General features: G+C 38.7%; 1 protein-coding gene across 1 annotated transcript; it reads right to left on the bottom strand.

Annotated features, from left to right (window-relative positions):
* Nucleotides 1–8,247: 8,247 nt before the first annotated feature.
* SLC36A4 (solute carrier family 36 member 4) lies at nucleotides 8,248–96,968 on the bottom strand. Its single transcript, XM_059465814.1, is given in 12 exon segments — nucleotides 8,248–11,137; nucleotides 53,468–53,637; nucleotides 59,352–59,521; nucleotides 74,453–74,551; nucleotides 75,261–75,488; nucleotides 84,106–84,190; nucleotides 85,400–85,495; nucleotides 86,751–86,839; nucleotides 87,856–87,946; nucleotides 88,467–88,590; nucleotides 96,861–96,944; nucleotides 96,947–96,968. Coding segments are annotated over 12 exon segments (1,566 nt in total). The 3' UTR covers nucleotides 8,248–10,829.
* Between the last annotated feature and the right edge of the window lie 47,211 nt (nucleotides 96,969–144,179).

Raw genomic sequence — 144,179 nt, forward strand, 5'->3', positions numbered from 1 at the left:
CGTGTCCTCTTCTTCTTCTTCTTCTTCTTCTTGGCCTCCATCTTCTGTGGTGATGGTGGCACTTTGGGATTGGTTATTACTAAAAGTGCACCGGTTAATAAGGGTAGAAGGTATTGGGGAAAAATTATAAATATTGTATACGTAACTTCGGGTATAAAGATAAGTGACCGCCCCGGGGGCTTGCGGAGTGTGCCCATGGCTGGCTTGCTGTGCAGACCTCTGTCGGGCTGAAAGAAAATCTTTTAGATAAACAATTAATAAACACCAAGACTGAGACAAGATCAGAAGTCTCTCCTCGTCCTTTGAAGCGCCGGCTCTCCAAGGCCATCCCTGGGCCTTTCCAGGCCACCTAGACAGCACAGAAAACTTACAAGTGGCGTCCCTGAGCTATCTCCGGACATAAATCAGCCGGGAGAAACAGAAAACCTACACTTGATGATGTAGGGAAAAGTATAAAGGTGTTTGTGGCTTGCCAGGAGCAACCTCATGGAAAGCCAGCCTTTGAGAACCTGGTGAGTGCATTTACACAGGTATTACTCATAGATAACTGCAAAATAAATGAAAATTAAACTCCCCCCAAGGTAATAAATTTACCTTCCTCAAAATTAATAGCCAGGAAGACTATAAGTATTTATGAGAAAGGAGGAAGAAAATATTTAAAAAGTCAGATAGAAGTCATAATTTGTTCCTTTGTGTGTTGAATAGACACTACAACTGACTGTGAAATTTAGTCTTTTCTATCATTAGATCTCACTTTTCAGTTTCAGAGTCTTATCCCCATGTCTCTCTAGAACAGAAAGACCAAGACATAAGACATTACAAAGTCTACATTTCAAAGTGTTTCACCATTTGGCCAGTACATCAGGGTCTGGAGTGTCCTGCAATGTGTGAAAGGAGAAATTCTTTAAATTAAAATGTTTTGAAGCCTGTGTCTTATAAAGATGGTACCTACTTATTTATCTACCCATAGCCAGAAACAAATAGATGCCTTCTTCTATTATCTTCATTCAGTGCAATAAAACAAGAATGAAAATTCTGAGACTGGGTTATAAAAAACAACAGAGCCACTGGAATGGGATGTTTGAGATAAGCAAGCATGAGGTGACAGCTCCTCGAGATGCTCTGGCAGCAGGATTCATTTCCTAATGCATGTATGTGTGCCTGCCATGCTATTTTGGCAATGAAGAAAGAGGAAATGACAGGACAAGAGCTGTAGGTGTTTGCCCAACAGAGCTGAGGGCTGTGCATGGAGCCCTTTTTCTTGCATGGCACTGGTTTTGCTGCACAAGTTGAAGCATTCTTAGAAATCTCAAATCAGTTAATCCCAGCTCCTCACATGGCTGCAGAGAGTAGGAATTATTCATTAATTCAGCAAAGGAAGAGTAAAAATACACTTGTAGATGATGTAGAAAAAGAGACAGAGAGGTTTGAGATGCACACTGTTCATTTATAAATCCTCCAGACTCCTAATGGCAGAGTGACCCCATATTAGTAACAGAGTTCAGGAAAAAATTAGGAGAGTCTTAACAAAAGTTTCTATGATGTAATATTCTAATAAAAGAGTCAAACAAAAAAAAAAAAAAAACAGCAAACCAAAACAACAACCAAAACAAAAACCAAACCAAAATAAACAAACAAACCCCACAAAACAACTAAAGAGGAAGATAAAAATAAATGCTAGGGAGAGGTGCTTCATAATGCAGAGAAATGGCATTTTCTCAGGACATGGATCAATCAAAAAGAAAATCCTGTTTTGTGCCAAACTTTGATGGAGGTAATTGAACATGAGATGACAATACCCTCATAACTTCTTATATACTATTCTATAGGGGAGTACGTGTGTTGCACGGCTAAGGCAACATCTAATAAATACCTGTAATGGCAGAAATAAATACCCATAACTTTCAGCAAACATTGCCCAAAGTGAGCCATCTGTATCCATATCTGTGTTCTGTGCAGAGCACTGAACATCTGCCATAACTCCCTGATGGATGGTGCCTTCCTAAGTATGAATTATATAAGCCAAGATTCTCTGAAGTAGCAATCAGACATAGGGATCTCACCTGCATGCCTGACTTGAGATATTGCAAAAAAAATAACTTGTATTGCAGACAGTTTTGGGTAACTGCCCTACAGTTCTGATCTTTTGATAGGAATGCATTGTATTATTGCTCTTGAAGTGTCATCCTTCAGCAGCAAAGAAGAAGGGAAAGAAGAAAGAAAACAGGAATCAGTTATTCTCACCTGCTTAATTACTATGGTGAGCTAAACCCTTGCTGATGCTGATACAAATCTGACTGGTTTCCTCAAAGCACAGCACCCTGGAGATTATTTTACAGAGATGCTTCCAAGGCAATTCACAGTGAGCTAGGGCTGTCTGAAAGTGAGAACACTGCAGACTTTATGGCAGGTACATTCTTGAGGGAAACAGACTTATTTGCTATGTTTGCTTGTCAAGCCCAGCACCCTGTCTTCAGTGCTAGTAAGAACTTTATTTTCTGTTTGATTTCAGAATATTGTGATGCTTTATGCATTTCTCTCTTTTGATTCATACTTTTTTTGTTGAATATCACTACTGTTCTTGCCATATCACTTCAGCTAACTCTAAAATAACATGGAAAAAGAGAGATAAACCACACAGTCCCAATAAAAAAAAAAAAATTAAACCCCCCAATTTCTCTCACAAATACAGAGATGTGAGAGTAAGGGCTGAAAAATGGCAGTCAACAACCACTGCAAAGCCAGAAGTTACACAGTTTAGAGTTAAAGTCTCCAGGCAAGTCAGAGACTTGTTTGCTGCCACAGGGTAGCTGACCTCACTGCAGGACAAACTGCACATTTCTTCCCCTAAGCCCCAAAAGAATCAAACTACACTGGGAAAATAACGTTGTTGCAGCAAATTTTGCTGGCATTGCAGCGTCTGTAAGGGATCATTTGTCATTGAATTGAACAACATGACTGTTGTAGGAGAATTGTGATGCCAGCTTGGCCTCTAGCAGTCACAAGATCCATAGCCCTGTTCTATATAAAAAGAGAGCATTATAATTTAGGACATTGAGAAGGGTCACTCTGCTCCATTTTAATTAAGAAATGTAGCACTTATGATTTAACAAAGGAAAAAGTTCTCTTATAAAATGTTTGACAAGCTTCTTAGGAACTCTAGCTTTGCCTCCAGAAGAAGATGCCAACATTTACAGGACAAAACCACAGAAACTGTGATAACTGGCACTGCATTTGACAGTGCCAGGCAAGGCATGTTACTGAAATAAAATGTAACATGGCAGAAATGTGATTGTAGAGAGGAGAGATGATCAGCTGAGCTGGCTGAATCTGATGGAAATAGAAACTGTCTGATGAATAGAGGGGGAAGGAAATATCTGTAAGAACAAAGCTTGACTGGTGCAGATTTTTGCGAACAAAGCACACCTTCAGTGTGTAGTCTGAGGCTGTGGAAGGTAGGCAGGACTGATGGTGAGTCCCAAAGTAGCCTATAAAGGCCTGAGGAAAGAGCTGAGGTCACTGCTTGCTGCTGGTGGTTTTCTCAACAGTGGATCAGGTCTTGTTAGCTACCATCTCCCTGGGTTGTCCCCATGCACATGGACTATATCCAGAAGGGTGCCCCAGCTTCCAGCCTGGACCTTCATCTCAGCTTTTTCAGCTGCATTTCTGCTCGGACATGGTCCTCACCAGTGCTGCTCTCATCCCACCACCCCAGCCCAAATGGTGTGTTTTCCACAAGAGAGCCAAGGCCCACCCTGGCCAGGTCTTTGAACTGAGGGACAGGAGAGCACCTCCAGCTATTTGAGATACAGCCCGAGTGCCCCGTGAACAACCTCTGGGGCTTACCTGAGGGTCTGTGCTGCAGTCACAAGACCATGACTATTTTAAGAAATTTTTATCAAGGGCAGACCTGAGAGGCTTCTTTGATGGAGTTGAATTGAATTGAATATACCTCATTTTGTTTCTTGGATAACTCCACTGGACACAGACACATTTGCTTATTAGAATCATTGTCAACTGAACCCTTGAACTTCCCATATTCTCACCTTTTAAAATCAGCTGTGACACCTGGGTTCAATAAAAAAAGCAGAAATTTGAGATTCACAATAAATATAATTCAGATATGCATTTATGATATACAGGTGTTTTGAATGAACAAGGCAGAGCATAAACAACAGCTCACAGCACGATGATGAGCAGCATGACTTTGTCTAAAATTGATAGTCAGGGACAGAGCTAGCCTTGCATTCTGAGCCAGAGAAGATCATTGGATGCAAGGCATAGCAGTGACTTCCACAAAAATAGCTTAGGTAGGAAGAGAATGGGTAATTTTAATAAACATGTATATAAAATGTATTTATTTTTATATATAAAAAGATCCTTTCAACCAAGCTGACATGAGTTCAGCAATTTAAATAAAAGTATAGAACTTAAGATGGCAGAGAATTCACTAAAAAATATAAAAGTAAGGAATCCCCCAGTGACAGATAAGGTGAAACATCAGGTTGGGAAGACACAAAATTATCCATGGACTGATGAGACTCAGGAGAGAGAGAACTCAGATGCAATTACCCTGCAGAGGTAGCATATGCACCATGGGTTCTAACAGAAACTTGAAACAGCGGAGTTGCCAATCGAGGGGAAAGCAAGGAGATGAATCTGATCCAACTACCCATGCAAATATTCTCAGCAAAGTTTTGAAGATTAAAGCAGTACCTGTGTTGTAAAAGCTGTGTACTCTTTGAAGGGTAGCTTGTAAGGCTGACCAGGTAAAAGAGTTAAGTTCCCATTGACAGATTTATTCCTGTATATAGTTGGGTCATATTTAGTAATAATAAGTTTGCTGAGCCTTAGGTTGACACCCTCTGGAGCCTACCCAGCAGTAGGAACAAATGGATTCTCTATCTTGTGGGCGAGAATTGCTCCAATAATTTATTATTCAATATGAATCCATTAACAGTAACAATGTCCTAAGCTTTGGAGGAGATGCTGTAGCACAAATTATGCTGAAAGACTAACAAATCCTCACAATGATTTTATTAACCTTGGGGAAGTATGAAAAAAGAGCACTGGGCTTGGTTTCCCAGGACTTTGGTCTCTGGGCTGGCAACTGAAACCAAGAAAAAAAAGGTCGTGTTCTACAAAGAGATTATATTAGATATGAAGATGGTCCAAAAAAATCAATAAACTCTGAAACTTCCAATGGCATTTATATGTCAACATTTAGAGGGCTGGATACATTAAAGGTTATTTAAACTTTGGAAAGTTGCTGAAAACAAAAATATAGAACAATCAATTCTCACTAAGTATCTAAGATACAAATGGAAATGCTCCCAAAATAAAACTTTGTTTCTGAGTGCATATATAAGAGCAAAACTGAAAGGACTTCACTGGCTTCAATAGTTTGAACTCACTCATTCAAAGTCAAGTAAATCCATCAGGTCAAGAGACAAATACTGACAGCATAAATTGTCCAGAGACATCATGAAAAACAACTCACAAAATGCCACATCCACAAATTCCAAGAAGCAATTGAGCTGTTTAAAAACCACTAAAGAAACTATTACCTGAGGAAAAGGAGTGCTGGGGAGGCACACGTACCTTTTACCTGCAAGATGACAGAAAGCCCAAAGCTCAGCAGTACGAGGCGATGCTGCTGAGCCCCAGAGAAACCAGTTTTCCCAGGAAATACGACGTGGGGGCGGTGTTGGAGCTGCCAAAGATGGTAGCAGGAAGGAAGTGAGGTTGCCACAGCTCCATGTCCAGCACACAGTGATGCTGAGCACATATTCCTGATAAGCACATGACCATGTGTTTACACATCCCAAGCAGGTGTGAGCCAGGTAAGGGAAGAGGCCAATAAGAAGTGGATCCTGCAAGGTGGGATAAGGCTTTTTACCATGCCAACTGGCTCAGGTGTGGAAACTGCCCTCCAGGGCAGGTACTGGGACATCGTCATGGGTGGGAGAGAAGCTTCAGAAAATGTTTACTAAAGAAGCCCTACCATTGAGTCACAAGGTGCAGAAAGGACCCCCTTGCTTTCCAAACTCCTTTTCAGAGAGAGGAGCCCAGGCACAGCTGGATTCAGTCCTAGTTTAGTGAGAAGGCAAAAGAGACTGCACTGGTCAGGCACAGGGCATGGACAGACCGACACCTGTACTGACCATTCCCCGCTCACATGGGATTGACTGGAGCCTTTTATCTCTACATTCACTGAATCATAAAATTCCGTTTTTCCCAATACACTTTGATTCACCACTTTTCCCACCTTTGGTTGCTACTCCAGATTTCCATTACAAGTCCTGTACATGCCCAAAATACACTTCCCATCCCATAGATCCTACAGGGTGTTCCCTTGCCCCTCTAAGCAGTAACACTCTCAGTTTATAGAGGTATCATGAGAGATGCTCCCCAGTCAACCTTTTTGGTGATTTTCTCACCTGGACCATGGACTGATTGCTGTGCTGTGAAAACACTAGAAGAAGCCAGGTTAGGGCTCCATTTCTCTGATGAAGGTATTTTGGTTCCCCCATTTCTTTGCATTGACAGAGACTGGTCTTTAGGCACACCAGTGGCCCCTCTTCCCTTTCTTTGCCGTGCTACGAGACAAGCTCCTAATCATTTGGTGCAACCTGTGAAACATGCTCTTTTGAAATTAACCCTTATTCTGTAAGAACAGAAAACAAGGTGAATTTATTTGAAGTGGGGTTCATCCACTCACAGTTGAGCCTCTGTGCTTCTTTGTGTCTGTGCAGATGAGTCCTTTGCCACATAACCTTGCAGATTCTTTTTCTGTAATTTGAGAAGCACCTCCTTTTGGATGCAGAGAAACTTTTGTTCAACTCAATCTGAATGTCTACTTAGATGCTGCTTTCTACACCCCAGCTACTGCCTGCCTGGAGTGAATCTATGGAACTGCAAATTGGGATCAATTCGTAATTGTTAATAAAAGCATTTCAAGAAAAAACAAATTAAACCAAGAATAAAAAAAAATTACTGCTATCAGATGCTACTCATCCAAGCATTCTAGAACTTGGAGATGAAACCACTGAGCTACTAATATTGAGTACAAACTAATATTTAGACCAGTCTCAGTATGTACGTCCCGGCATGCTGTCAGCTCACAGACCTACATTACACTAATCAGAACTATGCAGGAGTCTGGAGGATAACTCGGTAACTGTGGGCAAGATTCACACTTCTTATGTCATGTTAAGAAGGTCCAGGATGACCAAAACATCTGTAGAAAACACACAAAATCATGGAGAAGGTTCTCCTCCCTTTCTGAAACCCCACCAAGATGTTGCAGTCATTTCTTCCACGGACAGCATGTGAAAAATGAACTTCAGCTGGTGTTGAAGCTGTATTGCTTGTTTTCTGCTAGAGAACACTTGGTCACTTGAGAAATCAGAATTATTAAATTGAGAAATCAGCAGCAGAAATACTGATTAATCATTAGAGAACCAAATAAATTAAAGCAGAAGAATGGGAGGTCTGACAAGGCTCATAATACATTCCAACAATTATGGAATGGTAGTGAGTGATGTATACAGCTTCTCTAGTCCTTCATCAGGACATTTTAATATATAATTAATAAAATAATCACTTTTCTATTATGTCCCTCTTGCCTTTCACTCTCCCTGAGATGAACTGAGTGCAATCTCTTAGGTTGTCCATCAACTAATCTCATTCCTCACTTCTAGAAAGGAGTTTTCCAAGTGAACACTTTCCCTTCTCTGTCAACATGTTGAGACAGCACTCCATCCTTACAGATAAGGCCAAGTCCACAGCAAATCTATATAGGCTTGTCCCATTTTAAAATGGCTGGATTTTTCTTTTTGGTTTTCTAAACAGGAACTGGAATTTCAGTGGGAACACCTGCATCTCTTTTTACATTTAAAAATTAACTTCCTACAGCACCTCTAAAAAGATGCAGAAGCCTAACTTTAACTGTGCCCTCATGAAAACCCTTGGAGTGAGGGTGAGATTTTTCACTACTGCCTATGTGACTTTAAAATGGGATTTTTTATCAATGAAAAATCAGTTCTAGAGCTTGCATGCGAGTCTCACGTCAGTCACCATTCCTTGGACAACTTCAAAGGTAAATTCTGCATTAGGACAGCTATTTCTTCTAGTGATCCAGTATTGGAAACAGGCAGGATAACACTGAGTTTGCAGGATAATTTGTAGTTTTATTGATACAGAAGATTAAAGTTTTACAGAACATCAGGCAAACCCATCCTCTTATTTGCCCAATACTTGAGGATGAACAGTTACAGACAAGAAAATTATCCAGTTACCTGTAGTGCAGCTAATGATTAAATTACATTAAAACTGTTAACAATATTATATTGTAAAATATAAGTTCATATACAGTATATAAATACAAAGGCTTTCTGCTCCTTGTCAGGAACATAAGCTAATCACACATTTTGCAGTTTAATTTAGCTTGTGCTAAAGTACATTTCCATCTTAAATATATACCTTAATGTGAACCATACCTATGAAATCTCTCAGTTTCATTCCCTGCCTCTTAACTTGCAACTAATATTACAGCACTTTAAAAGCTGAATGAACACTCTTATTCAGAAGAGGTTTCTGTCAGAATTTCCTCTCTCTTAAATCTTTGGCAATGCTTTACAGGACATTCTCATTAGTCAGACTTAGTTTTTTACCACATGACATTTTAATCTTATCCAAAGCAGGACACTCTGGTTCCTGACTCCTTCTGTCTGAAAGAGCAGGCCATGCAAATGTATGAGTGTTAAAATTATAAAAATCCTACACTGTAGGAGAAAATTGACATTGTGCAAAATACATCAATAAACATTTTAAAGATTCAAAAGATATAACATTGTTAGACTTGGCTACACTGGCCAACTGCTTAAAAGCACTACTTCATACCTGGTCAGTCGGTGGCCATTCACTGCTCTGGAAACCTGTGCCTTGACAGGCTGCACTGCAGTCAGAGCAGGAAGATGTGCATGGCTCTGTCTCTGGGCCAGCCTTTCCAAGGTCTGATGGCTAAGATCAGAACCCTCAAACCCATCAAGCTTCTGAACAAGTTATCTGAGTTTCACAAGGATATGTTACATTCACTGGGTACTGGGGCCACCTCTGTAGGCTGTAGGTATCCAGCTCAGCAAATATTCACTGATAGAAGCGTGGCAGTATCCACTTGCACCTGACAAAATCACCACCAAACTCTGAACTGGACCAGTCCTTCTGCACCCTGGTAGAAGCACCTTCTCAGAGCTGCTCACCAGGACACAACTGAAGTAGAACAGATATGAATGGACTTCAAAGCCCTTTATTCTCCCAACACACAAGTAGAAGGATGAAAAAACAAGAGGAAAAGTAACTTGCATTTAAATCCTCTCAGTCCTACTAAAGATGTTTCTTGCAGAAGTATTTCATGTCAAGTAAAATATGCTGTACAGAAATATATTCTATAGGTGTATGGGTAAGGTAAGTAACAGATTCACTATGAAACAGATGGAAACACTGAGATTTAATGTCTTTTAAAACAGCTTAAAGACTAAAAATCCTTCAAGACGAAAAGCTGAAGTTACCTTTTTCTTCTCTGCTAACTACCTGTGTTTGCTCCGCTGTGGCACTTCCATAAGAAAGGTTAATCTGTGGTATCACACAAGCAGACTCATCCCTTCCAAGTGCCTGCCAAGTATCTAATTTTGTCCATGCTAAAATCAAAATTAGAGGATTACTCAGAACTATTGCTTGAACAAATACATGCAGTTTAAACTACATGCTGTAACAAATCCCTATCAGAAATGCCCTCATCCACATGGAGATAGAAGTGCACATTACAGTCACCAGTTGGTAGATGACAGTGGAAGAATTCTTAAGAGAAAATATAAATATAGATATATTTAGTAGTATATTACTCTAGCACTGTAATGCCAAATGGTAGATTACCAAATGGTAAATTTCTGAGGAATATACTGAAGGCAGGCAAAATATTACATATATTTCTATCTTAATTTGTATGACTACAGTGGAGAGGTTTTGGCATAACATATTTCTTGGGGGAATTTTATGATTAAAAATATTCTGTAGAAAAAATTGTTTCTTCATAACAGGAATGAGTATGATAAATAGTTATGTTATTGCACAAACTATAGGGTTTTTAGAAAACAAGACCAAAAACAGTGCTTCAACATTTGGAGTGAAAGTCATCTATGAAGTGTGAGACAGAAAGTCAAATATGAACCCTGAAAATCAGGATTGTTCATAGGAACTCAGCCAGCAGGCTTGCTAAACAAAACTAATTTCTACCCAGATACCAACTTATGAACCTACTATTTTTTTTTCCAAAAAAGACAAAAGAAGCAAAAATACGTAAAAAGCATGTTAGATACTACTTAAGGCAGAAAATAAAAATGAAAAAATAATTATTATATGTTCCAATAGAAATATAGATATGTAGTCTAAGACTTCAAGCCACAGGCAATAAAAAATACAGCATTTTATACTTTTGTATAGTTGAAATCAAGGATAAAGAAATTGTGTAAAAAATGGGTCAGGGTAACAGTTACCAAAATGTACAAAAATAAACTGCTTATCATGTGTGATGTTGAATGTTTTTGCATGAAAATAATATTGCTTTGATAAACAAAACAAAATCTTGTAACTTTTCATTCAAAGTCCAGAAGAGATATATAATTACTTTCTAAAAAAATAATGCATTTCCACATGTATATCCTACATCTTACAAACTGTACCTCTTTACACAGTACCAGTAGTTGAAAGCAGGTCCTGAGTCAAGAATTTCTTGTTAAGGAATGAAATAGTTCACAGTGCCTGGTTAATTACTTTAACCCAACCACCAAGTCTGTAGCATTTACATCTGCAGGAAAGCTCCCTGTTGCATTAGCAAGAACTGTGGATGCTGGATAAATGATTTCTTCAACCGTCACGTATGTCCCTGTTAAAAATCCAACAAATCCAACCACAGCTATAAAAACATCTTTAAATATTGTCAATAAACTTAGGTTTTCCTTGTAGAAAGTGAGGATTTCAATCAGAGGTGGCAGAATCAGTCCCAGAGTGCTGCTGCTGACAGCTCCGACGAAAGAAATCACCAGGTCTAGGCGAGGGATCAGAACTGCTACAGCACCTAAAGCACAACAGGAGAAATGGTGGCTTCAGATTCAATGTCCTCATGAGAAACAAAACTGCAACAAACACATCATCGAGTGGGTCAGGCTTTTTACAAAGTTCCATCATTCTGTATTTTTCCAGCTCCTATACAGCACTATATAGAGTGTGTGAGAACTATAGATTAATGCACATATTTGTCATTAACCCAAATCTTCATGCTCATCTGAGAGACCCAGCTTCAATTCTGAATTTCTGCATGAGCTGGCAGAGCATCAAGTTAAAGTATTCTTGTACTTACAGGGTAAAGAGATTTGGCCTGCAAATCACAGAGAAATGAAGGATATGGAATTGCAAGGAAATGTTTTAGTTTTTGGTTGTCGATAGATTTTTAGGATGAAGGAAAAAAAGCTGAGGAAGAGTAGAAGGGGCTGCTGCATGCTGCTCAGGAGACGGGGCAAAAATATATTACTGTCTATTAATTTGCATAATTAATAATCTAAAAATCACATAAAATTATTCAAAATGAACAAACCTGTGTGGCTTGGCAGTCACACAGTCATTTAAGTGACTTTTACCTACACACTTGAACAATCTTGGTTTGTACAACTGCTTTCAGTCTGTAAAATGTCGCTGTAATAGTTGCCCAGTTAACTAAATGAAAACTTGGCCCTGCCAAGAGGAGTTTGAACACAAGGCCCAGTAATCCTTTTAAGCTTGGCCAGTGTCACCTCCTGAAACTACAACAGTTACAGAAACAGAATCCGTCATGTTGGACCAGAAACACTTCTGGTTTTAACTGCTTTGGCTGGCAAGGTCCCCTAGCATTAACTCAGATATATCAGTTGTGTCATCTTTTCAGTCCTGGACTAGAAAACAGCTTTCAAAAGCCTCTATATGAGCCCTGTATGTGGCAGAAATGTCTTTTTTCCCTTCCACGAATATACTGCCTTTTAACTATCAGACATTAGTGTAAAGAGCATCAGACTGTTTGCACCCTTCCACCACATCTCATTGAGACAAAGAAGCAATCATAAAGAAAGGGGAAGCAGAAAAAAGGTGCAAATGCCACCAGCATTAATACCATGCATTAATACACATAAAAATACCATGTAATATGTTTTGGTTTTTCTCTAACTCCCTTCTTCACTCTGAAGCCAAAATAAAAGCATGTTTGGTTTTAGAGCAATTTCACTGACCATATGTTATTCAGTGTTTATGGTAATGAACAAATGGAAGAAGCAGGAAGGAGATCTCCGCAAAATACATGAGGATGAAAACCAAAAGGTGTGTATTAGCTTTATAATGCATAACCATGAAGTTGTGCTTTCTATTTGTAGAGTGTCTTTGCTGTGGGCTGAATGGCACCAGCTGCATCAATTCTGACACATTGTGATTATGAAAGGCAGCATACTCAAATGATGTTCCTGTTGATGTTCTCCATTGAGGACAACTTTGGGAAAACTGCACTGGAAAATACACTCAAAATTCACTTACGGAACACAAGAGCTGTCCACTGCTGCCTAGCAACTTTGCTACACATCTTAATGAAACTTGTAACTATAGAGTTCTCACATAAAAAGGAGCTAAGACTAAAATGTATAAAACTGCAGAGGGAGAGTGGATTAATAACTCATCCTATTTGAAAGGAACATATCACGCACAGATCTGCCAGAAAAAAAAATCTATTAACTTGTTCCTGCTTGAGATGACTGTAGTTTATTAACACTGGGATTCTACAGAGATATGAGAGGCACTGTTTAGTCAAAGAAAAACTGGACAGAGACAGAAGTGGAAACCTTAAAAACACCCTGGCACTCAAAAATAGGTAAGACAGGTTTTTTTATCCCACTGTTAGGATGGACCTACTCAATGCCAAACATATTCTTCCATTTCATGATGTGACATTTGAAGACTGGAAATGTCACATGCTTATGCATTATCCAGGACAAAGCTGAATGAAAGGCAAAAGGAATTATGCCAAAGTTAATAAAAGTCACTAAATACCCACCACTGTAACTTTTGCAGCCATAAATGTTCAAGCCACAAAAGTAGGCACCATAAACGTACAAACAATACAAGATGAGCACACAAGATTGCTATGTGTGATACTTACACAGCCATACAGAGTCCAAAAGTAACTGAAAAGTGCAGCTGAAGTGTATTGCAGTGTCTGGTAAAACTCCCAGCTAATGACTATGTTGAATGTGTTGTTCCAAAGTAAAAGAGAGGGCTGCACACTTATTATCTTGCCAATTCAATAGATGTAGTGGGTGAATTCATTAAATATAGATTTTCAACTTCTGTAATAGACCTCTTTCAGTTCCACATGTGTCCAGAGTTTAGAAGGCACTCATTAATTTATGGTTTATAGTTTTGATTCCAACACTTATTAAAATAATGAGACTATGTTTCATATTTTTTAATTGGAAAAAAATCCAACTCTAGTTTGTAATTGCTTCAAGTTACAGAAAAACAAAATGCAGTGTGTTGATTTGAATCTCATCAAACGTTTGTCTGACTCATACAAATTTGTATTAATCTGGATATTGCTGTGGGAGGAAGTTTGGAAAAGTCTTTCAAGGTTTTAATTAGTGTCTTATTTATTCCCTAACAAGCCAAGAGAAATACAATGCATGTTTATTACCTACCAAAGAATGTATTCAAGAGTTAAGAAAGGGCTCCTTTTTCCAGAAGCAAATAAGGGGCATTCCCACAGGTAGGAAGCCTAATTTTCCCAGCCATTTGTAGGTTTCAAAAATACAATGTAAAGAAGAAATTCTGATCCTTCATCAGCAGTTATGAAACCTTCTGGTTTGGAAGCTCAGCTGAAGAAGTAAGTTCTGTATTAGTAATAAGACACTTTTTTTTTTGGTCAACAGTTAAATTGTCTTTAGGCTTGAATAAAAGAGTGGGGGCCATATGAACAAAACATTCTGCAGAGATAACAAAAGGTATAATCATATTGATTCTACCTTAAACTCTGCAGTCTAATCTCAAAACCTACAACTCATGGTTTCTCCAGCCTCTCTCAGCTATGTAGCTCCACATTTGGGTCAGCTGAGACTTTTTAAGGAGAGGAATGCTATACTGCAATGTTTAGATTTTCTTAAGGGACATAACACCCCAGTGGGATGATACTCTTAATTTTATTATCTTTATTTTGTAGTGCTGCTTCTTTTACAACTTTTTGTTATAGAATCAGCGTATTAGTTGCCAGACTTGCTTCTTGGGAGGCAATTCCAGTGAGATTGCTGGGGAGGAACGAAGTTTTGCCATTTCCACCCAACCTAAATGCATTATACCTCCTGATGAAGTCAAATAGGTGATTACCATATTCCAATACTTCCTCCAATAATCAAATATTGAGCTACCTTACTTATATCAGAAAGTAATGCATATTCCATGCTAAATCCTTGAGCAGGACGGGCACAGCTGTAATCAGGATCCATGGATGTAAGTAAAGATTGAATATAACTTTGGTCCTATACATAGATAGTTCAAAAGCAAAGCATATTATGACTTCATCAGGACACTTTAATCACAGAACTTACTTAAAAAGCCTTTATTCCCATACTTCTAGTAGTACTTAATTAATTTATAAGCATCTTTAGGACCTCAGAAACCAATTTTGAAATTTAAAATGCTAATAATAATAATTTCTACTATATTTTTCTTTTCCTCAATAATAAAGCTATTTAATACTTCTTCACTAAAATCATTAAAAGAAATTATTTTTCTGATAACACCAGATTTTAGATTTTATCTAGGTACTCAAACATAATTCTGACAAAGAAAACCAGGTTAGTGGTATTCAAATGTTGCATCTGAAAAAAATAAGTAGTACATACACTACCAGATCAGTAGTATGGCACAAAAAAACTTGTCCTAACAACAGGTTTTATAAATAGGCATAGTCAAAAAGACTGGGGGCTTCTTAAGTACAAAAAATGTTGGATATTACTAGGGAGTGGTAAGTTCATACAATTGAAAAGTAAAGTAATTGTCTCAAGTGATATACAACCAGTTCTCTTCAAAGGGAAGTGACAGTGCTGGGGAAGCCCCTGTCCTGCAGGAAGCCAGCATACACCAAACTTTCTATTTGTACCACTTTTCCAGGACCAGAGAGCAGACCACAACACTGACGGGTGTCTGACATCCATATGACCTTCCAAAAACACAAAACAAAATTGTATTCTTAGCATACAGATGTCTATGATATGGTAAGGAATGGATCCCTTCCAGGAGTTAAAATTGCCAAGAATTCTGCCTGTAGGTAAAACAGCAATTCACAATTTCAGCCTGAATGCTCTTTCCTATCCAATATCCCAGGCTGCCCCCTCTGTCCATCTTTCTTTACTGCAGTAGTGCTCACCCACTCAGTCTGCCATCCTTTTCTTCCCTCCCCCTACTGCAGTGTTTGCTGGATCCCCTTCCTTAATGCAGCACCTGCATATTTCCTTCCAACTCCCTCCTCCTTTTCTGCAACACTTCCCTCCACATTGCCCAAGGTTTTTTTCCTTTATCTTTTGTGAGAATGGAAGAACATTTCTCTGATATGGACTGCCCCAGAAGGCTCAGCCAGTTTGGCTGCAAGGAGCAAACACGTGCAGGCTGGACAACTGGCAAGTCAAGATAACATCACCTCCCCAATCCTACATCACAATTAAAACTATTCACCTTTTAAAAATAAATGTCAAGGTCTAACAAAATCTAATGTTTCCATGAGAAGTTGCTCGTGTAAATTTAATAAAAAAGAATGCCTTTCACAGTGGACACCAAACTGTTTTGATACATATGTACAAAGGAATATGAGACCAAGTAAAAACTGTTATCTATCTGCAGATAAACCAACGCAAATAATAACTTAAGAACATTTGTGAATAATTTACATGTTGATACCTGCAGTTTAAAAGAAGGATTTTAGTTAAAGATTCTGACATAATTTTACTTTATTTTTTGCTAAAAATGATAATTAACATAGGGGTTTAGGTGGTGTTTGTCTCAGCTGTTGAGACATTAAGACTCTAAGATACATATAGAAGGTAATTTTTTAAAAATATATTTAGATTGTCTTCACAAAAAGTAATTTTTTAATCCAATTTTCTAAAAGGCAGACTTTTAAATTTGCTCAATCTCAAACCAAAACTAAATGTGAAAAGGAACAAAGCAGAAGACATGTTGCAGTTATATATGAGGTGACAAATTCTACTTGCACATTGGAGAGAAGGAGGGACAGCTTGCACACAGGACAACCACACACATCATCTAGTTTGGCTTTGTTCCCTTTGGAATGAAAAACTCCTTCATCATTATCTTCCTGCAACACACAGTATGAGGGAAACATAAAGTACTTCACATCACTTGCCCTCACACTACACCACCACATTTTTTGTTGCTTTGTCCTGTGCTAGAAGGAAAGACCAGACTCACACAGGAGAAGATGGTTTCAATATCCTAATCTTTCACAAGCAGAGGTGATACAGGTCACTGCCCTGACACACAGCAGGGAATGGGCAGATCCATTCCTTCCCCAGAGCCCCCCACCTTTCTCAAACATGTAAATAAATTCAGGTTTTACAGCATTTGCATCCAAGACGTCAAAACTGTTATTAGAAGGGTTTTTATTATTTTTATTCCTTAAGCAGAAAGACACATGAAGAATGACACCAGACCAAAGAGCAATTTAACAGCAGTATTGAGTCCACTCTTCTTACCAGGCTACTTAAAATACCTCCAGCCAGGGCAAAGGACTGGCACATACCACTGCTATGAGACACCTGTTTCAAGGCAGCATTCCCTCCTCGCTCCACTAATAAAATCACTCCCCTTAAGCTGTCTGTGTTCTAGATAACCCCAAAATTCAGGCAGTGCAATTATTTCAGATTACAGCTTCCACAACCTGCACCCATTTTAAGCAAAATCCAGTGTCACAATAATCTAGTGCAGGAGGAGGCTGTATGAACAGGTGTGGCTTCACAGGGACAGGGATGAAGCAGCAGTGACACAGCTACAATGCAATTCTTCCCTCTATTCTCCTCCTTGGGACCATCCAGACTGACTTCTCTCTCTGAGCCAAATGTCCAAGTGGAAGTCAATGGTAGCTTGGCCTCTTCATCCTGTTCTGCCTGTCCCCATCAGATCTTCAAAATTAATGTATTTTTACTAAGCACCCCCCTTAGATGGCAGCAAACCAAGAAAACCAGGCTGTGAGAGGCCAAGGAACGTCCTCACGCTGCAGTTTGTCCAGAGCTGCAGTACCAAGTGGTCTTCACAAAATCAGTAAGCAGACACGCTTGGCACAGCACACACCAGATTAGGTGGAAATGTATTTGACCATTTAGTTAACTACAAACCATGTGGTCAGAAATGCCTCCTGTTTCAGGCTGTCAGATGTGAAGCATTTTATTTATTCATTTGTCTCTGCAGTAAATTTATTTGAACTTTGCTGCTGATACTTTATCATAAAATAAAAAATTTAAGACATTCTCCAGTGAAATAATGCAGCCAGCTGTTAACATGCATTTCTGGATTCAAGGAATGAATGCAAAGCATACAGCAAAACTCAGTAATACTAAGCTACAAATGGATGATCCTAGACCATAAAAGTACTGGCACTTCCCACTGGCAGTCTCCTTCTGATTCTACAGGCTCACCAGAAATGAGTCCACAATTGAACTTTTGTCCTCTTTGTCTCATTCTCTCAAAATAATTTGTGGCTCTGAGACAGCTGAAAGGTTTTGAAACACGTAAGCAAAAAATAATGTTTGCTTATCCAAGGACAAGACTGTTTTTGCTACAGAGAGCAGAGGTGAAGAAAAGAGTCAGGACGCGTGGTTAAGCCTTGAAGAGCCAGCCATACTGCTTCCAATGATGCTAAAGAATGGTATTTTCCAATATTCACCATCACCACTCCATACTCCCCAATCTTTCTCTTGGATGCACTGCATACATCAAGCTATCCCACAGGAAAGTAGGTGGGGATACACGGCTACTACTTTGTAGTTTCATAACAAAAGCAATAATAAATTCAAATAATTTTGTATTAAAATTTTATATTAAAAAGTTTGTCTTGCCATTACCCTTGAAAATAAAATTTTCATTATATGCCTTTTGATTACTACATAAAGCAAGAAATAATATGGTGAAGATGAAATTGAACACACTTAGCTTTAATCTCAAGCTAATATACTTTGCTCCATAAACACATAAATATGAAGGAGAAACATCACCAAAGACACCTTTAGGAATAGTAAAAACTACTTATCTTTACCCTTCAGGCTTCTTTTCCCGTTTCATAATACAATTTTACATTTCTTTAATAAAGATAATTGAAGAAACAGATGATTAAGATGACAAGAAGCATCTGTTATTTTGGAATCCTTTTGTAGTAATAGAATCTATCAGGGTGCCATAAATTGTAACAATCATGTCAGGTAAATTATCTTCTCTAATCACCACCTAAGGACTAAACAATATATTAAGTAATAGAATAAGTTAGCCCTCTCTCACCAAGTATTAAAAAAATTAACATAACAAGGAGATTATTCTCTAAATAGCCTTTAAGAAACTTCTAAGTCTCTAACCCATGTTTTTGGGGAGCAGGGATTGTTTATATGTGCTACAGCTTCCACCAGCAGGAACAGATTAATTTGTAGAATTTCCAAAGAAGGAAGTGTACCAGACCAGTTTGATTAATCAGAGAATTCATCACAGAGCTCTGTAGTAAGAAAAACCACAAAGAGGAGATTTAAGCGAGGACATACCATAAAAGAGAAATTTAGAAACATCACATGGAGAAGTCCGGATGTTCAGAAAATTCTACTAATTTAAGGGATGCTACAGGCAATAAGAAAAGCTTTTACAAGCACACTGGCAACAAAAGGCTGGAAGGAGGATAGTGAGCCTGCTCCTGGATGGAGTGTGGGATTTAGGGACAGCACACCCAGCAAAGGCTGAGGTATCCAGTGCTGCCTTGGCCTCAGTCAGCCTCCCAGTCCCTAGTGTCAGTGCAAGACCTCAGTAAGAAAAATTTCCTTTGGGAGATGAAGATTGAATCAGGGATTATTTGAGACAACTCAGACCATAACAATCTACAGAACATGAAGAGTTGAATTCAAGAATGTTGAAGAGAACTGGCCAATGTCCTTCTAACATCACTCTGTATTGTCTTTTACAAGTCATGGAATCTGGGGGAAATCCCTGGTGACAAGGGAAATTAAATGTTGTCAAGAGAGGCCAAAAGAATAACAGAGGGAAATACAGGCAAGTCATAATTACTTTGGTCCTTGGAAAAATCATGGAGCAAAGTCATCTTGGAGCATATTGCCGGGCTCATGAAGGAGAAAAGGGTATCTGGGATCAGAAAATTAATGGATTTATATAGGAGAAATCATGTCTGACCATCCTGATAGCATTCCTTGATACAATGTTTGGATTTATGGATGAGAGGAGAGCAGTAGATGTTATTTACCTCAATTTTAGGGAGGTCTCTGACACTGTCTGCCACAATATTCCTGTGTCTGAATGGAGGGAAAACAGAGAAGCAAAGAACCTTGATGGATCAAACAATAGCTGTTAATGGGTTGTGCTCTACCTGGAGGCTGGTAGAAATCCTACAGCTAGTAGGGAAAGTAAAAGCTTCCTGTAACTGATAAAAACGCTAAATGATCACTTAAGATGACATGAATTATGTTCTTTAAACCTAGAAAATGATAATGTGCTCACCACAACACTAATATCTAAATATGTCCCTGTATCACAAAGTACCAGTGTTGAAAGTGAGCTGACATCACATTTAAGTGATTCATTTACATTAATTTACATCATTAATTTTTAATCCTGATTCAAAACTGGATCAAATTTGATATTTTAACAGTGATATTTCATAGTACTTTTATGAAAATGGCTTAAAAACATATTAATTCCTGCTTATTGATAACTTCAGATTACACATCAGATTATTTAAGTAACAGCTAAGTACTTTACTACACAAAATGATTTATTCCACAGAGAAATTTTAGCCATTTTCAAATGGGAAGCCACACTCTGATTTCACACAATGTTAAAAGTTTTTCATAAAAAGCAAATACCTGGATTCTCATGTTGTTTTTAAGTATCTGAATTGGCCTACTTATTTTGGGCTGTGAAAAGCAGAGGTTTTCAGTATGATTAGCAGCTGTAGCATATGGCACTTACTCTATTATTACTGACATAGTAATAAATAACTTGTGAGCTTGCTGCAACGTATCAAAAGTAAATTAAAAAATAATGCCCTTAAAAAGATAACAATCACCACCAACCACACTGCAGTGGGATGACCAGTGCATTTCCATAACAATGCTTTGCAACAGCTGGTGTCAGAGGCACGGGCTAGTTGAAGCCTGCTGTGGTGATTGATCATAGAGAAACAAGAAGCTGCCAAGAGCCTTGGCTTCCTGGGGAGGATCATGTGGTTGAGGTTCAGCTCCCTGTGTTGACAGTACTGAATTACGGCCTGCAGTCCAAATCCATCAAAAAATGCAGTCATCTGCAGATGTTTTTAGTCTTAATTTGTTGGTATTTCACCTCACAAAATGAAGTTCAAAGAGAGCAGCTTGCTTCAATCACATGGGTGAACTCACCTCCGGCCCAGCACAGGGAAATTCAGGCACAGCTCCTGTCCTCTCCCAGCATCCCATCAGCCGAGCAGGGATCACACTTTGCCACTGTCTGGGAACACTCACTGCATGCTAAGCACACCCAAGGGAAGAGGCACCCTCCTAGGCATTCTTTCTTAGGTTTTTTTTGACCCAAGTGAATCAATACCCAACAAAAATATGTGATTGCATATCAGAAGCCTGTACCAACACATATTATCCTTTATCTGTAATTTACAAAGAGCTCACCATCAGCTTTTCACCTTGATGGTGAAAAAATGACCTAGTGCTTACAGCAGAATAGGGGAATTCAGGTTGGACATGTTCCTCCAAGGACTAAGGCTTAAGTCCGAAATACTGGGTTTTCACCTACAAAATTACCATTCAATTATTTTTTTTTCTAAATAAGGAACAGGGCTTGTCTTATGTGAGCAGAAACTTTTTTCCTGGCTATCCTCAAATGCTTTGCATTCTGTTTCAGGGGTGTTTTTTTTTCCCATACCAACTCTATCTTTGGTAATGCTTTTAAGTGGAGAATGAAATTATTATATGTGAATATACTATATAAAGCAGTATGAACTCCTGCAGAATAAAAGACAATACTAAATATCAAGCATAAGATATTACTTTGTAATAATGTTATTTTTAATTAGCAGATATTACAGCCACCATATCAACTAATAAAGCCAACCAAAAAAAAAATCACATAGTAGTATACTACCTCCATACTTTGATACAAATACTGGCCTTAATTAAAATTTATTGGAACATTCTTGTGGAAATTATTATGTATATTTGCTGTCTGTGGTCCTCATATTACTAAAAAATGATTTGCAATTAGTTGCAAACTAGTTTAAAAAAATTACTTGTAAACTAGCAGAGAAAAAAGGTAAATTCCAGTATGTTTGAAATTCACCAAACCCCTAACTTTTTACTGTCCAAAAATTCCTATAATTATTTCATTGTTAGCTCTGGACCACACTGTTATTCAGAATATAATATTCAAATCTAGAGTAATTTCGTAAAACAAAATTCACCTTGAGTGTTAAGTATAGGCAAGATCTTACATTACTTTGGTGTTCCCAAAACACTGATCTGAATGTTGGAGCAATATTTTACACTCAACCTAAACAGACCTGAATCTAAACCACTTTATTCATGGCTAAGAGCTTTGTAAATATTGATTTAAGGATGTGATTATAACCATGGAGTTAGAATATTGATCTACCCATTTTCAGTGTAAGAATCAATTTAGAAAACAAGTGAAACACAAAATTGCCACAAATTTTTTCAATTAGGAGAGATAATACTGCTGTTTATAAATCAGATGAGCAAGAATTTAATTAGTTTCCCTCTGGAAAAAGCGATGAAAGAAACAAGAAAAGGGAACAATGAAAATACTCACAAGAGAATGGTATCATCAAATGGTATCAGAATGGACTGGGAGGATTTCCAACATAAATAAAAGGACAAAAAACTATAGTAGATCTGTATTTGAGTAAAATGGGGCTCATGATAAGATAGATCAGTGCTGACTGCTGGTTTCTGGGCATAAACAAAAACTGATGGTTGGATCATATTGAATGTCTAATACAGTCAGACAACACAGCAGGTCAAAATTTTGCTATCAGTGTCATGAACAAATATGCATACCTCAGTGGTAATGCTCTGTATTTGTTTTAATGCAAGTTTAGTGTTTTACCCCATGGATGGAAATACTCAGTATGTTTACTGGGTAATTATACTTAATTAGCAAAATAATTTTAATAGTTTAATTTTATAAAATGTGGCTATTTATTTGCATGCATTACATAATCTTGATTACAGTTCATTATAAAATTAATACTTCAGATACTGTATGAAAAACCAAAAGATAAAGGAAGAAATTCTGTATTTAACAGCACCAAGTGTTGACAGATTAGGAACAGGTCTATGAGATCCCTTCCCAAAGACCTTGAAGGATCTACTACAAATGAAATGAAAAACAGTTTTTGTGCTAAGGAACATTCTGATTTTATCCCTTGCCTTTGTTATCACAAGGTATTTCATACACTGTCAAGAAAAGGGATTCTTTTTGGATGACACAAATCACTCAATAATTACAGTGTAAAAAAGAAAGTCCTTCAACAAGAAGAAAAAGAAAATGACAATGTTTTATCCATCCCTCCTTTTCATGGCATGAGTTTACAAGTATATACTACAATCAGGTCATCCAGCCATTTCTAAGCATCCTCCTCTTTGGAGTGAGTTGCAGTATTTCAGTAAGCCAGGGGAAGGAAAAACACATTAAAAACCAAAATAAAGCAATAATGCCAAAACCATAACACTACAAAGATTTAATTAATTTAAATGTGCTATAAATTTTTCCTTATTTTTGCTCTATCACTTTAAAGCTGCCTTTATTTTATGACAAGCAATCTTTGAAGTACTAGCTCTGCAGTCTGGTGCAGTCATTATAATCAATCCACAGAGGACTTAATTCTCACATAGTTCCCTTGGTTTCTCAAGACTAAGAGTTTGCTGCTCATTACACATGGTAAGGGTGGATGAAACGAAACAATGATTAAAAATTGCTAATTTTGACCTAATGCAGTTCAGAAAGCACAGCAAGCTGCTACCACTCAGAAACCAAGGCAAAAATTTGAAAACCTTTGTGAGATCAGCTTTATCAAGCCACAAATCATGAGTAACACTCAGGCATCATTAATATTCTAGCTTTTATGCTTATTTGAAGCACTAGCAAAGAAAATGCCTGGAGTGACTAATTCCAGCTATGAAGTAATTTTTAAGAGACAACTGAAAACAAAGCAGTGTTTCACCCTTATTGAAAAGAAAAAGAGGCACTAGGATGCAGGTATACAAACCAGCACAAAAGTTATACTTTGATGGCCCTGAGTATTTGATTTATTTCTGTTTTCAATGTGCAGTGGAAACCTCTCAAACATTTTCAAGGAATACTTTTGCTACTTTGCAATTTTCAAAACACTTACTTGCAACCTGCTTATCATTTGTGGTATTTTGAAAAACTCTGTACATTTGGCTCTCTGCACAGCAATCTATCTACGCTTGAGGAAAAATGCATTTCCTCATCAATAAATTAGGAAAGTATTTTGAAAGTAAGTTGCAACCCAACTTTGCAGCACTGTTCTGCTGGATCTCATTTAAAGAGACTTACAATCAATTTTTTATTTTCTTTTTCACTCAGTGAACATTAAATATGGTATTTAGCTATTCAAATTTCAAATGCCCTCTCATCCTAACCTAGAAATACAAATTAAGATCAGTTTTCTCATTTTTACATGAGCTCATACCTTTTGTGTGATGTTGACTGCACTTCCCCTGCCTCCCCTGAGAAAGCAGAGGTTGCTCTTCAACAAGTGCTGCTACAGAAACATAATCAGACTTCCCGTCACTCTTAAATTTACATAAAATCCTACCTAAATGCCCTCTGTCAGTTGAGTGATCTCCAGAATGCCACAAACATAGCACACAGAAGTACGTGCCAGTTCTCCAGTGAATTCTCCACATGGACAGAGTCCTTAGCAAGGAATTCACTGGACCACAGTTTGTCTCTAGAGCTAGTATGTTGCTGGTCTACTTAGAGGTGTTAAAAATAATTACCACAAGAAAAGCAAAACAAAATGTCTGCAATGTGTAAATGTAAAACGTACCTGGAGATGTTTAGAGGAATTATTTCCTTCTTGCTCAGCAGTCAAATCTTTCTGTGTGCTGCATTTGTGGCTAAAACATGAAAGTGTGCACATCATTGCTTTAAACAGGTCCCTGATCAGTTAGCTGAACTAGTAAGACCATTTTCTTCTACCAGCTTATTGTGAGCACACATTTCCAAAGAGAAATGGAATCCCATAGGCCATGGCTGAGCCAGAGTTTTTGTCTGGTTTTCTAGTTTGAGTTAGGAAGTCATACTCCAAGGGAGAAATAGCTTCTGTGTCTACATTGCAAAGACTGGTAACAACTTGACTAGTACCAACATCTCTTAGCATTTTGCTCCATATTTTACATATGTTCCTGAAGGAAATTTGACAATAACTTTGATCTTCCTTTTCTCATAGAATTACCTAGCTCCCCAGTCATATTCACTTCCTTGCTAAGTAGAATGTTTGATAGGTCTTAATTATAGTGTGTATCTGAAAATGGCTTGGAATTGTATCTAAATGACTTTCAAAAGTATCCTAAGATTTTAAGTCTCCCCATTAAGTACTCAGACTTCACTGTCAATCAGTCAGAGGAATATCATTGAGCAAATAGTGCGTAGCTGGTTTTGCTCAACATTTTTGTATCTATTCTTCCTCAAAGCTGCACCACTCCCTAACTAAAATATTTACTAAGGTGGCTCCTCTGGAGACGACAGTGTTCAGCATCTCCCAACTTACTAATGAGCCTGCTTATCTTTACTGGCAACATAAATATCCTGTCTGCAAAGAGCAAAATCAATAAAGGGATTAACTGACTATCCCATTCTTCTTTTAAGTCACAGCCACAGGGAAGACCACTTGACCAAACACTCACATCACTCTGGGCTGATTGATACCACTAAAGATACAGACAGAGCTTTATAAGAAAGGGAAAACAATTTGTGCTAAACAATAAAATTAGCCAGTTGTATGAACATTTGCCTATATATAATGCCTTTCCTTAACCCATACTTGTAAGAAATAAAGATCAATTCGGCAACACAACCATGGGACAGAGTAAAGATTACAAGATATGACAGCTGGAGACAGAGTTCTAATGCCTAAAATTCCCAAGATTTTATTGAGTAAATTCTTCAGACTTCATTTTCTGCTATGCAGAGAAATATCAAGAAATAAATATAAACCTCAGAACTGTATGTTTTCTTTAATGAGATGGCTCACACAAGTAAGCTTATTTATTCAGTGCTGCAAACCAGAGAAGTCATCCCCTGGCTAATGAACCCATTTGTTCTTTTGCTCTAAAGTGGCTTCCACTAAAAGACAAGCACATTCTGTGAAAATCTGTTTTGAGCTACAGAATCACAAAATGTGTCAAGTTGGAAAGGATCCATATGGATCACCAAGTCCCAACTTCCTGCTCTTCACAGAAGCCACCTAAACTGGTTTTCAAATGTTAGGGAGACTTCATTTCCCTAGGCCATCAGACACTGCCTGCATAACACTTTCAGAAGTTTGTTTTCTCTCTGCTGACTCACCCCTGCCCTGAAAGTAGTTCAGTTTCATTTTTATGTTACTAATTCACTGTTGATTAGAGTTTATCCTGGGCTGTGTAGGCTAGGATTAAGCTAGAAAAGCAAGAGATCAGGAAGAGTAAATGATTTTTAAAGAATTTCTGAAGTGCAAGCTGCAACCTACAACTGAAAGGACAATGAAATACCAATACACTGAGAATTAGTAACAATGCAAACGCAAACCCAACCTACAGGAGGGCTTTGGCCATGATAAAAGCAATAATTTCAGCTGGCTGCTCCAGTAAGAGACCACTAAAAGATCACTGTGAAAATTATGCTACAACTATGATAGCCTTATCTTTAGAAAACAGTTATTTTTTTCTTTCATAGGTTTTACCTCTGTTGTTATGGTCATTTTATACTTAATTCTAGTTCAAACATATTAGTTCAATTTGCATCAAAACTCTCCATCAGAAAACTGAAGTTTTTTGCTCTTTAACTTCCATACCAAAATCACTTCAGCACAACTTATTCCTGAGCTTTGTGCTTTAGCTCTGTTAAACACCACAAAAAAAGTTTTGTCCCACAATAGCTTCAATATTTGCTACAATGTTTAAGATGTTTTCGTTAATTGATGACGACATTGACAAAGGGATTGAACACATGCTCAGGAAGTCTACAGATGACACCAAGCTGAGTGGTACAGCTGATGCTCCTGAAAGATGGGATGCCATCCAGAGGGACCTGGACAAGCTCAAGAAATGGGTCCATGGGTCTCAGGAGGTCTTGTTAAGGGTGCTGCACCTGGGTTGGGGCAACCCCTTGCATCAGCTCAGGCTGGGGATGAACAGGTCAGAGCAGCCCTGCCCAGAAGGACTTGGGGGTGCTGGTGGCTGAGAGGCTGGACACGGCCCAGCCGTGGGCACTCCCAGCCCAGGCAGCCAATCCTGTCCTGGGCTGCATCCAAAGCCCTGTGGGCAGCAGGGCCAGGGAGGGGATTCTGACCCTCTGCTCTGCTCAGACCCCATCTGCAGGGCTGTGTCCAGCTCTGGGGAACCCCCAACACAAGAAGGATGTGGACCTGCTTGAACAAGTCCAAGCAAAGGCCACAGAGATGATCAGAAGGATGGAACACCTCTCCTACAATGAAAAGCCAAGACACTGGTGGGAGAGGTGGGGTTGTTCAGCCTGAAGAAGAGAAGGCTCTGAGGACACCTTCTAGCACCTTCCAGTACCTAAAAGGGGCTTACAAAAGAGCTGGAGAGGGACTTTTCACAATGGCACACAGGGAACAAGGACAAGAACAAGCAGTAATAGTTTAAAATGGAATGAGGATGGGCTTGCATTAGATGTCATGAATAAATTCTTTAATGTGATAGTGGTGAGACTGGCACAGATTCCACCCCTGGAAGTGTTTAAGGCCAGGCTGGATGGGGCTCTGAGCAACCTGTTCTAGTGGAAAGTGTCTCTGCCCATGGCAGGGGATTGGAATTAGATGGTCTTTAAGGTCCCTTCCAACCCAAACCATTCAAATGTGTGTACCCAGATGGAGGCCATCAAGAGCACTGGATCATGTAGTCCTACTGCAGTTTAAATGGCTTCCTGAGAGAAACACAGCACACTTTTTGATCTCAACTTTTATTACTGGCAGGCTTGTCACTTTCAATTCAATGAGTGTCAAACAGTTACAAAGCTGCATCAGGATGAGTAGTTGAAAACAGCACATCAGCTGATTCGGCTGTTGCCATACTAATGCTCTTCTGAAAACCCTGAATTAGCTACACTAAAAGAAATGGAGATGGAAAGAGGAGAAACAAAAGGAAAAGTAGTGATTCTCAAGGAAGGCAAATGCCAGAGTGATGATAAATGTAATAAGGTAAGACACTGTGATGATAAATATTTGGACATCTATAATACAGCTGTGGAAAGAGTTTATTGTGATAAATGCCAAAAAAACCCTTTCAATTTTATTTCACACAGGTCTATTTCCTTACAGAAAACTTCTCATGCCTTCAGTGAACAAAAATCTCACTTTTGACTTCAGACAATTTTGTTGTAAATAGGTATCAACAGAGAAACATGGACATACTGTGAGAAAGACATAATTTTATTTTTAATTCTACCATATAATAAAATTGATGCAGAATTGTGTTATTTTGCACAGGCTCCTTTATACCAGTAGTCTCTGCCATGCAGAATTTATAATCAAATAAAAAGCTACATATAAGAGGGACAAAAATGGCTGCCTACTTCAACATGAACTGTTTTTATAGTACAAGTCTAAGAAAATATAGTGTCAGAAATTAAAAGGCAGCCTACTCTACATTACTGTTCAACTGCCTGTAAAATTGTACACTAAAAATGAAGCCTTTCAGAGATGACATTGAAAAGGATCCAAAATTATTTCACTTCTCCATTCAATAAAACAAAATTCAGTTTAAAGAAAGGCTTTTCCTGTATAATAATACAGTTTAAAATTGTATAAAATAGAAACTTCTGAAATCTAGTGGTGTTGCTGGAAACCCATACTTTTAGAAAATATCTACTTCAATAAGTCCGGAGGAGCATCCTGCAATGCTTGACAAGCTGCAATCAACTTTGTAGCACTGCTTAGTTGAGGCTTGACTATGCAATGTATGATGTAGCAGCTGCAGAACTCTCACAGTCAAACACTCTCCAAATAAACACACTTCTTACATCCTAAGGGTTGACACAGTAACTCTTTATAAAACTAGTGGAATAGAACTTGGAAGTTCTGGTCATCTTTCAAGCTTTTACCACGTTAAAGACAGAAAAAAAGGTAAAGCTCAATGAGGTTGTTTAATTTTCTTCCAAAATCCAATTCAATATTTAGGCATCAGCTTGAGAATTACTTTAGAGATGAGACTGATCCTGCTTTTTCTGTTCCCTTATAGAGCACTCTAAATTTCAACTCAAGTAACTATCTAGTCTGTACCTTAAAAGAAGCACAACTGCCAATAGCCCTAATGCTGTCACACACATCCAACAGAGAAGTCTTTCTGCATATTAAGGGACACAATTCATTTGTTTTCTCAACAGGTTCATATTCAAAAGTTATAAAAGCTTTGTAGCTGTTTTTATCAAATACTTTCATCTATTTCAAATAAACAAATAAAAATAATTCAAATAAACTTAGAGACCGTGGCCCTTCATAATGATGTATATTCATTATGCTCTGTGGATGTTCTGTAACTAACCAAATATTTTATGGTACTGGATATTAAATAGTGTAAACCTTACCTAGTTTCATGTTACCACATTACTGTGCAGATTGGAATATTTATGGTTGACCTTATTCAGTTTTGCTAACAAAAAACCTCAGAGCGTGGGACAAAATCAAAAGCATTATAGTATGACCTTAGAACACAGCAGTTTGCGCTGATAATTGTTTTAATGGATCATTTAAATAAAAAATTTGAAATTCTAGGAACTTCCAAAGAAATTTGATTAAAGTTACTTCACAGTTGGCCTAGATGTATCCTCAAATGCAGAAAGACTGAAATCAGTGCAAAACAATTTTATCCAACTGATTTGCTGTGGCCAAATTTTTCCAACACAGGTCTTCAGAAATAGGCAGTATTAAACCTCCCCAATATTGTATCTGTGTGTTATAGCATCTAAATTATCTGACTTCTTTCCTCACAGCCTGACCACCTGCAGTTGTATAGGCCAAACTAATGAGATAAGCCTCACTGGCATGCTGCACCAAAGTATCAGGCTGTGTAAATCTGAACATCCCTGTGTTTTCATACAGTCAAAGCTAAGTACTCCTTAGGCACCTCATCAAACCCTAAATTGCTTCCTATGGATAAACTGAAATTAAAGATGACTTACATGTATCAGCACAAGGATAATTCATGACAAGTGTCTGAATGACAGCATTTAACATAAGTGTCAGACACACAGCAGCGTGACTTGAAGAACAAAAGTAAATCCTCCAAGATCTGCAATATCAAAGGATAGCAAGAGAAAAGCACTGGAAAAAACCTGTCTCATACACATCTAAACATTCTCAATTGTATGTTTAATATTTGAAATTTTTATATTTGGCCTATTTATGGAGATCAAATTCAAAGGTATATTTTCCCAATTCTAGAGAGTTGAATCTTTGGCTGTGTAGACAAATGAAGGAACTGGAACACTCCATTCAGCAGTAATGAAGTCAAAACTTGAAATGCTGAAGTAGAGAGATAGTGAACATTTAAACAACGGAGTTAATTAACATGCAGATCAGACAGGTGATGAGAACATTATGAAAAGTGATTAGTCTGCACTGGGAGAAAAGAAAATGTAAAAATACAGTCAGATTTTCTGGAGGATGATGTTTCAAAAATTCAATGACTAAAATCCTGACAGAATTGGGCAGGAAATGAAAAATAAAGCTTGATAAGCCTATTTATTTTGGCTCATAAGCATTTGCTTAAAATGAAAGAATATTACTTCTTACTCCAATAGACTTTTGTGATTTTGACTTGGGCTAAGGTATTAGTCCCATTCCATGAAAGGTATTTCAATAAATGTGCAATATTTTATAAGAAGACAAACCCCCCCCTTCCTATGTTAGCTGTAACAGGGACAGGTGAAAGGACTCCAAACTGCAGAAGTTCAAAATAAAGTAAGGAATGCATTAGGCATCCTTATTGTATAGATGAATGTTAAAGGGCCTGGTCTTGAAATCATAATATGGACAAACTCATGGTTTTCACTGCCTTAGTGGTCTATTTGTGAGAGTGGGAGCTCTTATGTTAAATCTTTAATGTAAGTGCTTTTCACAAATCTTTGACAACCAGAAGAGTATGTAGGCAAGGTATATATTTGTATATATAGAATATCATTTGCTCTTTTGATAACAGGAAGGATCAAGACTGTACAGAAAATCTTGGTTTCATGATTTCATAATGTCAAAGCTTCATAGCAAAACTACAGAATACAAAATAACACAATTTGAGACCAGATTTGAATACAAAACTGCATGCTGCATTTTGAATGTGCTTGACTGTTTTCAAATAATACCAAATTTTCCAGGTCAAAATCCATGCAATTTTTCAGCATTCACACGAGCATATTGACAAAAATATATTTAATCAACAGGAATAAAAAGCTGGAAGAAACACTAAGAAAAATCATGATTCCTAAGTTTTATTTGAGGGCGATTTGGTAAACGCTCATTTTCTAGCTGCAGGATTTGATTAAAATGTAAAACACTGAAGTGTAGCATATTTATCATTTTCCTTCCCCTTTGCTTCAATCAAAAAAAACTAAAATCTTATGCCCCATTTCCAACTTGAGTAAGCATCTATACTGACAGCTCCCATCATCACACTACTCACACTAGCTTTAAATAGCTTCTTTATCAACCTTAGGAAGTTGAGTCCTCCACAGGTATTTGCACTAAGTTCTGCCTTCCACAGGTACCTTAAAAAGCCAGTGCTAAGGGCTATCATGGATTTCCTTCCCATCTGAGTATGAGAAGAATGAAGTTTCCACCACATTTTCCAATGTAAATGGAAGCCTCCCGATTAACTCAATTTAAATCAATGCAGTGATAATTAATACACAAATGATACACACCTGTTCCCTCAGGATGCCACAATTCTGGGGTTTTCTCTCAACAGGAATGTGATGGGTACTAAATACTAAATCTATTTCTGTTTATTATTAAGTTTTTTCACCAAAGCAACTCAAGAAACGTCTCTGCTTTTAGAAGTATTATAGTTAGTAAGGACTGGGGTAGATACATATCACCTGTTTCTCTCTCATCCCTTTATTTGCTCATTTCATCTACCAAGACACAGAACTTCACCAAATCAGCTTTTTAGCTCCTCTGGAATAGGATAAGGTAGGAAAATTATTTTGCTTTGATTATAGTTTATTTCTTTTTGTGCAGGAAAGATCTGTCCATGATTATTTCAATGTCCAAGGTATCCTTTATCAGCTAAAGTAGATATGCTTTGAAATCATGATTGATTATGAGTAAGAAATCCCTTGGAAGATTTTCAGTTTCATTTATTGGTTTAAAAAGCCTGAATTAAAAAATGCAGTAATGATGCCATAGATCTCAGTACATAACATGTTTCTTGAAGCATAATAACTCCTAACTTGAGTGAAATCAAAGATCTCACAAATAATCTCTAATAAATGTCTTTTCTAACTTGTTTATGGCGTGAGGCCAATGAAGACTTTTACGACATTAAAAAAAATCACAGTATGAAATACTACAGAACCATTTGGAGAACAAGGGTTTGAAATGAACAGTTTCACAGAATTGCTGAAAATCTCTCCCCAGAGAACTTCTATTGATAGTTCATTCTGCTCCTAAAACTCACAATACAGCTCTGCTTCAGCACACTATGGGACACCTCGCTTCTGTGGTTTCTTCTCCTCTTTGTGTTCCTACAAATTGAGCAATCAGATGTAAATCATCACCATCCTTCAATTTTTGCATCACGTTTTGTTCTCCTAACTACTAAACAATGTACTGTAAATTATTTTGGGTTAAAGAAATTTGTTGCTGCTATTTTCTGAGAGCAGGCTAATTTGCAAACCCAATAGTATTTTAGAAATCTTTTATCTATTGTAAAAGTGATGTTTACCTAAATCATGTTTGCAAGGTGCTCTACAATCACAATGCATGTGAAGTACCAGCATCAATTTTCCGTACTGGAATTGCCTTTGGAAAATTGCCATTGTAATGTAATTTCATCACAGCATTGCAAAAGTAGAGAGAACTCAGAAATTGTGACTGAGGCACTTCAACCCTCACCATTTTAACAAGACCAACTATCCTCTTTGTTGTTTGTCATGACCATCTGACAAAACCCAGTAACTGTCAAAAGAATTAAAATCCAGACACTTCACCAGAAAAGAGAAAATAGCAGTATTGACTCTTCATGCAATGAAAAGCAGACCACATTAAGATCTAGTTACACCACTAGAAAATTAAAGGAGTTTTCATATGCCTGAGAGTACATTCCTGTACCAAGTTTAAGTGGGCTGAATTTGGAAGACTGATTCACTCACAAGAAGCACCTCTATATACCATTTGTGTCAGATATTTCATGAAATATGCTTATGTAAACAAAACAACCTTGAGCATGTTTTAGGTGTATTTTTAAATGAAATGTTTGCGTATTTTTCTATCTGCAGTCATGTATTTCAGTTTGGCACTTATTATCTTGTTTCTCCAACTTTCTGCTGTAACCACTGCTCTGCCTGTGTGAGAGGTCACATCCCTCAAAGCAGATTTGAAATTGCATTTGTCCCCTCCAAAGAATGCTGATGGCAGAGATGCTCCTAATTTTAGCATAACAGGGAAGTATCTAGTGTTGAACTGAATGAGTCTGGTCTTGTGATTTAAGCTAGATAGGGTAGATCTGTGTGACTCAGAAAAAATTAAGCTAAAATGCTATGGAGTTCTAACATATACCAAAACAGCAAATTTTAAAAGTTTTTATGTATGCAATTTTGAGTCTTTTCTGAGAGATAACAAGCAACTCATCAGGAAGTTGTAACATCTTCTGGTAGCAAAATATTCCTAGTTCACTCTTGCAACAGCATCTCTACTGCCTACATAAATAGCAACTAATGGATTCAGCTCCAGAACTCATTTTTGCCTATGGAGATCTCAAGGCAACAGGAACCAGCAGTTAAAGGAAAAATATGCTATGGAAAGGACAAAGCATTACCCTCTTTAAGAGGCTGGGAGAAAGAGCAGCCTAGAGCAGACCAGTGCTATGGAGCTCCAGATCTAATGGCACAGGAACATACAAGCAGTGTGTACCCACTCTTCACTAGCAGGAACCACTCAGAAACTACAAGCACTTATAAAGCATGATAGACATGATCCAACACCTGCAAGCACTCTGTGAGAGCTAAATCCTTTAATTATCTCTGCTGTTCAGTCATGTATTGATTTTGAAAACATTTCCAAATTACTGCAAAGCTGAAGGATCAAATCTATCTTGTTAGCTATGGGTGGATGCTCCAAATTTGCTGAATAACCTCACACTGGTAATGCTCCTCGCTGACAGGTATCAGGAATTAAACTGTGAAAACAATATTCAAACATCTACTGGATGTCAGAAACGTCAATCACCACTTGCAATCACCACTTTTCTTCAGTTACATTTGTTGTGTGGCTCAGCACTTCAGAAAATGAGATAAATGTCTAGATCTAGGCTATATTAATTGCAGGCTTTCATTCCTTAAAATGCTGTCATCTTACAAACCTGGGCAATAAATAAGGAGAATTTATCATTTAGTCACATTCTACCATATATACATTACTATTTGACTGGCCATAAATATAAAAACCTTTTATGTTTATATGAGGAGTTTTAAGAAACTGGCTATCTTGTGTCCTACACCTCTTTCACTAATAACGATGTTTTAATGATGTCACTCTATCTGTCAAATGCTCCACGGAGTTGTGACTCATAATCTTATACAGGAAATACTGTATAAAGATTTTAAAATACAGGATTTTAAAATGTACTGCTTTTTCAACTAAATCTCATATTTACTCTTCCGAACATATCCTCTTCTTTATTTCAAATGTCTCCAAGAGTTAAGCTGAATTTTTAAAGTATTGCATTAGCTTTAAGAACAAGGAGAACTGAGATCTAAAGAAAATTTGCTCTTAAAATGCTTAAATACATTTTAAAATTGTATTTTTAAACTCAAAGGATCTACACCTGCATAGCTCACGAACATACTAGTTGGTGCATATTTGACTAAGAGCCACAAAGATGATTCAAAGATTGAGTATTATTCATGAGAGAGCTGAGAGCGCAGGGACTGTTCAGCCTGGAGAAGAGATGTCTCAGGAAGACCTTGTCATTGTGTACACTTACCTCATAGGAGTAAGCAAAGAATACAGACTCAGAATCTTCACAGTGCTGCCCAGTCAGAGGACAAGAGGCAGCAGGCACAAACTGAAATACAGAAATCTCTTCCTGAATGTGAGAAACGACATCACTGTGACAGTGGTCAACACCAGAGCTAGTCACCCAGAGGGGCTGTGTAGTCTCCATCCTTGGAGAACTCAAAAACCACCTGAGCAGGACAACAGGGCTCTCAAGCTCCTACGGGGTGCCTTCCTTCCTACCTCCACTCTCCTATGACTCTAGATTTGCTTTCATATCTTCACGAAAAGACTATTTTGTTGTTTATTTGTATAATGGAACTGCTTATATGCAGGTACTATTTATCTAATTTTTTCCATTTTTTTTTTTCTTTTTTTGTTGCTGTTGGAAGTACTGCCTGGAAAGGTGAATAAAGTAACACACATACTGTATACACAAGCAGATATATGAACAATTCAAAAGTTCAGTATTTTTCAAAAGTAAAAGAAACCCATATCAGTCTCAAATAGAAACATAAATATGTTTCACGTGTTTTTATTTGCAGCTGTTAAACTGTATAAACAAATAAAATTTGACCACATAAAAGACATAGAGTTGCACAGACAGATTAGAAGAACATGACTAATTTAAGTGGCAATACTGAGCATAAAGTAAGACAGAATAAAGGTTGACTTCATAAAGTCTAAACTGAATAAGTACTTGCACAAACTTGGTAATAAAAGCATTTACCTTTTTCAGTGTGACATTATAGCTAATGAAAGTTTAAGGGACTGCATGTTTTCACTAATCTGATTTTTTTATACTTATAAAATAAATAGTGAAACAATTTAATCCATTAATGTAACGGATTTTACACCACACAAGAAGAACTAGAAGACTTTCCAAGCTTGTATGACTGTAAATTATGTGCAATTCTCAAAGACAGGCACTGTGAATAGCAGCATATTTAACAACACAGAAGTCTGTATTTTATACTGTCCTAGATATCCTGTGTCTAATTATCTCCATACTAAGATTCTTTGTAAATGACCAAAGAGTGTTTCTTTCTCTCTAGTGCCTGAACCTTCCAAGGTCATTAACTGCATTGTGAGAACCCCACAGAAAACCAAAGTAATTGCAATGAGTCACATATGTGTTAAATGGCACCAATTCTTCAGAACTCCGAAGTACCTAATGATTAGGACATCTCTTGAGAACACTTGGAAAAGCAAGTAGGTGGCAAGAATATAAGATGGTAACAAAGGAACATCTAATTATCCTAGTATGTATATGCATCACAAGCTCGGTGGCCATCCTCTACAGAGAAGATAAGGCACAATGCAGACAGTATAAGTACCATGTTTTACAGCTCTTCAAGACAAAACATACACACTAGCATTGCTATTGCAGGCAGAAAAGATGCTGTTGATGTACAACAAGGAAAACAGAAATAACTCTTTGTCCACATTGAAAACAAAAAACAACAACAACAACAAAAAAAAAAAAAAAAAAGAAAATTAGATTTAAGGTTGATGAAGCCTCAAATTTAACATCCCGTTTCTAACAGTAGAATGCAATACTCAGTTCTCCCATGAATACATCATATCCCAAGAGCACATGGTAATAAGAGGACATGGGAGAACATTTTACAAGTTGGGAACTGACAGAATGAAGGTTTCTTATCCAAGCAAAGCGAAGATTCTGTTGCTACAAAAAGTCGGTACGGAATTGCATGGTAAATAAAGTATCTGATATACTTCAAGTAAACTTTTCCAACAGTAATGCATGCAATTTGTCAGCATCCATAGCAATATTTTAAAATGCAATTTAATTAAACATATAAGCCATTAAATATTATTTTGCTGCAATCAGAAAAAGTCCACAGGCTTTGTACACCCTCAGAGAGCAGGGTCTCTGGATTTGTCTGGACCTGTATTAGCCTGAGCTGATTTTAGCTTGTTTTAACTGTGAGACCAACTCTTTAGCCATCAAACAGTCAAACTGACTTAGTTCTGAGATTAAGGTACTTCTTAACAATCTATTAAGTTCATGTACCCACTGAGTAACCTTCTATTTTGTACAGCAAATTCACATTGCATATAGCTTTTCTATCATAATTAACTTGGGCTATGAGCGTTAGTGTCATTGTATCTGGACTACTAACAACTGCATTGTACTTGAATTATACTCATATAATATTAGGCTTTATTAATAAAACCTTGCATCTGTGTATTCTGTTCTATCTTAGCCCATAGCAAAATGGGCTGTGTAAAAAAAAACCCTAAGCAACAAACTTAGGAAAAAGTTGTAATTTGAGATTTTAGCCAAACATATGTATTCTTATGTACTCTGTTCTTGTATCACAATAAAGAAAAGTTGATCACAGAACTTCAGTCTTAATACACTGTTTCTTTAACAAAGTAACACTGTTTCTTTAACAAAGTAACAATACTGTCAATTTCAGAAGAAACCATCAGATTATTCGATACTCATCCACAGCATTTTGTCATTTGTACTAATCCACTTCCACACCTTTGCTCGTAGCTGTTAAACACTTTTCCTCCTGACACACCATCTCACCAACCCTATGTCTCTTCTCCCTTCATAACCATGAATGTCTTTCACTTCTTTTAAACAAGGATTCATCTTTTTTCCTTTCATTTTCAGGAAACTGCTACCGATCCCAGATTTGTTCACACATCTTATCTTCAGGATCTATAAAAACCACACATTTGAAGGCTCAGTCCCAAACACTTCACTGGCTTGGGATTGGGTCAATGGCTAGGAAGATGTGCCTTTTTTTTTTTTTTTTTTACTAAACATCTAATTAAAATTTTCAGTTATTTAAGGGGTTTTTTTACTACATATTGATTTATAAGCATCAGCATTTAGAGAACAGAAAAATCCCTACAATTACATTATAGTTTTCAGCTTTCTCACATGAAGGCCACCAGAATAAAATGGAAATGGATAAATAATTGGAATTTGATCCATAAGACATAATTACCACCTGATTATATAACAGAGTAATTAAACTAGACTTAACTGAGATGCTGCAGCATGTCTGCCACTCCCAGCAATGTGCAGTGTTAGCCTGGTTTTGACTAGGGTCTCTGTCTTCCTTCTGTGCTGTGAAGGCACTGTCTTTAACAGGATTCTGCATTTTATATTGAAATATACTTTTTACAAAAAAAATATCTCCTTATAATTTAAAAAAATATTCTCCTGTGTCCTGGACTCTAGGAGTACCCCACCACTTACAGACAAACTTCAGGAGAGAGCAAATCCCCACACTATGAAGATGGAGATGTGAACAATACTGTGGAGGACCATAACAGTTGGGAGTCATTCCCAAGAAATACACGGAGTGTCTTTAGTACAACACTGCAGCAGTGCCTGACATTTCAAAATCCAGGTTGAAAACCACCATATATACCCCATGAAAATCCTGGAATGGATGGGACTTGATGGCTGTGATAACAGAAAGCCTCTGCTTTAAATGCTTTGGAAAGGAAATCCAATCACATTCCCAACTTGAACAATTGAAAAATCACTTCAAATGCCTGTTAAAGGGAAAAGTTTTGCTTGGTTTTGAATTCTCTGCTGCCTCTTAGAAGGATGAAAAGCTATTGCCTGTATCTGTAAAACAAGTTATTGGAAATGATCACAGAAGTTTACCCACCATTTACACTGCTGTAGAAGATTTGTTTCCTACTTATGGAAATCTCAGATCCTGACTGCCACACTTCTAAATGAGATACACAGTTGAAAATTAAAGGTCCGAATTTGTTTGTTCCCAAAAGCATAAGTACAACGTTGAAACAGACTGTCCAATTTGTCTCTTAATTTCCAAATAAACATAGGAGACAATGTAATTAAAACTTGGAATGTAGAAGCACACACAAAAATCAATTTTTGTTCAGAACAACAAACTATTTGAACCTGTAAAGAAACTCAATCCGAGATAATCAGTGCATGCATTGACCAGCTTAGCACATAAAATACTAACAGCTATATCAAACTGCTCTAGTGTCTCCATCTGTGTGAATGTTGTTGATTGGAACTTTCTTGGGATCAGAAAGAAACATTTCCAGCACTATCAGCACTCTCTCATTCCTGGAGGCAATGGGTCTCCAGGAAAAAAATGATGGTATCATCTTTCTCCTGCCATTCAGCTGCTTGGCCCTACATTGTGTAACCCTTCCCTGCAAAACATGCCTTTCCTGCATGAGCTCCAGGACCTCCCATATCCCCAGAGGCTTGTTTTAAGCGTTGCCATCATCCCCCCTCACTGAGTTAGAGGTCAGGCAGACACATCACCTGCTCTGCAGCTCTCTGCAGTGGTGCTTCAGGCCAACCCCAGCACCCAGCACTGGAGAGCAAATAACATCTCGCTCCTCTGTGTCATAGTTTGCACAATTACAGTTCCACACTGATTAAAAAAGCTGTGATGAAAACCGAATTGCAACCTTCAGAAAAGGCTATGGAATTATGAAATTAAGGGAACTAGAATTATATACTCAATTACCCAATACTGTTATTTTAAAAAGCTGCCGTTTAAGAAACTCAATTCTAAATCATGAGCTGTAGTAAATTACTTCATTGTACATACTAGATCAATTTAAGGTCAAACTAAATTACATTTTAAATAACTCACTGGTCTTTGAACAAGTCTCAAGATTCTAGTGCAACTTTGGGGTTCTAAAAGTAACTAACTAGATAATGAAATTCTCAACTTCAAAAAGTTCACGTTCATCTATAAATAAAAACTTAAACATTCTATTCAATTCCTTTGCTCCAAAATTTAAACAGTATACCATGCCCAAAAGTACTCCAATGCAGGAGTAAATCAGCACAGAAGAACGTCTATCAAAATAGAGAAAAGCAAAAAACAGTTAAGTTTTGTTTTGTAAACCTACTGGTACTAAGGCTGGAAGAACTGAAAGAAGCTGAAAATTATGTCTGGTTTTATAAATTCTTATGCTCTCAAAATGCGTTATTATTACCAATTATTCAGTTAATATTACTGCAAGTGAAATCCTTATAAATATTAAAAGTCTTTCTCCTTCAAAATTACTTTTTCCTATGCTTTATTTTAACAGTATGACAGAGTATTTTCAAAAACATTGATTTTTTTATATTAGGAAACCGAAATTTTACCTTAGGAAACTATTTCATTCCTGTGAAACTTCAATTTTCCATGGTTCTATGCACATGAAAGGAATTAAATATTTAATACTGCTGCACAGTGTAGGGATTCCAAACAAATGAACTTTGTGATGAGAAAATGGCAAAAGAAACTGGGAAGTTAGTACCAAAAAGAGACCTTGGAAGGACATGCAAGAACAATCTCTCTCAGGCCCTCTCAACACACACAAGTAGCCAGTTGAAATTTTAAATAGCCCAGACAATACTGAAGATCACAGCATGAGTTCCAAATAGAGGACAAGAAAAGTATAAAAGTTTTTTTTTAAAGAGCAGGTGTTTTCAGCAATAGATAATTCTTATCTTTTCATTTCCTGTGGTCCAGTGAATTGCATCAAACCCCAGACAATACTTTCCTAATGTTCAGTATCCCATGCAGGATTTATGCTTTCACAAACAAAGAAGAGCGAAGTGATTCTTGAAGCAATTACTGACACCTTGTGCATTGTCCAACTCTCTAAAATATGCACATCCCTCTTTGGTAACACTGTCAACCACTGGCTTCTATAAAGTCTCTTCAAGGTCCTCTGATTTCATAGTTACCTGAAGTGCATCAGTGAGAAACACGGTATCATGACTTTCCTGATTCAGCCAGGGAATTGACACCAGCAAGGGATGTATTTTATGGACTCTCCATAAGCATAAGTATCAGGACTCTGTTACTTGCAGATTTTTTAAGTCAATTTTAGAATTCCACTTTAACTTTAAGTACCACCTTTGCAGAAGTTCTGTCACCAGCCACTGGCTTGCAGCAGAGCTGCACTATGAATTGTGAAGACTGAAGAAGCAGAACATAAACTTCTCAGCCAATTTTCCCCAAAATATTTCCTGCATCATCTACATCCCCAACAGCTAGGAATTTCTCAATGAACTGACTAAGCTATAACCCCCTCAGTTAGTAAAGTACAGTATTAACTTATTTGTGCCAGTATTTTACTATTTACAATTTTTTGTCTAACTTACACTATCCAGTCCAGTACTCACCCACTGCCCAATATCCATTCATGCAATACCATTTTCAAGTACAAGAAATTTGTGGAAGGAGAGAGATATGCTAAACTGCCTTTGGTTGAAAAAAAGAAAAGCTATGGGTTATTCCTTCAGATGACAGCAACAAAACTGAAATTACATGGGGTTTTGTTCATGACTTCAAATATGCTTGATGTATTTACTGCCTATTATCTAACTTCAAATTTTTCTCTTTCATACATACATAATATTAGTACACGCACCATCCAAATTCTCCAGTGCCAGATAAAAATATCGTTGGAGGCATCTAGCAAGTGGTTTTCTTGAAATTTATTGATATAAATACAACAGATATTTTAAACAGGTCACAGGAAAGTAGTGTGCAAGTAGGAGAAATCCATTTACTGGAAGAGAAATGCAGGAAGTGCCTTGGTGCTTTAGTGCTGAAAAGCTGCTGTGCAACTCACCACCACTCAGGGAAAAAGGCTAACTAGGAGTTTAGCTATTATACATGTTTTTTTGACCCCAGCTATTATTTTGGTCATTTCCAGTCTTACTCCATACATTGTAGCCTGTAGGAATGCTCACCTACTCTCTACTGCTGTGAAAGACTCAATGAACCTGACTTTACACCAGAATAGTCAGGGTCAGCCTCATAAATTTTCTCTGTAATGTTTTGTGGTCTGCATAATAAAAACACAGGCATATATCTGAATATACATAACAGTCCATTTTGTTGCATAATGCATTTTGCAATGTTTTTTCTGTGATATTATTAGAAAAAATTATTTTGATTCTCAACTTGTGGGATAACTTTATAGCTGTACATAAACCAGCAGGCAGCTTTATGGAAATGCTAAGCCTTTCCAAAACACAAAACAGCAAATATTAATGACATCCTACATCAAAACTTCTTCTCCAGTCTTCTCTAAAGCTTCAAAGGAGGTTCAGCATGTCTAGTGTTTGCAAACACAACACACAGAAAACCATCTTTAGATGAACTATTCTGAAAGTAACCATACCAGTTTTTCTAGGATCTTCATTTGCAAAGTGTAGCTCTTCCAAGTGACAGAGCTGAATAAATAAGTTACAAAAAAATTTAGCCATAACTTCTCTTTGTTCCCTTTTATCTAAGAAAGAACTTTCAATAACAAGTAGAAATGAAACCTTGACTGCCTAAGGACTCGTGTGCTGGCAATTGAGAGGGGCAATATTCAGCACTGAGAATTGATTTTGAACTTGCTCCACATTCATGGCTTTTAGATTTAAGTTGGAAAATCAAGAACCACAGGACCCAAGATCCTTTTGAGAAACCTTCTCATGATTTTTATTATACACAGTCCTTTGTTCCAAACTAGCTGAAGACTGATTATCTCTGGTGAATTTAAAATGTTACCCTGCACTTTGGTAACCAAATCAGTAATACCGTATTCTTGCCTTATATTTTGCTATCAAGTACTTTTTTTTTTGTATTTAATCATAGCCTTTATTTCTATTGTGCTTATCCCCTGTAATTTTATGTTATATAGAATGACAGTTATTTGAGCTAAAACAATTGCTCACAATAATAAGTGTGTTTATTTTTATTGTGATTATTGTCATTCCAGTTCCCTCACGGCAAGAGCAGAGCACTCTACGTTATGCATATGCACCATTTAGTAACTAAGCTGTTCTTTTCCTTGGGGTTCAACCAACTACTGATGAAAAAACAAAACATAACTATGGATAGAATGAAAAAGTAAATGAAAATAGTAAGTTATCTTCTTACTCCCCTGATAATTGCCAATGAAAATTGTAAGAGTAACACGGGAAAATAGCTACTGTATTATTTTTGCATGGAACTATCAGATTTCTTTTCTTTTGGCAAGGAATGGCTTTTAAAGACATAAACATTTACCAGCATGTGTTGATAAGAAACTGACTCCCCCAGAGCTGAATGTGGGCTGAAGTCAAAGAACACTCCTTTTTCTCCACATACTCTCTCTCACCCAAGTATGTCCTTGTCAAAATAGAGTCCAGAACTGCACTGACACGTAAACCACAGAAAGCCAAGATTTACATGGCAGCAAAACGATGCCCTTTGCCTTGCTTTCTCACAATTTCACTGTCCTTTTGGTTGCCAGTGGATACTCAGTTCATGGCTTCAGAAATCTCTGGACAATGATTCCAAGATACCTTCCCAAATTTAATGTGTACTTCTAAGCCCAGCACTATTTTAAGCATAATTTTAACTACTTTCCCCTTGATGGATAAGAGAAGAGAGACATAGCACCTTCCAGTACCTAGACGGGGCTTACAAGAAAGCTGGACAGGGACTTTGCTCAAGTGTCTGGAGTGACAGAACAAGTGGCAATGGTTTTCAACTAAAACAAGGTAGATTTAGATTAGATATTAGGAAGAATTTCTTCAAGAGTGTAGAGAAGCACTAGAAGAAGTTGCCCAGAGAAGTTGTGAATGCCCAATCTCTGGAAGTGCTCAAGGCCAGGCAGGACATGGCTTTGAGAAACCTGGTCTAGTGTAAGGTATTCCTGCTCATTACAGGGAGGTTGGAACTGAATGATCCTTAAGGTCCCTTCCAACCTGAACAGATGTAAAGAGATTGTATGAATGCGAACATTCTTTTATACCAGGTATAAAAAAATTACCTTAAACACGAAGTATTGGAAAATGCCTCCTAATATCAGTTTTTGCAGTTTATGGGAGTACACCAACTACAAGTTTATTATGGCCTGCTTGTACTAACATGTAGAACAAAATATGTGTAGGAAAGGATCTCTAAAACTAGCAGACAAAAGAATGGCACCTACAAGCTCCAGCTTGATAAATGCAAGACAGAAAAAAGCATATTTTAAATACACAGATAAAAGAGCAAGGATAGTAACTTGCTGGATTCATCTTTACAATCAAGATGGATATGCCCGACACTTCAGGTAATCTTCTCTGCTTTGAAGTAGACACCACCAGAGCTAAATGGGACAGTAGTTCCTTTTAGCAATTAAAAAAAGATATAAAGTCGTTTCTAAAACAGTGACACATGGAAATGTACCTGGGATACCCCAAAACATGAAGGATTCTGGTTACTTTTCTCCTACTGAATAAATGTTAACACTGCCAAATAATTCATAGTTTCTCCTAATTCCACAGCACACTCTCATATCCTCGAAAGGCAGGTTAATTTATTACTACTCCACAGTTTATTTGGCACAAAGATGAATAGGAATTATATCTTAGATATCCAGCTCAACAGAGCCACAAAAATGAGTAATTTTAGTTTTCATTCATGATACTTTAACCTTTCCTTAAACCCAGCTAGCTATCTTGCAATTTCTTTCTAGCCCATTAAACATTATTTTGATTGAATTTGTTAAAAATTAGCTAACTGAACAGACAGGACTTTAATTAATGCAATGAAGTCCAAAATTACTACCTCTTTTTTCTAAAAGTAATAAATCTAGGATCTGTGCTTCTGTAATCAAAAGTTATTCATGTCTCTGAGCTGCATGCGAATTCTACCGGACACTTCCACAAAGTAAGTAACTTCTAGATGGCCACCTTGAAACAGAATCAAAATGTTAAATCACAATCCACATACACTTAGAATGTACATTTAACTGAACAGTAAAACTGAACAGTAAATTCTTCCAGCCTAGTGTATATGCTTAAGTACCAGGTCTTAAAATTAAACTCCTGCCATATTCTCAGTGGTGTACTTTGCAGCATGCATTTGCAATAATTTTGCCTTCCAGCAAGAAATATAGTGTGCAGCTATGAAATAGGGATAATTAAAGTAAACATAAACCACATAATTGCATAAACCACATAAAAGCTTCCTTCACCACTTAGACTTTAGATTTGGAACACATTGTGTCAAGTTGATTACTTGTCACATAATAGTAATGGCTCATTTGATGCATTTATACTAATAATCCTCTGGCTTCTTGTCTGATATCACAGATTAATTATGTCCAATAATTAAAACAAAAAATGAAGGGAAAGGCATAGAAATAAAAATGGAAAAATAAATGCAGCAAAGTTATAAAATATAAAGTTTATGGTTACTGAATAAGTAGTGGATAAACACAGAATACGAGAGTGAGAGGCTTTACAAAAAGAGCAGAAATGGGAGGTTGAAATCTGAAAGGTCACAGAAGATGCAACCAGCAAGATTATGGTGAGGTACCACTGAGGGGAATAAAAAAGCAGTAAGAACAAAAATATGGCACCTGATCTTATTCCAGCAAAGACAAAGACACTTGTGGGGGGAAATGTTGATTGAATAATTGTAAACACATAATTCCTTCAGAGATCTGACTTTGAATGAAGGAGTCTTTAGTAAGGAGGTTCACATTAGTTTATCAGGACAGCAACATGATCCAAGGTATCTTTTACTGAAGGAAGAACTTTAGCTTAGATAACCTTACCACAACACCACATGTTCAATAAGAACAACATTCAACCTCAAAGAACAAGACATAGAATTTTTGACATCACAACATTATTGTGACAACAGAACAGTTTTATCAGTGAGCATTACTGCAAGTCAAAACACAGTATGTTCCATTTCTTGCTGAAGGAAAAACACACAAAGTAGTTGAACAGAGAACAGGGGGGTTGTGCTGATCAGTGAAGCCAATCTGCTCTTTTCTGACTGGATGCTAGAGCTAGCATGATGAAGAATATGGAATTATGTGCTGTGGTGAGATAAAGAAAACCAAAGAAAAGAGAGAAGATACTCTACATTTGTAAGCAGTAAGATGTTAATTTGCCTCACATACCATAAAAGTATATTGTTGAAGTATTCCTCTTTCTCTCCCCATCCCTGAACTCTAGAAAACAGCTTTTCTGTTTGTGCCTGACATTGCAAGTCAGCCCCAGGAAAACTTCCAGATTAAAAAAAACAAATCTAGATAGAATAAGGTTTGCAGGATACAACAGGAAGGAACAAACTACTGAATCTTTGAACATGAGGTTGAAAACAAAAGGATTAAAAAGTGAATGGGATGTCATTTGTGCTACAGGTTCCTTAGATTTTCTGCAGCAGTAAATTAATGTTGCTCATAATCACAACTTCTATACTGAGGGACCTTATCAAGTGAAAATGTACAGATTAATATTCAACACTACTCAACTCAGATTATCCAACTAAGCAAAGCACATGTTATTACTTTTGGTATGTCCATGAACTCAAAATACTTTTCAATTCTGTGTTGGAAGGAAGACATATGTCAATGTCCTGGAAAAAAATGGGGAGATTTTTAAAATGCCAAGCACTGTTATCTCTTTCCTCTTAACTGCTCACTAAGAAAGTGATGTTTTTCCATCTGCTGAATCCTTTACTTTCCCCTTAGGAAACTCTGGATCTTAAAGGAAATTTCAAGTCTATGAAGCACTGAATAGATGTAAAATGCATAAGGGGTACATACAAAAATAGCTGCTCCACTCAATAAGCATGACAGAAAATCACTGGCTCGTGTATGACATTTAAGAAGAAACCTGATAAATGACCTTCTCTTCTAAGTCAGTTCACGCATAGAAATATAATGGGCTAAAATAATGGAGAAACACAAATTCATGAATTATTGAAATATTACAAATAAAGTTCACTTTCTATGAGCTAGAGAATATATATTTTTTTGTTATTTGGACAAAGAATTTTCACATCACCACTTCACTATATTTGTAAGCACACAGATGGAAAATAGAGAGTGGAACTAGAAAATAAAAGCAGGCTTGATTAGCTTTAAAATTATTGTTATAAAGGGAAAATGGGATTTAACTGTAGGCAACTGAACATGATATTCAGCACCACTTCTCAGTCTTCCTGAGAAGAATTCATCATACCAAATGCAGGATATATTTCTCACCTATATTCCTTCAAACATGCCAAAGAAGGGAATAAGCACTTCTGTGGTCTAGTTCAACCTGTCCAGAAGCAAATATGTAAACCAGATCAGGCAAATTTTGCCATTCCAAGCACCTTCTCCTCTCTCTTGCTTCCAGAGAGTCTAGCCTGGAAAACTACTGCAGCTGTAGAGGTGCAGACAACAGAGTTCTCCATGCTAAATTACACAAGTATTAAAACACAGAAAACTTTGCAAGTTATGCCAGGCATGACCTCAAATCTCCAGAGCAGTGACTGACAGGTCAATTTACACCAAAAATAGTATTAGGAATTTTCTACTTGCACTTCACCATAACTGAATACAATTTACAAAGGAGTCTCCAAAAAGGAATCATAATTTTAAAAAATATTAATAATGAAAAAGTTAATGCAAATAATTTAAGAATTAAAATAATTATTGCTCCAGAATATGATCAAGTACTTCTGAATACATGAATGAATTGCTAAACTACTTGTTCTTAATTTGTTTTGTAAATTATGGAACAAATGTCACAGAACAAAAATCAAGCAAATTTCATGACAAGCCCTAAATTACTTTTTAATTTTCTAATTACAAATCTTTCAAAATTGTCCATTTTTCACCTCAATCACAAATCATAGAATCAGAGTTCTAGAATAAATAAGGTTGGAAAGGACCACGGTGGGTCATCTGATCCAACCTCCCTGCTCAAGCAGGGGCATCCTAGAGCACATGGCACAGGATTGTGTCCAGAAAGCTCTTGAATATATTGACAGCCCAATATTCAAACTCATACTTTTCTTTCTTTCCCACAAAATATTTTCAGAAAAGAACTGTACTCCAAAATCTGAAGCACAAAATCACAATTCATTCAGAAACCTAACTAACACCTGAACAGAAGAAATCCAACATACACCATAGTAATTAAAAAAAAAAACCAAACAGATAAAGCAGAACTTGTTTTAGCTTTTCAGGAATTTACTTTACAACCTGAACTTTCTACATACAGCTTTAAAAATATAAAATTTTGCAATGATAAATATTAACATTAGACCATTCTGCTAGTCTCTATGGCTTTATTTGGAAAATGTATTCACACATTAATGTCTCTAGAACAATGAGCAGTAAGAAACACTTCTGTGATTTATTCAAATAAACCATAACATTTACCATTAATCATAAACCACAGATATCTGGTATCCATATACTAAAGCTGGGTAAAAGAAGATTTTAATGTTTGCGCTGTTAAAAAGATCATTAAGTTACTGTATGTCTATAAATTGATGCCTACACCAACAGCAACTCATAAGACAATTTGTAATGGCACTTCAATAGAAAGGACTCATAATCGGGATATATTAACCCTGAAATTAAGAACTTTATTCTTCTTGAAAAGATAGTCAAAAAGGTTGAAAAAAATCTGATTTCATATATCTACTTCTCATGCCCAAGCATATGTCAAAAAACCACCCAATGATCATATCTCAACTTAAAACCACAGTACAAGATCTTCTGCTTGGAAGCAAGAATTATGCTCACAGCTCCCCATATCCAAAAAAGCCCCAGGTAAAACCCCAATACACAGCGGGGGAACATGAACTGAATTAATCAAGTATTTGATTTTATTCCTTTGACAATTCATAAACAATTGTTTTGTGTTAAAGCCCACTCTGATGGACCTGTTAGCAGTCCACACAAATATTTATATCTCATCTGGAATTTTCCTAAATCACTAATTTAACTATTCCACTTTTCTGTCATTAATTAGCCAACTCTTATTAAAAAAAATCTGTGTCTAATAAATGATACATAAGCCTCTTCTATATAAATGATTATTAGCTTATCCTAAGAGTATTGCATTATTAGACCTTAAAACTCCTTCATGTTAACTCTCCTGGAGCTACTCTAAGCAAGTATTTTATTGGCACAATGTCAATAAACAGTGTAAGACATCTGGTAAACATAATTTTATCTTGTGTCTAATTGTTCAGCATGAAGAACTGTTCTTTCCTAAAATCAGGTACAGTTCAAATAGGGAAATATTTAGAAAATGTAACTGATAAGCTCAACTGAAAAATGCATTTATTCTCCTCTTGGTAAAATTACACACTAAGCTCAGACTTAATGGCAAGCAGCTCAGTAACAGCTCCGTTCACGCTCAGCTGGATCAGCCCTTCAATTAAATTTCTTTCATTTCAAGATAATAATCAAAACAGCTGACAATTCAAGTGATATCTCCACATCCACATGCAAATGCAGTATTTCTTAATTTACCTTTTAACAGGAAAACCGTGGCTGCAGGAACACAGCCCTAAATTAAGCTATTAAAAGAATAATATTCTAAACTTCTTGTGTAGATGAAATATACTATTAATGCTCAACTCCAGTTTTCTCCATTATACTTGCTGATATTCTTCAGCAGCTACCAATTCACAAAAAAAAATTCTTTCACTACTATCTTTAATAAATCAAACACAACTTATTCTTTAAAAATGAAAGTAATGCTAGAACTGTTCCTTTCTATTTTATTCCCTTACTTCATGGATTTGCTGCCACCTTTTTAGATGAAGTATTTTCTCAATACTGCCTTTTTTTTCCCCATACTTCTTCCAACACATCCAGCAAGCAGATTTAATTTCAGTGTCCTTCAGTCAGAAGACACGAGGAGGCCTTTGCTTTGAGATATTTACATTTTCATTCTAGAGGAAACTTACAGTCTTGCCCCATCCTAAATTTTTGACCACAATTCCTACTGTGAGGCATCAGAAGTGAATATGTCTGATGTCATTTATCATCAACACTGACTAAAGCTTAGCAGATCATCTCTCAATCTCCAAGTTCTCAGCATACTTTGAAGCTTTTAATACAGGAGGAATTCATTGCTAAAGCTGAACAAAATCTCTCCAAATTTTCCCCTCCCAGAATCACCATGATCTCAGTACAAGTGAGCAAAAGAGAGCAAAGAGCTCTCTTGCTCATGATGTAACAGCAGTTTATTTCAAGCAATGGGCATAACAGAACTGATTTGCGTAAAAAGGGGTTTTTTTCTTGCTCTCTGAGACAAGCTGACCTCTGGAAAGATAAAACTTACAGTTTTCTACATAAAAATGTTAAATGATTTTTTAACAATTTATCGAGGGTGGTCCAGGTCCTTCAGAAGCAAACTAAGAAAGGTGCACACTTTAACAGGTAATCCCAATGTGCTGGACATACAATCCCATCACATAACAGGCTTGGCTAAGAGCTGAACCTTGGGCATGATGCCCAACCTTCACCCAGGTAGATGCTGCAAACACAGATCCTAACTATATTTGTGACATGTGTTTTAAATATGTAAAGTCAGGGTAAATACTTTCAACATTATAAAAATTCCACCCTGACAAATATTTCAAAGCACTGAGGTTATCTGACAAATACCACAAATACCAAGGCAGTACCCACACAAAATTGCACCTGCGTATCTCTTCTAGCATTTTCCAAATCCCATTAAGGCTTTTGTCCTATTCCTTCTATTTTCCTGTGTTCCTAATTTCTAACTTAGCCCACCACAGTGATGCTTAGTCCAACTTTCAATCCTATTTCTGCCTAGCTATTTAGACATCCAGCTCCCACCTGCTTTCAGCATCCACCAAACCCAGGCTCCAGCTCTAGGCTGGACTTTCAGCACAAGCTTAGCTCACCGCTCCACTCAGTGCACCAGGTGCTCACCTAGTTTATAAAATAATGGTTTATGTCAGGATTTATGAAGTATGGTGGGGTCTTCCAACTTGCTACACCATCTACAGTGAAATCCAAGCAAAGATGAAGAGATGCTTGTCTCTTGCAAACAAAATAGAAATAGCTGAAGAAGAACAGGGAAATCTAAAAATGCAGAAGATTCTTGTGATCATTCTCCTGCAATGCTAAGTGTCCAAAAGTGAGCAAGTAAGTAATGAAAAACCCTAAGCAACACAAATGGCTCTTGGATGTGTGTTATATCCCCAGTCAAATCCTTACTTAAAACAAACCTTATCAGACAAGAAAAAAATGACAAAAAAATAGACTCCTGGTCTGCTTCTTCCAAAAACTCTCTCACTCCAACAATAAAACAATGACATAACTTTTGAGTAATGCAAAATTCCCAAGAATTAGTAATAAGTGATTTTTCATGTCTGCTCTTAAAAAGCTAATGTGCTACTAGCACCACAGCTGAAGTTCCTCTTCTCAAAGAGCTACTTTCAAGCAAGCAGATTTCCTTTAATCAGTGTATGACCTCTGAATGGTCCAGACATTACAACATACTCCGTCACTGATATCAAAACCATTTAATTTCTAAAATTCAATTTAAAAGGTTTTGGATTTTTACTTTCTATTAAAGAAAAACACTTTCTGAATCATTTTAGGAAGAACGTTCTGCAGTCAGACAAAGTGCAGCTAAGTGAAAAGTGACGCTATTTAAATTAATTCTGTTTAAAACCAGTGCTTCAATGAAAAATGAAGATGAATGTAAGCGTGGGAGCTTACACAATTGTTGGTGAAAAAGTATTACAGCTACTGCATGCATACAAGTTTTAGAAACCACTTGGGAAAAACCTGAAATGCCATTAGGTTAATACAACACATCACACAACAGCTTGGCAAATATCAAACCATTAAGAGCAAACTTTTAATGTTACTGTTTTGTGCCTTGCAGCAAACAATTTAATATCCTCAAATATCCCAGTAAGACCCATAACACTTCAGCAGCTCCATTTCAGAGATTCATATCACAGGTAAGTTGCAATGGCATACACTAGGTACAATTTTACTATACACATTTTTTTCAAAGACATAAAGGTAGAGCATTCTAATACTACATCTTTATATATATAGCCACATCTTTTGTATATATGTATCTTTACATATATATGGCTCATTTCCTTTCTTTTTCTACTTTCTTTTCTTGGACATTGTTTCCCAGTTTTCCCTTTTCAGACTACCCAGAAATTACAAAAGTTAATGATAAAATTAAGGAAAAAACCTATGAAGTAATTTATAATTTTCCCAAGTCAATTAGGGAAGTGTGCCTTTAAGCCTGTTCACCACTGGCTATTCTCATCAGACACATACATGGAACTATCTTTCACCTAAAAACCCTTGAAGCCTTTGGCTGTAAGCAACAGTTTGGATATACAAGATTTTTAGCTTTTCAAATCTATTGTGATATCATTACCAGGGCAGGTGATAAGGAGCACATAAAGGGCATCAGAGATTGAGAAGTCAAGGGTGTCATGACAGCAAGGTGTGGTTAGGACTGGAGATCTAACTGGTGACCTTTTAGTGTCCTGGAGAGATACTAAAAAGTGTTTTGAACCTTGAAGCTTTCTGATCTAGATGTCTCTCAAGTATTACAAGAGCTATTCATCTGTCCTCAATCTTAAAATCTTAATGCCTTGATCACCTGAAATAGAACACAGGCTATATGATGCTTCAGGAGACATGTACTTCATCATTCAAGAAAAATTTGGGTTTTCTTTTTATTTTGTTAGTTTCACAAAGTAGATGTATTTTCAGAGCTGCAAGTTATTAGATTAATGGTATTTCCCTTTGCTTACTGTAGTAATTAAATTGCACTGGCATTAAACTGTTTTTCTCAACAGACTTGACCTTTAGAAGGTCTTACTAGATGTCAAAGTCTTCTTTTACAATAATCTTTAGGTGTCATCCAGTACCTTATCTACTGCATTCATCAAGGGAATGGAGACAAAAAACTTAATATCTTCTCTTTCATCAGTACTTTCCCCTAAAAGACAAAGTTTAGCATTTTTTTTGCTTATTTATCAGTTTTGATTGCTTTTAAGATATTAATAGCTTATTTCAATACAATTGGTCAAGTCAAGAAGCCAGCTTTGTACTAGAAACAATTTTTTTAACAATGTCTTTGAGAAAAGGTCGCTATGTTATTGCGCACTTTGGCTGGGAGCTGCGAAGGCAAAGCTGAACTTCCCCCACAGTTCATTATCTTCAGGAGTATTGATTCCTGGACGAGACCACACTCACCATCCAATGCCAGCTCTGCTGACTCCTACTAGCACATCTCAAGCAGCTGTGAGAAAGCAGGGACACAGCAGGAGGGAAGATTAGGGGACAAGCAAGAAAAACCACAAGAGTAACAGGCAGTGAAGGTAAAGATGCCTGCCTCCAAAAACTACTTTGGAGCATTATTCTAAAATAAGTGGCACTTCATGAACTCCATGACCAGGCATCCATGTTTGCCAATGCTACTTTTTGGCTACAGACCCAGCATTATCTTTAGGCTTAATCCTCAGACCAACAAAACAGAAACGATTTCTCCACGACAAGCATGTACTGACGATCACATAGATAAATGCTGAGAAATCTCAGCAATGTGCATCTCACTTAAAAAAATTTATTTGAGAAAGGTTTATTTTCCAGTTGGCAGCTTTAGGGTATTACCAGCAAAATATATTGTCGTCAAATAATCGGTCAAACCTACTAGAACAAATGTGGTTAAAATACAAATACATTAGTTTCATTTGTTTGTAAAAGTCAAAATGCCAGGTTTGCTAGCCTCAAGAAAACTAAACAACAAAACATATATTTAAATAAGCAGGTCCCAAAAAATGTAATAGCAAGTTTTTTAATGGATGTTCTACACATACTTACAGGTTGAGCAGACTAGTAGTGCTCTCACCACAAGCTCACTGAGTAACTTCCACTTCTGCCTCACTCTGGAGGTGACAACTGGAGCCAGAATCTCTGCAGGGACGTAGAACTGAATCGAGTATGTCACAAAAATCCCAAAGGAGTAGAGAATTTTTACAGACTGATACAACCTGTTGAAAACATTTACAGTCATGTAAGTATGTAAGTTGCAAATTCTTCATAAAAAATTCGCTTGATAACGGCCGTAAGGAGATACATATATATGTATATATGAATTTTTTTTTCCCCAGTAAACATGAATATATTTTAACTGCCTAAGAAATTGCAGAAGATAAGCCAACTAGAGTAAATCTTCCAAGAAAGGGCAGACATTCTTACCACTGTTACTCGTGGCTGAGTAAACAAATGATAAAGAGCTATCCATGCCTCCAACAGGTTTAAATTTACATATATTTTTAATTCGTGCTGCATTAATTACAAGCATTTGTCATTACTTGCAGTGAACTAACAGAAATTGAGTCTTTGTATGATTTTCTTTCTATGGACATTATAAAAATCTTGGGTGAGGGCTTGGTTCATTGCTTCAGTCCTTAAAAAGATGTTCATCTGAAGCAAAGCCAACATCCTTATTGATGACATGGATGAGGTGATTGAGTTCTTCATTAGCAAATTTGCAGACAACACTAGGCTGGGAGCGTATGTCGATCTGTTGGAAGGTAGGAGGGCTCTGCAGACAAACTTGGAATGGTTGGATGGATGGGCAGAGTCCAATAGGATGAAGTTTAATAAATCCAAGTGTCAAGTCCTGCATTTTGGCCACAATAGCCCCCTGCAGCACTACAGGCTGGGGACGGTGTGGCTGGACAGTGCCCAGGCAGAAAGGGACCTGGGGGCACTGGTGACAGCCCGCTGAACATGAGCCAGCAGTGTGCCCTGGGGGCCAAGAAGGCCAAGGGCATCCTGGCCTGTGTCAGGAACAGTGCGGCCAGCAGGAGCAGGGAGGTCATTCTCCCCTGTACTCGGCACTGGTGAGGGCACACCTTGAGTGCTGTGTCCAGCTCTGGGCCCTCAGTTTGGGAAGGACATTGAGACACTCGAGCACATCCAGAGGAGGCAACGAGGCTGGAGAGGGGCTGGGAACACAAACCCTGTGAGGAACAGCTGAGGGAGCTGGGAGTGTTTAGCCTGGAGAAAAGGAGACTCAGGGGTGACCTTATCACTCTCTACAACTCCCTGAAAGGTGGCTGTAGCCTGGTGGGGTTGGTCTCTTTCTCCAGGCAGCAACTGACAGAATGAGAGGACACAGCCTCAAACTCTGTCAAGGGAAATATGGATTGGATATGAGGAAAAAGTGTCTTACAGAAAGGGTGATAAAATTCTGGAATGGCCGGCCTTGGGAGGTGGTAAAGTCACCATTTCTGGATGTGTTTAAGAAAAGACTGGATGTGGCACTCAGTGCCATAGTTTAGCTGAGGTGTTAGGGCATGGGTTGGACTCAGTGATCTTGAAGGTCTCTTCCAGCCTAGTGATTCTGTGAATGCATAAGTAAGAAAACAAAAAGCACCAGCAAGAGTAGGGAAAGAACAAATAGGACCTGGATCTCTGTATCTCTCAAAGCCTGGCAGGGGTCACTTGAACATTCTCTCTTTGAGTATCACAGTCTGTATCTGCATTAGTAAATAAAATCCAGGCAGGACTGCTTTTGGCCCTTTATCCTGTGACCAAATGGCATGGCAAAACTTTTATCTGTACAGCTCAGCTCTTTTCCACGATACCTTCTATGATTCTATGATATGAGGAAGAAAAGAAAAATAAGCTTCAACTAAAATTACATTTTGACTAATAGGTTTGAAATTATCAGTATCAAAGCTTTGACCATCACTTTACACAGGTCAAGGAATCTCCAAAGCCACATTCAAATGGACAGAAAAGTTATTGCATCAATTTACATGCTGACATAATGGTGTAGCTAGTTTAGAAGCTACTGCTTTCGTGACACACATCTTTTTGACTGGTGAGTAGCTTTTAGAAATTTAGAGGGAACAAGAGTTCTGCAAGACTGTCCTTATTCCAGAAGATATAGATTAGATTTTAGATTAAGATATAGATAGATTTTAGCTGGTTAAATTTTAGCTGAGCAGATACCCAGAATTCACCTCTACTCTCAGGCTTCAGACTACCTCAAGCCTTTACAAAAGTAATTTCTAAAATATATTCAAAAACAGGATTGGTAAGCATCTCCATTACACTATTTTTTCTACAGCTCTATGACAATTAAAACTTTCCAAATTAAAAAAATATTTTTCATATTACTCAGGTGATTTTACTAGTAATTTAATATTATATTCCAATCAGAAAAAGATGACTCCTTAGGCTACCTTTTAATAAAAATCTAAATCATTCATATGTGCTACACCACTTTTCAATTCGTTTTTTTAGATTTCATTATACTCATCTGAAGAGTAGAAACACTGGCAAGCAGTGCAACAAAATTTGCAGAACAACACAGCTAGACCAAACAGAGCAATAATTATGTGAAGCTTTCACTTGAACTAAGCTGCATGTTAAGTCTTGTTGAACTTCAATACATGAATGTTTGTATGGTCATTAACTTTTGGGATTCACAATAAGGGAACTGTTGCACAAAGACTCACTTATATCTAACAAAGAACAGGTGGTGGAAAGAACCTTCACATTCAGCCTCAAGAAGACAAGAACCCAAACAAGAACAAAGAAGAAATTTTTAACAATGAGGATAGTGAAGCTGTGGATGCCCCATCCCTGGAAGTGCTCACGGCCAGGTTGGATGGAGTTTGGAACAACCTGGTCTTATGACAGATTTCTCTGCTCATGGCCCTGGGATCAGAACAGATGATCTTTAAAGGTCCTCTCCAACTGAAACCATTTTATGAATCAACAAGACCCAAACCAAAGACACTAACAAATACTAAAGCAGAATTTTCTGTAATTTACATCTGCAAATACTGAAAACTACTCTTTAAGTCAATTTTCAACATATTCTAAGTAATATATTATGCTGAATGACAATTTGTAGTCCCAAACACCATCTAAATAGAACAGCATCAAGCCATTTATCTAAAAGCACCAATCTAGCAGGATATTTTTAATACAAGTAGTCCTCTATTTAAACTAAACTTAAGAACGTAACTAGTCTAGGGCCGGTGTATGCCTTCCAGTCAATTCATCTGCGAGAACATCAAATAAAACTCAGAAAGCAGCAGAATTTTAATTTAATTTTCTTTATCAGGAAAAGCTTATTTTTAAGACAGAGGTTGTCCAGCTGGAATTAAACACATAAGCCAAGTCTCACTGCTTAGATACACTCCAGGTCTTTCACCTGTCTTTCTTCTTATGAAAAAATTCCTCTGCTCCTTGCAATTTCTCTGGTTCAAACTGGCAACTTACTGGCTTTTATGTGAGGACCAAATAGCAAAATAGTGTCCTACGGTTCACTGGAAATTTGTTTTGCTAGCCCAGTTAATTGCAACCATTTGTCCCTCAGTACTGTACCAGGCAGACCCAAGTCCTGCACAGCACTGGCATCGTATATCACAATCCCTGCGTGCACCACCGAGCTGCTTCTCCTAATTTTGTTTGGTGCTCTGGGGTACTCTCCAGGTTAAGACAAAAACAGATGACTTTGTTAACTGTGGATATGTGCCCTGAGTAGCTTTGAGGTTATTACGCTTATAATGCCAATTTCCAACCCTATAGAGCACCAGTTTCCATCTCTTTTATTATCTGTTTCCTTGCATTAGGCCTGCAAAGCCATCAGCACAAATATCATCATCATCACATCTGCACTGTAGCCAAGAGCTATTTGAAAACTCCTATGTGAACGGCTCTCTTAGACAGCAGGGATGCAAAATAAAGTTCATTCTGTTGCTTGCATGAGCACAATAAAAAGCAACAGTGAGTAGCAACCTTAGCTTATTCCACATTCCTCTCACTCCCTGTTTTTTAATAACACCTCTCTTAAGGCACAAATAAACCCAAAGCCACCATTTAAAACAAGCCTTTCACTAATCTTATAAACAACAAGTACTGCCATGGTTTATTAGAAATAGAAGTATTTTTCCTTTCAGCTGCATCACACAGAAAAGATACATTAAACATTTACAGATTTCTGGTGTTTTGGACAATCACAGAATGGTTTGGGTTTAAAGGAACCTCAAAGATTATCCAGTTCCAACTCTCCTGCCATGGGTAGTGCCTTTCACTAGATAAGGTAGCCCAGAACCCCATTCAGCTCAGTCCTTAACACTTCCAGGGATGGGGAGTCCACAACCTCTGGGCAACCTGTTCCAGTGCCTCACCACCCTCACACTACAGAATTTTTTTCTAATTTCTAATTGAAACTTGCCCTCCTTTAACTTAAGGGGGAAGGGAAGGGAAGGGAAGGGAAGGGAAGGGAAGGGAAGGGAAGGGAAGGGAAGGGAAGGGAAGGGAAGGGAAGGGAAGGGAAGGGAAGGGAAGGGAAGGGAAGGGAAGGGAAGGGAAGGGAAGGGAAGGGAAGGGAAGGGAAGGGAAGGGAAGGGAAGGGAAGGGAAGGGAAGGGAAGGGAAGGGAAGGGAAGGGAAGGGAAGGGAAGGGAAGGGAAGGGAAGGGAAGGGAAGGGAAGGGAAGGGAAGGGAAGGGAAGGGAAGGGAAGGGAAGGGAAGGGAAGGGAAGGGAAGGGAAGGGAAGGGAAGGGAAGGGAAGGGAAGGCCCAAATCTCAGTTGTTACGACAGCAGTATAAAAACAAAGCAAGCAAACAAGCAGGAATAAATAGATGAAGGTTCTAGCAATGAAAAATCATTCATCCTTCAAGACACATTTTTTATACTCTCATATATTAAACATTGGAATCAGTCTGGCAATTAAACAAAACTTCTTAAGAGTATTAAAAATGCATAGATCACATTGACTCCAATGAATGAAAAGGAAGAAAAGAAAGTGAAAAAGTAACATTTAAAAATTGAGAACATTCATTACATGTGTTCTCCCCTTTTTCAAAACATAAAAAATCAGCATTCATTTCATCTATGCAGGGGTTATTTTGCCAGTAATTTGAGATTTCACTACTTTAATAAACTACTACAATAGACATTGAAGAAGTAGATGCAAGTATATAACCTGTAAAACATTACTTGATCAGAATGAAAACATTAAAATACTTTTCAGTTTTAGCCCTTTTGCACTGCAAATTAGACAAAAATTAGGCCTATTAGACAAAACTATTAAGAAATAAATTATATTAGAGAATAGTTAGAGTATGTCCATCCACAGACAGATATAAAACTAACTATACAGTGGTTCAAATCATCTTCAGTGCATCTTCAGCATGTGACATTCATAACATTAAAAAAATAGATAAATAAAAATTGTAGAATCCTCGAGACACTAGCAAACATAAGCTTCATTCTCCTGATAGGAAGTCATCATATACACTATCCCTGGACTTGCACTTGAACTAAAAACCTATTCATCTTTGATGTCTTCTATTCCATTTGGCCACTTGCTAAACTCAGTGATTACACTAAGATAGGGCACCATATTACCAGGATATCCAAGGTAAAAGTTGCTTGTTCCAGAACTGTGTGACAGTTTCTTGCAAACTGTGTATTCCCTCCCTCAACAGTCCTGGAACTAGCTCCTTTTAGAGATGGAATGATTTATAACATCATTGATCAGCATTTATAATATCATTGATCACCCTCCCTATGCAAGTCCTTTTAATATGGAAGAAATGACTGGCGAGGACCACAGCTCTATTGTGGATACATTAAAAGTCTGAGCACCCTGAGGGCACTGGGGCATGGGACAACCTTTCTAACACTTCTGCCTTCTAGGTTACTGCTTTTCAATCACAGAGGCACTTACCACTTATCCTGCGGCAGGTTTAAAGTTATGCTGCCTTTGACTTCATCCCCGAAGCGCATATACCCCAGGGTGGCCAGCGAGATGTACAGTGCCATGACTATTGCCATCCCAATGTTCAGTGCCTGGGGGAAACGGGAGCTGTCCTTCATTCTGTTTTCCAATGGCAGCACCTGGAAATACAGGGAGAATCAATCACATCTGATGTTCTCAGAGTAAAACTACTTGTCTCGCCTCTTTCAATGCCAACTTCCAAAATTCAGGTTATTTTATAAATAAGTAAGATTATTCTACAATAATGTTTTACCACCCAGTTGGTCACAATGTCTTCTGTACCCAATAGAAAAATTGGAGATTGAAAAGCACATATTTTGGTTGGAAAAAAGCATCAGTGTGGAATCATAAAGCAACATTTATAGGCTAGAAAAACTGCCAAGAGAAACTTATGGTGTGGAGATGAAAATACATAAGCAATGAGAGTAACATGAAATTTTTTTTGGCAACAAAATTTTTCAGAATCCAAGGACATTTCTCCAATTCCTGTCAGGTATGCCTGCACTGTCAGCCTCCATCACAGATAAAGCTACTGACACACAAGCTCAGCCTCAGCACACAGCCTCAGCCCTCCCAGCAAATACTCTGGAGTCCATTGTCACAGAAAACTTTTATAAAGAAATCCTTTCCATAGGATTTTTCCTCCTGAGAAGCTAAGAGGCCTCAGGAACAAAATGTAAACAATGATTATCTGCTGCTGTGGAATGCAACATGTGGATCTGTGATTGGTCTCATAGAGTTGTTTGTAATTAATGGCCAATCACAGCCCAGCTGGCTCGGGCTCTCTGTCGGAGAGCCACAAACCTTTGTTATCATTCTTTTCTATCCTTAGCTTAGCTAGCCTTCTGATGAAACCTTTTCTTCTATTCTTTTAGTATAGTTTTAACGTAATATATATCATAAAATAATAAATCAAACCTTTTGAAACATGGACTCAGATCTTCGTCTCTTCCCTCATCCAAGAACCCCTGTGATCGCCGTCACAGTCCATGACTACCAGAATGCAGTCCCATGCTCTCCTTCATCTCTCTAACAGATACAGGGCCAGGTACACCAGGCCCTGCTTTTCCCAACTATAGTGCTTTGAGCCTCACTTAGTCAAGCCATCTCACTGGGCCTGCCATCACTGCGAAGTGAAGACACAGGCGTTTCAACCATTACTGCACGAAGTTTGCTGGGAATTGCCTTTTACTTTTACTACTCTACAGCATTCAGAAAAACACTCTCACTAAGTTCCAATTTAAGTTTTTAGACACCCAGACAAAACTTCCAGGCAAGACAGTAAAACCCAGTGACAAGCTCACATGTTGCTCTTCCTACCTTCCATTTCACCAGCGAACAGATAATAAAAACATCAGCTGATGGCACATGGATTCTCCTAGACAAGCACTTCCCCCACCTCTTTCAGGAGAACTGTACAGTCATCTCAAATACTGAATATGGGATATAGTCCAAGATTAAGACACATAATACTGTATGTCTACATCTAAGTGAAACATCCAAGCTCCATTGATGCCTTAGGATTTTAGCTCTTCTATTTTTCATATATTTATAATCCTGCAATTCTTTAGAGTATAACTCTAAACTCCATACAGAGTGTTAGCAACTGTTTTTCTATTTTAGTCAGACAAAACAATTCCTCTCTAGGCCTGGGAATCAAGGACATCTTACTGTCTCAGCCCCAAGAGATGTAAACAAAAGTGATTTGGAGGGCAGCAAACTTGGGGTAAAATGACTTCATTACCTGAAGCTGAAATTGAAAAATTAATCCCCAATATGCAAATGGATCAAACTTATAAAAGTATGGAAATCCATGACCCATCATCCATTTTTGGATGTTGCCCCTGTGGGGGGCTTCATCTGCCCTAAAAGTACCTGAAGGCCTTTAATAAATATAACCACTTTTTATTCTCTTAATTTTTTCTGGCCTTTGTTTTTAGGTAGTCCCAAAAAGGCATCACTAGGATGAAATCAGCTAATGGAGATTTAGGCAACACAGACAGTGGAATAAAGTTCACAGTTCAGCTTATCTTTCAGTAGACATGCAGGTTATATTTGATGACGGCACAGTTAATTAAAGAAGCTTGTCACCCCTGGTTAGCACTTATGTCATATCTAATACAGACAAACAGCCCCAGTGCAATAAGGTTGCCCTGTAAAAGCTAGTGTTCATCATACAAAATTGCTTTTTAATTGACTGAATATTTACTATTTAAGCAATATGAGTTATGAAAAAAACAGATTTCATCCACTAATTAACTAACAAATTGATATATCTGAATTTCTGGCATATTATTTTCTACATGGCAATTATTCCTTTCCTCCTAGTCACCCACTGAAATTTACTTCCTTACTTGTAGTAGCATAACACCACTGCCAGTCTATACCACATGGCCCTACTTCTCCTGCATTTCAAATCCCAAAAAGTAATTTTACACTTGGGAACCGAGACGTCCCTAAAAAGGTACACATTTAGAGGCAATTTTTATTCCTATTCAATTAAAATGCATTATACATGTTAACTTCTTTATATATTTCAGAGCCTTCACTGCTGATGTTGCTCCACCAGAAAAGAACCATAACTTAGACTGTAACTTGATCTGGTGGGGAATGCAGAATTTAAACAACAAAGAGTCTCAGAAATTAAATCAATTTTTAAATGAGTGTCGAGCAGCAGGAAGAATGCAAAAAGAGACACGTCCATAACAGACTCTAACCAGGGTATCTGCCTTTTAAATCTTTTTATATTTTAACAAAGTTCTTTTCACAGGCAGACAAGATTATCATAGAATTGTTTCTCTGAAAATTAGTTCATAAATTAAGTAAAGATCTAGTGGCACACACTACATTCAATGTTCTTGATTCCATAAGGAAGCACTGAAATTTTCTTTTTAAATTTTTAACTATGCAGACATTTTTTATCTTTAGTATTTAAACCCAAACAGTTTAGCATTTAAACCAGAAGATCTGTGTTTCTCCAAGAAAACAAAAGCATAAAAAAATTAAAAGCAATTTAAAACCATTATAGGACAATGTTCTTAAGCGTACACACTCTGCTTTTTAACTATCCACAAAACCAAGTTTACTCATTAAATGCAATGATATAATTTCCTGTATACTTATGAGTAAATCAGAGTAAAACATATCCATTTAAACTCATGTTCTCCTATCAACATCTCCTATTTAACATTACAACTTTCATTTTTGCTCAGTGTAAGGAAATGAGACACTAAAAGAAATACAGGATAATAAGACTGGTGGTGATAGACACATTAACATACGTAGACCGTGAAGTTATATTTAAAAACACTAATTCCTCCCAGCTTATCCTTGAGTTAGTATCAGGACTACATGTGCCTCCAGGCTGAACAGACGAGAATGCTAATGCAGCCTTTTGTGCATCACTCAGACCAGGTGAGAGTGTCCCTGCCCAGCTCAGCACGAGCCTTCCCAGGTTCAAGTTCCCTCTCTGAGCAGCAGCAATCTCAAGACAGTCGTCATTGCAGGAGATGCTTCCCTCACTATAACTGATCCCCAAAGAAATCATGCAAAGAACTTGAGCCAGGTTTTAGAGAGTACCTAATATCACCCACTCCAGACAAGCTAAAAAGTTCTGTAACTCATGGGATTAGCATGACACTGAGTAACAACCAATTACATGTATATTACCAAACTCAGCCGGCTCCCTAAGCTGTTGAAGCCCCTCAGGATCCAAAAGATCACTGCAGCATCCACAAGGAGACAGAGGCTGCCAGGAGATATGATGTGAGCCAGTGCTTGTTCTGACACTGGGTCACTGGTGGGCAGCTACTGGATAGATCTTCACTGTAAAATTTCTTTCCAGTCCCTGCACAGCCCCTCTTGCAATGACTTCAGAAAACCTAACATTTCATCTGAATGCAAGAGACAAGGTTCTTTTCACAAATGCTTTTTAGTCCTGGTTTTACTGCTTCCTTCCTGGAACCAGGAAGTGAGATAAGATTCAGTTTCATATATACGTTTTTAACCTTTTTATTTAATGACTCTCTTCTGTACTTCTGATTTACATGCTGTGCTTCCTTCAAGCTCTTTCGCCTTCACGCTAGTCCCTGTCATAGCCTTAAACACCTACAAAATCAGATATTTTAGACTAAGCTTATTCTTTTCCTAACTTCTCAATTTCCATCCTTTTTTTCCTCCTCACTGAGTAAACTCTCTATCTAATTTTTCTCTGTCAGCTGCTTCACAGAGTTTTTCCTACAATTTTTGAGACATTTGCACACATCACTACTATTATACTCCCTGAAACTTAATACTAGATTCTTTTAGTTACAATCAACCTTTGGCTTCTTAAAATTGCAAAACAAGCACAGTACATCTTCCTTTCATCCACCAAATAAATTCAAAACTAGCCATAATTAACTGGCAAAGAATCATAACTGAATGTTTGAAATAACCTGGCTAATCTGATATCATCCATTATGCAAAGTGCTTTCCCCTTCATTTCAAGCTGCCTGAAGTAGGTATAAATATTCCCAGTAATACCATTGCCTCCTCATCCCTTGCCTTGAATATCCTGCTACACTCACAGTCTTCCTGCAAATAAGCTGCAGAGGACTGCCTAATTTTAATCAGAAATCTCTACTGTACTTTTCATATAACTGCACTAAAAAAAAAAAAACCCTACTAGAGAATTTGACCTGCAGACAATCAGATAAACTTTTATTTAATTTTCATAGCCACTGAAAGCTAATCTTGGAATGGATAGCTTAAGAGCAGATGTGCTTAATGTTTAAACACATAAAGTCACCTTTCCATTTCACAGGAAATCCCATTAAAATGACCATCCTTTATCCCCTGCACTTTTAAAGTAAGTATATCAGGCAAACAGCTATATAGAAGTTTTGATTGGCTTAAGCTAGACAACTCAAGAATTTTGGAAAATTAAAACCAATATATTTATCAATTTACTCAGGGAAGAAAAGTATCTAATAATGCTCTACAGCAGCAAAATAAAGCCCTGTTCAAAGCAAAAAAATCTGATATCAAAGGTATTCAAGATATGTAAATCTAAATTCTATTACCTAACCTCCAAAGACAAATATTAAGTCCTCAGCAGACAAATGCAGTGCAAGCCTGGCCCATTCCTTTTTGTCTGCAGAAGATACCAATGAATTCATCTGCTCACTGAAAGGTGGATTTGCAACCACACAGCCTATGGGGGAGCTGCAGAAAAAGTACAGTTACCTCAAGTAAAATAATAGTAACAACGTACATCATTATTATATTACCATGGTTGCTTTTCTGTCCTAGTGCATGTGCTCTTGCACTGCACAGAAAAAGGTCATGCAATATTTTGAGCAACAGGCTTCTTCTATTCCATCACTTTTAGGTACACTTTTAAAGCTCACTCTCTTTACTAAGCCACAGAACACCACTATTTAGAACACGTAGAATAAACAATCCAATTTTCCTTAACAGATTCCTCATGACTGAAAACAAAAGGGCAGCTACTATTACCCAAGGAAAAATGCAAGCCAAATGGTGACTGTACATCAATTTTTATAGTAAAAGTTTTATATGAAATAAATAAACCCAGAAGACAAGTTCTCACTACAGAACACACTGCCTTCTGAAACCTGCTGAGCAATTCCAATCACTCCAAAAACCAATCTCCTCAGACTCCAGTAAAGCTCCTTTTGACTTGTTTCACCAGGAAAAAGAATTACTCACCTACACAAAAAAACCAAACTCAATCTACCACCCTATTCTGATGGCCTTGATTTAACAATGCTTGAAGGAATTGTGTAAATCTTACCTAGCTTGCCATCCAAACTTTGCACTCTCCAGGGGTTCTTATTTTTCTTTTATTATATTCAAGAATTTATTTATCACTTTATTATTACATTTATTTAATCTTTACCTTCCTCTGAAATTTAACAGAAGTTCTGCAAGTTTGTGTATTATCATGTCCTATGTGACTTTGTGAACCAAATCCAAAAAATTTCTCTCCAATGAAAACTGGAAATGATAAAGCAGCATTTTAGTTCAGTCATCAATATTTTAAAATATTTTTAAATATCTGTCCTGTCAAAATCACTGAAGTGTTATATGCTTTGCTGGCCTTTACAATAGTATGTGGTTTTATCCAGCAAAAGATAAATGCTAATAGAAAATTACGTTTCTAATTTATCAGACAGTTCCAGTCCCCAGCCACTTGGACTGCAGCCTACAGACTATACAGCACTATGGTCTAACACGTTCTGAATAAGTTATGCTACTCTCAAAATTTCCACAAGGTAGGTGATAAAAAAAAAAACCTACTTAGAAATGCAAGTGTTGCTGAAGGGTATATTTCAATCTACTGCAATAATACATAAAGATGTAGTATATGATTGTGTATTTCTGGACTCTTTCTGGCTCAGGAGGTAAAAATGAAATTTCCCAAAGCTGTAATGGCACTTAAATTTTTATGCCAGCCAATGATCAAACCCACACTGAATTTAAGTCCCCTCAAAATAAGTGACAATGATTACTAAGTTCTCACCTATCCCGACCTGTTCCTTTGTAAGCAAGAGAAAAAATTTACAAACTTCAATCTGTTGCAATGGAAAGGTTTAAAATAAAACGTTTTCCCAAAAGGTCTTTTGTCTTTTATGTGAAATGCTCCTCCACCCATACGTTCCTTTATTTTCTAAGGGGACACAGAACAAAGTCTGCACATATTGCAAGGTCCTGCATGGGGCTGTGCAAATTTCATAACTGCAGAAGTGAAAAAATAAATTACAATGGTTTCCACTGAGGACTAATGAGTATGACAGGAAATAAATGGGATTAGAGACCTACAAAATTTTTTAACTTTAAATACAGAAATTTCTCTGCCCTGGGATAAGGAGCCTTGAAAATACAGACATATACACTCCTGGATCAACAGCTAATAAACAACAGGACCCCAAAACAGAAAGTGTTTTGCATGTCACATCTTACATTTTACAAGGCCATCATTGAAAGAAATAACCACCCAATTCTGAAAAGAAACCCCAACCAATCCAAACAGAAGGAAGAGAAGGCACTGACAATTTCACTTTCTTTAGAACAGTTCCATACAACTCAGCTTGCCCTGAGAGCATGACATGCTTTGACAGCTACACTACCCATCACCCTTCCCATGACACACTCACACAGCTCAAGCACAACACCAAGAATACACCAAGACAAGCTGAAGGACACACCACATCACTTCCTGCTATAATCTTCTCACTCCAAATATCTTCCCCATTACAATATTTTCCCTTTCCACCTCTCCCATTTCTTTTAGGATTCTTTCTTCTGCTGCTCCTGAGAAATCAGTATAATTTTTCAACCACAATGTTTATTAGGGAGCCATCACTGATGCCTGCAAAAGTGTTCAGCAGTACATTACTAAGGGCTCTCAACTCTGGGAGAACATGTATTAATACAAAATTTTAGGTTTAGGAAAGGTATTCTTTAGTGAACATTCAAGAACATTACTGAGTTAAAAATTCTTTTGACAAAATGATAGGTTTATTAATACCTAGTATTTTCAGCCATATAATAAAGTCACTTTTTTTCCAGCTGCTGTCTCCATCATCCCTCATTCAATAAATGTAAATGATTCATGATTTACAACAGATTTAACTTAAAAAATAAACATGTTGGCAAAATATTTAAGAGGCAAACTAGAACTTAAACTTTATTTATTGTTACATATAGACACAAGCATTGCACACTGCAATGCTACTTTCATCAATGAAAAGCCTGCACAGAGGCTATTATAGATGGTAAAGTTAAGATGCTGCTGATTAAATGACAGACATGAAAGTCTAAAACCAAGGATGCAAGTATTTATTCTAGGTAGCTGCTCTCTCCGGGAAAAGTCATTAACATTTCTGCATCTTCAGGGTTATATTCAAGATCTTTCTCACATCATGAAGACTTACATTTAAATACAACTTGGGAATTCCATACACTGCAGGTAAGTGCTCACTCAGAACATAACAGAAAGGAAATCTTTTCCAAATGTCACAACTAAGTTCAAAAAAGCTGCAGTTTAGAGGACTTACAGAATGGTGGGCCAGGGGAACAAAAAATCTGGCTCCAAAAAAGCAAAATAATTTGGATGAATATTCCTGCCTGAAATTATTTAACTATGTTTCTAATTATATATAACATCATCATAAGTAGTTTGTGCATCACTCTGCCTCTACTGCATGTATAATTAAGGCAGACACATCTTCCATCTAAGACAGGGTCACATCTAAAAGGAAAATTGGCTTTTGTACCTCACTGAAGCTGTGTCTCACACCCCAAAACCCACCTGCCATAAGCTGGCAAGGCAGAGCATGACAATTTGGCACTCTGACACTTGCTCCTTGCCTCCTTCTTCCAAGTCACCAACCACAAAATGATTAAGAAAAGTTTCAGGCAAGTAAGCAGTAAACTTAAAATGCCTTTGTTCTACGATTGCGTAAATGCATGTATATCTTAGGTTTTCTAAAGAAAAAGAAACATTTGAATGCTGCAAGCATGTGTGTGGGATGCTGCCTGAAAGAATGTTATCCTAGGGACTTTCTGTTTGTGTTATTAAGAATTGCCTTTAAAATAAGAAGTAAAAAAGTACAATATGTAAAAAACAATGGTTCTCCAGGGTGAAAGCAAGTTCCTCCATTCTCAGGAAGTGCAGATTACTGCTAAGGAATATTTAACTTGATAAAGAGGTGATATCAAGTTGTCTGATACTTTATCAACATTCATCTGAATTGGGGAGATGTATATTTTTAACAGTTTCTGATACAACATCTTTCTATCTGCTGCACCTAACAACATTCTCTGTTTCTAACACATTTGCTCATCACCATTTCCTGATTTTGCACAGTAGCTACAACACACCTCTTGCTAACACAACATGTGAAGTCCACACTTACCATGTACATTTAGTAGTAGGTCATGTCCACAGTCATCAAACCCAGTCCAAATGCAAAGACATGCTTGTCCAAACACAAAACCATCCTCAGAGAATTCCCACCTTTCACATTTTGAGGATACAAGCCTTTGCATCATCAAAAAGAACACCAATGGAATTGATATACCTTGGTCCAAAGAGCTGATGCCTCAAGTAGATTTAGATGATGTCAGGTTACCTGTTAAATGTCTGCTTCTGATAAATACAGTCTGGTCTTAAGGACAAGGGAAGCATGCCACTGGGTTTCTTTTTTTTTTTTTTAAGGACAATACTAATCTGTCAAAAGAGTTTTTGACAATGAGAGGCTTTTATCTCAAAGCCACAGGCCTAACAAGCTCATCTGCATTACTTCCCAAATCCAAATAATGACATTTTAAAACGATAATCCACTTAGTTTTCTCTTTTTAAATCTTCTGGAATTGGTTAGCTGCTGCCTAATGTGATTCCAGAGCCTGTCTTCTGGTATACAAATACCACCCTATCTTCAGCTGCAAAGCTGTGATATCCAAGTTCAAAAGCAGTTTGAATAGACATCTTCAAGTAATAGGCCAAAATATAAGAAGTCTTATTTTCCAAACCTGAAATTAATGTTGGAAAGTAATGTTTTTCTCTTCACTAAGCTAATCTGTCTGCAGCACTCAACAGGAGGAGAAAAATCACACTCAATTGTAAAAACTGCAGTCAATGTAGCATATTTATATGTAATGGAGAAGGAAAATTATATTTCTTGTTTAAATATTATGATTCTATTCCATCCTTCTTCCTCCTGAAGCTTATTATAAAGTATCACTTTCACATTTGGATTTGGTTTTTTATATCTAGAACAAGAAACCCAAGCAGACTTTTGACGCAAAATATTCATTAAGTGTAACTGCTATTACATAAACTGAACATTATGCAAAGCCTTTACCTGCACATGGCAATGCTGCAGACAGAGCCAAGCCTGAAGGCGCTGCTTTACACCCTTTTAAAAAGGGCGTTCAACACTTTTAATTTCATTTTGGACAAACTCAGTCTGAAGTTACTTTTAATTCAGTAACAAAATCTCACATTAATTTTTAAATCAGGCCTACTCACCTCTGGAATATGAAAGGAGCATTCTAACATGGTTCTTACAAAATAATGTTTCATGTTCTGTGAAAGACATCTTCACTCTACTACATCACCCACAGTTCCTGCATTCAAGGAGTAGCATTGGTTCTCTCTTCTGTTCTGTGGCCTGAACACCAGCCCCGTGCTTTGCCAGGCAGCATCATCTGGCACAGGGAACCCACAGCCACAGAGAACCAAACTACAGAGGGAAAGCAGCAGCTGCCACATCTCCCAGCCCCAGCAGAGTCCTGTACTCAAAAAGGTTCACTGAGGGCTGAAGATACATTTTCTCCACTTTGAAATCCACATTCTGTCCCTGAGCCAAAATCTTCACTTGAAGGTTTAAACAAAACCAAACATCTTATGTGGTTTGTTGCATCTGAGAGGAATAGCAGATTTGTCTTTACAAACAAGCTGTGGGTCTGCTGGTAGATAAAACTAGCACTGGGAGATAAAAGAAACAATGGGAAGGATTCCACTGATTGATGAATGGAAAAAGATATTTGCTTTTACAAACAAACTTTATGTTTGCTGATAAACGAAATCAGACATTGAGAGACGAACGAAATAATGGGGAAGAAAAACCTCTAAATTCCATATCAATTAAAAATTAAAAGGGAGGGTTATACATTAGAGGGAAATCTTTGGTATCAGGTGTATCGGGGAGTCTGTACCTCTCAAGTACCTCAGCCAGTGGAGAAAGAGAGAAGGGAAATGTGGCTGGGAAATCAGGATAAAAAGGAGGCTGCATCCTCCAAAAATTTGAGAGATCCCAGAATGCTCCATGGTCTCTCCCTTTATTCGAAAAAAGACAGAAAGGACTCCTCTGTCTCCTTTTTGGACATAAACCTCTGGTGTTTGTGGATTAATTTTCTTAACACATCCACTTGGGAGTACTGCATTTCTGTTGCCACTGCTGTTCCACAAACTGAACTGATGTCACCAGTCAGTAGGATTTTCACAAGGTCACCCTGATCATGGTAAAGTCTAAACTTACAAGTGATGAAATCCCATAACAACTCTCAACGCTATGAACGGTAACCCCGAGACTGACAGTACTGAGCTCTCAGCTGCTGTTTGCTACCTCGGGGTCACTGGGTGCCCCTGCTGCCAACTTCTGTTCCCACACAGTAATGATCCCCACCCAGCTGTCAAGACAGCCACCATTTGCAGCAGCAACCTCAGACCAATCTGGAGTAACCCCATTTTTACAGACATCTCTAAGTGGCAGCAACTAAATGAACAGCACAAGCAACTGACTGCAGCACTTCTTAATCCTGTTACAAGCATCACTCAGAGTGTAGCATGAATTAACATTAATCAGCTCTTCAACAGCTCTAACCTTACTCCTGCTACAGCAATTGCAACAAAAAACAACTTGCCTAGACTTCAGCAAATTACCAAAATTGCTCAAACCTGCTATCAAGTAAGAGTCTAGATGGATCACAGGCAAATATGAACAGCTCAATTCATCACATTAATATCATCAATTCGTCATATTAATTGTTTTCAATTTAACGAAATATATCTCAAAATAGTTTTATATTACTGGCTGATGAAATGTTTAAACTAGCTCTTAGTACCACCCAAATGCTACTTTCTAGGCACTACCTTGGCTTCTTTGAGATCTTATATTTCAAATATAAATAGTCCACGTTTTTGTTATTACAGACTCAAATCAGTAAAATTGAGGTTCTTCAAGTATATTTATTTAGGGATCGACTATACCCAAAGCAACAATATTCCAAAATCCATACTGTTGATTTTCTTACAGCACTATGACAGCTAATCAGTCCTAGTCTAACAATAGATTTTAACCAAAACCCATGTTCATACACTCATCATCTGTGAGGCAAACATGATCTCTCAAGATCAAGAGGAAAGTTCTAGTAGGAATCTGCTGAATCATTGCAGCTCTCTGAAACATGTTCAATTTAGCGAGCAGGTCCTCTGTTTTATTAGTGTCACTAATTTTTATTAGTTACTAATGAACTATAGTCATATTTTAAGTGATGACAAGTGCTAAACCGAAAGAAAAAAAAATTAAGATATATGTATTTTGGAGCAATGGGATGAAAAAAAACCCAAGCAAACACACTAAGGGCAGTTTCCCTCTCTTGTCAGGTTCTGCTTAAGATGACTTCACTAGCCCAAAACCTCAGAATTTCATTGTCCCTTTTCATAACACCAGTAATCTGGCAGCTCTCAAGATGAGAATTGGCATAACACACATTCAGATTCAAGGAAAAGGAAAAATGAGACCTCATAACATACCATAACTGGTATGCCAACTTATTGTATAAAATTAAGCAATCAAAATCAACTTTTCTGAGAATTAAGACCTTAAGGCATCTGTTTATAATGCCATGTTCAGACAGCTTCACAGTAATACTAGATATTTGCAAGACATTCCAGAACAGAACCTAAAATCAAGTATCTAAAAACGAGACCAAGATTACATAAACCCATTTTATGTGCTTGCAGTCAGACAAGAGCAGACTAAGGAGCCAATTAAATTAAATGGAGCCTTTTTTTTTCCTTACCAGAACAACTCAACCACATGGATCTAGGAACGGTAAGACAGGGGGTAACAAAGTTACCACACACCAGCTACACAACAGGTTTATGATGGCAACTTCCTGAGCTATAATAACTAGTTATCAATTAAATCATTCACCAAGAATTACATGAAATACTAATTATGTAAAGAGGAAATGTCTTGCTTTGCTTCACTTATCTTTTTTTTTATTTCATGCTTCAACAACTTTGTTTAGTTCTGATTATTCAAATATATGAAATAATCTCTTCTTCAGATCTTCTCTATAGTGAATGCAAATACAGCATAAGCATGCATGGCAAACATGCTGCATGCCTAAAATATCCCTGAGAGGCAGGGACATCTTAATACCATGCTGCATATAATGAACAGACATTAAGCTATAGATTTTCACTTTCATTTCAGTTTATAAAGGTAGCCATGTTATATTAATGGTTTTTTGTAATGTAAGCACACACACAAAGTGTATTGAACCATAATAAACATAAACATTTAATTAGTTTGTAATACTAATAACAAGGTGAAAACTTAACCATGCTTTCAATTTGCTTTGAAGAGGGAGTAAATTATCACCAAGTAAAAAACAGAGACAGCCTATGCAGAAATACATGCAATACATACATAACACTAATATATAATAATATAAAGTAGCATTTTTACATTTTAAAGGTACACATAGAATAAACCCTACATCATTAAGCTCTTGAATAAAAGAGAGATAAAAAAATAATTTCCTTGAAGATGTCCTTAGTAACAACCAGGGAGTCAAACAAGCAAATGCTCTGGGCAATTCTTTAAGAGGTTTACATCAGAAGTCAATGCTGCCACTACTGATGTAAACTTAAGGAGCTGTCTAATTTGGGATCCAATGTGCCAGCAAATAATTACAATAAACGAATTCCCTACCTATAATTTAATAAACTACTGCTACCAAATGATAAGCCCTTCACCACCTTCCTGAGGCTTACAGAGCTCTCACTTGGGATTCCCTGTGTGCAGTACATGAGCAAACCTGACAAAACAGGGGCATGCATCAGATGTACTATGCATGACACACACAGCAAGTGTACTCTGTCCCAGGTAGACTATATAACCAAAAAGTAACAAGCTTAGTGTAGTCCAGTCTGATTCTCTGAGCCTGTGGAGGTTTTTTTGCCCAAGACCTGTAGGTATCAAATAATCTCAGACAAACAGCTGATTTCCTATAATGAAATTTCCACATGACAAAAGATGTTCAGATACACACAGATTTATGGTAGGTAAACCTCTGAATCAATCAGTTCATATGTGAGAAACAGTGGAAAATATGTTACAAAGTATGTTTTCAAACTAAGTAAAAAGGTTTTCCTATTCAGCTATTCTGCCACTGACAACACAACAACAAAGTAAAATAATCTGGTTTAAGTCAGAATTGACAAATCTAAAAAAGAAAACAGACTTGAAAATCTTCTGTGTTATATGAGTGACAGACAATAATTTCAGCTTAACTGCATGCTGCTTTGGAGTTGTTTTAGTTTGGGTTTGTTCAGAGTTTTTTTGGGGGATGGGGTAGGGACAGAAGGAGGGTTGGTTGGCTGGTTTTTAATTTTAAACATAAACTTTAAGCATAACACTTGCTTAAATATGTAAATATATAACAAATAAAGTATGCACACTAATTTCCCCAACAATTTATGACCTACCATTCCAAGAGGCCTCTTGAGCTACCTTTTAAAATATACCACATGGAACAAAAGTGGTTAACTAATGAGAGGAAAGCTAATGTCTCTGCAAATAATTTGATGGATGAAAGGATGAGTGTTAACATCTTTGAAATGGGTCTTAATATCTCTACTGGCTTTGGGCAGCAGGTTCATTACAGAGCCCCAACAGTCTGGCTCCTGAAACAGCCAAGTGGGCCTGCACAATCCTGAACTTCTGACCTTTGGGGTAAAACAGTAGGTTCAAGGGGGGAATACGTGGTAGGCAGTTCAGGAAGGCTGGACCCTCTGAGTACCTCAGCACTGGGGAAAGGAAAAGGGCAACATGCAGCAGGGAATCTGGGATAAAAGGAGGCTGCACCCTCTGAAACCTTGAGAGAGAAAACCCCACAGGTGTGTGCCCCAGAGGACTCTGCCTTTGGTTACATAAAGTTGCAGGACTCCTCTGTCTCCTTTTTGGACATGAACTTCAGGTGTTTGTGGATTTTCCTGACACTAACTATTTGGGACTAAATGCATTTTTGCAATTTGGGACAGGGCTAAGCATCCAAGCCATGGGGATGTTGTGTCCACAACTTTCACCTTATTTGATTAATTAATTAATTAATTAATTAATCCTTTTCACACGAACACAGGAGATTAGTGCTTTACAAAATCAAAAAAATAACAACAGGAGTAAAACTGCCTGTATCCCCAGCACAAAACCAGTGATTTTGAAGAGTCAGTGAAAAGCACTTACCACACCAATTCCTTCAAAAGCAAATACTGCAGTCCCAAAAAACAGTGGGTATTTCTTCCAGCCAACCACAGGTGGCAGTTTTCGAGGATCTGCTAGATCCTGAAGAAAACAAAGCAAAACAGTGCATTACCTCTTCCTACAATTTTGACTGATGCATTATGTTATACAAAAGAAAATTCAGTACATGTTGATAGTGGTGTATATGTTGCTGTTTACAATCCCTGGTTTTCCTCCCAAACCTAGTCCTCTATACACATTTATAGCCACCTTCCCACATGGAAACTTGCAGATGTATTTATTCTAGATTCCATCACTGTCACTAGAAATTTTCACATTTAATGTAACAAATCGGCGTGCATAAGGGAGCATCAATTAAAACAGAAGGGAAAGTGCACATCTCAAGTCTTATCTTCTGCAAACTTCTTAGTGTACTGCTCTTTCTAACCTGCTTTCATACTGCACAGATATTCTTTAAAACCATAAGGGACACTAAAAGAACATCTCTTTAACACAAGACAAAGTTCTGCAGAATGATTAATTACTATTACTATTAATTATCCAATTTTTTTCATAATTTCTCCTGCCTCCTTGCTCAGTCTATATTCTCATTGCCTCTCTCCCCATGCTCCACTTCCCACTCATGAAAATAAATATTTTTATTATCTTAAATTAAGATGCCTTAAATAAAGTTAATGTTGCCTTTCAGAAATTGTCAGTCAGTATATATCTATCAGAAACCAACTGCCACATTCAACAAACATAACTTGCCACACTGAAAAGAACAGATAATAAACTTTTTTATACTCACTCTAACAATATACTGGTAAATAATCACCAGGCTGACAGCCATGGACAGATTGGCAAGCAATGAAAGCAAGGACAGGGTCTTAAGGTCACGAATGAAGACCAGGAGGACCAGGAATGGCAGGAAGCACAGCATGTATATTCGTAAATCAGTATTCCTTTTCTCAGAGGAGCTGCCAGTGGCACTAACATTCATGGGAGCAATCTTACTTTCCAAGAATCCTTCATGGACCTTTATTAAAACAAACAAAACCAACATGTTAAACAGTGGTAGAAGTGAGTATATGGTCACATTGCTGTTTTCCTACAGGGAAGTTTGTCTCTCTGCTCCACCTGGTGAGGGACAGGAATTTTGAGATCTCTGTATGTGTACTCAGTGCAGAGGGGAAGACAAGGCACTTCTAGCAAGTATTTCATACTTAAGGCAAATGATGAAATGAGGGCTTGAAAGCATCGTTATCCCACCACTGAGGAAATTCACACATGCAGTTTAGATCAGAGTCCTTTCAGAAAGGGAGTTTGGTAAACTGGAAGCAAGCCAGACAGATCTGGGCCTAAAACTTAAGAGTTAGAATTTTCCTGGGGAGAGGAAGTGGGTTAGATAATAAAATGCTATTGCACTTGAGTTCAAAGCCTAACAACCTTATGCCTTCACCATACACATCACAGCAGCATACATACAAAATAATGTTAGAATATGAACATGCCTGCCTTTCCGTTAATTCAAATGATTTTGTTTTCACTCTTCACTTTATTAATGAGTATTAACTCAACTTTTAAAACCATGACAGAATTGAGAGTTCTGTATCTAATAAACTGATACAAATTAATGCCTATAAATTAAAAGTAGTACACAGTGTGAAAGTGCATTAGGTTTTTTTGTACATAACATTACAATAGCTGCATGTAGTGCAAATCAGAAGATTGAGTTTGGAACTCTTTATGACTCTCACTGCTTCTTTTAGGAAAAAGTCAGCATGGCTGCAACTGCCAAAATTTGTTTTGTGGAAATTTACACAGCCATCTGTGCTATGCACACCACAATCAAAACATTCAGAGCTACTGGTGATTCTGCTTGCTGCAAAACAAGAACTGTTTTATTTGTTTTAGATCTCCTCATGCTGTTTCCCTTAGGTATCCTTTTCTTCTCTACCATTGCATTCAGCATCTTCCAAATGAGCCTATGACTGTACTTAATCTGCTCATGCTGTATAAAGCCTTTGGCTTGATGGCTACAAAAACATACCTAAACAGCGAAAAAAAAATCCTTATAGCACAGAGACAAACAAAAATGCTAAACTGATATATAACCGAAATAACTTGCTTGATTTGCATTGTTTCAAACAATCCACAAATTCAGAAAGAGTCAATTAACTTAAAACTATTCAATCTGTAACCAAAAGCACTGTACTCTTTTTTCCACAATGAAAAAGAAAAAGCCAAATTATATAATTCTGCAACTGCATGCTTTCCAGAAATCTCAATTATATGAAAACATCGCTGGTCATTATGGAAACACTGATGGTTTCTACCTTGCAAGAATCTAAAGTGTCTTGCAAGACATTTAACATCTGGTAGTTTTCATTAAGATACCATTTTTACAAAGTTACAAAGAAGTTCTAATTACATTTAGAATTTAATTCCCACAGCTACAATAATTTGACTTTGCCAAGTTGTAAGTCAAACACTTAACCAAATTACTTCCCTAATGCCACATGAAGTAAAGCTCTCTGTGGAAGCTTCCTGCTTTCCCACTACACGTAGAACAGAAATGCAGAACAAGCACTTTAGGCCTTTCACTTTAACAGGTCTTGTGTGTTTACTTGCTTGCAGGCACTTGCAGGTAGCCAGAGCTGCTCTGCACACAAGGACATGTAAAAGAGCTTCTAAGAATCACAAAGTGATTTGAGCACAGAAACTCTCTGCTACAATAAACATTTAGCCCAGCATAGTCTTCAATTTATACAAATATCTGTAGCCTGATGAGCTATTAGAAAAAAATAAATACCCAAACCAAACAAAAAACTAGCAGGCAAGATACAGTTCAGGTTCTAAAATACATTTTTACAATACCACAGTATAAACCAGCTTCTACTCAAATAATTTCAAGTATTCAAACACATCAGTCTTCCCATAAAGACAAAGGCATTCCCTTAGTACACATAAACCCCATTAGAAAGTGCCTGAAGTCAGAAATATTTTTTTCCTATTACCACCACAAATTCCATTCAACTGGAGTTTACTGGCTAATACTGCTGGAAAATGCAGTACACAATAGTCTATAAAATCATATCCAAATTTTGGCCTACTGTGATCAGCTGCCCTGATGATGGGTGTGATAAGATCACATCTCCACATTCTGTTAGGTAAGTGTGGTCATACGAAATAGCCTTTATAATTATCTGCCTTTTACTTTTTCACAAGAGTACAGAGGGAAGCACAGAGAAAGAACATACTACACCTAACCACAAACCCTCCCCAACCTTCATCAGGTGAATGGATACTGATGCACAATCAGCAAAACACAGCTGACTAAAATTCTCAGACAGTGCCTCCCTGGCCCTACCTTCCCACCTCCCATTTGCACTTTCAGAATGAGTTATATTCCTGCAATAAATCACAACACTATAACCTGCTTTACAATACAGTAAGTGTGGTAACCCTTCTCCCTACATTGTTCCCTGATCCAGAATTCCCTGGAGAAGGAAATGGAGGCCAAACAGATTCTGAAAAACTTCATGACTTGCAGGAGCCTGTAGCAGGTCCCATTCCTTGAAATATAGTTTAAAGAAAGAAGTCAGGGCATCAAAAACATTCTAGCTGTAAGGGGAGAAAAAATAAAAAATATACAAATGATGAAATTCTTAACCTGCTCAGTACAGATTACTATTCTGCATTAACCAGATTTGCAGTCACAGCTGTCTTTAGTCTGAGATAGGAACAGCATCTACTTGTATGTTTTTTTACAACTTTCCCTTGTCCTCCCCTTTGACCTCACCAAGTACAAAACTTGACTTTATTTTCTAAACTCTTTGCAGTCCTGGCTGCCCCTAAGCCCTCCAAAAGCCACTTCTCCAAGGTGAAAAAGCCCAGTTTCTGCAGCCCTCAAAGGACAGGTGCCTCAGCCCCAATGATTTCAGCGGGCTCCCCTAAGCTCACTTCAGTCAGTCAATGGCATTCCAGTATTGAGGATATCAGAACTCAGCAGATATGGTAACAAATGGGTAGTAAGGATGACAATCACTTTCCTCCATCTACCAGCAATTCTTCTGTTCATACAACCCAGGATGCTGCTGCTTTTAGGGCACATTGCTGGCTCTTGATCATGACCACTACCCTCTGAATCTGATGACACAAACAGCTTTATTATCCCCTCTTTAGCTAGTTGTCCGTCCATCCATCCATCCATCCATCCATCCATCCATCCATCCATCCATCCATCCCATAATAACCGTTCTTGGATACAAGGATAATTACTGTCAGTGACAGCATGGAAAAACTTGCTAAATTCAAAGTGACATCTAGTGCTTTCTCATCATGTACAAATTCAGATTCATGGACACAGTTATACTGATAAAAATGCACAGGAGGACACAGTTTATTCCCTTTTGTGGATACATATACACCTTTAAATCAACTTTGTATCAAGAGAGCAGCTTTAACACCACCAGTCAGAGCAGTACCACTTACAGGCTTAGGCAAGACCAGAGAAAATATCCTGCAAAGGTGGATTTTGAGATGTGACAAAATGTGGGATCCTATACATTAGCTCAGAAGAGGCACACCAGATAAGATTCAGCAAGGCTTAATCTTGTGGCAGAACTAAACAGGCACCAGTTACTGACAGGCAGAAGAAAGCTGAGTTGGAAAGTAAGATGCAAAAGTTATGGAAAGTAAGGCTCACTACTCTCTCTCTTCAAATGAAACAATGGCTGTGGGAGATCTGACAGTAGAGTAGCAACGGAAAACTCTAATGAAGATGAGATTATAATGACTTTTTCAGGCTAACATCATCATGACTTTAAAGTGTTTTCCTAAATTTTGCTTTGAAAAATTGATCAGACAACACTTAAAACTGTTCCAAAAGTACCAAAATACAAAAGAGCAGGAAGAATTTTGGATTTTTAAACATTTTCATGTGCTGTTTAGTTCTGTGCAGATCTACTGCTGACTGTTAGGACGGACTATGATGCACTTTCTATCTAACGTAGTGTCCTAAATATTAGAATTAATATTACCTCAGATTTCTATTGTGGACAATAATCACGTTCAATCTTGCTCTGCTGCTCTCTGCTAGTGCATTACTGCATGTGGCAGTCATGCTGAGCCAAGAGCAGCCAACGCTCCATGTAACTGCCTTTGTCCTGAACAAAGCAACATGACCTGGTGTCAAACATTTCCCCAAACCACATGAGAAATATCATTATGGTTTTAGAAAGGAAGCACATAGACACTCTAGTCACTAAGCAAAGTGATGCCCCCAGACAAAAGATTTCATCAGGAGTTACTTCAGTTACTCAAGCATTAATTTACCATGCTGGTGTGATGTCTGGAAAAGTTTTTTTCACTCATTTACACAACCCAAGCATAGCATTCAGCTGAATACAAGAATATCAAACATTTTGCAAATCTAGATATCAAGTACCTTCTCCACTCAGAAAACTAATGCAAAATTAGAGGCTGAAAAAAATCCAGTTGAAACAACAAAACACTTCCTTTTTACAGGAACTATCTCAGAAGCATGAAATAATTCCATGTCCTTAGTCTCTTTAACTGAGACCACTGTTTCCTTGCCTGTGTCCCAAACCACACTCTTTCTGTCATGCAGTTTTATGGACTTTTCAACATCTAGTGAACTCAAAGCAGCAGTCCTTGAACTCACTTGTTCCTCCTAATTTCTTCCTTACTTAGCTCAGAGGAACAGCCAGTTCAACACACAAGGCCAGGTCTGGGATAAAATCAGTACGTTATCAGAGAGATAAAGACTATATTATAATCCTGCAATTTTGCATGAACAGGCCAAATAAATGTTTCACAGCTCATTTAGTTCTGGCACTTCCCTGAAACTTAATACTGTACTTTGCAGCATTTTTAACACATCCAGTTTTATGACTAAGCACAGTTCCCAAAGTTTTGTGAGGTTTTTTCCTAAAAAATTGGGGAAAAAAATCAGAATTCCACTACATAGTATGCTATTGATGGGTCATCTTCAGGGTGCTAAAGATCTAAAAAAATGCTCTCAAAAAGCAAGAACATGTTTTCATTTCTTAGCTTTATCAGCAAACAATGAAAGAGGACACTTGCAGAGAACTCAGCAAACATAGAGAGAACTCAGCAAACATGCAGAGAACTCAGCAAACATGCAAAAGAAAGGAATAAATTTTCCTTCACTAAAAAGGGTGGTGAGGCATTGGAAGAAGTTTTCCAGGAAAGTCTTGGAATCACCACCCTTTTAAGCGTTCAAGAAATTTGTGGATGTGGCAATTGGGACCATGGCTTACTGATGAACATGGCAGTATTTGTCGATCTTGATAAAAATCTTTGCAAAACCAACCTTCACATTTCCATGACTCTATGAAATGCCAGGACTCTTGACACAGGGTCCTCTGCTGTCCAAGCAGGAAATGCAAAGCAACTATGGCATGAAAGGGACCATGTTTTTTTGAGCACAGCTTCTTTTTTCTATCCCTGTGTGTTCCTACCCTAGCCTTGCTGTACTCAGCCCTCAAGATTTTCGTTCCAGCTTTACTGTTCTTCTCCAGTCTGAAACACTTTCACCCATAAGTCTCCTATTACATCCTGACAGAGTTAACCAGAACTTTTGTCACCAGTCTAAGTTTCTTTGGTGCTCCCGGAAAATATTTTTCCTTAGGAAAAGCTTGACTTGCTATTCAACATAACTGAAGATAGGATCTTGCATCACAGTGTCTGGGAAACCATAATGTAATGCAGAAAAATCTCAGTATAAGTTTCCACCAGTTTCAATGGGTTTAATTTGCACACACCAACATGCAAATATGATCAGCAAAGTACAGATTACAATGCAGATGTATCAGGTGTGCTATCAGTAGCAATTTTACTATGCTTTTCCTTTATCTCAGTTCTCCCATTCCTGCCTCCCCACTCCCTCTGTCCACCTTCCCCATCCTTTCACTACCCCAAATCATTAGAGATTTAGGCTGTACCAATTTTCATTCTTTGCTGCCCTCTACGGGACTGATTTCTGCAATAAAAGTTGCCAGGAAGAAACAAACCAGAGTTCTCCCTCAGAGAAGAGCAAGCACAGAGCAGTCCAAATCAAGTACATTTGGAAGTGGAACTTCTGAATTGCTTATGACTTTAATCCACCCATCCATAGGGTCCATGTTACAGGTCTCTGCAGCTACTGCTTTTGCAGCACTTGCCTTCCTGTAAGAGCTTTCAATATTTCCTCAAGAAAGCAACAAGTTTCCTGAAAAACATTTTAGGGGTTTTTTTCCCCCATCCTACAAAAGCCAAGGTCAGCAAATGTTCAGTCTCATCTTTTGCCTAAGGCCACAGCATAAACATAACTAGTTGATCAGGTAAGCATTTGATAAGAAAGGCTTTAATTTAATTTAAAACTTGCATTACAAGGCATGCATTAAAGATCTCATTTCAGAAGGCCAGCAAAATGACATCAGATAGTATTTTTAGCTTTAGAGACAGATTCTTAAGGCAGGAGTGCAGTTTTAAAGGCTTTTTTTTTTACTCCCACACAACATACAAATTACAGAGTACCCAGCTTCCAAATACACAGATTTGCCTAATTCTGATAGATCTTCATCCACAGACTTGGAAAACTTCTTAAACACTATACAAATACTCATCCACAAGGGGATGAAAAACCCAAACTATCTTCTATGTGCTAACTGCCCAAGGGGACACTCTTCTTCCCAATTAAATTAAGGTAAGCTGCTATGCCAAGACACCTGTTGCCTACCTTATGGGTAGAGTAAGAATCCATATGGACAATTAATGCTCAGCAACCTACAACAACTTATTCCTCACTTCACTACTCACAGGAGCATACACAGAATCAGAGAGTCACAGAAATGTTTGGGTTGGAAAAGATCCCCAGAATCACCAAGTCCAACCTTTGACCAATCATCACCTTGTCAACTACACCATGGCAATGTGTGCCTCATCCAGTTGTTTCTTGAACACCTCCAGGACTTCACCACCTCCCCACATAGTCTGTTCCAATGCTTAACAAACCATCCCATGAAGAAATTCTTCCTGATGTCCAACCTGGACCTTCCCTGGCATAACTTCAGACTGTGTCCTTTCAACCTGTCACTGGCTGCCTCAGAGAAAACAACAATCCCCACCTGGCTACAGCCTCCTGTCAGACAGTTGCAGTGAGTGATGAGGTCATTCCTGAGCCTCCTTTTCTCCATGTTTAACACCCCCTGCTCCCTCAGTCACTCTTCATATCACTTCCTCTCTAGTCTCTTCCCCAGCTTCACTGCCCCTGCCAGGACTCACTCCAGCATCTCAGTGTCTTTCTTGAAGTGAGGGGCCCAGACCTGGACACAGAACTCAAGGTGCTGCCTCACCAGTGCTTGTATGGATACAGGTCCAAGGAGATTTAGACTCATCAAGCTTTATGACAACTGACTAACCATAGTTCCTTGAGCAGAAAACACAGCAGAGCACATTGGTAGTGTCCTGGAATTGTGAAAAGAAGAGAGGGCACCACAAGCTCAACGCACCTGTTTGAGCATCCATCCTGTGCTGGCTGACCCTCCATGGACCACGTGCTCAGACACACAAACTGCTGACTGCAACTGCCAAGTGTGCCCTGAGGAAGAACCAACACTCACCAGGACCCCATCAAGAGAATCCCCCTATGAGAAAGAGCTTGGAAGGACTGGAGAGCAAGAGACAAAGCAGGTAAATGAAAGCAGGGGGGACTGGAGAGCAAGAGACAAAGCAGGTAAATGAAAGCAGGGGCAGCGTCACGAAAGTGCCAGGCATGATTTTGTTTGCTTTTGTCAGTGATGGATGGCAGCAGGGAAGAAAAGGGGTAGCTGGGTTTTATTTTAAGGTTTGGGGTTGCTTGCAATCTGTAAAGGTGTTTGTGGTTGTGGGGATCCATTTGCAATGTTTAGTCGACTTCAGCAACTTCAGGCATAAAACTTGAAAGAAAGAGATGTGACCAAATGCAAAGCATTCACAGAAGAGCAAGAACAATTTTAAGATTATATCATGTCTCCCCTCTAAAAGATAGAGGGAAGACAGAATAAAAATATTCAAAAATATAAAAGATGTCCACAAATAGAAAAGAATAAATTACTTATAGCTAGAACATGAAAAAAAAGAACTTACAATATCAGTAAGAAATCTGAGGCTTCTATAAAGAAGCAGCTGTCTAACAGATAAAGAAAGCATTGGAACTGACTACTGAGGAAGCTGTAGAAATGTCAATGTCAGGCATTTTTTGGAACAAAAATCAGGATTCATTTAGATACAGTGGATTCTGTGAATAGAAGGGACTAAACAAGAACCTAAAAAAAAAATTCAGTTATGTGAAAAGGATAAAATATGCCCAGGAGTTTGGAGAGAAAAAAGGAAGTCAGCAGAAAGCCTAGAAAAAAAAAATCTGGGACAACTGGCTCCTACACCATTTTATGCGTTATCTTCCATCATTTCCACAATTAATTTTTAAACTCAACAAACAAGTCAGAAGGAAATACACACTTTCACCAGAGCTGAATGTAGTTCACCTTGCCCACTGCGCCCCTTTTAACCAAAAGCTTTATAGGAAATAAAAGTGAGGGAAAATGAATTTAAACCCTTAACGGCTTTCATACTGCAGCATTACTCACTTGTTTCACATTTTCTGCCAAGAACACAACATAAACGCCACAAAATCCCAGCTGTGTTATCACTAGGAAAAAGTCCACAATATACCTGAGGAAGAAAAAACAAACATACATTATACTTAAGATCCAAACAATTACCCCATTGCTACCTAATATGCAATTACTGCTCCTTTTTGGAGTAGTCAAAATGCTAGACTCAAATGCCACATTAATCTCACAAGCAGTGCAGTGCAGGTTACTCCTCTGTGATCACTGCAAGAACACTGAGGCTCAGACTGCTTTAGAAAAAAGTGATACACTTTTGGTGGCCTGAATGGTGGCCTGCAGACAGACTGCAATGAAACTCTGCTAGAGTCAAGCACAGAGCAGAGATCTGTCCCAGAGAATGGATTTGCTGCAGCATAGGTCTCTGGAGACCCCAATGCCCATTTGAGGCTTGTAATTCTTTGGTGCAATAGAAAATTATATATAAGAATATTAAAAAATCTATCAGAATTATATATCAGAAGAAACCAATTTTCCCTCTAATTGAGCTCTACTTCATCCCTATGAAGTCATCACAACATACTTTAAAACACCAGCTCACTAGCAAGATGCTGCATCCTGGAAAGTAATAGGAATTTAAAAAATTCTTCCACAAGTGAGGTAAAAACCATTTTAAATTAACGCTCAGCAATGTGTCTGTTTCAGATTCACAATTTCACTAGTGTGCAGTCATACCATAAACTCTACAAACAGCAACAGATGGCAAAGAAAAAATAATGTGGTTTTTTTGGTAAAAGAGAGATAAAATATTTAACAGACACAACAAGCCATTTATATCTTCATGTCATTATTGCAAAAACAGTAAATATTTCTCCATTATTTGTATGTTGTATTTAAACAGGAACCAAAGAATTGTTTTGCTTTGTCTCAGAATAAATATATCAAAGTAATTAACATTTGCAGGGTAAACCTGCAAAGCAGAGAAATGCTGGGAAAAGAGAATGAAAACTTAAACTACTTCATTGCATTAGACAACACAGAATGCATTTCTGGTTATAACACATCTCTTCCTATATTACTAAACAGAATTCATTTTCTTCAGAGCTCTTGCAGAACTGAAAATTGATATGGCTAATAAAGTCAGATATCCTCCCATCTCACCACTACCAGCTGGCAGGAGGAAATAACACTGCATAAGAGCATTTTTAAGGAAGGTAAAATCTTAGTAAAATAGACATCTCCTAATCATTCCAAGTGTAGCCATTAACTTTTAAAAATGAATTTACTCAATTCAATTCTAGCTCAAGCTTACCGGCCCCAAGAAGCTCGTTTCTGAAGAGCACTCAGGGGCCCCGCTTCCATGGCACAGCTGACTGTATCACTGTATCCCAGGGAGGACTTCCTCATCCTGATACCAAAAAGTGAAGAAAAAACAGAGTTACCAGAAACTATGACGACCCAGAACCCTACTTTGAAAATGCTGTTGGTCTTCCATGACTATACCACTTTGTTACCTGTGGCAACACTCTGCTGCTGAATTTCAGAGGTATGGTTTGGGCTTCTTTACCCCAGCAAGGGCTATTTAGCACTCTGCAAGCATGTGAAACACAGAGCTGCTTCCCCCCAGTTCAACAGTACTAGATGAGTTTCTTACAAAACAAGGGGTTTTTCTGATAAACTACTCCAAAATCATATTCTTCTTACATGACCTTAAGAAATTAATCTCGAATCTAAAAGTTACAAAGAACTTAAACAGAATTCAACTCTTGATGCACAAGCAGTTAATCACAATTGATTCAATGATCTTATTTCAGTCATCAACTTTAAAGACCATTCTAAACTACACAGGAAAAATTCAGGAATGAAAGGGTCTGTTCACAGTACAATATCATATAAACCTGGTAAAATAGATTTTCCAGCTACAGGGACATTAATAGTTTTGTGATTCTACTCAGTTCAAAAGTTCATTGCACTCCAAAACATGAGACCCTCCCACTGCTTCTCTTTATCACCTGACAGTACAATAAAAATATTTAATGAAAGTCACTATTAGTCAAAATTCTCTGTCAGTCAAACCTGAGTAACTGCTTGCCCACAGTACTGCACGTCACTTGGAGGAATATTTAATACTTATCTGCTCAATAGCATCATTTTAACACATTCCTTCAGCACTACATATTCAAAGAATCAAGTTGCCAAATTCAGAGACAGAGCTCACATGTAATCATGAAAGACATTACCAGTATTTATCTTTTACTCCTATAAAATACTTATAAACTGGGAATTCATAGATTATTTACATTTTTCAAAGCTATGAAGACTCAGAAGCTCTATGAATATAAAGAAGGACTTAAAATAAGCAATTAAAACTGTCAAGAGAAAGACTTGATTATTTGCCAGCAGGGAAAAAGGTACTGGACAAAACAAGTTAAACCAAACTCATTTTGTATTTGAGCAGAAAACAAATATGTTTTTTAATGTGTTGCACAAAGCACAGCTATCATTACTAGGTGCACACTAAGAATTTGAGAAGAAGATTCTAAACTGACAGAAGAAACTGCTACAGTACCAGAGTATTTTGTAGACCAAAAATCACAAAAAGAAAAGAAGAATTAAAAAAATTAATTCAAACTCAGCAACTGAATGAATAGTTCCACATTTACCTCTGACATAGAGAGTGGCTGCAACGTACCAAGATGTGCATACAGTGAACAGATATAACTCCTATGAACACAAGGCTGATTGGTCCAACCTGGTATGGAAAAAAAAAAAAGGGATGACACAGGAAATACAGACACTTTCATGGAAGTATGCTGGGGAAAAATATTTACATGAAAAAATTTCACATTGTAGCAAACAAAGTAATAATTAAAAATTTTTCACTCTCAGCAGGGTGCTGCTGCTGATGTTTCATGTCATCCCTTACTTTTAGTTCACTACTTAAGAGAAGGCTATTCAGGGGTGATCAAGCCATAAGTACGAAATGAGTACTTCACGCCTCTGTTTCACTTGCCAAAAAACTTTTTCAAGAAAGAAGACTGCACAGACTGCACAATTCAGTAGTTTGAGCCACTTGAATGGCAATGACAGCAAAAGTTAAAAGCTCCAGACAACTATGAAATTAAATCATTTGCTTCAGAATAGAAGCTTGACCATAAGTTTTCACAGAAGGAACTTGCCTTACACCCATGTAATTTTCACTCTCAAACTGAACAACATGTACTATGGAATTACACGATTATTTAGTCATAAGGTGAAAATTTCATTTGATTAAATTTACCCTGCCCTAGGAAATGCATTGTTTGTTACCAGGTATAAACAAGCTGGGTTATATCCTATTTTTGCAGAAACACTAGATTGATTTAACAAACTGATGCTTCATCCTAAAACATACAATCTGTCTCTAGAGAAGTCTGTACAAAGATAAGACAATCCCTAGAAACAATTCCCATGAGACATCACAGGAGTCTGAGTAAATCAAAATATTTCTTTTTTTCTGACAAACTTTTTGTTTGGACTAGAAAAATACTTTGGCTAAGCAAAAATGCCACTCATGCAATGAAGTCTTCAGGGTGAAGCGGTAACTTCCTATAAAACAAAAAAATCTTAATCTTCACTACTGATTTCCCCAAAATATAGAGAAGAAATGACACAACTCTATCAATAAGGCAGTGACAAATAAGAAGCATTGAGATTTTAGTTTTTCAGGACATATATCTGAAAATCTTCCTAGATGATTTTTCTAGTCTATGAAAAAAGAATTCTTACCACAATGCCAGCATTTTTTATTGCAAGGGGAAGACCAAGGAGCCCAGTTCCGATGTTTCCCTTGAGGAGGTGAGTCAGTGTTTGTATAAACCTGAGGATAAAACGTCACATTAGAAGTACACACTGATGGGGCAGAGGGCAAAAACAAAGCCTCACCCTTTCTCTATAATAAAATGATAAATTTCAAGTTTCAACTTAAAATTTACAGTGGTCCAGCTATTTTAAAGAAAGTGCAACACATTCAAATAATGTTTTTATTCATCCTTACATGTGAGCACCCTCAAATAGAACACACAAGTCTGATCTTCAGTTCTTTATGCCAGCTTGTGAGATGTTAACTTCTCAGCCATTTCATAGTTCTTTTCATAGTTCTAATCACTTTACAAATAGGAACCTTGAAATATTTTACAGCCAGTACATTGTTAGCTTCAAAAGAAGTGAGAACCTACTCAAAATGGGCTCTTTTTTGGGAGAATTATGCAAAGTCCTTATGTATAACCACAGAACTGTTGTTCTGCAGGTCCAAGAAGACCCTTTCAGAGTTCAGCAAACTGCTCATAATAAACAAGACAGAGGCAAGAAATCTGAGCAAGCTAAAGATTAACACATACGTAATGCCTTCCTCATTATCAAGCTGGTAGTGTGTCTTAACTGGCAGGAAAGTATTTTCATGCTCTTCATCTGAGATGCCATCTGAGTCTTCTTCTTCAATTAAAGGCTTCATTACTTCCATGCCTGTACAAAAGAGGTAACACTACATTAGCGTTAGAAACAAGTTTACAGTTCAGAAGTAAGACATGATTCAAACTTCCCATACAATGAGGTTCTAACATATTCCTAAATACAAAGATGATTTAAGCAGATATATAGAGCACAAGTTTGCACAGGATAGTCTCTCTCTTTAAAGTGCCACACCACCATAATAATAACTATTATTATTATTGTTGTTGTTGTTGTTATTGTTATGGCAAAACACTACAGTTTTTCATTAAGAAAAGCAAATTTCTATCATGAAAATGTCACTAGTTTAAATCACTTTGCAAGCTAATGCAACATAAAGCAAAACAGAAAAGTTATCCATCATTACAAAAGGGTGAGATTAATCTTAAACACTGGTAGCTACTTCAGAGTTAAACACTAAGTTTGCACTCAGAGAGGCAAGACAGATACCACAGAAAGTATCTCCATTCATTGAAGAAAGAACCAAAATACAGGAATCAGGTTGCATGCTTTGAAAGCTGCAATTTCCTGAACCTTTTAAACTAGCATAAAATTCCAGCTAAGTAACAGCACCAAGTAACAGCAAGCAGTCAGTAGTGAACAAAATTGCCTTTCAGGCAAAACTAACATCTTATGCCAGTTTAATGTTGAGGAAATTATAACCATTCTAAATTACTACAGTTAAGCAAAGCAAATCCTGCCAAGAGCAAAAAGATTATTTACCCTACACTTGCCTACCACAGTACCCATTCATAAAATATGTTGAATAAGTCTCAAGTTCCCTGTAATGTTAACATTTTGTATTAAAAAAAAACCAACCAAACAAATCACACTACATTTACATTTATGTTACAAAGCAGGCGTTGTGTGTCAGGGTTTTGGTGGTAATGGGGCTACAGGAGTGGCTTCAGTGAGAAGCTGCAGGAAGCATCTCCCATGTTAACAGAGGCAATGCCAGCTGCTTCCAGGACAGATCTGCTGTGGGACATGTCCAAGCCCATCAGCGATGGTGGCAGCACCTCTGCAATAACAGAGTTAAGAAGGGGAAAAAAACCTGCCAAGTAGCTACAGCTGGAGAGTGGAGTGAGAATATGTGACATGAGCAGCCCCACAGACACCAAGGGCAGCACAGAAGGAGGGGCAGGAGGTGCTCCAGGCTCTGGAGCTGAGATGCCCCTGCAGCCCATGGGGCAGCCCATGGTGAGGCAGCTGTGCCCCTGCAGCCCATGGAGGTCCATGGTGGAGCAGAGATCCACCTGCAGCCCATGGAGGACCCCACAGTGGAGCAGGTGGATGTCCAAAGAAGGCTGTGACCTCAAGGGAAGCCCACACTGGAGCAGACTTCCTGGCAGAGGACCTGTGGCCCCATGAAAAGAAGAGTCAAAGTCAGGAGCGGGTTTGCTGGCATGTTTGTGACCCCATGGGGACCCACACTGGAGCATTTTTCAGAAGACTTTCTCCCATGGGAGAGGAACATGGAAACATGTTCCACACTGGAACATGGAAAGAGTCTGAGGAGTTATCCCACTGAGGAGAAAGAAGCAGAAGAAACAATGTGGGTGAACTGACCACAGCCCCCATGCCCCATCTCCCTGCACCACTGGAGGGGAGGAAGTAGAGAAATTCTGAGCGAAGTTGAACCTGGGAAGAATGGAGAGATGGGTAGAAGGTTTCTTAAGATTTATTCTTATTTCTCATTACCCTGTTCTGATTTGATTGATAAGAAGTTTAACTAATTTACCCAAGTCCAGTCTGTTTTGCCCATGACTGCAAATGGCAAGTGATCTGTCCCTGTCCTTTTCTCAACCCACACACAAGCATTTTGTTGTATTTTCTCCAGCTAAGGAGGGGAGTGATAGAGTAGCTTTTGTGGACACCCAGAATCCAGCCAGGGTCAACCCACTACAGCCATTAAACAAATGATTAAGGTTTATATGAAGTCTTGGAGATATTTAACCCACCAGCAGAGCACTGAAGCCAGTGCTAACAACTTCTAGAGAAAAACTGTAGAACAACTGCAAAATCCCCACAAAGCAGAAAGCAGCTTATCCAAGTCATTAACATTAAATCATATAGCTCAAATTCTCCTGAAAACACCAAAGGGTTGTCAAAATTTCATGTGCTCTTGCCCAGTCAAGAGCAAAAATCAGAGGTCAGAGACTCAACCAGAAAGTACGCTGTAAAGCAAATTTACACTTAGAGATATTCTAATTATACAAATCAGGGTGGGCTTCACCATATTTCTGTACATAGCACATAGTCTATGAATTGATCAAAAGAAGGATCACCAGAGTTCCCTCCCTCTGCTCCCACAGCATTGTGCTGACTGGTTCTTGAGAATGCCACCACCATCCTCCCCCTCAGCTCTGAGTCCCTGCTGGGCACATTTGATGCTCACAAAGACCTGCACACTCTAGTTCTGGAATAAAAGTTTGCCTCCCCAGGGATCAGAGGGAGCAGGAAGTTTCACCCAGTAAGCAACTGATTAGGCTGATTTTCATTCTTTAAGGTATTGATTCTAAACAAACAACCTGAAGGAACAAGCCAAACTACAAGCGCGCAAGTCTGTGATCACATGAAATTTGACAACATATAAAAGAAATAATACTTAAATTAATCTTCCTGGTTTTTCTCCATCACATTTTGTAGGATACTCTTCATAATGCCAAACAATAATGACAAGATGCAGCAAGTCAGGTTCTTATTTAGCAGTAGCACAGGACCAGCATGACCCACAGGACCATGCTTTGGTGAGTATCAGCAACTGCTCAGTCAAGGGAGAAAAGTAAAATTTTCTTCTTTCATTGCAACCTGAGACTGGAACGTTTGGCATATACATACACCTACACTGTTTACCATGCAGCCAGATGACACACAGAAGACTCTGAACTTTATTTAGACATCTCATTTTACTTTCTCTCCCAACTTCCTGACCCATCTTATGATCACAAAGGTAGTCCTTTAAGAATTGATTTAGATATGCTCAAGCACTCCCCTCATCTTTCAAGTAATCAAATTTTTCCTAACACAAGCTATTTTTCTTCTGAAAAGTCATGTCCCCATGCTTAAAGCCATCGAGTCATCTCAGGGTTATTGTTATCACTGTCCGACTGCCCCATTCACCCCCCTTCTCAGAAAAGGCTTAAATTAGACCCAAGAATATCCATTTCCAATATGCACACTAAGGCTTGGAGTTCACTGTTCTTATTCTAATGCAACAATGCATTTGAGAATAAGTTCCATTAGAAGTTTTAAAACACAGGCTACAGCAACATCATCAATTCACACTGTCATAAATATACAGGTTATGACTTACTACATCTTCCTCTGAAATAGTGCATTATAGAAAACATTCCAAGAATGCTACCTGGTCTCTATCCTAGCCATAAAAATGCTCTTGAATTGCTTCTTTTCTTCATCACTCCTCCTTCATCCCATGACTGCTGTACAGTTTTGGCCTAAATATGTGAACCCATTGACAGTAATGGTACTGAAACATTAATGGGAGGTGTGGATCATGCAACTTTCTAAGCACAGGTTTTCATTTGATAACAGATCTCTACTGTTGGAATCGTGTGGCTGTGTCCCACAGTCCATACCCACAGTGACATCCAGGTTTGTGTAACATCCACATTGAATGGGTCCAAACTTGTAGTCTAAAGCACATGAGGCAAAAAAGCTTGAGATTTCCATACTTGGATCTCACTTGAAATTAATTATTCTGGAACATCCACAGTCATTGCCAGAAATCTGGCACTGAATACCCCCACATTTACTTTGATCCCTTCCTACAAAGGTCCAATATGTGCAATTTAAACACAATCTCAAACTGCAGCACAAGCACAGCATATGCATGTCAGACCTGAATCAGAGATGAAGTTGTCTTGCACACCTCAGCCAACATTAGATCCATGCTCCACCAAACTGTCCTGGCTGCACCCAAACACACTATGAATAATCCAACCCAGTGATCAGCCACAGAAGCCACTGAAAATTCTGCATTATCATCATTCAGCACAACTAAAAATAAGGAAATTCATTTCTGCACACCCTTTTGTTTTCACTTAGACGAAGAACAAGACAATTTTCAGACCTGTCCTTCCATCACCCAATATGAATTTCTTTCCTCCTTGTTCCACCACGAAAATCTTTTCAGATCAAATGCTGTCTTCTGATTGTCTTTAACAGTTAATTAAACTGACATTGTTTCTGCTTTCTTCTGTGAACATCCATGCAAGCAGGGTGCCAAAAAGCTCTGCATCTACTGCTATCAACCAAGGCAACACAAAGTGAATTTCATCTTCTCCCAGCCTTATCACAGCAATTTTGAAACTAATTCCTTAAGCCACTGGAGAGATAAATCTCTGATTCATTACAGCTGCACATCACACTATAATCATGCATAAATGTCAACACTGTATCCTCAAAGACCCAAATTTCAATCATTAATCAGCCCCCAGTAACAGAGAGAGATTAAATCCACAGTATTAAAATTGTTACAACTATTACTCCCAATTCTGTGTACTTTGCTATCCCCTAGAATTTGCCAGCTTCTTGCCAACACTTACGGATGTACTGCCAAAGAAACCTTTGAACTGTTACTAACTTTACTTAATTCTGAGGCTTTTCGAGCACACTGAAGAAACCCTCTAGTTCAAAAGTTCACCAAATAAATTAATTTTCACCAAGAACTTTGCGTAATTTTTCTATATCGCTCAAGCAATTAACACTTCCAAATTTAACTGAACCACTCAGTAAAACGGGAGATAAAACTGATCTCCATCATTTTCATTTTATGGAAGAGACAGTGACAAAAGAATGAAGGAGTTTGCCAGGCAGGCATAGCAAGCTAAAGGAGATATTAAAAATAAAAGCCAAGTATGATCCTCTAATGTTCCTTTGGAGAAAGTCACACCCCAGACAAATTCATGTCTAAAACCCCTTTTCCAAATCCAATTTAGCAATATGGTCTGGTTTTCATTTGCTTGGGTTTTTTTACCCTTCAGGTTTTTGAAGTCAGTGTCAGCAAAGTGAATGAACTGGATGTGACATACAAGCATATAAAGATCTGGGGGACAGGACGTAGCATAACATTGTTTGCATCAGCTGGTTTGACTCATTTATGGGAGAGGGAACACGCAGGTCTTGTTGGAGCAACACTTCACAACTATATTAAATGCTCAGCAAAAAGCAGTAGGCAGAGGAGGTCCTGCACACACTTCACTGCTCACTCAGCTTCTACACAAGAACATGCCCGCAGGGCCAGGAACACTGCCCAAGATTCACAAACTGTGAACTGTGTTTATTAAATAGAGGGTGACCCAGTGCCTCTGTAATTGGGATAAAGATTCAATTTAGCAAGCAGCTATTTTGACTGGGCCAGCATGCTCCATAAAAGATAAAATCAGCACCACATCATCTTTACACTAGCCTAAAATGCAGGTTTATGCTAATGTTTTCCCACAGGCCATGAAAAGTCATATTCATGATCGTGGGGACATACCCAGAGCTTCTGTCACCAACCAAGGCTGGCTGCTCTAATGGGACAAAGTTAGTGACTGAATAATGAACAAGCAGACACATTCAAGGAGCCTTCACTGCAGTGTTAGCGCAGAATAAACATTTATATCTGGCAGCAGCCACACCTGTGACAACAGGAGAGGCTCAGTGTTCCCAGCAAGTGCATTCAGTTGCCAGATGATCCGTGTATTACCTCTGTCCTGTGGAGAGGCTTTTCAATTCAGCATTCAGAACCATGGCTCCCAAGTCAAATTTAATTACAAAGAAAACATTGTGACTAATTATTTTCATGGTAATGCTCAGTTACTCCCTCAACCACAGAAAGAAATAGCTGTTTAGGTATTTAGGTACTTTAGCCTACAAACAACCCTCCCAGCACTTCTCCAGAAGACATCTCTCTGCACAGTACAGCTTTGTCCACAAAGCACACATGATCAGCTAAGTCACATGCCTCCACCACCTCCAAAGAAATTACAGAGCAAGACAAAGTGACTCTGAATGGTAGTGCCAGAGGCACGCTGGCCCAGACGGATAAACCTTGGTAAATTTTCCTAGCTCAAGCGGGAAGTAACAGACAACACCATTAAACAATACACAAGCCAGGTCCCTTTTTATTTTCCACTACAGCTACTCCTGTTGAATATAAGAGACATAAAAATAAACAAACAAAATGCTCAAAATAAAATATATTATTCAGTTTGAATATTGAAAAAGAAAATCTCATCTGGTTTAAAATTACTATTAAATACTAGTAATTACATTTTCCAAAACAGTAAAAGTGAGCATCAGCTTTTGTTGTTTGTTGTTTGTCAAGAACTCCAAGCTATGCCTCATGCAGTTATTTGCATCCCTTTTTATTTCTCTTTGGAAAATAAATCTCGGATCATTTATTTCTCTCCATTACAGACTGTAACTTAATAAAGTAGATTTATTCAGCTTTGTGGTAGACTGTATTAATCTAGAGAATGGTTATTTCTAAGCAAATGTTGAAAGTCAGTAACACCTCACAATAAGCAGGAGGAAGTGTTTGCTTTTGCATCATAACTGTTGGATCCAGACGGCTCATAAAATGGGCACACTTGCAGTTATTAAACAAAGTGCACACAGGTCTGCATAGCTATTGCACACTTACAGAGGAGCAATTTTACCCCAACCCACAATGGATTATTTATTCTGACAGATACTAGTCTTAAATAATCCACTATCCTGTCTAGACCAAGCCACACATTTCTACAATTAACACGCTCTTAAGTGACAACACATTGGCAAGACTTCAGTTTTATTAAGTATTCAATAGCACTGAACCATGCAAAAGGTTTTGGAATTCTTATCAGGTATGGAACTGCATTTATAAATAGTTAATAACATAGAAAATCCAGTTTCTAGGGCTTCTGACAGGAAAAACTGTCCAATGGGTGAACTTCGGGGGGGGAAAAAAGAAAAAAGCCCTAAAGTTTCTTTCAGCAACCTTTCCTCCAAAGTGACAAACTCTCGATGCGAGACGGATCAGCCTTGGGGAAAACAAAATTTGAAGCATGTCTTCCAAGTCCTATCATTGCCATGGGACAGGACAAAATCTGCAGGTTACAGTGGAACTGTAATCCTCAGATTCCCAGCTGGGGGAACAAGGATGACTGGGGGACAGAAGCATCTCTCTTATGAAGAAAGGCTGAGGGAGCTGGGCTCGATCAGCCTCAAGAAGCAGCAGCTTAGAGGAGACCTCACCAATATATTCAAGTATTTAAAGAAGGGTGCCAGGAGGACGGAGCCAGGCTCTGCTCAGTGGTGCCAACCACTAGAACATGAGGCAACGGGCAGAAACTGATGCACAGGAAGATCCCCCTGAACACGAGGAAGAACTTCTTACAGTGTGGGTGACTGTGCACTGGAACAGGTAACCCAGAGAGGCTGTGGATTGTCCCTCTCTGGAGATACTCAAAACCCATTTGGATGCCATCCTGTGCCATGAGCTCTAGGATGGCCCTGCTCGAGCAGGGAGCTCAGACCACATAAACGCACTGTGGTCCCTTCCAACCGGACCCACTCTGTGATTCTGGAAACACAGCTCTGAGATGCGGTCTTCCGTGAGTCTAGTCCAGCCACAACAGCACTTTATAACTAAACCTACTACGAGCTAACTTGTCCAGCCATGGGCAGAAAAATCAAGAGATGAACATCTAGGTGTCCTCCATCAATTAGATTTAAAGGTGGTAAGAGTAATATACTGTAAATGCAATAAATACAATACCACTAACACATAAACACACATATGCCCCGGGAAACCCCAACCCAGCCTTGAAGGGCAGATAAATGCATCACCGATGCAAAAAGAACATATTTCCATGAACTTCTACGGAGGCCGTGACTTCACCAAGAAACCGACCGCCAGCCAGGTGCGACTGACGGGCCGGGGAGCGCCCTGCCGCCGCGCAGAGCCCCTGAGGGCTGCGCTGCCCTCAGCCCGCCCGGCCCCGGTCCCGGTGCCGGTGGTCCGGCCCCGGCAACTCAGCCCTCGCCGCCGCGGCCCCGGCGAGGCGGAGACACCGCACCGCAGCGCCCACCCCCGCTCCAGGTGGGATGGTTCATCCCGTCCGCCTCGGTGCGCTGAGCGCCGCAGCGCATCCCCGGTGGGCCGAACCATCTCTCATGAAGCGGAGGGGGGTTGGGACCGGCCGGCCGGTCCCGGCGCTCAAGCCCCCTCCTTCCCGCCCCGCAGCCAGCCGCACTCCCGCCGCCGCCGGGCAGCACGACTCGGGTCGCCTCACCCAGCTCCTCCCTGCCCGCGCCGGCCATCGCCCCACCGGGCTCCGCTCGCCCTTCCGCCGATGTGGAGCCGGCCGGCGCGGCGCATGCGCCCGGCGGGAGCGAACCATGGAGGGCGGCGGGCGGGCCGGCGGGCCCTGCGCGGGCTGAGGGAGGCGGTGCCGGTCCCGGTGCGGGGCCGCCGCCTGCCTCGGCCTCCTGTCCCGCGGCAGCACCCGCCCATGGAATCGTGGAGTATCTCCACTTGGGAGGGACCCATCAGGAACTTCAACGCCCTGCTCCATGTAGGAGCACCTAAAGCCAAGCCGTGTCACTAAGAGCGCTGTCCAGACGCTCCCTAACCGTGACATCATTGCCATCCTTAGGGATGCGCTTTGGCTTTGCTGTAGCCCCAGCTGCGCTGGCCCCACAACGCGGTGCCCTGGCCGGGCTGGGGAGCCCGGTTTTGGATGGGCACTGCAAGCTTCGAGCCAGAATTAATCGGCAAACACGGCAAACAGGGATGAGTGTGAAGAGTTCAGCAGAGCTGGGCAGCTGGAACGCTTGGAGATTAACACTAACCTCCCCACCTTAACCTGTTATGCTAGTTGCTTTCCAGTATTTCTTCTTTCCTGCCAGTATTTCTTCAGCAGAACTACCTATATCTGTGACTGACTTGACTTAAGTAATAACGTTTCCAGCTGCTGCTTTCCTACAACTTTTTTTTTTCATGGAGAATGTAGGATAAAGTAATTTGATTTTTTTTTCCTACACAAGAGAAATGCAGTCTTCTGAAGCTTCTCATAAACTTCAGTCATCTTTAGACATACATCATTAATTAATTTATCTACTGTGAAGAATTTCCAGTGGGAAAACATTCATTTTCAATTGTCAAATTTATGTGTATTCCAAATACTCCTCCAAAGTTTCATTTAAAAAATGAGCCATGTGCATGAGCTATTATCATCAAATTTATTTCAGAAAAGGGTTCCCAGTAGGCTATCCATGACTGCAGGTTATTGATTTAAGTAACTGACTCACTAATTACAATATTTGTGTCAAGCATTTATGCAATATTCTACTTTGTTTATAACAATGCCAAACTTTGTTCAAGAAAATATAAAATTAACAGATCTTTAAAGTTGCATTGAGTTGAGTGTTCATTCTTTCTACCTTGTCATTGCATCTCAGGACTTGACTGACTAAATCCTGTGTAGACATTGAAGAGATGTTAAGGACATGATACGTGTTTATTTCACATCCTACCCAATGGAGAACTTTGTTTCAACTACTTGCTGCTACTTCCATAAAAATTCTTTTTTCTGGGAGCAGGTTTGTTGTGTGCTTAGAGAGATATTTCTAATATGCTCCAAAAGTTATATCTAGCATGTGAGTAACCAGTGGTGACCAATGAATATTCAAAAACACATGGGAGATACTGTAATGTGATAGAAATTAGTGATTTTGTAATCTGCATTTTGTTTCTCTTTGGTAAGAATAGAAGAATTTGCTTTAATGCGTGCATCTGGTTAAATTCTAGCCATCCATCCATCAAAGCAAAATGACTTCATGATGAGAATATTGCAGACACCAAACACTTATTTACCATAGGCTTCCTTTTCTGAATAGCATTCACAGCATCTCTCTTAGATGAAAGTCATGAATTCAACTCATGTTGTTTCTGTTGGTTCAGAGCAAGGCCAGATGGGGTACAATACCCAGCTTCTTCCATTTTTAAATTTTTTAATTAAAAGCTAACACTGAAATCTTTAAGGGCCATTTTCAGTAAATTTATTTTGGTCTGCTTAAATCCCCCTTGTTAGAATAGATGCTCTGCTAGGTCTATCTGAACACAAATTATACTCTAGCTAAATTTACACACCTTTTTAGGGAAAAAAATACAAAATCAATCAAATATACAGAAATACTGTTTCAATATACAATCCATCTACACATATGCTGGCTGGCTTTAGCTTTGGGGCTGCTCAAGTCTTGAGGGAATTCTGTTTCTTCATGGAATCTTCCTTTTGTGATGCTATATGTTTGGCTTCCAGACCCTCCATTGGCAGTGAGTCCATAATTTGCTCATGCATGGTACAAAAAAATGTGCCTTTTGAGCCTGCTACGTGATAATCTCTAGTCTTGCAACATAAAAATAATTATTGCATTTACCCTGTCATGTTATTCTTGACAGATCACTGCCAGACTTTCTCCTGTCTCTTTTCCAGGCTGAAGAGTCCTAATTTATTTAAATCTCCCTTCATAGAGATGCCATTCCATCTTTCCTTAATTCCTGTTCCCTTCTTCTGTGAGTTCCAGATCCCCATGTTCAGCTGCAGTTGAGGATGCCACAACTGCAGCCATACAAAGCCACTAAAACCCCTCTGCCTACGTCTGAGGGGTTTTCACTCCTGCTTTTTGTAAACATTTGTATTTTAACTTTTTTCTCAGGTACTACCTTGCAAGGTGATCACTCTGCACGACATTTTAATGAGCCATTGGTAGTCCTCAATTATGTTGCCATCCAACTGCCTGTAGACTATGATTCTATCTGATTGGCAAATGATTGACATTCCTCTAAGATTTATATCACTGCTTTATATCTAAGAGCACATTTCAAAATCACCTTGAATATCAATATGGCATCTACATTTCATGAGATCCTGGATAGCAAATTGCTCACCTGTGTATCAAAAAGCAATACCTCCTCCTGTTAATTCACACTGAACATCATGGGATCAAACTGAAAGAGGGATGTTTAGGCTAGATATACAGAAGAAATTCTTTACTGGCAGGGTGATAAGGCACTGGAACAGACTGCCCAGAGAAACTGTGGATGCCCCATCCTTGGTAGCATTCAGGGAGAGTTGGGATGGGGTTTTTGAGCAATCTGGTCCAATGAATGCCTTCCTGCACATGGCAGGGGAATTCACAGAATCATAGAATATTCTGTGATGAAAGGGACCAGTCAGGATCATCAAGTGGAGCTCCTGGCTCTGCACAGGACACCCCAAGAGTCACACCAGGTGCCTGAGAGCATTGTCCAAATGCTCCTTGAACTCTGTCAGGCTGGTGCTGTGACCACTTCCCTGAGGAACCTGTTTCAGTGCCCAACCACCATCTGGGTGAAGAACCTTTTCCTAATACCCAACCTAAACCTCCCCTGACTCAGCATCATGCCAGCTTGGAACTTTGAGGTCCCTTCCAACCCAAACCATTCTATGAGTCTATGATTATGCAACCTGAAAACATGTATATATTTCTTTATCTCTTTTCCTTACTTACAAGTGTGTGCTTCCTTTCACAGCAGTTCCTTATGATCCATATGCTGGTCTGTAACAGCCCATTTCCAAGGGTTCTTATTTTCCTTCTTTTTCTTGGTACAAAAATTAAGCACTGAAAATCTTACACTGTGGTTAAAAACTCAGTGTTGTAATGCTGTTTTAAAGAATTGCCATTGATAGAAGGAGACTCAAGCGTTTAGAAGGACTTGGTTTGATGTATATCAACTGGGGAACTCTTTTGTAATATCTTGATATGAAGTTTCATGCAATGTTCACCTTTCTTTGCCACGAAAAAATTTTGGAAGGAGGTCCAGATGTTGATTTCCATTGTATTTCCTAGAATCACAGAATGGCTGAGATTAGAAGGGATCTTTGAAAATTATCTGGTCCCACCACCCCGGCAAAGCATGGCCACATGTATCCATCCAGGCAGCTTTTAAATATTTTCACAAAGGTGCCTCTGGAGAGCCTATGCCAGTTCCTGGTGACCCTCACAACAGAAAAGTGTTTCCTGATATTCAGAGAAAATCTCCTGTGTTTCAGTTTGTGCCCATTGCCTCTGGTCCTGGCACTGAATGCCACTTAAGAAGGCCTGGCTCCATTGTCTTTGAAACTTCCCTTCAGTTATTTGTAGACACTGATGGGATCTGTTTGAGCCTTCTCCCAGCTGAGCAGTCCCAGCTCTTTCAGTCTTTTCTCATGGAAGAGATGCTCCATTCACTCATTCTTGTGGCCCTTTGTTGGACTCCCTCCAGTCTGTACTTCTCTCTTGCTCTGAGGAGCCCAGCACTGAACACAGTACTGCAGGTGAGGCCACACTGGTGCTGAGCAGAGGGAAAGACTGGTCACCCCCCTTGCCATGGTGTCAGTACTTTGCCAGTACAGCCCAGGATGCCACCAGCCTCCTTTGCATCGAGAATTCCCTGCTGGCTCCCATTCAGCCTGGTGTCCACCTGGGTCCCCACTCCTCTCTTGCCAAGCTGCTTTCCAGCTGGGGGGCCCCCAGCATCCCCTGGTGCCTGTAGTTGTTCAGGACGTGTGTGGCTGAAGATGGCAGGCATGTTGTCAATGTCACCAGTTAAGAACACAGATCACAAAAGGCCCCTTGTGTTCAAAAAATATGCTTCAAACTCCAAAACTGCCACTCAGAAGTTTGATTGCTACAGCTGTAACACAGAAATGTTGGATGGCCCCCACTGGAATCCATAAAACATAGCTGTTTAGTAACAAAATGTTAAAAGCTTGGGGTGTGTTGACTCTCCCTAAGCTTTGATGGAGAATAAATATGATTATAAAAGATACTGCAGCTGTCAAAAGTGCTAGTGGTGGTTCATACTTCAAATAGAAATTATCAGCACATTTTAAATACCAGAAACATTTGAGAAAGCCGCCAGGATTTTTCCCAACATGAATCATCATCATGTCAGTAAAGTAAAATATTTTATCTGTCACTTAATGAAAATAAAATATCTTTATTTGCATATAGATCTGCATGTGCTGGGACTTATCATTCAAGCATTGCCAACATCAAGGTTTGCTTTTGTTGTTTAATTTGGTGGGCTGCCAGTGTCAACTTTCTTACAGTACACTTCAAAGTCAAAGTACAGCATCCCCTCAATAAGTAGGTCACTTGGGAAAATGTCACAAATGTTCAGATATTTGTGAATCTTTGTCAGCTCTTATTTATCTTTAAATAAAAAAACAGATGTACTGCATGGTAAACATACCAAGTTGCACTAAAGGAGATCATATGATAATTTTGGGCAGTGCCTCAGATTCACAACACTTCGCCATATTGTCCTCCTAACTTCACGAGTCCTACAATCTGAAAAATAGTGCTTGAATTCTGAGGGTGTCCAAGAAATACAACTTCCATATGCTCTTAAGCATCTGCATAGACCTACCCTGATGCTTGTGAAATTAGGTAGATGTCTGTAGTTCTGCTCATGACCAGAGACGCTGTCAAATCTTGACATCTCACTCCAGCTTATGGTCAGCTGTGTCTTGTCCTGGAGTATTCACAAATGAAAGGATCAGGGAGATCTTAGTCATGGCCCTGTTCTGGACTTCTTATCAGATTTCTCCAAGACTATGTCCCAGGACTGTCAGGGAACAGGCCTCTTCAATCAGCTCCCAAAAAGCACTGTGGACAAGAATGTATAAAATCTGTCTTCCTCCATTTCCACAGTCCCCCCACAGTATTCCAGCAGGCTTTACACCTTCAAACAGCTCATGTATCCTCATGTAACATTTCTAGGGCATTTAGTACACCCCAAGAACTGAAAACAAATGACAGAAGAGGGGAGAAGAACTTTGATGGTGTAAGACAAACCATTCCTGTTTTAAAAATTCTACCATTCATAGTTTTTCACAGCTGGATATAATCCATTGGCATAGGTCTCTTGGTGCCCATAGCTGTAATATCACAAAAAGTCATGGCCCACCAGCAGAGCCCTAAGGTAGCTGGCAGCCACCCTCCCACTCCTATGATTCACATCTGCTTTGGAAACTAGTACAGCCCATGGCACAAAGCATTACTCCCAAGTCTGCTCTAATTCAGGAGAAACCTCCAGAGAACTACAGCTCAGAGCACTGAAAATCCACATTGCAGCATGCTTGTACAGCCCTTGTATTCCAATGAAGCAGTGTTCAAAGAGGAGTGTGAAGAGGAGGATGATCATCTGCCTGCTTGAGCTTCCTGAGGTAAAAGAAGTTGTAGAACACCATAAAACCATAGCCAGTTTGTGATTAAAAGGTGATACTGCAAGTACTTTTTATAGCTGCAGGTAATATTTACTGTAGGAATTTAAAAATAGCTGCCTAGGTAATTTCAATTTACTTCAGAGGATGAATCACATCCAATAAAAAAAAGAAGCCTCCTGGAAAGGGTTAGAAGGCACAAGATGTTAGAAAATCTATGATCATTCAGACAATTGAGCACAGGAGTAAGGACATCTGTAGTGTTTTCCTAGGATCAGTTTCTTACTCTGAAATTTGCAACTGCTGTATACATACAAGTACCTACATTGGTGATAATTTATTCAGTAAACATGGTAATCAAGCTCTTTCTCATCTGCTCTGAGCTTTATTTAATGTCTGTGAAAACAAAAATGTACCATTTGGCATTTATCTTAGAAACTCAGGTCAGCCACTCATATTCAGGAAGCATTTAGAAGCTGTCCTTTCATCCACAAGAGCCACACTGTAGAGCAGCATAAAATCAATGACACACACTCTCTTTATAGCCAGACCCAATGTGAGTAGTTTAGAAAATAACTGATGGGCTGTTTCTGTCTGTATAATGTATTCAATGTGCAAGTGAGCAATCGTCTGTCTGGACAGCTGCCCTTGGGCTGCTTGAGAACAGCACCATTCCCCCCCTGGTGCAGCCTCCTGCCCACTGGAGCTGCATAAGCATGGTTGCAGCTTCTGCCCCTCTTCTGAGCTGCTCTACTTCATGTGTTGGACGTAATGCTCTGCCCACTGTGGGTGGTTGACCTTTGCTGTCCACCAGAGGCCCACCAAAGCCACTTTATTACTACCCTCCTCACCTGGACAGGGGAGGGAAAATATGATGAGAGGTCTGTGAGTTGAGATAAGGATGGGAATAGATCACTTAACTGATGCCATCACATATTTAAGAGACTCAACTTGGGGAAATTAATTTTATTTATGCAAATGAAACAGAGCAGAATAATGAGAAATAAGAAAAAAAAAATCTAAAACCACCTCTCTCCCAGCCTTCCTTTCTTCCTGCACTCAACTCCCAGGATAAGGGTAAAGGAGAGAAGTAAAAAATTCGCTTACTTCCATTCATGGAGTGTCAGTGTCACAAATTATCAGCCATTGTTTCATCTTTCTGTTTAAACACAATGAATGGTGTCTTCCATTCATGGAGAAGTTCTGCTACGCTGTAATTAGAAGCTACTTGTAATACAACCTGACAAAAACCATTTTTCTCCTTAAAGATCTAACTCTTTGTTGAATGCCATGTTTGCTTTTGAATTGTCAGTTGCATAAAACTTCATCCCAAACCTCATAAATAAAGCACTTACCAAAACGAAAGGATTCACTGACAATGTTGTCTTTTTCTGGAGTACTACTTTGAATGATATTTATCAATACAGTGAACACCTCCCCTTCTATACAGAAGTTCATTCTGCTCTTTATTTCACAAAGACATTTTCAAAATAATCAGCATATCCATCTTTTACAAGTGCTGCACATTTATATTGAGGTAAATAATAATTCATATTAATTTAATATTGAGTATTATACTTGGTTGTGGACTTATAACAATAGAATGGGTACTGGTACCCATTTACAGCTACAGTTCTGTATGTAGCATAAAAAGAAATTATGCCATTAACTTTATCCCTGTTTTCCTTTTTGCTAACCCTTTTCATTATTCCTTTTTCTTCCTTTCTCAGCTGAAAACTCTGAGATAAGCATGATGTCAGCAGCAAAAATAGCAAAGCATTTAACAGTTGAATAAAAGTGTGACTACAAAGAGGGACTGAGGGGACAAAGAGCTGCTTCATATATATATATATATATATATATATATATATATATATTTGGAAATCCACCAATTCACATCACCAAATTATATTCTAAATACGAAAATTTTGGTGGAGACTGCTATTGATTAGTAAAGGGCAAGCATGACTTCAAAATTCAATAGGTGATATTTTGGCATGTGCGCCAGTCCTGGTTTGGGAGTAAGCTGCATATCCCAAAAAATAGGCATGTAGACTGACTATACCAGTAAGCTTGTTAGATGGTGAGTAAAATCAATGTTCTGTGGTAATCTATATTAAATTATAATCCAAAACCTGGTATGATTCAGAGCTGAGCTTGCACTTTCCCAGGCATAACTGGCACACGTACTATTCCCAACAAGGTTGGATGGGGCAATCTCATTTTGGAGGGTGGTAAACCTTAAGTATATGGGATCCTACCTCATGCCCAAAAAAAAAGGATCATGCCCTGTTTTGGTTACAAGTACAGAATTTATTCTCTGGTATAGATGCATTGAAGAGGGGGTCAACAAGCACGTGGTTCCTGATGGAGCCAAGAAGTTGCAGAATCTCCCTTGTCTGTAGCTGGAACAAGGGCAGAGCATGGGCAAGGGGGAGAGAGAAAGCAGATGTTGCTGTGCAAGGCGCTTCTTTCCTGTGTAAAGCAATGTTGTGAATCAACCATGTCTGGTGTAGTCAATGGGCACAGAAATGAATGCCAGAATCTTCCGAGTCCAGTTCTCTCTTCCACTCTGAGTAAAAATGCCTGCAATGTCCTTTTTCAGTCACAGCTTGCTCCAGAGCACCAGACCCAGTAATGAAAATGGGACACCGTTATTTTTCCCTTGGCTTATTCAGACAAATTAAGACAGTATGAAAACAGAAATATTAACTGCTGACATTTACCAGCTGGTTCTGGTGGCACTGCAGTGGGATGCTTGAAGGAAAGTTTGGATATGATTTCTGCTCAGTTCATTCAGTCTGAGTCAACTTCCCCTCTGTACACTACAGCACTATAATTAGTAGCAGTTCAATTGCATTTCACAAATTAAAGTGTTGTGTAAATTGTTCCTCTATTCAGCACAACACTTCTCCTCTTACGGGATAATCCAGGCCAAGGAACATCCTGAGACTCCATGGAGAAAGACTATCACTTTTTGCAGAGCAGAGGGAAGAGAAGCAAATGAGCAATGTCTATTCATGTTATATGGTAGTTTGTCAAATTTTAGCCAGAAGTAGGATTGAAACTGGATGATCTTTAAAGTCTCTTTCAGCCCAAACCACTCTATGATTCTAACATTTTGCTAATGAAAGGCTGTTAATGTAGAAAAGAGGAGGCAGAAGTAGAGGAGGAGACCAGATATTGCTGGGATAGGAAACTATCCTGGACAAATCCTCTCTTCACTGTATCATAAAGCAGGTTTAAGAATCTGGAAGGAGAGAGAAAGGATATCTGAATGCTTAATCAAAGGGTACATGGGCTTTAAATGCTATTTAGTCCTCCATGAAGATTTAAGAACTGTGTTGAGGACACAGAAGGGTTTTTAACACAGGCTGATGCTCCTGTGTTAGCAGCACAGTGGGTCATGTAACAGAAGTGTCTGCCTCATCCTTCCTAGATATCACAGGTACAACAGGGGACAGCAGCTCCTTTGGGACATCTCCATATATCCATAATCAGGCTCTAACCTCCACAGCATTATTTGAATTTGGAGCTCCAGGGTCAGATAAGGAAATTACTCCTTTTGGGGATGCAGACACACCTGTCTGAATTTGGGCAGCAGCGAATAATGAATGGCACTGAACAGCAGGGTTGCAGGGGTGATCTCAGGGATGCCAACCCTTACTCTTAATACTGGACTGCACCTGGGCAACTGTTAAAATATCTGGAGTGGAGGACTACTCTGTACATATCAGGGGATTAAACTTTGGAAGCTCAAGTTTATGTATGCCAGAATATGCTCCTACTTCTCCAAAGCAAAATCCACCTTCTCCATGGAGCATATTTAAAGCACAATTTCAGCAACAGGTATGCAAGATCCATTACCAATCTTTTCAGTGTGAAAAAGTTAAAGTACCTCCTCAGACAGGGAAAAGTGCTTAGTGCTTGGGGCTTTTTTTGATAAATAATCAGTTTTATGGTATTTTTGGTGGACCAAATTGGCACAGAAGTTAAAAGCAATGGTAAGACTCAGCCTGAGGCTAATATTAGAATATTAAATGGTAAGAAGAGCTGACTCAAGATTTGAGATTTAGACTTGCTTCATCTCATGGTAAACATTATTAAAACTTCTTCAAGGAGAAATAGTGGCAATATTGACTAAGTTTTAATTTTAACAACATAAGTTAATGTCTTTCTCGTTTGCAAAAGAGAGGGTTTTTTTAATGGAAACTTTCCATATTTGGCCAACATTTAGATCATCCTTTGTAGGGAGAAGATGAAAGACTATTTCACTGGGAGATGGTCTGAAGTTGTTAGTGTTGCTGTCCTGTTTTCTTGAGGATAAAGCAAGAAATTTTCAAAAGAAAAAAGAAGTAGCAAGGGAAGTAGCAAGGATGGAAAATACAGTGTCAGGGAGCAGCAAGAGCAGGTGAGACATAAGGTACAGGTGACACTGAGGGACAGGACAGTGTCCCCCTGACATGGCCCCATCTCACAGCACCCAGCTAGAAGAGCTGAGCAGGGCCAGCAAGTCAGCAGGGCAGGATCCACAAAAAGCCAAGGGCAAGGCCCTGAGCATGATGAGGCCACGTCAGAGCTGCCCTTGAGCACAGGCAGCCAGACTCCAACAAGGACTTGGTGTATAGTTCTGATTTTGGTGTTCTTATTTGTTCTTCCTTTGAAGAATGCTAGTATGATTCAGTCAGCTGCTCTGTGCACAGGCCAACTCTGTCAGCAGCATTACTAAACACACTTTTTTGGCTAAAGGAGGAAAAAAAGTAAGAAAATAATAAAAGATACAAAAAAGGTACAAGAGAGGGAGGAAGAGGCAAAAGGAGCTCCAGATCTAACATTAAGACACTGCCAAAGCTGGTAAAGGTGGAGATGAGGCATCTTTTGGTTCCCTCTGTCTGTCTCAGGAAAGTTATGCTAACTCCCAAGATAGGATGTGCCAGTGCACTCATACTGGATTGCACTCCACGTCCTACCAGGATGTTACAGAAATCATTTGTCACAGGTCCAAATTTTACTGTTTCTGTCACTATATTGAAAGCTTCAGCAAAGGGTCTAGGGTTAAACTGAGTTTTTTCCTACTTTCTTCATCTGAGCTCTTAATTTCTTACTTTACGAGCCTAGTCCTCTGGTTACTCAAACCACCCTCTTTTTGGCTAATATTAGTATGTCTCTTTGTTTCAAATTATTCAATTTCTTAATATTTTACTTTGTCAAAATATTTTAGCTTCTACAAATAGTTTTAGGTAACTGGCCAGATCAGATTCCTGTTATCCTGGCTAAGTTAAATATAAGAAGCCAAACAAAGCTTTGAAAAATTGTGACTTTTTCTTATTAAAATATGTATCCACAAATTGCTTGAAGACACTTCTGTATTGTGTAGTATAATGATGGCAGAGTCTTATTATTAACACAGTATTAATCTCCACCGGGAAAGACATGAAATTCCATTATATGCCATTTCAATGGGGAAAAAGAGAAGCTGAGGAAGAACTGAAATACAGAGAAAAAAAAATCAGCTTGCCTAAAGCTACACAGAAATTCTGCAACATTGGAAGGACTTGAATTCCATCTTCCTAACAAATAGGTTAATACCACTCCTGCCCCATAAAAGCCTTTGGCAGTTTTATTTGTAACAGACCTCATGTAGGTCAGTTAATGTGGACAGTATTCATTTCCATCAGCACTGCAGATTAAAGAGGACAATTTCCCATGGCAAAGCCATTTAGAGGCAAAGAATTAATACAGTTATTTTTAAAATATCCCACTCCTCAACGGTTCATCACCACCGCTATCAATTAATTTAAAAAATTACAGTTCAGTTTATAATGTCCCTGTGTACAGTGGTCGAAGTGGTCCCAGATGTGTTAGTGTGCAGCTCCAGGGTGGCATGTCACAGCCGGCAGTGGCAGCTGATAGGAGCTCCCTAAGTGCAGCCCCAGCTGATGCTCCCAGTTCCTAACCAGCTCTTGCCTCCCATCTAGTGGCTGCATCCGTGCACCAAACAGTTTATTCAGATTTTTTTTTTTTTTTATTATTAAGGTACTGAACAAGTAAGAATCTTGTCTGCAGTAGAATAATGTAAGAAATTAACCCACATTCTCAGAATTTTTCTGAGTAACTTTGCATAACTTTTCAGAGTAACTTCGGTAAACTCAGCTACTCAAATATGGTTGGTTTCTTCAAAGTCACTACAGGATCTTCAGAGCTGAGATTGAAAAAATAAATCTGAACATGGAATTCTTCTATTACCTCGATGAATTTGATCCCTGTAAGGAAGCTGTGCTCACAAACCTTTCACTGCCTATGTTAAAACAGAAAACGTACTTCTCATCTCCAACAGCACAGTTAAAATCTGGTGTGGAAAACTACAGAACAGCAGCCTGTAAGGAAAAAAAACGAGGGGACTGAAAGAAGAAAAAGAAAATCCCAAAAGTGAGCCCAGACTCTTGACTTTGCAACAACCACAGAATTTGGAAGCGTCTTTCAAAGATCATCTGGTCCAGCCTTTCATGGGACATTGAGCCTCCATGAGATTAGGACCCTGTCCAGTCATGTCTTGAAAACCTCTGGTGAACAAGGAATTCCCTCCCTCCAACCATGAGCCAAACGCCTCCTGTTTTGCACAAGCCATGTCCAGAGGAGGCAGAGTCTGTAGCTGAACAGAGCTGAAGTCACTGAAGCTGCAGCAAGGAGGTGGCAGGAAAGATGCAAACAGCAGAGCTTGGCTCCTCACTGCTCCCAAAAAGCAAATGTGTGTCCTCAAGGAAGGCAGCAGCTAAAAATGCCACTCAGCATCTGTAGTGCACAGAGTACTGTATGAGGGGAAGGGAGGGAAAAGCAGAGAGGTGGCTAGGGGGCAGGACCAGCCTTGGTGCAGCTGACAGCAAATAATGAACTCATCCACGTGGGATTGTTACTTTTATAGGACATCTATAAATATTAATCATCCATCTTTTTGGTGAATGTAGCAGGCAGAATACAAAGCAGGGAATTATCCTGGCATGAGATACGGAGTGAAAATATGCTGGCATGTATTGCTAGTCAATAGGTATTCGGAGTACTTTAGTGGGAAATAAACTCTCCTTTTGAGTTTATTTCAATATAGAGCCTATCTGTTTCTGGATTGTATTCAGCATCTAAGCACAGATCAGAATTGATAAAGTCTGACATACTTTGTATTACCAGCATGTACTTCTACTAGCAGTAACAGTAAATTAAACAAAGCCTGGGCACAGTCTTTAGACACAGCAAGTGATTGTTTAAACTGTTTAATTGTTAGGATAGAGCCTGGGGTATTTTTATGCTCAAAGTTTCCTAAACAACTCCCAGGCATAATTTAGGATTTGGCATATGCCATGCATCATTCTCAATTAAATTGTCTCCCTATTTTGAAGGGGAAAAGGGCTTGAAAGTTGGCCGCTGTGCAAAAGAAGTAATTTAATATGGTACTAGAGGTATTGCCTTTGGCTGCATCCATGCTGCTAGGAAATAAAAGCAGCAGACTAAAAGTTTAAACAATATTCCCCTAAATATGTAAGCGCTAGAGTTTCAGGAGCTTCTATAAACATCTTCCCCTCATCATGGGCGGCATGATGGTTCTTTCTTTCTCTTTCTTTCTTTCTTTCTTTCTTTCTTTCTTTCTTTCTTTCTTTCTTTCTTTCTTTCTTTCTTTCTTTCTTTCTTTCTTTCTTTCTTTCTCTTTCTTCTTTCCTTCCTTCCTTCCTTCCTTCCTTCCTTCCTTCCTTCCTTCCTTCCTTCCTTCCTTCCTTCCTTCCTTCCTTCCTTCCTTCCGACCCTTCCTTCCGACACTTCCTTCCGACACTTCCTTCCAACACTTCCTTCCGACACTTCCTTCCGACACTTCCTTCCGACACTTCCTTCCTTCCTTCCGACACTTCCTTCCTTCCGACACTTCCTTCCAACACTTCCTTCCTTCCTTCCTTCCTTCCTTCCTTCCTTCCTTCCTTCCTTCCGACACTTCCTTCCTTCCTTCCGACACTTCCTTCCTTCCGACACTTCCTTCCGACACTTCCTTCCGACACTTCCTTCCGACACTTCCTTCCTTCCTTCCTTCCTTCCTTCCTTCCTTCCTTCCTTCCTTCCGACACTTCCTTCCGACACTTCCTTCCGACACTTCCTTCCGACACTTCCTTCCGACACTTCGTTCCTTCCTTCCGACACTTCCTTCCTTCCGACACTTCCTTCCAACACTTCCTTCCTTCCTTCCTTCCTTCCTTCCTTCCTTCCTTCCTTCCGACACTTCCTTCCGACACTTCCTTCCGACACTTCCTTCCGACACTTCCTTCCTTCCTTCCTTCCTTCCTTCCTTCCTTCCTTCCTTCCTTCCTTCCTTCCTTCCTTCCGACACTTCCTTCCGACACTTCCTTCCGACACTTCCTTCCGACACTTCGTTCCTTCCTTCCGACACTTCCTTCCTTCCTTCCTTGCGACACTTCCTTCCTTCCTTCCTTCCTTCCTTCCTTCCTTCCTTCCTTCCTTCCTTCCTTCCTTCCTTCCTTCCTTCCTTCCTTCCTTCCTTCCTTCCTTCCGACACTTCCTTCCGACACTTCCTTCCGACACTTCCTTCCTTCCTTCCGACACTTCCTTCCGACACTTCCTTCCGACACTTCCTTCCGACACTTCCTTCCTTCCGACACTTCCTTCCGACACTTCCTTCCGACACTTCGTTCCTTCCTTCCGACACTTCCTTCCTTCCTTCCTTCCTTCCTTCCTTCCTTCCTTCCTTCCTTCCGACACTTCCTTCCGACACTTCCTTCCGACACTTCCTTCCAACACTTCCTTCCGACACTTCCTTCCTTCCGACACTTCCTTCCTTCCGACACTTCCTTCCAACACTTCCTTCCTTCCTTCTGCCACTTCCTTCCTTCCGCCACTTCCTTCCGCCACTTCCTTCCGCCACTTCCTTCCTTCCATCACTTCCTTCCGCCACTTCCTTCCTTCCGCCACTTCCTTCCTTTTCTTTTTTTCAGGAAGAAGCTTGCAGAGTTCAAAAGATCTACCAGTATTTGGAGCAGTTGCTTATAAAAATCCTCCGCTCTCCTAAGAATGCAAGGAAATACTGAAATTTAAATGTAGAATTAATTTCTTACTTATCTTGCTGTTCTTTAAATAAAAGATGAATATTCCCTGGTGGTGTCTATTCTTGAGTAAGGAATTGTGCTCTGGATTTTTATGGAATAGAGGGATAGGGAAGCATTTCCTCAATAAAGTCAACAAATTATAGAATCACAGAATTATTTGGGTTGAATGGGACCTTAAAGATCACGCAGTTCAAATCCCCCTCTCATGGTCAGGGTCACCTTCCAATCAATAGACCAGGTTGCTCAGAGCCCAATCCAGCCTGGCCATTAATTAAATCAAATAGTTAAGTAGTTATTTAACTAATTTGTACAGTTTTTAAGCAAATATTAACTTAACAGATATTAACTAATAAGCTCAATTTAGTTAATTTCAGTTCCAGAGAGCTCAAACTAATAACTCCGAGAAGGTGTCCAGCATTTTTAACCAGTCCTTATTAGGCTGTATACATCATGAGGTCCATGCGGAAAGAAAAAAAAATGTGTTTTACCAAGAAAATTATAGGAGTTACCAGTGTGCCATTGGTATGTAAAGAATTAATATTGAGTGATTATAAGTGAATGCATAAAAGGTTGGAAATTTGCAGAGTTCTCTAACTACTGGCCCTTAAATGCACCAGGTACCCTGATTTTAAAAGTACTATCTGAAGTACAAGCAACCTGAAAGAAACAAAAGTACTGCCTGAAATGATGTGCTAAAATTTCTAAAACTCCCCCAAGGAATTACCTAATTATATTTAATTCCAAAAATCAGCCTTTTTTTCACTTTTGAAATCTCACTTGAGCTATTTCTGCTTTACAAGTTAAATAGCAGCTTTGCAAATGGATTGGACTGATTCTCAGTCTCTTTTACAGCCCTTATTCTCTTCTACATCCAATATGATATAAAGGACCTTCATCATAGGCAGTCTTATCCAAAGTCAGACAAAGATAATGGTAACCTTCCCATAACTTAAATAATTTTAGTGTGAGGCCCTATATAGTGGCAGATCTCAAAGCCTGAATTACTAATATGTATGGATGTATCAATTAATAAAGAATCCTATCTTTATTTAAACACACCCATTTTTGTAAATACATGCAGAAATAATACTTTGAGCCAGTTAATTTAGCAATGATTTCTTGCATTGAAACTAATGATATCCCACTGGAATAAATATTATCATAGATGATCCAAGGCAGAAGCGTAATCAAGCAAGATTAGGGAAATAACACACTATGATCATAAATGCTAACCATATTTGTTTAATAAATGATGCTTCAGGCAGAGTCCCCAAGCAAAAAATCCTTAAAACCCAAAGGTTCTTGAACCTTGTTTCCACTGCTGAATGATGGATGCATAAATCTGTAAATCTGTAGTAGGCAAGGGCCACAGCTAGGTCACAGAAGATGTTACTTAAAAAAAAAAATAAAAGTATGCTAAAAATCATCATAATATACTTTCCTTTTTCCACTGAAATAAGCTGTTTTTCTAGAAACAGCATTCTTCTAGACATCGTACTGTAGTGATGGCTGTGGTGTGACTGGTGCTTTGCCTGAGATAGAGTTTGAAATCTCCCAGGCAACAAAGTCCCAGCTGTGTCTTTTCTCAGGTAGTAGTTTTGTTTTGAGATCAATTGCAAAATAAGAGATACTTGCAGACTTCAGCCAATGAAGGTCTTTAGTGTGATGTCTGCACAGATAGCATACAGTTATCAAGCTATTTTGCACATGTCAAGCCCATTGAGTTTGTATCCAAAACATAACTCGCTACATTTTAAGGCCTGTCTAAATGGTACCCATCTTTCTAGTGATGATCATGGCTTTGTGTTAATGTGTACAGTAGTGCAAATATAGATAAGCAATGCTAATTCCACAGAGGAGAGGAATATATCACTATATTACATTCTAATAACCTTTATAGCTGCCTCTAAACAATTGTCTTTTTAACTCCTTTTATCACTATGAAGATATTATGACCTTAGTCTTTGTCTTGGTTACATAATTAATTAATTCACTTCACACTCTTGGGAATCACTGGTGGTGTTGTGTCCTGGGTTGACTATATGATGCTTTTATCCCCAGTCGTCTCATTCTGTTTATGTTGAATAATAATAAGTTTTGTACCTTTAAGAGTGTTCCAGAGAGTGAAGGGGGAGAGAGAAGAAGCAGCAGTTTGTTTTCAGACACTGCACTCCTCCTCCACATTCCTGCTCCTGGACTGTGTTGTCTGCGGACAGACAGCGGGGCAGAGAGCTCTTCTTTTGCTTTTTAGTTAGTGTTAGCTAGCTGAGGCAAAGAAGTTCCCTGGACTGGTTTTTTTCCCTTTTTCTTTGGACCTCTTGAAACTGCTCTGGACTGAACACCCGGGAGAGCACCGGCAGCTGCAGCTGTGGCCCACCGGGCCGGGCCTGGCCTGCGACAATTCCAGTGCCTGAGGGACTGATCAGAGACTGAGTGAGCTGAGCTTCAACCCGGGGTTTTATCAGTTTGTCATCTCTTTTAGAGTGGCAAGGGGTCTCATTGTTTTGATATTGTTTTGGTTTTATTGTTTAATAAACAGGTTTTTTCCACCTTTCTCCAAGGAGGTATTTTTTTCCCTCCCAGACCAGTTGGGGGGAGGGGCCGATTGGATCAGCTTTTCCCACTGGAGCTCCTTTGGGGAAATCTTCCCCAAAGTTGCTCTAAACCTGGACATGTTGACACAGGAGACCATTTTATTTTTCTGGTGCAAACAGCGAGATGCTCATAGGTCCACAGAGGGTAGTTTGGGAAGCAGACGTTAGAGATGGGCTGTTATTTGTTAGTATCAAAACACAGTTCTCATCTGTGCTGCTTGCAGTTGTGTTGTGGCCAACATAGGGTTAATGAGGAGTGCGTGAAGAGCTGTGTACATGCCCTTCTCCATGCCTTTCTTCTGGCTGAAAAAGTTAATAACTACTTCAGGTATGCACAGATTCTGCCAACAATATCTCAGTATAGGAACTATACATCTCTAAGTCTTGAGCTGCTCCTTTTCCAACTCAGGACAGTTGAAGCAGGAGAAATGACTAGGCAAGTAACAGCACTAGTCAGTGTAACCCTTCTAAGTATTCTACACCATCAAAAAGATCCCTTTGCAACACCCACACATAACCATCCTGATAATTTTAAGCAATCCTGAAAAAAATAAAATTTTCAGGCCTTGCGTGATCTTGAAATTAGTTTCCATTCAGCAATGAGTTGTCAATAATAAATATGCCAATAGCTGTATCCATTCTTGTGCTTGTAAGACTTGGTTGGTTTACCATTTCATAATCAACACAAGTGTCTTTATCTATTCCAGTTGGTCTCATAAGAGAGGAGAATCTCTAAGCAGGGAGAAAAAAGCCTGAATATTCCTAGACAAAGAGCACATGTCTAAATGCTATTTAGATACAGCAGGACAGGATGGTAACAGAACATGTTTTAATGTAAGCCAATAGTAGTTCCAAAGCATGTATTTGGATACTTTTCTGGAAGAAAACTAGTTAGAGTTCCAATGGCATTTGCATAAGTGATATTTGCTTAGATAAATGTTTGAAAGAGTGGGATTTTTTTTTGTTTTCAATTGCTTGTATTAATGTTCAGCCATAGCTAGGCCAGTTTCTTTGATAATGTTTCAATGAGTTTAATCCCTACTGGATGAAGACAAACTAAACAATAAATGGGACTCTTCACTCTTAGCTGCTATGGCTGCTTATTAAGGTTGTGTTCCTTGTGGAGTTCCTGGTTCCTGGTTAAGGAACAGTCTTAATGAAATACTGGCATGGCTCCCATTATAGTAATTAAACTCTGAAAATTACATTAAAATAGCAAATGTCTAATGTGGAAGAAAACATCTGGTAACAATATTGCTCTATGGTGCCATTTGGTGACAGCAGTGAGGGCGCTACTCTGTCATCAGTGATCTGGTGTAATTACAATGGGATCGTAAGCATCAAGGGAAGTTTATCTCAAAGTACTAATGTGGCGCAGGTGAACAAAACTGTTCCCAAGTCAATAAATAACGTTGGTTTTTTTTCTTCCCTTTATTCTTTTATTTTTTTTTTACAGGGACAGGGGATCAGCCAGCCATTTGGGCCACCTACAGTCGTGAGATGGACTTGTCATTTAATGCCATTTGCAAACTTATTGAGCTCAGTCATAATCTAGTGAGATTTCTTCCCCTGCTGCCTCCTCCTGGAGGATTGTCCCAGTCTGCTGAGTGAGAAGAGTTACAACTACATGCAAGTCTGTATTTCTTTGGTCAGCATTCTCCTGAACTCAGAGTGCAGGTAAGTCAGCATGGCCACTCCTGAAACACAGAACTCAGGAAGAAGCAGGCAGGTAGGTAACATTCAGCAATTCAGGTCATTCACACATGCTTCTTATTTTTAATAAAGTGCTTTAAAAAACTTCATCAACCAAGATAATCTGTCTCCATGGGAGGGCATGGGAGCATTGTACAACAATGAAAGCGTCCTCTGCTCCTTTGGGAATTGAAGAGGATCCCCCTCTTTTTCCAAGGATCATATCTCTTAAGTAATCTTTTCAAAAATATGATCTCTTAATCAATGAAAGGAACTGATCCCTTAAATCAATAAAACCAGTACAAATAGACAAAGTAACATTATCCACAGTAACAGAACAGCACCACTTCAATTTCACAATCAAGTGTGCTGAAAAAATGCCTTGTTTTTCATTAAGAAAAAATGGGGGAGTATAAACAACAAAAAAAGGTTGAGGAATCTACTTTTAAATTAAAACAGGTCCTCTACAAATGCAAAGACTGTGTTTAGTATGCAGTTTGAAACGTGGAGAAATATTTCCCTGGTGTATCTACCACACCCTTCCTAGAGATGAATGACAAAATGTCCAGTTCTACTCTAAACAGTGAGAAATGTCATTACAAATTAAGTGGGCCAATTCAATCCTGGATTTACAACAGATTATGTTATTTAATGCTTTGTGAACTGCTCTTTCACCAACAGAAGGTCTGCAGTAGATAGGTCACAACAGCCTGGGCACTTGCCCCTTTACTGTGACAGACTGGAACTGAAGGGCACGGAGAGGACAAGCTGCAGAGCACTGATGACAGAGGAGTCATGCTGTGGCCATGCCATTCAGTCCTCTGTATTATGTTCTAAAACTCCTTGTAAGTTAGATGTAGTCCAAATATCCATTAAAAAATAGGTGAGAAGCTATTTGGACAGAAATAATTTTTAAAACACAGTCTTCCAGGCTAACATGGAATGAAAATTAAGTTCTTATACAGCTTTTGCATTTTAGTTCTGTTTGGTTCTAGCTTCCTTTCTGGAAGCACATTTCTTACAACATTGGCCACAGAATCATGTATCTCTTTGTGCCCGGGGACAATGCAGTTTTCACTGACTACTTTTTAATTTCTGTTTATTTGCACAAAATGTTTCCCCCCATGTGATAAGCCGTGTTATTTTGCTGCACAGTCCTAAACCTGAAACATTTTCAATGGAGTTCCCTTGGGGACAGAGGACTGGAGCCTTAGGATCACTAATTGTGTTTCTAAATATGTCTCACAGTAGCCTAGCAGGCTGTAAAGAATTCCAATATTTATAAGGAAGAACTGGACAAAAATAAAATCTTATTGACAAAAGCCAACACATGGCTAATACGGATGAATGGTGGAAATCTGCCAATAATGGCAATGTCATTTCCTTCTCAGCTGTTCTTGGGGCAATGTTCAAATTATTTGTCTCATTGACCCCTTTCAGAAAAAAAAAAATCCTTTCCTGCCCAGTATTTATTGACCATGTTTAGAATGGGACAGAATGAAATGATATTGACATAGTTTAGCCTGTAGGGTTTAATTAACACCGCTGAGAAGTCTGATGCCCAGAAGGCACAGCTGCTTTCATATGGCATGAGCTGGTAGAGCCAAAGCCAGGAAGAGAGCCCCAGTGATGAGTTCTGCATCTGTGAGAGCAGGGCTGCTGGAGGCCTCCAGGAGTTAATCTGTAGTGTTAGCATGTGCTCCTTGCCAGAGCATACCACATGGCCCACAGCCTTGGGGAGTAATACCTCGAGTTAGAATCAAAGTGAAAAGAGCCAGGCAGGGAATATTGGTGAATGGGTCTTTTGTGTTCCACAAAAGGGAACAAGGGAAGGGCTCCAGCCTGCTTCACTGTACATCAAGTATGCAATGCTCATAAGAATCATCTGTTCTCATCCTTCCTACTGCTTTGTTACACAACCCTTAATTACAGTTCAAGTAACCCACCCAAGTCAAGGATTTGATTGCCAGCAAAAGATGCATGAACTGATAACTCTGTGACACAGAGAAGTGTGTAGCAGGTTATACTGTTCCCTTCTGAAGATTCCTGGTGGTCAGATCTTAATTTGAGGAGCTTTTCAGGAGAAGTCCAATGATGACTGAGAAGTGCTTTTGCATAGCAAAAAGAAGAGCTGCTTGCTCTCTGCCTTCCAGAGATACCTTTTTACCCTTACATGTTTTTTTGTCACTTTCTTTGTCCTCATTTTAGAGAGTATGAAACAGATGTAACAGGGCAGCCCTTCTCTAGAGGGGATGTACTAGAATGAAATATACATGCCCTATTAAATTTCTGTAAAACGTTTCCCAATTATATTAATGCTAATTGCTGGAAAGCACACAGAATAAAAAATTTTTTTCTGCTTAGACCCTGATCACGAGTGTGTATATCATGTCCAACCTAACAGTAACATACAGCCCGGTAAAATTGCTCAAACCTGTCCCATGGAGTTCACTGGTTTGATCTCAAAAACATAATTCAGCAGCATAAGAGGCGCCTGAGCCAGTTCTGAACAAGGGAGCTGAGGCACCAAAAATTGCTTAACAGCCTATTTGAGCCTGCAGCAGTCAAAGAAAGTGTGGGACAGCAGTGAGAAGGGACAGCAGTGTGCATAGGTCAATGGAAAAAGGCTGGAGAAGCCTGGCCAGCAATCAGCATCCCTTGTCAGCTGCCCAAAAAGTCTTTTCAAGCACAAGCTAAATTGTTTGTCCAAGTTCTATTTATGCATGTGTACTAGTGTGCTACTGTGGGGGGGAGCTTTGGGGGTATAAATTTCTGAAAGAGTAATATGGCCACTAAAAGGAAATTACAAACTGATCACAGAAAAGGACTGTAAAAGTGGCCTTTAAGCAAACTGTAAAAGGTGTATAATGTTCACACATGCAGCTGGCCTGTGCTGCTGCATCACCACCACAGCACACACAAAATCCATCACTCCTGACACTGCACAGGAAACATCCCCTCCCTATCCTAACTGACAACAGAGGATGGTCCTATGTGATAAATTCCCCCTCTGTAGGAAGGGTTCACACCATTTGCAGGCATTTTTTCTATGTAGAGATTTTCAATTTTGCAGTAGCCACTCCCTGAAGGAGTTTCTGGGCTGGCCAGATTGCGCACCCAGGATATTACTCGACTGACATTTTCATTTCTTGGTCGCCATGACTGGACTTCAGCTGTATTATATATAATATATGCTATAGAGCATGTAATATGTACTGTGTACCTTATATCTATGTATCTTAGCTTGCTGTTTGAAATTATCATGGCAATAAAAAGATATGAGACATCTAAGAGCAAATGAAGATTGTTGAAGTGAGGGGAGAACAACCATCCTATAATGCATTGAACTCAAGTTTATTGATCGATCAGTCAGTTTAAATAATAGTGTTAATGCACTTCATGCATATTCCAAAATCCAGGTTTATGACAGAGAAAACTCTAACCACTCCTTTTGTTTTACAATATCGTTGATTGTTTATACAAAATAAAACCAGTGTTCCCACTGTGATATGAACGGTTCCCAAAACTTCCATATCTGTTCCCAGGGTGCCATCTTTTCCCAGAGAGGGTGTTTCGCTTGTTATGGGAAGACTGCCTGAGAACCTTATTGTTTATACAATGATGCCTGAGAGAGACTAATTGTTTATAGAAGTCAGGCTGGGAACTGCTTTGGAACTGCTTCACAGCTACCTGTTACTTTTCTCTCAATTGCATGGCTTCATGGCCTTTTTCCTCAAGCCATGCCTGAACTAAACTCTCCACAGAAGATCCAAATAGTTATTTATGTTTTCAGGCCTGTAAGAATCTTTTAAAATATGGTTTTAGATTTGAGCTTTGTAACAAGTGAAGCCTGTTTGAACCTGGAACTGCGAAGATCTGCTTGGCATAAAAAGTGAAGGAAATTTTGAAATTGTTTATTTTTTGACTCGGACTAGGCTAGATGAGTCTTCTGCTGCTGCTTCAGCACCAGATCACCCAGGAGTCGAGAGGCAGAAGCTGACAGGAACGATTTGACTGTGCTTAATGAGAGGACATTTCTCACTCAGCCACTGGATTTTGACAGCTTAGTTTGAAATCTTGCAGTGTTTGCATAAGACAAACAACAAAGAGTATTCACAAGTCAAGCTGACATTATCCATCCAAGTTTTAAAATGTGAAGAGCTTCAGTACTGGAGAAAGGTTTTATTCTTTAAATATTTTTACTTTAAAATTGTTGAGGCAGTTTATTCTCCTAATTAACCTGGCAAATAGTCTGGGGTTTATATTTCCATTTCTGTTAAAAATCTTCTGATACTAGTTCTGAAACAAAACTTTCCACATATGTGGGAAAGGCATTGCCCATCTGATTAGCTGTGGAATTGGCAATGTGAAAGGAAACAGATGAAATAATATTTTTCTGTGCAAATTTGCCTGAACCAGACTTAACTCACTGTCCTAAGTAATTAGTTGAAGATAAATGCAACAAAGATAGCTGCAGTATTTCCAGATGAAAACATCTCATCTAGTTAGTGCTTAACTTGGTGAGACTCATCTGATATACAGTGATTGTATCTTTTTAAATTATCACAGTTCTCTTTTCCTCATTTATTGTTCTAGGAAACTGTTGAAAGAACTTCATTTTGAGTCTGGAACCCATAGAATTAGAAATATCAATTTCAATCTTACAGGAAGTTAACATAATTAATGGTAATTTAAAATTTTTCCTTTAAAATATGGTGGGACCCGACTCTCACTGGATCAATAACTTTTGTTTTTCAGTAACTTTTGTCTGGAATAAAAAAATGTAAAGGAAGTCAATAGATGTGATTTGAGGACTGGAGGTTCAGAATTCCCATAAAGCATGTGTAAGGTTTTCACAGTGATGACACTGGGTACATACACTCAACTGATGTTCTTGAAGATTTGTACTTGCATGTCATCTTACCCAAGACCAGACCTCCAAAATAGCTTAGCTTCCATATAGGTCCAAAAAATACACAGTCAAGTATTTTTTGGTCTATTTCAAGTACTGAGGTGGTTTTGGAGCTTTATTTTCACAGCTTTCCTGAAGTCTAAAGTGTGCAAGAGTGTGGTTCTGATTATGGCACTGATTCTGGTCTGCCAAAGACATTTGGAAAAATCCCAGCTAGCTCTCTGCCAGGCAATTCTCATGTGGATCTGAGAAAGATCCCCCAGCACAGCTCCCAAAACACAGAGTGGGTGAGACTGCACCAGTTTTTGCCTTGTTCCTTCAGGGGAGAAAAGCTGACAGCTCCCGAGTCCCCTCAAGCCATGTGTCCAGTTGGCAACATGTAACTGCACTTTCAAGTGCTGAAGACACCGCACCAGTTGGCTCAGAATCAGCTTATTCCATTACAGACACCCCAAAATGTGAATATGCAGAAGAGTAACCGCTTTTCAGGGCTACAGGGGCACCAAACATCATCCACAGGAGACCCATGTCCCAGTCTAAGGCAGTGTGGATGCTGATGGACAACTTGCCTTCTGCTGGGTGGACTTGGCCAAGGGTGCCAAGAGCCACACTCATTGAATTGTGAGACTGTGCCCTCAGCACACAGTCTGGATGCTCATGAGCTGTAGCTCTCAGAAATGCAGCCCTCTTCACGGCCTGAGGACACATTTAAGCGTACTTTCAATTACTGCCAAAACTTGTAGACCACCTGCAGTTGAATCAGAAAGCATGACGAAACTGCTAAGTTAAGGTTGCATCTTCAGCTTTGGAGTTTTGTACTGTTTAACTACTTTTATTTATAAATTTATTCCTCATTTAGATGGTGAAGCAAAGACAGTTGTTTTAGTTGTTTGGAAAACAACTACACTACCAGGCTGTAAGCCCAGAAGTAGAACTACATAATATAAACCATTTCTAGTAGCACCTTTGACACCTTGTTTAAAAGATAAGTTTCTGCACCAATGCTACATTCGTTCTGCTGAAGTAATCAGACCTGTACTGACTTACACCAGCTGCTGATTTGGTTTCTTTGTAAAAGTACATCAATTCTTTAGACGTATCCATGGTTGATGGTATGGGTCTTTTATGAGTTAGTCCAACTGGTATTAATTTTTCCTCGAGATTTCCTATTTTTAGATCTATACATTAAGTACAATTAAGCAGTCTTTAATTTAAACTTTTATGTCCCATTATATTACTTTTAAATTGTCAGCCAGATGATGTAACAGGTAACATGATGGACACATCTGGCATCAATTAAGACTTAAAAGCTAATAATAGTCTAAAAATATAGATGATTGGAATTACATGAGAACAATTTTGTCAGAGCATCTTTAGACATGTGTAGGTCTATTATTCTAATGGTAAATGATCTTATCCTATGGGTGTCTTGCTCTACTCAAGTACAGCTGAAGGTCAGACAGATATTCCAGCCTTGAAAGTGGAAGAGACCAGCAGAGGGATTCTTGTTCTCTAACTAAAAGTAAAAAAAGTTCCTTCTCAGTTATGTTTGTTGCACATTAGTTGGAGGCACTCTAAATCACTCCTGCATTACAAACAAGAAGCAGGTAGAAAGGAGACTGAGAGATGCACATTGAGACTTGCAGCTTTTACATCTAGCGGTGTTCTCTATGGGAATGGGAGAAAAGAGAGTATTTCTGGTTTGTTGACTAAAACCTTCAGTGGAATAAAGTTTCATAGGAAGTTTTTATCATTTTTCTACCTTTTTTCTTTTTGTCTTCTCTTACTTTATCAATTCTGTATTCAGAGGAGTTTCATTTCCCTTGTCAAGCTGCTTTGTTATTTTTCAATTTAAAAAATGCAAAAAATAAAACTGAAAACTGTTAGGATTGTTCATTCTATTGCATGTAATGTCAAAAGAGGAGAAATAAAATATTATCAAAACTATGAAAACTTCTAACACATTTTATTTCTAAAAGTTGAAAGAACAAGCGTTTTTTATTTAATTGCTGAGATCAATAGATGTCTAAATGAGGAAAGATAACCCACCTGCAGTTGAAGGAATCCAGCTGAATCCATAGGAAATTAGGCTGATACAGAGATCCTTTGCAGTATTTTTTTCAGTCTGACCAGAATAACTTCTATAATTTTTATTCCTCCTGTTGCTCTATTCAGAACTTTGCATGAGCATAAGTTTTGTTTAATTGAAACTTTCTTACCTAATCTACACAGAAATGATTGAAAGTGTTGGACATAAAAGTCCATTAATGGCTGAATAAAGAACTTTATTCTCAAAAACTTTCTAGCTGTTTCTCATATCTCTGTCACTATACAGCAACTTCAAAAACGTTTCACCCCTAAAAACTGGAATCAGTGATAATTAATACCTCCCACATAGGAGTAAGTAAATGACAAAATAAATGCTTAGGCTATTTAGGCTATTCCTAAAAAGAAAATAAAAGTAATTCTTTCCAGAAACAAAAACTTTACAAGAAGGGATTTCTATGTGTGTATGTCTGCATGCATGTGTATGAGGAAGATTCTAGTCTGACAGGAAAATTACATACTTGGCAAAGAAAAGCTTCCAAATATAGGGCTTGCCTTTCTGGGTGGATCCGAATGGCTGATTGTCATGTGTAATGTTTTGAAAGGTATGAAATATGTAATTTTGTAAGACAGCAGGACCCAGATCCTGCCTGTCTCTGAGAAAATGACCTAACAAAGCCCTGGGTAAGAACTAGCAGTTGCCATTATTCAGAATAACCCTCAATTTGCCTTGTTCTACGGCAGCAGTCACCCCCTGAGATACCAGGGATCCAGAGTCTGGAAACCATTATGCATTAAGCAGTGGTGTTTCTGTTACTGTCTTTACCAGGTCACACTGAGCAGCCAAGGAGGTAGAAAGTCTACTGGCATTTTATTCAAGAGCTGTTCCAGCAGCAGAGCTCAGAGCCCACGTCTGACTGATATCGAAGACCACACCTTTTCATCCACTATTAAGTACTTCTAACTCCCCATGCACAGCACCTTCAGACCCTTTGTAATTAAATGACCAAACCACACCAAGCCCTAGATTACACATTTTAATTCTCTTTCATACAGGTGTTAGGTAGTGTGTGGAGCAATAAACATCAGGGTATACCATGGTTTGTAGGAGTGGTAGCACGGAGTTGTAAGAGCCACTCTGCTTACTTACCAACAAGTACCCAGAAAGTCTTAATTTGTGGCACAAGGAGACAAGAAAAAATGCTGAGAAGTTGTGTCAAAGTACTTTTATTTCCCACTTCCACTCAGCCTCACCCTTCTCCACAGGCAAGGCTGTGTCATTCTCTGAGGAGTACCTGGAACATCTCCTACCAAAAGAGAGTTAAAGCAAAATGCAGGTGGCCCAGTCTCCATAGCACACCTCAAAATAAGCTGCCCATTAGTATCTGAAACTCATTTCCCAGGTAAAATGTCTCAATCATGGCATTCAGTAATATTTGCTTCAGAAAACAAGGTGAAAAAATCTATCTCCAAAAGATGACTTAACAGTAGGAAGGGTCTCTGTGAGCAGAATTAGTCTTGTCTCCAGTGGAGGCACCCACACCCATCTCACGTGGATTCATTAAGAAGCTCCTGTCAAGATTCCTTGCCTTTGATTGTCACAGGCAAATGCAGCGTGGCAGGTTTTGTTCTCCAGTATCATTCAGCTTGAGTATTAGGTGAATCAGGCAGCAAGGAAGGAAAAGTGGTAATGGCACAGCAGAAATCACAGTGAACTGTCACCTAAACGCCTATGTACTGCAGGCCAAGAAGGATAAATTCAGCAGAAACAGGTGCTTTGAAAGATGGTCATTTCAATCAGAGGAGGAGAAAGTCTGAGGGGAAGGCTAAGAGATGGGCTTGTTCAGTCTAACAAAACAGGAGCTGAGACATGGCTGGCTAAGAAGATAAACAGTGAGCAGAAAATATATGCAAGGTAGAGCAAGAACACGTAGCTATAACAGGTTGTGAATAAGTTTTAATCTTCTAATTGGAGGAATGTCTTTGAACTCTGCCTGACTTAAAACTACTTTTCAATTTTCTGGTTAAAAATGAGGATGATGCATGATGGCCTTCAGTACCATGAGAACCTGAATCCACTGATCCAGCAAATCTTTTCACAGTTCCCGAACCTCTATTTCTGTGCTGCATTTTAAAGAAAACTCTCCAAATTTCTTGACAAATTTTCACAAATATCAAAAACATGAAGAACTATAAAGGGTTCAAAAGACCTGAACATTTGTGGAAAAGAAGCTCTTTGTTTTGATTTTTATTATTAGATTTCCATATCTATTTAAAAAGTGACATCTAACCTAAATGCCTTTGCAAATCACTTTCCAATTCATGTCACAATTTCAAACTTTGTGAATAAAAGCAATTGAAATCTGTTCATACCACTAACTGTTACCTTCTAAATAATATCAAAGATCAAATAGATGCATCAATGAACATGTAGGTCTAATTAAATTAAGTATTATGATGCTATAAAAGGAGCAATAATTACATTTAAAGCAGATTATACTACATGGAAAAGGAAATTTTTATTATATCATTCTTTTGATTTAAACGAGGATCAAATGGTACCTATGAAAATGCTGAATGCCTTAATGAATAGTTAAATGCATAACAATAGCTTGATATTCACCAAGAAGCAGTAACTATTCAGGAGGGAATGTAGCCAGATATAGCCAAAAACATTAAGCAATTATTTATAGGTAACAAATTAATCTGTCAGTAGAGCAAAGAAGAAAAAAGTCTTTTCCAGTTGCTACTGTTTGGAATCTGTCACCAGCTTTCCCTTTGATCTGACCCTGCTTCACTGGCAATAGTGTGGAGTGTTTGCTCAAAAACTCAGCTGCTGTAGAAGCAGTGCAGCTGCTTCTGGGTGACCACTCCATCCTGGGGTCTAGTGCTAGCACTGGAGATTGCTTCAGGGGAAATTTCACAGGAATTGTCACCAAGAAGCATTCTGTTGTGACTCCAGCAGGTGAATGCTTATCCATGACCGCAGGTTAGAAACTCTTTTGATGTGCTTGTGCTTGATTTACAACTGTAGAATATTTACAAAGGTTAATAATGTATTAATTCTTTAATAAACCTTTGAGGAACAGAATCTAAAGACCTAAACCAGTTTAAAATGTTGACATTCCTGGCAGTGATGGTTATGTCAGAGGCTTGTAACATTTTTCCCACATTCCCAAAAGATGATAATAAATCATGATTCTTGGAATTTTAAAAATGTGTCGTGTACTGCAGCCACAGATTAATTTTGGTCAAAAACCAGTGCATATCAATGTAGATGATGAACACGTTTTCTCACACAGTCCTGTCTCAAAGTAGTGAACTGGCAAATCAGAGTCAACATCTACTAGTGTGACAGATACCTGTAATGTACAGAAGTTACTAAACCACAAACATATGCTTTATTAAATTAAAAATAATAAAATAGGGAAACACATCTGGAAGCAGTAATTTTTAAAAGGTTCAGAATAAGAAAGGGAGCATCATTCTCTGTGCCTCTGTTGTCTCTGGCAACTCCCTTGATCATCATCCCACCTCACATGCCATAACCTCCCACAGTCTCTGTAAAGTTAGTCCTGTGGGGTACTTGAAGCAGGGGAAAAAAATGAAAGCAGAAGCTGGATTGACATGTCCACACTATAAGGTCTTACTTCATTTCCCTGAGCCTTCCTCATGATAAGCAGAGGAAGAACTTGAAAGTAATTTAGTCTTGAATACCAATGCTATTCCTCTTAACTCCTTCTATGGTGCCTGCAGTATGTGAAACACCAGAATTCCAGTTGAAAGATAAATAGATGTAAGATGAGACAAGGGATTATAAATCCACCTGTTCACCTCTTTGATTGTTGCAACAAAGTGCTTTTTATCATGGCTTTGGTTTTTTAGGGTTTGTGTTCTTTTGAAGGGACACAAGGTGGTGGGGTGGTATATTGTATTTAGTTTCAAAAAGAGCAAACATTGTCAGGAATGGACTTGTCAGGGAAAGCTGTAGATGGGCTTTCTGGGAAGTTCTGATTTCCTCCATTAGGTTTTTCTGCCCTGCTTTCCAAGCAGCAGAAATGATATGGCACTTTCATTTCCACCAGAATCCAAGAAAAGAGATGTCCAATGGAGTTGACATTTTGGCTCTTTCCTTCAGTTTACAGAGTGTATAGCTTTATAATGAGAAACTACATCTTTTAAAAACTATTATTTATCCTTGCAGGAAAATGGAGAGCCATTAAATAGCAACGGCAAACATTTCCAAGATTATGAGAATAATATTTAATTCATTTTTATACTGGCATCTGATGTGATTTGAAAAATACATATCCTGTTTCTGTTAATGTAACCTTGGAACAAAGACAAGAATGAAAAAAGCAGCCTCTGTTTCAGACCTTGCAGTAGGCCAACAGAGTTTTAAACCACAGTAAATTATGCAGCTGTCAGGTGACATGTGGGAGATAGGGCTCATAAAAGTTCAAGCTCCTCTAGTTTACTCCAAATGATGTTTTCCTCCAAAGATGATTAGGCTCTTAGGAAACACCTGCAAATGTAGACCTAATTAAAACCCTGACTTGCCTACAAAGCAGTTGACTACCTTGCAAAAAATGCTTTATCTGTAAATCTGTGTCCTTGTTGCACTTCTCTTTTTATTCTCTGAAATTCTGCTCATTTTGCTTCTTCTGTGGACACTTCCCTGAAAAGAAGTGTAAATTCAATGCCAAAAAATGCCTCAGCCTCATAAATGATAAACTTCTGGCCGCCTTCTAATTGCACAGCACACCAAAATTCAGAACAAACCTTTTCTACTGAAAGCAGACAAAACTGACCTGTATGAAATATTTTCACTGAATTTTCTAAGAAATTTTGATGACACCTGGTATCATACATAGTTACAGTGGGGGAGATTTCACCTCTTGCCAAAGACCTGTATTTGTGCCTCCCAGCTTGGGAAATAGGCAGGAGGACGCCAGTTCTTGTCAGAGCTGGTCTCACTGCCACTCTACATTCGCAATCCATATTATTATCTATATATCCAAATTATCCCAATCCATATTATCCAAATATGCTATATATTCTTTTCAGGAGCCACCTTTTTGCTGTGAGGGCTCATTGCCTGCCATTCGGCATCAGTAATACCCAGACCTGCTCTCAGACCCGCCCGCTGCCGTTGCTGTGGGCTCTGCTGCCATCAAGTGGAAACCAGCATGAACTCTAAGGGGCCTCACCTCAAAAACCGGGGCTGCTGGTGGATGAATGCCTCAGGAGTCACCCTGAGGCTGCAGGGATGGATGGATGGATGGATGGATGGATGGATGGATGGATGGATGGATGGATGGATGGATGGATGGATGGATGGATGGATGGATGGATGGATGGATGGATGGATGGATGGATGGATGGATGGATGGATGGATGGATGGATGGATGGATGGATAACCCACAGCTGGTGGCTGATAGCAAATTTGGCTCCTCCAAAATATTCTGCTGGAGACTGTGCCATAGGGTAACCAGTGAGTAGTCATGCAAGTCTGCTCTGTGACAAAGGAGCACCTCCTCATCCTCATTGAAGTGTTCGAGTCAGCAGGGCAATTTCTAATGTACAGACATATACCCAAAGTCTTGCATAGACTGAGATGTCCCTCAGAGTGTCAGGCAGGGGTGCAGCAAGGGCAGGAGAGATGGGGTCTCAGAGTGAGAGTGAGGGCAAGGGCAGTGCCATTCCTGACCACAGAATCATAGAACCACAGAATGGTTTGGGCTGGAATGGACCTTAAAGATCACCTCATTCCAAAACCCTGCTGAGGACAGGGATGCCTTCCACTAGACCAGGGTGCCCAGCCTGGCCTTGAAGACTTCCAGGGATGGGACATCCACAACTTCTCATGTCTCACAGCACCCAGTCAGAAAAGCACAGTAGGTAAAGGGACAGGGACTGGAGTCAGCTGTAGCCCAGCCAGTGGTGACAGGCAGGTCTCAGTCTGTCAAGTCTGCCCCCAGCCTGAGCAAACAGCACAAATATGGGCTGGTCCCAGTGACACCTTCCCATCACTTTGCAGCATAAGCATTTGGACCAGCACCACAATCCCCTTTGCTTCCCCTCCCTCTGGGCATACATACACCTCACAATCACCCTCTTGGTGCAGAGAGTGACTTCTCTGTTTGTGCCACTGACAGCACCTGCAGACTTACCTGGCTGGCTTCTATGTGCTACAACATCATTTAGAGTCATATTCAACCCACAGATGTAAGGAAATATGCTAAAAAAGAAAATAGCATAATAATTTCTGCCTTGTAGGGTTTTGTGCTAGCATGTATTGCATACTGCAAATGGTGCAGAAATCTTTTCTAGGCATCAGTGAGTGAAGAGTGCAAGGAGAGCAGCAAACAGCAAGCATTTAATTCTTCACACAGGAGCAGCCCCATTTCTCTTCCAGCATCAGGTGCAAGGTGGACAACTCTCCAGCACAAATCACATCACCAACCACAGTAGCCATCCAAGCACCCTAAAATGTTATGTCTATGTTCAGCTGTTATCTCTCACAATTATAATTTCTGAGGATAACCTGTCTCTGACAGCAGGTTTCACCTTGGAGCCAAAGACACTTTCCCTAAGCCAACTTAACCATATCTGCAGACCAAACTACAATTCCAAATGTTTCAAATCAATGTTGCCCACTGAGAGGTAGTTTGTTTTCAATTTAGTTTTTCCGGTTCATGTTTGCCCAGGATTCAAGAATTCAAGAATTCAGTTAATCATACAGAAATTTTTAGCAAAATATTCATCCATGTAAGTATTTATGTGGTGTATGGGGCAGCAATGCTGTGATCCCTTGACACATTTAATGCTGGATTTGTAGCTAGTGAGAGAACTTCTATATACTTCTTATATTTTTATAAACTGATCAGACTCCATCCTAAACATGCTGTTCTATTCACTTTAGTCTCCTTAAATTTGCTTTCCAGGGAGTTAAAAATTTTCCTAACTTAATTCTTTCACGAGGTTATTTGAGCATTTTCACCAACGTTGCATTTTAAATCATCTTCACTTAGTGAATATTTTCTCCTTTCCCTGACATGTCAATCCTGATATACTTATATGGAGCAGCAGTATTACTTGATAACTTTGATTTGGAAGGATAAACAAGCTGAAGTCTTGCCAGATTCTTCTGCATTAGTAATATCAAATAGGCTTGTACTTGCCTTCCATTGCAGAAATGTGTATGACCAAGTAAAGGAATGGCAATTATAAGTAAGAACCAAAAATACTGGAGAAAGGGGTAGGCCACTCAAAGCCCTGTAAAAAGGGGTGAGAATGTGGTAGATGTCTGTTCTACAGCCATATTGAGAAACCACAGCAGGGATTTAGTCTGAATGGAAATATAAAAGCATTTATATTCAAATGTTCTACAAAGAAAACTGAGACAGATAGTTTTGGTTTACATGGAAGTCTCTTATTCAGTCCTAAATTAAGTGTTTAATTTAGTTGTCTTTTTAATTATTTGGTCTTTTTGTAGGCCTTGCACTCCACTTTCTTTTTTGGAAAAGAACTCCGTAGGCTTCAGGTACATAATGTCAAAACAAACAATTTAGCAATACCAAATATTTCATTCTGAAAATGTTAAAATGAAATGTTTTGACATTTCCCCGATTTATCCTCCTCTTCTGCAGTCTTAACTATTTATCAGATTTTATATGACCTCACAGTTTGCTTTAATAAAATGTCAATTTTTGGCAAAGTTAATGATCCTCAGAACAGAAAATGGTCCCTATCTACCTACTGGATCTGCCTCATCTTACTCTTCATCCTGTCAAAAAAGGTGGTTTATGGTCATACCAGCAAAATGACAGGTGAAATGTAGAGGGTGAGCAGGTTTCAGTTATTATCCGCTTCTCCGAATAGAAAAGCTAAGAAACACCAAATGTAGTGGCAGATGGCAGGTTAAAAAAAAAAAAAAAGTATTTTTACCACAGAGTTCCTTCATACAAAATATTACGAAGACTAAGAAGTTTACATGGAGGAGAGGGATGAATTTATGGAAAAGAAAGCTTAAGAGGATGGCTGAGAACACATACATCACCTGAGGCTCAGAAAGAAGCCAAGCTGCAAACTGTTGAAGGCTGGAATAACATTTTGGCAAATGATTGTTGCATGCCTCCTCTGTTCCCTGTGGATGTACCTCTGGACATTTTCTGAGGAAGGATACTGAGCTAGACAAACCCTTGATCTGACCCACTCATCTGGGCTGAAGTGCGTTCGTGCAAATAACGCAAAGGAACAGAATTAATGAAAGAACCAAGCTTGGCCGCTCTGCCCGTTGAGCACAGCTGTGTTTCAATGGTACAAACCTTATTAAAAACGTCACATTTGATGTCTGCAATGCTCTTCTGAGTTCCTACTGAAAAGTGAGCAGCTGCCCATCTGGGAAGCTGTAACAACCCGGATATTATCTGGTTTATTTCCCTATTGGTAAGCTTATGATAGCTTGACCTATCAAACTGTTTACTGTGCCATACCAGTCTACTTTATTTCTTTTTGTCTTATGAAGAGATTCAGATACATTGAAAACAGCAGTGTCAATAAATAAGCAGAAGGCATCTGCTGATGTCTTCTGCCAAGAAAAGGAGAGTGGGGAAACCAACATAATTTAATTTAGACATTTACTCAATAGCTTTAAGCCCATCAAACACCAATACTTTATAGTTCCCTTCACTTTGCATAAACATTTAGCACAGCACAGCGGGGGGAAGCAGCTCCTCAAACCCAGCTCTCTCCACTCAATGCTGATTTCATTCCATCCTTTAAAGAAAGGGCAGCATTACTCTGCTTTCTCTTCTGAAATGAGCAGCAAGAAAATTAAACTGATTAAATTTTTTTTGAAGCCTCAGTCCATTAACTGCATTCTTAAGCATCACAGTGACAGCTGTTGGTCTCACTTGAATATGTAGCCTTGAAAAACTACTTGAAAATCTGCTCTGTGATTCATAAATAGCATGTTGGAATCACTGTCAGTGGAGCTGAAGAGCCAATGTGTGGTTCACTGCAAGAAGAGTCAGTCTACAGAGAGGAAATTCCTGGTTTTGTACCACCTGCAATAGTTTTTCCATTAATTACAACTCAAAAGAGTAATTGTTTTTGCCACTTTTAGAGACATAGGAAGTGTCTTCTCAAAGAAAAAGATGGTAATGCCACACTATGTTTACAAGTTAAATAAGTTCTCAAAGCTATCTTTCATGGATCGCATGTTAGAAGTTTGTACACATTTAAAAAATTCAGTCAAGTATCTTCTGATTCACAGCTGCATTAAAAAACTCAAATACTCAATATTGTCAAAATAGTATTTTGTCTGTCAATAGCTCCTGATTCCATTACTGGAATAGTGTAATTCTGAAACTGGGAGTTTATTATTCATGATGGTGAAGGGAGTGACAAATGTCACAAAGGGCTACATGAATCACACACCAAAAATCAGGGTAAGGTTGCAAAAGAAACATTATGCAATGACTCACTGCTTAAGGACTGTGTTAATTAAATATTAGTCAGGACCTGAAGTGTCACATTGAGAGCTCACTTCAATTTGTGACCCCAGTTACAGCTGCAAACAGTTGGAAATAAGCCCAGTGAGACACAAAACACTGCTGAAGTACTTGGACACAGCTCTTCAAGTTCTCCATGCAATTGCACAAAGGGAAAGAATATGAGGAAGAAAAATGAGGGTGGAGAAAAACAGTGCATCCATAAGCATTTGTACCACAGAGAGATGCTGCTGAAAGAGGAATAATGAGAGGCAGGTAGGTGTGGAGAAAGGAGAGGAGGCCAGTGTTATTAGGGAAGGTGCCAAGAGAAAAGGTGAGCTCAGGATGAAGGAAGCCCCGCACTGCAGTAGTCTACCCTTGCCTCTTCCCCAGTGCTCCCAATGCAGTGCCAGCCACTCAGACTGGACATCTCCCAGTGAAGCTGGGACTTGCTCTCAGCCTGAAGAAAAGTTCTAAACTAACTCAGCTGTTGGACTTGCAACTGGGAAGCTGATCCTGAGGGTTTTCTCTGAAGCGGGGTGTCGTACTGATGCAGCACTGGCTGCTAGGTGGGTGTTCAGGAAGTCCCACCTGGGTTCCTTATTTCACCAGGGAAAGGTTCATTTCTGTTTCTCAATTCTCATTCTGTAAAATGAGATTATCTCCCCTCCACCCTAAAGGATTTTGTTAGATGCCTGGATATTCTGGTTATAAAAAAACCCCATGGAAAGATGCAAAAGGAAATTAAAATCTCTTTGTTTCCAGAGTAGGCTTTAAAGTTTTAAAGTAATAAAGAATATTGGTCATTCACTGAATGAGGGAAAAGTTGATAGTAAGACAGCCTGCAGATAAAGAAAAAGTATTTGATAATGCATGTGATAATTAAAAACCATGCAATAATGCAGCTGGACAAGAAGTCTGACGTAGAATTGTGCAGTGCTAACCTTGCAATTTTAATAACATTCATTTACTCCTGACTGGGTAGCACATCACATCACATCAGAGATATCTCAGACCACCAAATGACAGAGCATTCACTCCTTAATTGCTCTAAAATATCCAGTAGGTCTTTGCATGTAGAAAGATGCGCTTTTTTGAAAGTATCTTTTTTCTAAGGTGCTATCAAATACTTCAGAGATTAGAATCTCAGAAAACACATAAGGAATTGAAATTACTATTTGCTTCATTGTAGCTTTGTGCATAAGCTTGCTCACAGACACAGTGGTAGGGTTGATGAATCCATATAAACTTTTCTGATATGCAGTCATACATCTACAAATAGACACACACATGCACACCCCTGCCTCTCTCATTGTAACTTTCCCTTTGTCTGAGTCTCTCTCACTGAGGGCATTTTAGAGTTTCAAAACAACCTCAGTTTTGTTCTCCTGCCCTGTATTTTTGTTCAAAAATGTTCTCCAATGTTTGCAATTTCCTCCTGGTTTGGTGGCCTCTGCAAATCTGACAAGAGGGCACATTCTCCAGTCTGTTGGTAAAGATGCTAAATGGGACAGGTCCCAGGACAGGCCCATGCAGTGTCCCAGGTGTTAATGGCCTCCAAGGTAGAGTGTGACCCATTAAATGTGACCCTTTAAGCCAAATCATGCCATCAGGTTTTCTGATTTTGTTTTACCCCCCTGCAGCTCACAGTGTCCTAACTTGAATGATGCTTTTTTTTGTCCTGTCCACATCCCCTGGTGGTACGAACATTGATAAGGGGCATAAAGGAATTTGTGTTCTCCTGGGAGACAAAGGAAGTTGCATCCTAATAAACACCCTTACAATGACACTAAGCAGTCTTATTAATGCAATGATTGGGAAAATGCTGCAAGACAGACAAAAATCCAGGTTCACATGCTGCAGGAACACAAGAAGACAACAGTAGAGACGTTGAAAAAAAGAAGATGCCTTAGAAAAAAGGCACTGAATGCTAATTCTCTGCTGCTTGTCATTATCTCAGGGAAACTGGACTCTCTCCAAAGTCAGGCACTTTGTGCATTGCTGTGCAACAATGAAAGAGCCATTTGGGGTCAGCAGTAACTGTAAAATGAATGGACAGCAAAGGAGCGCCTCATTACTCAGCTTGACTGAAGACAGGAGAACATTTGATGATCACTTTTATATTCTGTCTCCGAAGCTGACCACCATTAAGCTGAGCCAAAATGTTGATGGCTAATGGGATGCCACTGAGATTCAAATGTTATATAGAATCCCATGGTATGTGAAGAGCCATATTTCTGTGGTCTAATTCAAAACAATTACAGAAAGGTAATGAACACTGTGTTAGTGTAAAACATTGTTCTAACATGAGAAGATGGAACACTTGTGAGAGCTGAAAAAAAGCCCAGCTGGCTGAAGGATCAAAAGGTCAAACACATTTCACCATTGTTTGTAGTTTCCTGCAGGAATTATAAACAGAAGGATCTTTGAGAAACTTAAGCAAGAAAAATAGCTACAGCAGCACCTGAAACTACAGTGGGCAGAGGAATTTCAATGGCATTCATTGTAGCCTGAAAGAAGAAATTGCTCACTTCACTGGGTGAAATGTATTAACCTCTAAAAGGCAGTGAGTCAATAAAAATGATTTAAGACTTCTTTCTGGCCTGAAATTCCATGAATCTATGAATATCAGATGACACCTGTGCAAAGCCAACTGCTTATCATTCACACCATGATCTGCTTTGTTTCCTCAAGTATTAAAAGGACAATGTTCTTCTTCTCTGTCTGCCTGATTGCACATCTTAAAAGAGTTTGTAATCATATACCAGAGACTCTGACTTGTTGGTGTCCTCTGTGCGACCTGCTTGGAAGCTGTGAACTTGGGATACCTGCACAGAATCACAGCTGTGCTGCCACCAGCACGTGATAAAAGTGAGAATACGACTAGTCTCTGGTTCTTTTATTTTTACCAAATTCTTCATTCCAAACTATGGATTTCCCATAAATCTCATAGCTCTCACAACACTGCCAGGACATAAATGGCAACAGTGACTTCAGATTGTGACCCCTGCTTTAGTCCCACTACAAGTCCCACTACAAGACACAGAAGGAGACAAGGGCATCTTTAAATGGAACAATTCTTGAGCCATAAAGTTTTGAAAAGATCTTCCATGATCCAGGGAAGAAAATAAAAGTGCCTCTTAGGGACTTAGGAAGACTTAGGGAGAATGAATGTTTTTCCAAAAGTCAGATGGATCGGGAAGGTTGACAGGCAGAGTGGGTAATCCTCTCTTGGGAATCCTCTCTTGGTGCTCAAGCTTTGGTTTTATGGAAAGCACTGCATGTCTCTCCCTGGCTGCAGCAATCAGCTGCTTCCCTGGAAGATAAGGGGAGATTTTGTCACCCTGTGCCACAGCCCAATCAGAGGAGTCAGTCTGCACCTTGTGAAATGCCATGAGTTTTCTGTTTTCACCTCTGCTGCTTTTCCCTCATTTTTTCCAGTGCAATCTGACAGTCACCTTCCTGTCCAACTGTGCACCCTCATACCTCAAGGGTGCTGGGGCAGAGTTTTGTACCCCTCTAACCAACATGCTGTCATCCCCCCAGCTTTGCACTCCGTACTCTGGACCACAGCCATGGCCGTTCCATTGGATTTCTTATGAGAAGCAATTGCTGCCACGGTGTGAAACACTCTCTTTGTCCATCTCTTCCTCTTCACCCCTTGTTTTGTAGCTTGTGATGTATAACATTATGTTAGGGAACATGAATTGCCTAGTAGCTGCCAATAGGAGAGAGCAGTGATTTAGGTAGCCAACCAGTATTATCCAGTGATACATTTGCAAAAAACTGAGGAGACCATTGACATGGGCAATGTGTGTGTAATCAAACCATGTTCTGAGCAGTATGATTAGCACAAGAAATAAGAATTATTGATAAAGAGGTGGAGTGCATCAGGGTGAAACCGTGTAGTTACTGTAGAAGGAATATCTGGGAGAGAAAACCAGACAGAGCACCAGAGACAACTCACAGGGAGTGCCCACCACTACCACCAGTACCACAACTATCACTTCACCTCCCGGCTAGCTGCCATGGAAGATTCCCTTTTCTGTATCCCATGCCCTTTTTTCTTTCTCATATTCCATTTCTCCTTTCTTTTTTTTCCTTTCCCATTTCCTTTTTGCTTTCTTAATTTTGTGGATCTTTTAATCTTTCCTTGAAAATGGCCATTCCTGCCAGAGCTGATGTCCCTCAGCTTTTTTATATCATCAGTCATATACAAACACACTCTCTGTAAAACCTCTATGTGGATGTTGTTGGATTAAACAGCTGGCTAATGAATCACTTCAGTGATTTATTGATGCTGCCTGGGGTGCATAGGGTTTCCATTTAGAAGTTTTGTAATGATTTCCTATGAATTAATGCAAATTAATAGCTAACAAGCCTAAAAGATCTTGATTCTTCTTGTCTGCTCTTTCTGCATATAAAAACTCTTGTTGACAAAGTTCTGTATCTTTGTCTCTCAGCCAAACACTTCTTTCAAAGAACTGCGCTCTCTGCCTCTCTCGCTTTCCTCTAACAGCCTGGAAGAATTCCTGCTGGATAGTTACTGTCTCAGGAGTACTGCAGGTCATCTCTGAACACTGTTTTGTTACTCATTTGTGGGAGGCAGCAGGCACAGTAGACAGGCAGTAGACAAGGCAGTATAAAGAGACTCAGTCTGCTGAGGTCTGCTCCTGTGCATGACTCCCTTTTCTGTGTTTCTTGGCAAGCTATGCCACCTTTGGGCCTTAGATTCATTATCTGTGGTAAACAGAGTATTGATGCAAGGTTCTGACAGTTATCTGCAAAGTACCTTGACTCTAAAAATGAGAAGGGACTTAGATAAGTATGGGTGGTTTTGCTAGGTTGAGATTGTTGGCAATTTAATCTTTATGAACAAATAGGTCATAAAATTAGACCATTGTGAGGACCTTATTTAATTTCACCAAATCTAGGAACTTGGTGAAAAAGGAGAAAGGAAGCTCCTGGAAAATGCATGGAGAGGTGCCTGGTGAGGTTCTTCTTCTGTTCTTTTATACAATCTGTTCAAATGAAAAATCCCTCATTCACAGCTAATTATTAGAAGTGTGACTTATTTCACCTGATTTATCCATACAGAAAGTAGGAATCTGATTCAGACATCTAATTTTCTGCTACAGTTGAGAGGGAGACACTCCTGGATGAGCAGTCCATCCAGCTGTGAGGATACTACCCTCCACAATGCCATCATAATCTGGCATCTGTTTTTCTAATAAACCTACTGTAACTGCAATGCCCTGGCATTATTTGTATAGTTTTGTAGTTTTGCATTTCTTTGGTTGCCCATAATCTTTTTGTGAAAAAGCAGTCTGCTGAAATCTCCCTTCTCAGTTTGTTTTTCAAGGCATGTCTTGTTCAGTGACTCCAGAAATTCTTTTTACTATTAATTAAATCCATGATTTGACATTTTTTCCACATGTTTTTCCACATATTTTTTCCCATTTCAAGTACTTTGAAACTGAAAATCATCTATTTATTGTTTGTGTGATAGCCTGAAATTCTTCTTTATTAATCATGTCCCATAACACAATGTCATAAGCAATTTTTGTCATCATGTTTTCATTTAATCCTAAAAGAGTGAAAATAGTTAAGACGTCACTGGACTACTCCTTAAGGAACTCCACTCCTGACTTTCCTCTGCATAGTGCATTCCCCTTCAAAGGGGACTTATTGCTGTCTCTCCTCCATCTAATTCCTATTCACCTGAAATTTCTTCCACTAATTTGCATCTTTTCCAATTTCCCATACAGCTGGTAGGCCAGACAGATGACATTGATGCCATTTCTTTTGTCTAGAAAATAAGTTGGCAAAGAAGGATGTCAGGCTATTCAAATGCGATTCACATTCAGTAAACTCAAGCTGCAATTTATCTCATTCTCCATTTTTTCATTGCCTTTGGCTCCTTTTTCCATGGAAATATGTGTCAGGGCCCTGAGGGCACTCATAGTAGTTAATTGCCTGATCAGCCTTGCCTGAGGCCTCCACCCACCCCTGCCAGCTCCTCCGAAGCTGCCAGCCCTGCTTGTTCCCTGACAGTATTTTCTTAAACTTCTCATTCCTTTGGGATCAGAATAATGGGCCTGAGCTACACAAAGAGCCATTCCTAAATAACATCACTGGGTTTTCATGCTTTCCCTGACTTGAGGTCTGTGTGGATGCACTGCTATTAGACCAACAGCTTTGTGTATTTTCAGGTTTCTTTGTAGAGGAATCTGTAAAGATCACACTCTGTCCCTGACCCGAACTCACCAATTTCACTGAGATTTTTGCATGCGCCTCAGTTCTGGTAATTTTTACTTCTACATTCTTAATCACAGAGCTATCCTGCCTTTGCCCATATGTTGAGCATGATCATCTATCTTTACGAACAAGTGAGAAGTTGTTAGTAAACAACAACAGTTAATGCTTCATCAGAAAACTTTGTGTAGACCCTCCCTCAGTCAGCTTGTTAGGTAAATGCCAAACTTAGAAGCCATTGAGAAAATTTGAATGTTTAAACACTTCAATCTACTGGAAACCTGCACCCAGTTGCCAAGGTTGCTGTCACAAGATTAGTGACATTCTGCACTTTAGCTCACATAACGCAGTCTTCAGGCATCTCAAGGAGCTGACACAGGTGTCAAGACAATTTCCAAGGCTAAATATTGGAGCTTGCATTTTAATACAGTACATTATTACCAGCAAATATTCTCATCTAGCAGCCATGCACCATATGGTTATCTAGTTTCAAGCAGATTGGTAACCCCAGACTGCCTTAATTCAAATAAATCATGGCATTCTCTTAATATATTGGAGACTGCATCTGTTATCCTGCACCTGTCACTCCTGCAGCAATAGGATGATTTATGGTTCTCAGCTTCAGGGTGTTATGAAGTGGCAGATGGATGGATGCACGTGCCACCATCAGTTTGGGGATGGATGGAAGTGTAGCAGGGTCATAAACTTCAGACATTTCCTGATAATATCAAAGTGCTCTTTTCTTTTGGGAAACACACCTAGACACTGGTTTCTCACCAACATTTCCATGATTATTTGGTAACTGGAAATGTGCTTAATATCTGGTTTAACTCATCATTTTTGACATGAAGTTCACTTAAAAAAATTTGTCCATACTGGAGAAATGAAGATCAGTACATAGCTTTGAAGTACAAACAAGAAAAAAACTCTCTAATTATTTGTTGTTTGCAACTCAATTTAAAGGTGATTTTGGTGGAATTGAGCACATGTGTGTGTGTGTGTATGTACACCTTAGAGAAAACAGACCTCCTACTTATTCAAAAACCAGCAATGAAAAATATTCATAACTTGGCCAACAAAAACAACAGCAATCTTATTTTTAGGTTGCCCTTTCTTAAAGATAGAATTAATTACACCTATCCTTAAAAATCTAATAAAACGTGTGTGTCTTGTGGCCCTATGGACAATGGAGGGTAGTTCCACTCAGGTTAATATTACATGCCTAAGAGAACTACTTTTTAAGTAAAAGCAGAATACTTTTTTTAAAATTGTATGCCAAAATTTCATCACTAAAAAGAAGATCAACCCCAAGACTTTTCTAAACATTAAGGTTAGGAATATATTAAGGTTAGGACATAGCGTGACTTGCTCAGTTTAAATTCCTAATTCATCTGCTTGCCCTAATTTTTTTCACAAGGTGCTTGCCCTAGCTTTCATCTACCAGTTGATCGAATAATCATATATTATCAAGAACCTCTTGTTGATGTCTGCTTTTTTCAAGGTATTTAAATAAAGCTCTTAATATTTTCGATTACGGACTGTTGGAACACCATGAAAATAATTCATGTAGCTTGAAGTATTTCCAAACATCTTGAAGACATTTACTTTGAAGAGTCTTGTTGTTTTTACTTTATTATTTCAGCTTTCATAATTATCCCATTGTATGTCTGGAGAGCAGCAGAACATGGTTTTCTCCATTATCACATAAGCATAATACCTTAGACAACAAGGTGAGGAGGATCAGAAACACATTTCTATATAGTCATTCTTCTCTTTAATGACCAAATTGGAGCAACTGAATTTCACAGAATCACAGAATCACTAGGCTGGAAGAGATGTTCAAGATCATCAAGTCCAACCCATGCCCTAGCACCTCAACTAAACCATGGCACCAAGTGCCACATCCAGTCCTTTATTAAACACATCCAGGGATGGTGACTCCACCACCTCCCTAGGCAGACAATTCCAGTACTTAATCACTCTTTCTGTAAAAAACTTTTGGTGCAACTTAGGATGTGCCTAAGATGAATTTCTCATGCCACATATTTCTAATGTTACACATTAGGCAGATTATTTTTGATTGCGCTTTTCATTCATTTCAAGAATCTGTAAATTACACCTGAGCTGGTCTGTAAATTTTCTGTAACAAATGATTACATGAGAAGCATATAGCCATTCACACTACTTTTTTGATGATTGCTTGCCTGGTTCCATGCCAACTTGCTTGCTTTCTCAGCAGCTACCAAGGGACCTAGAAAAATTTCAGATTCCTCAGCTTTTGAGCTCTGTGACTACAGAGGATTAAACACAATGGCTAAATTCATTGATTCTTCAGAAAATTATTGGCTGACTAATGAAAGAGCACTTGATTAGTTACCTCTACATTTTGGTTCTTGAGAGCTTCATAGTGTCCCAAACAAAAAACCCTCTTAGAGCTCCAACTGCAAAACTCCCAGACTCTTCTACAGGCCACCAGGCAGAATATTTTGGAACAGGAGACCTCTAGATCACTGGAGTAAATATTATCCCTTCAGGTAAATAGTAAGGAATTTTGACTCCATGAAAGGTTCTGGAGTATTAATTACTCATCCCTGTTCTCAAAACTAATTTTTAAGATGCAGACTTTGCTTTTTCAGCCAGCTATGAACTAGACACCATGCACTAACAGATGTTACTGAACATCTCAGTAGACATCTCACAGCTCACTAGAGTTTTCATATTTGTTTGATGCCATGCTGCAAGATTTTCAAGGTTTTTACATATGCAAATTTTCAGCTAGAGTACTTTGAAGGCTTTACAGAACGGCCTATAGACATCTCATTCCACTGATTTCAAACGTGCTTTTGCATTCTGTGTAATGAAAACAAACATTTCTGAAGTTATCATTATTGCCTCTGTGGCAAATACTCTGCAACAGGAGACCATGTTCTGCAAAGTAGAAATTTCTCCCTATATTACAAGAATTACTGATGTTCTACCATTGGGCTTTAGAGCCCAGAAGGTATTCAAAACACAAAATTATTGTCAAACTGTGAGCAAATTAGCACTGTTTTATAAAAATTGCATGTATGGATTTCTATTTCTGAATGGAAACTGGTCTTTAATATAACATAAATAAACTTTAGGACAGCCAGACAAATTCTGCCTTGACAGAAACACAGTAAATTCTCTGTGTTTTCCTGACAAAGAATAGATTGCAAATCAAGACAGATTTTCACCAGTACTGAGCAATGGAAAAGTACCAGTCTTGGAGGAGATATAAGTTAATTTTTCTATTACAATTGAGCTGGCACAGACAAACCACAATTCTCAGTCAACAGCTTTACCCATATGAGAAACAAAATACTATGCCAACCTTATGCTTTCAAGTGAAAATACATTCTCAATGTTATTAGTTATTTAAGGATGGATCCAAAACCTGTGGAAGCCTGCCATGTATTTTAATAGACTTTGGAAAAAGCCTTACAGAATCATAAACAGATTAATAGTAAATAGAAAATACTTCAGAAAGCAATCTCAATGATTGTTCATTATTTTAGAATGCCTGCTGTTGGAAAACTACCTATAGAATGGAACTACCTATAGAAGTTGTAAACATATTTCTGATTTATGAAATTACATGTGCAAAGAAACCTGCACACAGAAATAAACATTCTTCATGTTTTATCTTTTGTTTTCTGCATTGTATACATAGTCTATTTCAACCTGAAACTCAGCAGCCTGAAGAAAGGTGTATAGTTGGTAAAAATACTGAATAAAATAGAAAAGGCAAAGAAATTGTATATCAGAAATTCTCAGAGAAAGCTTTGTTGAGTTTAAAATGTTTCTGTAGATTACCAACAATTATATACAAATGGACTCATTTAAGAAATAAATGGTTGTCATATTTATATTCTTGAAGGAAATTACTAATGTCACAAATTTTCTAAATTTTCATTTTTTTTTTAAATATTTAGTGCTATTCTAATAGTTCTAGATTCTTTGAATACTGTAATAATATAGTAATTCTGGGCTTCATGAGAAGCTAAATGAAGTTTCAAATCCCTAGAGCTAAAGAGAAAGCAGCATGCCAAGGCAAAGAACCAAATAACTAACAAAAGGATCAATTAAATCTACAGGGGGGTTTTATCCCAAATCATACTTTTTAGAACTACTAGGATTTAGCAGCTGTTAGGAACTACTGTTAAGAATACAAAAAAATTCTAATCTTGCATAATTTGGGGTGTTATATTCTCATTATGTGATTATATCCTCATTCAGGCTTTGTTAATCAATGTAATTTGGGGCTGGGTGTAGGATTTTGTTGGTGAGCCAATTTTTCTTATGTTACTGGCCGTCCCTTTATTTTTCTCCTGAGATGTATACTTGCCTGAAAAGAAGACTGGAATCCCTGGCAGTGCCCCCAAAGGAGTAATTTGAGCAGAATCAGTCAAAGAGAGAGCAGCAGAAAGTGTTAATACTTGGGTTCAGAAAATATCACCTGCTGGGGGAAGTTGAAAGAATCGGTATTGTTTAGACTAAATGAAAGAAAGGACATCATGTTTGTGTGCTCTTATATAAAATATTGCCAAAAAGCAGAAAAGACTAAGTCATTCTGCATTCCTCTGATGGACAGCATGAGTCACAGGATTAAGCTGCAAGAAGGCTCGCTTAGGTTAGATATTTAGTAAATGTAATTTGCCATGGTTTTACAATAGTCCTTTAACGTGTCCCTCACAAACCCTTTCACTGAACATGTGTTAGGGAAAAAGCTGACATAGAGAGGATATTCCTTATATTACTGGTAACAGAAAACAATACAGCATTCAATTTTAAATATGAGTAGCTTCCTAGGTTCTTTAAACTATGGAAAGAAAAAAGACCAAGAAGGCTGAAGAGTAGAAATTCAGAAGTGACTTACAGATGCTTTTTTTGTACCCTTCAAGAGTACATTTTATCATAATGAATTAATAATTATAATTATAATAATGCAGGATTCTCCATATGCTAGAAGAATTGTCCCATCATTCCCATCCAATTAACAAAAATTAATCATTCTTTTCTTGAACCACACTAATCCTGTCCCTTTCAAGACATTAAGATCTATTATATTCACTCAATCACATATAGCAAGAGTTTGACGTAAAGGGCTCATTACACCAACCACTGAAATTATAAATTAACTTCTGTCAATTGCAACTTCTTTTTTAATCCACTAGAAAAATTATGTAGTTACATATATTTACTCTTTTTACCTGGAGACAGCAAAATACTTGAGAAATTT

The sequence above is a fragment of the Ammospiza nelsoni genome, chromosome 2, assembly GCF_027579445.1.
Source record: "Ammospiza nelsoni isolate bAmmNel1 chromosome 2, bAmmNel1.pri, whole genome shotgun sequence".
Taxonomy (NCBI): Eukaryota; Metazoa; Chordata; class Aves; order Passeriformes; family Passerellidae; genus Ammospiza; species Ammospiza nelsoni.